This window comes from Urocitellus parryii, chromosome 11 (genome assembly GCF_045843805.1).
Source record: "Urocitellus parryii isolate mUroPar1 chromosome 11, mUroPar1.hap1, whole genome shotgun sequence".
Taxonomy (NCBI): Eukaryota; Metazoa; Chordata; class Mammalia; order Rodentia; family Sciuridae; genus Urocitellus; species Urocitellus parryii.
Window position 1 is genome coordinate 69,440,401 of NC_135541.1, and position 144,179 is coordinate 69,584,579.

At 45.8% G+C, this 144,179-nt stretch overlaps 1 protein-coding gene and 3 pseudogenes across 1 annotated transcript; 3 read left to right on the forward strand and 1 right to left on the reverse strand.

Moving 5' to 3' along the window:
- Positions 1–8,102: 8,102 nt before the first annotated feature.
- LOC144249238 (ribosome biogenesis protein NSA2 homolog pseudogene) lies at positions 8,103–8,862 on the forward strand (annotated as a pseudogene).
- Positions 8,863–46,767: 37,905 nt separating this feature from the next.
- LOC144249263 (interleukin-36 gamma-like) lies at positions 46,768–85,904 on the forward strand (annotated as a pseudogene).
- A 24,827-nt stretch (positions 85,905–110,731) lies between these two features.
- LOC144249264 (interleukin-36 beta-like) lies at positions 110,732–114,386 on the reverse strand (annotated as a pseudogene).
- Positions 114,387–126,833: 12,447 nt separating this feature from the next.
- On the forward strand, positions 126,834–129,799 carry LOC144249245 (interleukin-36 receptor antagonist protein-like). The gene is made up of 4 exons (XM_077791525.1): positions 126,834–126,862; positions 128,451–128,536; positions 129,151–129,278; positions 129,563–129,799. The coding sequence occupies exons 1-4, from the start codon at positions 126,834–126,836 to the stop codon at positions 129,797–129,799; spliced, it is 480 nt and encodes a 159-aa protein (XP_077647651.1).
- The last annotated feature ends 14,380 nt before the right edge of the window (positions 129,800–144,179 follow it).

The window sequence follows — 144,179 nt, forward strand, 5'->3', positions numbered from 1 at the left end:
CTTAATCTATTTATTTATGTAATAACTTCCAGCTGATAGACATTTAGACTCTTCAACTTTTTGCTACTATAAGCAATGCTACAATGTTGTTATGTGTAGTCTAGTTTCAAGGAAGTTGAATTCAAATAAGCGAAATGACTTTGTATTTAAAAGCTTTTGTTAAATGTTTAAAAAAATTGTGTCAGTGTGTGTAAGAATACCTGGGTCCCCACAGACTTGCCAACACTGCCTGCTATTGATGTACATCTTAACTTGTGAAGCCTCTAAGACTATGTGAGAAGGTTTAGAGATGAGATTAAGTGTGCATTTGCAGGGTCGCAAATAGAGGCCCTATACACACCTGGGAATGAACTTGTAGAAACATATGACATGGAAGTGAGGGAAGAATACAGGAATCGCGTGTTTGGGGGCTGTAGCTGGAAGGCAATCCTCTTCCAGGCAATTTGAACTCCAGAAATATATTGATTTAATGGAATCCCCTGAGGAGTAAGTGTAAAGGAATTTGGGGACTGATTAATGAAGAAAAATCAAAGAACTCATGTGCTTCACTTGGGTAGGTGACAACTGGAGTGGAAATATCTGTAAACATCAAGGACTGCCAGATACCTTCACCTGGCTCAGTGGAGGATGACTAGGGTAGTGGAAAAACATTTGCAGGGGCTTTAGGAAACCAGAGGAGCAGAGGAGGGTGCATGGCTACGGAGAAGGATCTTCCAACTTGGAGATGACATATTCCTTAGAATATTTCTGCTAAAGCTGCACATAATGTGTTGGGGGTGGGGGGATCCTTTGGTAAATAGAAGATGGAAGGACTAGGTCTATCTTTTGTCATCTACTTTCCCAGAAAAGCCAAGTCCCTGCCATCGCTTTTGATTTACTGATGCACACATTTGCAAATGGGTTTCAGTGGGCTTGTTCCAAGGAAGTTGGGTGAAAACAGGTTTTTCAATCAGGCATGGCACAGCCTCACAATGAGATGAGAGCTCAGAATTTGTTGGGTCATTAGCGTAATGGGCCCGGAATGGGTTAGGATCCAAATGAAAGCAAATAACAACAGCAGAAGTGGGGTGTCGTGTCTGTGCACACGCTGCAATATGTCTGCAGCACACATTGTCCCCAACCATCAGAAGCCTTCAAAGTATGCAGCCCATGGCTATGGTCTTACCAGGTCACTGCAGTCACTTGGTGCCTGACCCAAGTTTCAAGATTATCTAGAGATCATCCTCACCACTGCAGAACACTGAGATATGAGGCAGTTGGAGAGCTTCCTTGTTCTTGCTTATCCCCTGTATCAGTTTCCCACGTTCCCCTGGGAAATTAGACATCTGTGTATCATTCTCATTGGAAATGTTTCTTGGGTAAGGGATAAAGGCCTGAGGTGCACGTGACTCTGGATCCAGTATCAGAGATGTTTGTAATTGAGTCCATCTTGCAGAGAATAATTAATGAGACAAATTTCAGATACTTGGTGGAATTTGTTAGCCCCTCAGGCTGAGTTCAAGGGACAAGGCTATGCAGATATTATCTGAAGATGATGAAGCCACCAAGAGCCTTGGGCTGGAGTTTGTGGTTACTAGAGGGCACTGGGGCCACACAGACCTTCTATCTTGGGTCAGTATTCTGTACACTGAGGCTTGGTGAGATGCTCCCATTCAAGAGGTATTTACTGAATAAACATGGATCCAGGCCTTAGGTGTTGCCATGATAAACAGGCAGGCGGTGTAGGTGTGGAGGGCTTAGGAAGCCCTGCTCGATCTGGCACCTGTCTATCTTTCCCTGGTCACCCCATTTGTCTGCCTCAACCACTTTGGCCTTCCTTTGATCCTTTGCATCAAGATAATTTCAGACTTAGAGGTCTTGTGAAGTCTCTTCCCTCCGGCTGACACATGGGTAGATTCTTTATCAACCAAATGTCAGCTTACATGTCCTGGCTCTTCAGATAGATCTCCCCAGAGACCAGTTTCCTCTTTCTCAGAGACTCTTCAATTTTTTGAAGAGCCCTGTCACTCTCTGTGATCATCCATTTCTTTGTTCATGTTACCTCCCCATACTGGACAGACCACACTGTGAAACCAAGCATCTCATTTTTCTTTCTCTTGAGCTTATTACCTTTGGTGAGTTTAGAACAAGGTGTCCTTCTTAGATGGATGGTTTTGCAATTGCACAATGCCTGTCTGTGAAGAAGAGGCTCCCTCTGGAGACACAACCCCAAGCCACAGCACATGGCCCTGTGAGGGAAGACCAGGGCTGAATGTAGTCCTCACTTGTCCCCTTCAGCTGGGCACAAATGAAAAACCAGGAATGGCCCTGACTGCTGTATTCTATGGCATAGTAGGTGCACAATAAAGCATTGGATACATGATAGAAACTCAAAACATGCATTCTATTGAGGGATACCAAAAGGAGGGAGCTGCCACAGAAGGAGAGAATGGGTAAAAAGAGTGTGGATGGTGGGACTTTTTGGCCTTTGGCCTGGGGCAGCTGGGCTCTTCTCCATGTCTTGGCCAGTTACTTCTGACCTTGAGCAGCCTTGTCCAGGACTCCTTCCAAAGCAGTCCCACAAGAGCAGGATCTAACATCAAAACCTAAGGTTTCCAAAGATAAAGAGGAGAATGAGAGACTTCCGGTACCATAGAATTTTGAGCCCAGTCAAAAAAGTACCCTGTCACCCAGACACTGAATGCAGCAGCCAATGGTAAGGAGGGCCTCTGTTGATAAACTGGCTAAAGGCACATGATGCAGAAATCAAGATGAGCCTGAAGAATGTAACTCTGAGAGCTGAAGGAGTTCAGCCTGCTGGCTACAGCTGTTGGTGGAGGATTGTAGGGGTGGGTTAGACATTCCGGAGCAGCTAAGGATAAATTAGACAAGTACATTGGGGGTCAGATAATTAAAGGCTTAAAACTATGTTTAGAGCTTACCTTTGCTCCAGAGTCAAGGGAAAAGGTAAGCAAGGAGAATACAGAATCTAGTTTAAATGTGATAAAGTCACTCCTATTGCAGTATGAAACTGGATTGGAGGAAGAGACGATGGAAGTGAGGCAAGGAAAGACAGTGAAACCAATTGACTGCTCAGTAACATAGGTGGGTGACACCATGATCTGAGCTCTGATAGTGTCAGTGGAGAGGGAGAAAATGGTATTTGAAAGATACCAAGAAGAGAGAATCCACATTAAGAAGCAGGTGGGGAATGATTTGGGGCATAGGCAGAGGAAGATGAGTGGTTTCTGGCTTCAGAGGGTGAAATGAGCAGAGAGGAGAAACAGGTTGGGCAGATGGCAATGGCTATAGCTTTCCATTGTTGAAAAGAGATGACACTGGGACAGCCAATTGGGCATATCTAAGAGGCCTGCAGTCCAGAAGAGACACCTGGGCTGGAGTTCTAGGAAGGGAAACCCACATACAGGTAGCAGCTGCAGATACCAAAATACAGGTTCTAACAGAGGGTGGATACTCAGAGTGGCACAGGAAGGACTTTGGCAGAATGCTGCAGGATATTCAAAATTTGAGGCACATGGAGAACAGGGAAATGAGCAGAGACCAGCAAGATAAGAGAGAAACCACGGGATGGGGAAACACGGGGGCAAAGTATGAGTCATAAGGGGGAAGTGGTCAACAACTCAGAATCCGTTCCAGGGAGATAAGCAGGACAGGACCTGTCACTGTGCAACCAGGGGGTTTGGTGATCTTGCAGTATTAGTGTGGATAGAAACCATAGTCAAGTGAGATGAAGAGTGAATGGAAATAGAGAAGATGGAACTTGTGAGTGGGAGGTCTGGCAGTTACATGGAGACAAATGATGGCAATAAAGGGGAACAAAGGGGTGAGGGGGATGAAAGACAGAGGAGCTCCAATTTGGGTATCATCCTCACTGCCTTTGCACTAGACACTGGTGCAGATATGAATGTGAGATCAGAGTGGAACCACGAGGAATCAGGAGATGAATAAGACATCAACTCATTCGTTCATTCCACAAGCACGAGCTGGCTGCCTGCTGAGTGTCAGGCCCCTGGCCACACATATGCCATTATAACATAAGGTCAAAGTGGCACGTGGCAGAGCACAAGTAGCCTGAAGTACGGTTGCAATAGAAAGTAAAGAGATTATTTTACATAGTTACATCTTGATAATTATGCTTCCTGAGGAGGTTAGCTCCAAGAGAAGGGGACAATTTGGTTGTACCTCCAGCCATCTTCTCCTCTGCCATATAGAAGAGCCACTCTCGAGGCAGATATGGTGGGGCACACTTGTCATCCCAGCAATTCAGGAGTCTGAGACAGGAGGATCCCAAGTTCAAACCCAGCATCAGCAACTTAGCAAGGCCCCCAGCAACTTTGTGAGATTCTATTTCTAAATAAAAATATTAAAAAGGGCTGGGGATGTGGCTCAGTAGTTAAGCACCCCTGGGTAAAATTTCTGGTTAAAAAGAGAGAGAGAGAGAGAGAGAGAGAGAGAGAGAGAGAGAGAGAAGAACCAGCTTTTCCTCCTATTATAACAATATCCTCTGAATAGCTTGAGTTCACTGTGGGCATTGGTGTCTCTTCAGATATAGAATAGCTGTGGCAATCATAGACTAAATTCTCATGAAAGCAACCCACATACCATGTCCCCATCAATGTTGCTACTGACCAGCTAAAAAAAAAATTTTGCCCATTATTATACTGAGAGTCAGAGAATCCTGGAATACAGAGATAGAAGAAAAGGTGAGGTCCTCCACCAAAAGCAGTAAAGAATTTTTAAGTGCCTGGAATGTTCCAGATCCTGGGGTCGTCCCTTTAGACATATTATATTGTATGGTTATCATTTTCCTGAAGCGTCTTTCTACTCATTCACCCATCTATCCACCCATCCAACCATCCACCTACCCATCACCCACTCACACACCCATCTACCCATCATCCTTCCAGCAAATACGTCTATGCTGGGCACAGCATTCCAAATTCAGAGTCGTGACTAAGGCAGAACAGTCCCCCTTTCAAGCTGCCTTAGTCCAGCAACAAAGTCAAACTAACATTAAGCAAGTAACTAGTTTGAAAAGTGTTATACAGAAAGTTCAAGGTGCTAAGGAGGCACCTAAGAAGTCCCGAGGCTAACAAATGTTTTTCTCTCCTAGAGAGGAGGAAAATGAAACTCAAAGACATTAAGTTATCTTTCCCAAGGTCACATGCCCAGTGAATAAGTGAAATTCAAATCCAGATCTGTTTTGCTTCAGAGCCTAATGATTTTTCTCCTCAAAGCCTCAGCCCCATAGAGGAATCAGTGACACAGAAGCCAAAGTGAAAATTTCAGGTCTTTCTTATTTCTGGTTTGCTTCAATAATAAAACATGGTTTAAGCATTGTAAAAAATAGTACTAGAGAAATCAGAATAATGGTGACATTATTCAATTTTCTGCCATCTTTTAAAAAAGTAAACTCTGACAACTAAAATTCCCTTTTCCTCCCATTCTTGCTTCTTCCCTCCCCCTTTCTCTCCCTACTTTCCTGCCTCCTGTCCTTCCCTGCATCCCTCCCTGCTTATCTGAAAGGGCCCTCTATGTAGGACCAGTATTGCATGTGACTCTTCCCCAGAACTCAGATCAATACATACTACGCCCATGCCTAGGCCTGGATTGTCAACTTGCTATTGGTCTGGCAACGAATGAATGCTGGGATTTCGCACAGCCATTCCTTACAACTGGCACTGGACATGATGACTGGTGTGGTTGCTATAACTGCAGCAGTTCATATCAAGAATGGGCATGTGGGCAGCTGCTCACTTACGGTGGTCAACGCTCTCCAGCTCATTGCTCCTCTGACAGGCTGAAAGCAGCCAGTGGTGGTGGAGTTTGCCCCCCTGAGGGTCACAGGCTCTGTGTCCAAACATGAAGGAAAGAATTCTACTGAGGGCCCAGGCAAGATCAGATCACTGACTCTGGTCAACACACCAAGAGAAGTTTGAGAGGCAGCGATGGGTTTCTTGTCCCCGCTCTACTCTCAGTGTCCTGGGTGACTGTTGGCTCCTCCCTCAACCTCGAGCCAGACTGGCCTCAGTTTCCTCATCTTAATGTAGGGAGAATTAGTCCAGATGAGCACATGCTTTTTCTCAAAAATAGTGTTAGAAAGTATTGCTGCTCAGGGAGGGAACTTGGGGACTCTGTCTGCCTGGCCTATTCTGTGTCACTGGAAAGGCGGAAATGATTTGTCTTGGCTTTGGCCAGCCCTTGGGGCTCTGTCCTGCTGGTAAAGGGTTGCTTTCTGGTGGTCTATCCCTGCAGCACCTGGGCACAGGTAAGCCTGCTTAATTCTGGGGCTCAGTGGTTAGCAAGCCGACAGGGCTAATAGTCTTCCCATCTGCCTTTCATAATAACAGTACCATCTTACTATATACCTGACTACTATGTTTGATTTCTGACTGCTCAGAATAGGTCTGCTATATGTCCAGACCCCTACACAGTCCACCTCTAGGTTTATACTCAAAGGACTTAAAATAAGCATACTACAGCGATGCAGCCACATCAGTGTTTGTTTACAGCAGTTCAATTCACAATACCTAAACTATGGAACCAACCTAGGTGCCCTTCAACAGATTAATGGATAAAGAAAATGAGGTACACACACATGGGAGCATTACTCAGTCTTAAAGAAGAATGACATTATGGCATTTTTAGGTAAATGGGTGGAGTTGAAGAATATCATGTTAAGTGAAGCAATTGTAAACAATTGTTTTAAAAGTTTCCTTCCTTCCTTCCATTTCAAATGATATAAAAGCATCAATAGTGAAAACCAAGTCCCCCATCTCTCTTGACACTCAGCCACCCACATCTCCACAGACGGGCACAGTCTCAGCCACCGGCCATTTCTTCTAAAGTGTCACTGTGTATTGCAAACTCTGGGCTAGCCCTCGCTGTTAAAATTAAGAATCTTGGAGAACTTTCCATGCAACCACCTCATTCTTTTCAGTGCCTTCATCATATTCCATGGTGGACTTTTAAAAGGCCACCATGAAATACTGTCTGTGGATATCTGGGTGGCTCTGAGTGTCAGGAGAGGTGGGAGACTTGGTGTGCACTATAGATGCTTTCATATCTTTTGAAATGGAAGGGAGGAAGCTTTTAAAAAGGTTGTTTACAATTCCTTTAAACTCTTGCAATTGAGAGTCTATCTGGGTTAGATTTCTGAGCTTCCTTTTCAAAAAAGTGATTCTGTTAAGTGACCTGTACAGAGAGACAAAATGATCAATGGTGAAGGTGATTTCAGGTCTAGTGTTTCTTTTCCAGAATATAGTTGAGGATTCAAAACAAAGTAATCGAGTAACCCAATAGTAGGAAAGACTTTACATAAAATAACATTTAAGTGGCTCCTTTCTGAAAGATCATTTCCGGCGGATACCATATAGATCTAGATATTTTAACTTTCATGGTCAGTCTTTTGTTACATTGTATCATTGGACGCAGTGTCTTATTTAATATTAGCAACAAACTTGTAGAACAGGTATTGTTGGTCCCACTGTACAGGTGACTAAATAAAGAGTGAGGTCTCATAGTTAATAGTAGTAGAGCTGAGTCATCAAATCTACCCGTGCCCAGCTTTGAAAAACCATCATTTTTCTGTTCTAAAATCTTGTCTCTCATACTGGTCCCTGCTATATCCTTGGACACTATCACACTGAATTCCAAAACACCACTGTGTGGGGGTTGTATTATCCCATTTCCCAGATATGGAACCTGAGGACCAAAGAGCACAATGTCTTCCCAAAGCTGGTCAACTCATTTTTAGACCATCAGAATAAATCATGGCCACGGGCTGGGGTTGTGGCTCATCAGTAGAGAGCTTGCCTGGCTCCTGCAAGGCCCTGGGTTCAATCCTCAGCACCACATAAAAATAAATAAAGACATTGTGTACAACTAAAAGAAATAAATATTTTTTAAAAAAAGAATAAATCATGGCCAGCTGGTTTAAAGAGAGGCTCAGAAAGGATGCACATGAGTGCTCCTCACCCTGCAGTTTTAAAGCTCTTTCCTCTTCTGCGCTGCAAGGAGCCAGCTCCTGGGTCTTTGGTACCTGGAAATCGAGAGCTGCTTCTGGCCCTGGAGGCTGTGCCCACAGCTCTGTGGCTGTCACCATGCCACAAAATGAATATATTGAATTACCCCATAAATATGGATATCATTTGGATTACCATGAGAAAAAGAGGAAGAAGGAAAGTGGAGAACATTTCAAAGAAGGCAAAAATAAAAATAAAAATAAGATTGGTCTGAAGGCCAAACTCTACCACACACAGCACCATGTGGAGAAAATACAAATGAAAAAGATGCATGAAAAGTGAAATACCAAATCAAAGAATGGCTGAAAAGACTCCCCAGGGAGCAGTACCAGCGTATCTCCTGGACAGAGAGGGACAGACCCAAGCAAAAGTACTTTCCAACATGATTAAACAAAAAAGAAAAGAGAAGAGGGGAAGGAGGGGAAGCCCCCCTTCCCAAAGTTGGTGCCCAGGAAGAAACAGAAGTCTTAAAAGTGATTCAAACAGGAAAGAGAATAAAGAAGGCCTGGAAGAGGAGGGTTGCTCAAGTCTGCTCTGTTGGAGATGGCTTTACAAGAAAACACCTAAACATGACAGATTCATCAGACCAATGGGCTTACATCTCAACAAGGCCCATGTAACACATCCTGAACTGAAAGCCACCTTTTGCCTACCCAATACTTGGGGTGAAAAAGAATCCTTCATCCCTACAATATACAATTTTGGGTATAGTCATTGAGGTGAATGTGAGGGAGTTGGGCCTTGTAAGACAAGGAGGCAAAGTTATTTAGGGAAAATAGACCAGGTTACCAATAATCCTGAAAAAAATATATGCATAAATGCAGTCTTACTGGTTTGACAGACTTTTACACTCCTTATAATTATTAAAGACTACAAATCCATCAGAAAAACCACCATAACTGTGATATTTATGAATACTACCAAACAGCCTTACATATTAAGTCATTAAGAGAACTATTTATTAAACTGTAAAAATAAATAAATAAATAGATAGATACATAGATAGATAAATAAATACAAAAGAAGAAGAAGTTATGACCAGTCCTTGGTCACCCAGTGGTCATCTTGGGAAGGCTGGCCTATCACATTTTATTGTGAGAATTACATTTACTTCTTAATGTTAAAGTTGTTATTGGGTCTCTCTACAAGTTTATTGTCTGTCTTCATTTATAAGCAGCCCAATCCTGACCTACCTGAGTAAGACATAACAATAGATGGGGCCCAGTCAGCTGGCTAGCGGACAAGTTGGCTCAGTGATGAGCAACCTCCTGAGACTCAGATTTTGCTTTGCTCCAAGGCTTCAGTGTTCTGGGGTTTCTTTATCACTTGCTTTAAAAATAGCTTCTTGCAAAAAATATTTCTAAAGATCACAAACACATGCACAAGCAACACTTCAAACACCTCACTAACCACACTACAAAGCAAAGCAAAACAAGAAAACAGTTCCAGAAGCATGTCTGTGACACCAGGAGGGAGAAACAAGGACCCTGCGGTTGGAGCAGAGCTCCAGGAGGTCCTGCAAGATGCTAATGCAGAACTCACATTAGGCTCACATTAGCAAACACTGTCACCTCAAGGCCAAGTGCTTGAGCAATGTATGCAGGAAGGAAAGCCTGCCTGTCGTCCTGCAGCAGGGTAGGTGACAGCATCAGAGAGTCTATAATTAAAGGGCTAAGAAAAACAACAAGTGGTCTCAATGATTTCTGCAAGAGAAAGTATCTACATTGCATAACAGAGCAAGAATAGGCCCCTGCCCATTCCCTGCTGTTATCTTGGCATTGCATGTTTTCATAAGGCTTTAACTGCCATGCCATATACTGGTGGCAGAGTCACATCCTTTCCCTGTTTTCCCAGGAGGACATTTGTCTTCTTAATTTAAGCATGTGAAAGTTCCTGCTTCCACTACCAGAAGCTGAAACCAAATATTAAAACAAACCTTTCTCTAACAGCTCCTGTCTGAAGGTGTTTGTGCTGGTAACCTCTGTTTGTCTATGTTCGGCGCCACTGTCGTAAGGAGCCGTTGTGTATTTATACACCTATGCCTTTCTAAAAGATCACTTGCTCATTTCCTAATTTGTCCACTTAACAAACATTTACCCATCACTCTGTTCCTGATCCCAGATTAGGCCCTAGGGACACATAGATGGCAGGGTCTTTCCACTCCAGCAGTTCCTGCTTCCAGAGGAACAGAGGTGAAGGGGGTCATTGGGGTGGGTCTGTGTAAATGCAAAGGCAGGAGCCAGGCTCCTGGCACCAGTGAGTGGGACACTGATTTGAAAAACGTCAGAGAGGAGATAACGGTGGAGCTGGGCAGTGAAGGATGAGTAGTTTCTAGGCTGGATGCTCTGGGGAGGCAGGGAGGGTGGAGGGGAAAGGGCTGGGATGACATTTTCACTTCTGAGCATGGTGAGAAGGAAGGAGACTTTTTGGTCTACTTTAAGCATTAATTTTAATTTTTTTTTTGGTACTGGGGATTGAACCCATTGGCACTTAACCACCAAGTCATATCCCCAGATCTTTTTCATATTTTATTTAGAGACAAGGTCTCACTGAGTTGCTTAGGGCCTCACTAGGTTGCTGAGGCTGACTTTGAACTCCTAATCCTCTTGGCTCAGTCTCCCAAGCTGCTGGGGTTATAGGCATGCACCACACTAAGTATTTTTGAAGAAACTGCTTTCTTACAAAAGCAAAATAACCATGTCCACTAGAGTCTGCATCTTAACAAAGGCCACTGTTTCTGGTCTATAGTGCAAAGGCAAATAACTGCAGGAGGGTCAAACAACCTTGGGACAGAGGGGCTGCTTGCAATCTGTCACAAGCAGGGAGACAGCACAGGGGATTCTTTAGGAGGGAGCTGTTGTCTCACCTTCTCTTGAAGGCCCGTGGCAGGTTAACTCTGCAGCTCAAGGCAGAACTCCTACCATGATGACTCCCAGGCAGTGTCCTCTGGCACTTGGAGGAATGAAAGAGAGATGGAAATCCCACACTAGTGGAACCATTTGTGTGTCCCCCCAAACCTCAGCCCTCAGACCTCCCCTATAGATTTCTTCTCTTTAGTGCCTCTCAAAGCCTAATGCTAAGTATATACATGTTTGTTTGATCAACCAACTGAGTGACTACGAAGTTGAGGTGAAGACTAAGTTTGGGGCTGGATATAGCTCAGCTGGTAGAATGCTTGCTTCACATGCATAAGACCCTGGGTTCAATCCCCAGCACCACACACACAAAACAAAAACAAAACAAAACCTAAAAACCTAAGTTGGATTCTCCTTAAGGGCATCCACACCAGCCATAATTGTGCATCAAATTGCCACAACTCTATTTGCCCAAAGCTTCCAGTCTCGACTTGCATGGTGAAATTATAACCATGAGATTGAATTTATTTATTATTTGGTGTTGTAGGTGTATTTTAAATACTTTCTTATAACAGGATGGTCAAATCCACAGATTGTTAAAAACCAGGTAATCCTGAAAATGTCACAGACTGCCAGGCTCCACAGCATAGTGTATTCTGTGCTACTGTCTGGCCCTTCTCACTAGCTAACACACACACCCCATCGCTGACATCTACGGCTGGCTGGCGTCTCCACTACAGAAGACATTGCCTGGGCAGTTGCTGGCTTGTGGGTGGGCTGGGGGTCTAGCAGGTCATCATCTGGAAAGGAGTTGAGGGCTGCAGCAGAAATAAGCCAGGAAAATGCCAATGGTAGGAACATGTTCAATCCACACCTGTGCCATGTGTCACAGATTTAGGACAGCATTCTGACCCTAATTTTCAAGTCTGCTATTGTTACTATGTTCATCCAGTCTGCTTCCCATTTTCATTTCTTAAAATTAAACAGTTAGAATGGACTCACTTAAAGGACTCAACTCATCTGCAATTTTTTCCTTGGATCCTTTTTTTTCTCAAGACACCTCATTTTTTTTCCTGGTGTGCTCTCAGCATATGACTCCCTCATGCTGTGTCATCTTCTCAAAGAAAGATTCTGAGCAGGGCCCTGAGAAATCTTTCAAAAGCAACCTCAGTCTGAAGCTGGGGAGGCAAAAAAGATCAAGGCCTTGGGCACGGTCTTCTCAGCCCTGTTCTGATAGGAATCTAGCAGCACAGCCTCCTTTAGTTAGCTGCTGACCCCACTTCCCAGCCCACAGGCACCAACATCAGGGAGATAAGCCAGACTCTCACTCAGGAGGCTGGGCACTGGTCATGATTTCAACACCGTTTGTCTTCACTGGAACTCATGCTGAGGCCTGGTCCTCAGCATGATTATTGGAAGATGGGAACTTGTGAAAGGTGTTTGCGCCGTGGTGGAGCCAATGAACAGATCAATGGCTTTTTCAAGTGAGTTCTGGCTCTTATCTAATGGGATTAGTTACCAGGTGTTATAGTGTGCAGCTGCCCCCTCTGTTTTACCTCTTCTGCACAAACAAGCTTGCCTTTCTGATTTATGCCATAAGTTGAAGCAGCATAAGCCCCCCCACCAGAAGCCAAGCAGATACCACACCATGCTCTTGGACTTTCCTACCTCTGGAACTATAAACCAAAATAAAACCAAACTTTATAACCCACCACGTCTCTGGCATTCTGTTAGAGCAACAGAAAACAGACAAAAAGAGTACTCTTCAGGACATTGCAGTTCATGTTGCTTTTCAATAATCATAAATACCCCATGCCCTTATCCTCACCCACATTGACTTCCTACGCAGAGAGGACATCTTTTGAGACAGCCTCTCTGAAGTTTGTATTAGCATCTGGCAGCTATATTTACTGAGTGCTGACTATGTCCCAGACCAAGCACTTTGCCATGATCTTCCCATTTCAGCTTTCCATGAATCCTTTGGGAGTAGGCACAATATAACGATCCCTACTTTAAAAACAAGCAACAGAGCTTCAGAGAGAAAATTAACCAAGATATCCCAGCTGGTAAGGGGCCAAGCTCAGATGGAAGCTGAACCTTCTCACTCCACTGTGAATGTTCTTAACCACTACTCCACAAGGCTGACAGTTTATTTTCTTGTTCTTATGGATATAAATCATATCATTAGTCTTTTTCAAATCAAGTAAGTCAAACCTTTACCTAACTTCTGATTCCTTAGGGTGACCTTTCACTTCCCTTCTTTAACTACTCCCTGTACTTCTCCATCTCCCAGGCAATTCAACAGGAAAAAAAATCACTGTCTTTCAAGGGAAGACCTGTCTCTCTGACAGGGGTTTCTCTGTTTCATCCTGGGAATCTCCTTGGGGTCAAGTGTTGACTTCTACTAACTACACAGTGCAGACCCCTTGCCTCTGGCTTCCAGTGGGTTCAGACAATGGGAGGCATGGGAGGAAACAGGAAGGTAGGAGGAGAGATGCCAGGTGTCTACTCCTTTGCTCCCTCCTGCTCTCCTGCTTAAGTCTAGGCTGCAGATGTGACCCTCACCACTCCCATTGTCTTAGCCCCTCTCATGTATCTCTAGCTGTCCCTAGGCTCCAACAAAACAACCTCTTCCTGTTGCCACTTTAAGCTCAGAGGCCCTGTTGAAAAATCCCTGGATGCTTTGGAGTTTTGTGGTTCTCTTGACCTGGCTACACCTCCTCAACTTCTTTCTAACATCCCATCTGAGTGTGCTTTCTGTCCCCTGCAGGACCCCACCTGATGACCTCTGGCACCCTCTAGATCCCTCTAGATCATAGAACAGGCTAAAACAAGACCTGACGGTGACTCTGGTCATCTATTTTTACAGCAATTCTGACTCACCTTTTATAAACTAGAGTCAAATGTGTTACCTGACAGGAGGGGAGGGAGCTTGGCTGTCCTTCTGCATTTTCCATAGCACTGCCTCTTCCCAACGTGGCAGCAGGGAGAATTCCAGGCACAGGAACCAAAATGGCATACTGACTTCCAAGTGCCACCTTTAAGTGTGCGGGTGGTTAAATTTAGAATATGAATAAACATTTATCCTTGGTACACACAGCATAATTTCACATCTGTAATAAACTTCTACTTTGACTCGATGTATATAAGCAGCTGTGCACTTGTTTTTTTTCTAAAAATAAAATCAATAACACCCCAGGAACACTCTCATCTTTACTCCCCTGTGATGTATTCTGAGCATGAACAAGTCCTCAAAGTGTCATGGGTTATTTTTCTTTTCTTCATATAATATACATGCCACAAATCTGCAATTATGAGATTTCTAAGAATTTAAATGATATTGTCTAGATACTAAATAACCCCTTTGTTTTTGGAAAACACACACACAACATCCAAGAGCATGGGCTTGTCTCTTGAAGGTCAACTGGTAGCCAAAGTTAAGTTCTGAAAACAAGTTTTGAAAAGACCACCTTTGTTACTTCCTTATCAATTGCAATAAGTAAGTAAATAATACCCATCTAAGAGAAGTATTCTTTCTTAACATGCTCCAATTATGAAAGTTTCTTAAGAGTGGTAACAATTCTGAATTATTCCCAACTCACAAAGAAATGGTCCAATCTGACCTGTGTACCGAGATGAACTCATTCAACCCAGCAACACTGATTCAAACAAAATTGAAAAGGTATAATACCCAGACCATGCTATACACCCAGAGCCAACAAGAAGCACTTTAGTATAGGACACCATGGTGAACTAAATCAGGGTCATTTTAGAAAAGAGACTGTCAAACATAATACATCTTAGATGACTTTATGATTTTAAAACAGAATGAGGGGAAACTTCTAATTAGAAATGAATTAGTTCATTAAACATGATTAAGTACTTCGTAAATTTTTGCCCTGACCACCTGCTGATTTAGGCACCTTAAGAAATAAAGAAATATGGTCAATGACTCTTACCTTTAAGGAGTTTATAGTCTGGTCAGGTTAGGGCATAAAAAGGGAATTATGGCATATTAAAGTGGATACAGAAGAGTGAGAAATGAATGGTCTGGATGGTGAGAGCTCTGGGAATTCAAAAGAGGGAGAAAAGACAGAAAACTGCCTTCAGAGTCCTCAGGGGGGGAAAATAGTTTTTCTCTGAAAAGCAGCAGTTCCTGTTTTAAACGTTACAAGAGGAAACTTTAAATTATCTAATTGAATCAAACCCAGTTTCTTTATTGTACAAGTTTGCCAACTAAAGAGGGTAATATTAAAACACTTTGTGGTGGTCCAAACAATGACTGAACACACTTATTTCTTGATGATTTTCTGTGGACTAAGGACATAAGAAGCATTCATTATCACCAGCCTGGCAGGAAGCACACAATTCAAGAATAGCAGACTTTCAGAAAACAGAGGGTAGTGAAATTATATTCTCTCTCCTCGCAGGTTTTCAATTGATCTTCTTAGAGCAATTTCAGAAAAATTACAAACAAATAATTTACACCCGATAAGAAAAGACAAGCTCAGGGAAGTTAGGTGATCCAAAAAATGAGGAAATATTTCTGGCTGAACTATGTTCCATAATGAAGGCCACACTGTCCTGATGGATGACCATTTTTCTTTCCTTATCTGAAGGCTTAATGCTAGGGTGCAAAATGAGGAGTTAAACTCTTCCTTTCTGTTGACTGCCAACACTTGCAATTTGTCAGACTCATTGCTATTTCATTTATTGTAGTGCTTAGCAAATCGCCATTGAGCTCTGTGGAGACAGAAGCCATCCTTGGGTCCAGCCAGTGCCCTATAGAGAGATGGGTAGAGGGAGAAGCTGCTGTCTTTCCAATTCATCTTGACTCATTTGGACTTGAAAAGGGAGCACTTTTCAGTCTGCAATGAATAGCACCACACAGAAAGTTGGACCAACTACCAAAAGGATTCCACGTGGGCCTTCTAAGTATAAGCATGATTTTTCCAGGTAATCTGTCATAAGTTCATGGCATCCTGGTGATTTCAGCTCCCATAGCTCCAAATTCTGAAGGATTTAAAGATGTTTCTTCAGAAATGACAGGAGCTGTTAGCTACGTTGCAAAACTTTTCTTTTTATTAGCAGATGGTGGGACTTCCTTTTTATTTCCAATTATGAAAACATGTCTCAACTTGTTATTTTAAGCTGTGGTGAGCATTTGACCTCCAGCATAAGGCACAGAGAGAAATAAGATTGTTTACTTTAGACTTAGTTTATAAATTAGTGTGTTGATTCAGGGTCTGGATAATCTATTTTGCTGTTCTGTTTGTTTTTTTTTTTTCTTTTTTAAATTCAGCAATAGTGTGTAATTTAAAATGCCAGGAAATGGTAATAAAAGGGTGGAGGTTTTTTCCTGCTCAGTAATTATGCTCTGATATTAAAGTTAAAATATACAAAATAAAAGCCATTGTTTAGTATTTTTCTTCATACCACACAGTCACTATAAAAGCTGTTTTATGTCCTTATCTTTGTCTATCCATATTTCTATTCTCCATATGAATTCAGCCCTTGTCAAATTCTCAAAAGGAGTGTTCTTGATGGTCTTTATCTGGGTCTTTATTTTGGCCATTCAGTTGCTTAAGATTAAGGTGAAAACAGATTTCACACTAGAGGAAAACACACCAGCCTGCAAGCTTATAAATCTAATCTCAAATGATTATATATGCAGAACAAGTAGGGTTTCTTAAAAAAAGAAAGTGTTTGCAAAAGTCAAATAAAGAATGACCACATAGAAAACACTGTGCAGACTTCTCAGATTCCAAATAGGAAAGGGAGGGTCACTACAAAATCAAGCAGAAATGAAAATGCTGGATATGGTGAGCTCTCTTTAAAGATTCACAGCCTGGAACCTCAAAGCCCCAGTAGTATCTTAGGTGCCAGTGACCTCTGAACCAATGAAGCATCTCTCACTTTTCTGTTCAAAACTTGCGCAGAATCCATGTCTAACAATCAAACTTTACGTTTTGATTGTTATTCTCTTTGAAGATTCTGATTTTCTTAAACTACTTTCTCTGGACTTTTAAAAGAAGCACAAAGAAAAAGCAAATACCAACCAAACAACAACAACAACAACAACATGAGCTATGGAATGAATTAAAAAACAGGGCAAATACCTAAATGTGAGATTAACTTCAAACTTTACAAATTCAAGAAAGAAAATTTAAATGTGTCAAGTTGTAGGCAGCATTTAAGGCCATAACTAGTTATTATCCTGCAGTATTTATATGGTGCTCTGGGCACTAGATGCTTCTCAACCACTAATTACACATTTCTCTGGCTGTCCAAATAAGGGAGTGCAGTGTCCTTAACCACATTGAACAGGCAAAGAATCAGGAGTTAAGTGATGGGCCTCAGGTCACAGACTGAACAGAAGTTGGGAAAAAGGAATCTGATACCTAGAGTCTTTCAGACCAAGCAAACTTCTTGTCCAGCTTTACCTTCAAAATACCAAAGAGGTCAATACTGTTGTAGATTCAGAATTTTTGTTACAACAGTGAGAAAGCCAGAAACGTCACCACTCTTCAGGGAGCAAAATCAGTCACTGGAGTTGTTCTACAGCAGCCATTCTGGAATACTGGCCTATAGCAGAATCCCTTGGTGTCCAGGGCTTATTAAAATACAAACTTTTGAAAAGCGACTGCAGTCCTTCCCATTCAGGAATTCTGGGGTGAGGCCTGAGATTGTGCATTTCTAATAAGGTTCCTGGTGATACTGATGCTCCTGGTCTGGGAAATGGTATGCAATCCACCTTCCACTTTACATCAAGGCCTTTTCTCCTACACCTTGGAATCATTCCTCTCTCTCCAGGGATTATCTTCAGATGATACTCCTCTTCCTGTGGGCCTGGCTTTCCAGCTTCCTCATCCTGATTTTGGTCCTCATGTCCCATAGATGGAAATGAGGCCATGCAACAAGGTGATTAAAAGACTTGGTTCTGCTTTCTATCAGTTTTCCCACCCAAGTCTTAATATTTCCATTGTTGTACCTGTGCTATGGGATAAAATACTATTTGCCCTATAGGCTGAATTTAAGGGTTAATTGAGGTCACTGACTAGAACATTGGATGCCTGACATAGAATTAAGAACTCTCTGATATTTATCACTATTATTATTCTGTTTGCCCAACAAACATTATTGAACACCTATTTATTATACATTAGGGTATATGGAGATCTATAGGGCATATTGAGGGTAATGGAGTACTCTCAAGTAACTTACTATCTAAATCTTGAGCTACACGGGGGCCTCAGAGTCATCTAGGAATCATACTACATGAACAAGTTCCAAGAAACAATCCATAACAGGCAAACACGAAACAAAGCAAGGATAACCAAAATCTGTCTTCAAATGAAAACTTGTGTGAAAGACCAAAAGGTAAAGTTGGGGTTGTTCTGGTTGAACAGGGAGGGGAAATCAGATGTCCCTCCTCCTGATTCCTACCCTGCTTTGCCGAAGGCTTCTGTGGAGCCCAGGCTGTGCAACTTTGGTATAAGACACAGAGCCAACTGTGTTTCTATAGTTGGGATATGATCAGGATAAAAGACCTCAGAATTATGTACTGGAAAGAATTTTACAGATTATTTAAAATTGATTTGGTGTTCTCATTTTACAGAGAAGGATACAGAAGCTTGGAGGTGTTTTAGAAGCAGATCCTAGGAACACAGACCACCTTCTTGATTCCTAACCCAAATTTCTTTCTGCTGCATTTCTTCTGCTCTTCATTCCTGCAAACAACACTCTAGGATTGAGTACGGCTCTTCTCCACTCAGTGGTACCAGAAGTTAAAATATTTCAGGCCAGCCTAGTGGGCAATTCAGGGTGTCTTCCTTCAAAATCCATCTCCTTCTCTGCAACTGAATTAGAGGGTACATCTAATAAAGATGTTGGCACTTCGTTGGTTAGTTTTATGCTCCAAAGTACACCCCTCCTCTGACATGCTGGCATTTTAATAAGGGTCATTCACAGAGGGGAAGAAGCATTGAAAAGAATTTGGGGAGGCTCAGAACCAGAAAAAACATCAAAGAAGGCCTGAGTCCATTGGCTGGCATCCATATGTGATGTTGATGGATGTCACAGGAGGGCACAGTTTCTTTCCAATTGCCATTGGCTTCCCTGCCAAGGAGAACAGTCTTTGAATTGCAAAGGAGAAAACAGAAGCCACTGTGTGGTAAACTGGAGAGGACCAAAACTTCTAACACTCTAAATGAACTCAAATCTGACACCTGGATGAGCGGCACCTCAGGCTTACAGGAAATGTTCAAATGAGATGGTCAACCTGCCAGCGAGGCCTTCCAGCTTCCCCATCCATGAGAGGGAGGCCAGAAACAAGGAATGCAACAATGTCTCCATTTAATTTAAAAAAAGAAAAGAAAGAAACAAGATTTCTCCAAGATATAAGTAGTTGGACTAGAAATTGATCCCAGAAAGTATTAGTGGAGTGGGAGAGCGGGTTGTAAAGGGAATTGAGCCTGGTGGTGCCAAGGAGCCAAGTCAGCCTCCCTAGGAACAAACCATATCATACTAGGGCCAGTCACTTCTTAATAGGATAAAGCCACAAAATCGGTAGATCAGAGAAAATGAAGCAGACGAGATGGAGTTAGCAAAGAACTGAGGACGCCATTATAACACACAGGACAGAAATCAGTCCAATCAAGTAGGTGAACAACTTGATGATTGACATTTACAATAGACATGAATTAGTTTTAGGGAAACATTTCTTGGCCTTACCCCAGGTAATATTTAACCAAAAGCAGAGAGTATTCTTTCCTAAACTGTCCAGGTACAACAGATCAAATTAAAATTAGCATATTTGCAGGAAGTATGCTCTATCCCTTTTGTAGAATAAAAATTTAGAAGCTCGGACTACCACCTGGATGAAGTCAATAATACATTGGATGGCAAAATGCGTATTTAAAAAGATCTGACAGCCTAACAGGAAATTTGATAAAATTCTAATTAAAGAGAGGTAAGTATAATTTTTTGCTGAAAATCTTTTTTTTTAAAAAAAGCATTGCTAATGTTGAGGAGACACAACCTAGTGAGGTACTTATGATACAGCTGTAGAAATTATAATTGGTGTAACCTCAATAGTACTTGAAGTAGGACAAAGCCACCAAGAAACTCTCATCTTCAGTTATGTCTGCAGAATAACGTGGTGGTCTGCTTTGGATGGACTATTTAGGCAAAGTTCTAGGTACCCCATTCTAAGATTAAGGAAGGACTGGGATAGGTCTGGAAGAGAATGAGAGGATTTGAAACCTCATCAGGTTAGACATGGTTGAAGGAACTGAATTAATAACATCTGGGCAGGCCTGGGCTGAACGGCCAACTAGGGATGTGTTCCAGGCAGTCCAGGCCCAACAGAAATGGTGCACCCTAACATCTTCAATGGCTGCTGCAGGAGGCAGGGATCTATCACAGGAGCCTGTCAAGGAAGGCCAGACAGTACTTCCCAAAAGATGCGACCTCTGTCCTCACCCTCTAGGCTGTCCCTGTCTTGGGTAGTGTCAACGTACCCATATTTGCAGCAACTAATCCTCTTCTGGAAATAAAGACCTAGGACTTCATCCAGCCAACTGGAAGAACTTCTTCTATGAGCCACCAAACTGTACTGAAATCCCAATAAAGCCTTTCTAATTAGATGCTGGGATCACAGAGAGCTTTCATCTAGGCAACTCGGGGCATTTTCACACCAATTATTGCTTTTTATCTTCATAATACTCCCACTACGTGAAGAGGAGGGAGCAGGTTTTATTTTGCCCATTTTGTAGGCAGAGGAGCTTGGGGAGACGTGGCAAATTCTACTCCATCCTGGGGTCTGGAATTGAAAATCTGGTTCTTTCCACATCTCCATTAAAAAGGGTATGTAGGCCACATTCCATCTTTCTGTAGGACACTGTCCTTATTACAAAGCATTTGTAATAAAGTGAAAAAGGTAAGAATGAAGAATAAAGACAGGAAAGATTATATTTTCAGATATGCATTACATTAAAAAAAACATTTTGAAGCATCAAGAAACATCAAGTGGTCATGATGTGACCACTGATGGTTCACTTATATTTGATCAGCTGTAGAGTTCTGATATGAAATGAAGGATTCATTAATTTCAGGACAGCAGTTGCCTCCAATTATACCCTAAATTTAAAATAAGAGAATATGAAGCATGAATACCAAAGAAGCAAAAATGTCAACTAAATAATACTCACATCATCTACCCAACGTGCTCTTGACATTTTAACTAGAATCCAAGTCAGGCAGCTCCCACCAGTACAGGCAGGCATCTTGATGTTTCTTGTTATTTATGTGGTTCAGGGGCTGAAACAATGCCTAGCAAGTGACAGATGCTCAATAAAAACTTATCATGAAATCTCTATATGCCAGCCTCTGGGTATGGCACCAAAAAAAAAAAAACACAGGTCTATTTAAGATGTGATCCTTTCTCTAAAATGTAGTGGGGGACAGAGACATGGGAGTAGTTTAATGAACACAAAACACACAAAGTGCAGAGATATTGAAGCCATACCACCTAGGTTTAAAGTCAACTGTGTCAGACTCTACCTGTGATGCTCTGACAAGTTTCTAATTCTCTCTGTGCCTCAATGTTCTCAAAGTGGGGCTACAGCACACAGGGATATTGCAAAGGTTGTATGGGTTAATATCTGGAGGGGGAGTGTAAAGTACTTGATACAAAGTAAATGCCAATAAGTGCAGGAGAGATTTAAAGGTTCTGTGTGAGTATTTAGAACAAAGTGAGACCCAAAGGAGGGTCATTTCACGGTAGGGAAGTGAGACTGTCAGGAAAGACTCCAAGTTCAAGTAGCCCTTAATCTTATTCTTTTAAAATGAGTCCCTGATTTATTTCATTTTCTGTTGCTTTAGCAGACTGGATAATATATAGAGAGGTTTATACAGTTCGTGATTCTTGAGGCAGGGAAACTCAAGATTGGGTGGCCACATCTGAGGAGGGCCCCCTGCTGTGTCATGGCAGAGCCCTATAGGAGGCAAGAGGCAGGTGGGGTAGGGAGCAGAGGCCAAACTGCCCAGGCTGCAAGCCCATTCCACAGAGGAAAGCAGAGATCCTTCACAATCCCACCAGGCTGACAGAACAAACCATCTTCAAACCACAGCATCCCATCCACCCAGTAGCCACTGGAGGACAGAAGAGTACAGTCAATGTGAACAAAGGCTGAATGGTAGGAGGTTCCATCAAAGATGGCAAAGGCGAGGCAGCGATGGTGGCAGGAAAGGCATGTGAAGCCAAGGGGTTCAGGGGCTCCTTGAAGTGGGGTGGGAGGGGGAAGCAGGAGAAAGGATTCGTGATGAGGAACAGAAAGGCAGGTTGTTGGACTTCTTACTGTGTGTCCATGGATTGTTTTGTACTGTAAGTCTTCTTAAATAGACACTTATTTTTTTTTCCAACAAGTAACTATTTTGAGGTTTAGCCAATGTTATGGATGGAATGTCCGTGTTCTTTCAAACTTCAAAATTGGGGATTGAAATTCCAGCCTCCAATGTTAACGATGTTAGCAGATGGAAACTTTGAGAGGTAATTAGATCATGAGGATGGAACTCACCTGAGTGGGATTAGTGCCCTTAGAAAGAGGCCTCAGACCACCGCTCTATCCCCAACCCCACCTCCTCCCCACCCCCAGGTGTGTGGCTGTTGAGGCAGGGAGGCACAAGCTCTGAGTTTCAGAGGCAAATTTTATAGAAATGAGCAGCAAAACCCAGATGAAAGAGACCCTAAAGCTTGTGAGACTGGCAGTTTACATGTATCCATATCTCCTGTGGCCAGAGGGGTGTCCAGCATACACTCTTCAACATGTCCTTTCATGACTTAATTTACTGGAAAAAGAAAAGCCAACTCCCTGAAGCAGAGTGCCTCCTGGAGAGCAAGGCCCCTGGGGAGGGCATAAAAGAGGTGGCTTTCATTATGACCCTTAGCGTTTTACTGTAAGCCTATGTATGTGTAAGCTGGGCATGGTGGCCACTCCTGTAACCCTAGGTATTCAGGAGGCTGAGGCAGGAGGATCCCAAATTCTAGGCCATCCTGGGCAACATAGTGAGACTCTGCCTCAAAATAAAATAAAACTAAAACTATGCACATAAGATTACTTTTGCAAAATATGTTAGTGCCTCAAAAAGTAGGCAAATATTTAAATGCTTACATTTGTACACTTGCATAATTTATATAAGAAGTCATATTTTAAAATACAGTGTTATCAAATATATTTTTGAATAAATTATTGAGGATGCAAAAAAAGTGGTCCTAGAGAGCTCCCCTTCCTCCCCCTTCTGCCATGTAAGGTCAAGGTGAGAAAGTGCCTGATGAACCAGGAAATGGGCTTTCACCAGACACCAAATCTGCCAGCACCTCAATCTTGCACTTTCTATCTTCCAGAGCTATGAGAAATAAATTTCTGTCGTTTATAAGCCACACAATCTATGGTATTGTTATAGCGACCTGAGCCAATTAAGATAGTCATCTAATTTGCAAAATAACATTTTAGAGTTTTATATCCCTTTTCAAAAGAAATATGTGCCCATTATGAAAAATTTGAAAACTACCAGTGGTCAACAAGAATAAAGGAAAATATCACTCATAATCGCATTTATCACAATACCCACCCCCATTTTGATCTTTATCATTTCCATTTTTATGTAAGTAAATTTATTATACGTTTTTAATTGCAAAAAATGGGATCATATGGTATCTACTGTTTTATAGCCTGAGTTTTAAAAATTAAATGTGAACACAATTACATGTCATTTAATGTTCTTCTACATGATCAATTTTAATGGCTTCAAGTATTTCACTCCATGGATGCATCATAATTTATTTTTATCTACTCCCTTATGTGAACATTTAAGTTGTTCTCATTTTTTCTATTACTGAACCTTCCTGTTGATAAATCTTTGCACACATCCTTGGTTTTATTGTTCGTTTTAATGTGCTTCATCTGCATAACGTCAAAGTGTGGGAAGTAAAGGGAGGTGATATACAACCTAGTTTATTGTATTCTTCACAAGAATGACCCCAAGCACAGCTCCTTGGTCCCCCAACCTAGGAGATGTCATGTGCCTACCCCATCAGAGAGAAATAAAGTGGTAGAGATCCATTTGATGCCCTGTAATCCTGCCTGGCCAGTGGTCCCAGGAAATAGGTACTTGAAACCCTCGCCTTCCTGCATTCTGCCAAGCTCCAGTCAACTGGATCCATGCAGGAGCCAGAACTGGGCTAGATTTCAGTAGGTCTCCATCTCTACCTCCAAGGACTGAGGCCATAGCAACAGAGCCAAGTACCCTCCTTAGAGCCCTACCCAGGACAAGAAGAGAGGCCTTGCTTGTGACTAGGCCAGAATCTTCTCCCATCAGCCACTGAGATCTTGATCTCAATGAACTGACAGATGCAAATACAAACAGACAAAACCTCAAGATGCCACAGCTGGGATTCCATTATGACTCACAGATCTCATTGCTTGAGTTGGCATTTCCCTTCTTGGACTGCCACATACCACTTGTGCATGCTAAGCTAGAAGGACGATGAGTGGAAAAGAAAAGGAGAAGCAAAATACACACACTCAGTCATCTGAGACAGCATATTTCTGTCACCCGGCCACCATGAACAAATAGTGATAGGCAGTGGGAAGAGAGGAGCAAGATGGTTTGGCTTCTGTGAGTGGAAAAGATGGAAGGGTGTATGAAGGCTCTGTACTCAAATACAAGAGGAGAATTAATCACCCCAAGTAAGAACAGAGCACAGCTCTTCCCAGCCTGCTCACCTGGAGAACCACACTCAAATTCAAAATCAAAAGTGCAGTGCCAACCCAAACATTTTTGATCCCTAGCCCAAATTCCATTGGTTTATACTCAAAAGCTTTTCATTATTTCTTAAAATGCAATATTGTAAAATATCATGACCTATTTGTTCTGTCTTTGCTATAATAGTGGAATCCTTTTAGATAATGACTGTGCTTTCGCTTCATTTTTTGATCATTCCAGTATCCATTCATCACACATTAATTATTGGGGCTGGTTAAGGTATTCTGGGCAGCTCACAGTATTGCCAGATCTGAGCATGGGCCATGGGCAAGAGAGACGAGACCCTACCCCCAGGCAGCTCTGGTGTCGGTGGTGAGGCAGCAGACACAATAAACAAAGAGACAAATAAATATTGTAAAGTGCTATGGAGGAAATAAATGAGGTGCTATCACAGAAACTAACCAGGCAGATGTGTATGGGGTGGCTTTGGAAGGCATCTCTGGTGAGCAGGTATAGCACTGCTTTTGCCTACTTGGTTGCTGATTTTCTTCCTGGACACACAGGAAAACTATGTGCTCAATCCTCTGCATTGAAGTGTGTCACATGGAAAATGGGCACAGGTGTTGCTTCCTACTCCCAGGCCTGGACTAAATAATCCTCTGCAAACTCCTTGTGTCTCACCAAGGAACAGATGATTCTGCTGAAGATTCTGAGATGGTCTCAAGGGACAGAGAGGTCATGACAATGGAATGCCTTTGTGGCCATGTGGGACATCAGAGTCACCATCTCTATCCTTAATATACCATACTCACCACTGGACTATGAGCTGGGAGACAAATAAGTTTTATTTTTTTTAAGCCTCTGAGGTCTGGGGTCTGTGAGAGCACTCAGACCATCCTGGCCAACTGAGGAGGAAAGGTTAGGGCAAGGCCTGGTGCAGGGGACACTGTTGGCGGCTGAAGATCTGACATGAGGACCTTCAAGCCAAGGGCCCAAGGTAGAAAGTTTGAGGAACGGAAGAGGAGCTGGGAGCTGGAGCCCAGGGCATGCAGAAGGGGCATGAAGTGATAGGAAGGGTAGAGAACACAGATAATAGTAGAACATGGTGAGGAGTGTGGATTCCTATTTCCTCCAGACATTCCCAACAAAGTTATCTGTGTGCCAGGATACCCAGTACATACTAGGAGCTATTTTATTTAAAAGGCCAAATCCAGAAGGATACAATGAGCATTGGTTTCCTATCCAGGCTGGAATGCATTAGCTGGAACTTAGTAGCTTAAAACAACAGTCATTTATTATCTGAAGTTCTGAGGTCACAAGTTCAAAATTGGTCTCACTGAGCTAAAATGAAAGTGTTGCAGAGAGGAACATGGTAATGTTCCTCCAAGCTACCAACCCTGTAACTCACAGACCCCTTTCATTCATTCCTCTTAAAGTGGATATCTGGAATTTTTTCTTCCAAACTGGAGAAAGATTGAGTTCATTATATAGTTAATAAACAGATAATGATTTCCATTAGATTTTTTATTAGACTTTTCAAAATGTAGAAAAGAGATTGTAGATACCAAAAATTATGGGAAGGGATCCTGGATTGGGAGTCATTAGATTTACAGAAAACTGGGCTTCTCAAATCTTTGTTTCTTAGGTCCAGGAAAATAATTTAACTAAAGAGGAGGTAGTGAACATAGTGAACATTGATGGGATGCTATCCCCAAAATGGGAGTTTGGGGATGTCCCTTTGAAAATATCATCACAAGAAAATTATATCCTTAAGACTAAGGAGTCTTAGACATTACCAGTCATTACCTCTAAAATTCAGAGGATTAATTATTACATCTACTCCATACCACTGGAGTAAAATGCTCACAGCTGTGTTAGGTGACAGCAATTGGCAACTTTGCAGAACACAAATCCCCCAAAGCACTTTAGTTGAGCTGGCCTGTGTACATTTGCATATTATCCCTCAGGGATTAACAAAACTACTGAGACAAGAGGAGCATGTAGCAATTCTCAAAGGTTGATTATACTGGATTAAGTGAGCAGCCACAACATTTAAATAATAAACAAGCATTTCAAAAATCACTTTGGACACAAGATTCCCTGGACACTTGTTCTTGGAGTGTGAATTTGTCACGGATCAAGATGGAACAGTTCATTCAGCATCTCTCCATCTCCTTCCTTTTAGCAACAAGGATCCCCATTTCCTGCCACATCCCTCCCCCTCAAGGTGTATAGTCACCTGTCCAGTCAGCACATCATAGAGGGATTTTGTCTTCTCATTACTATCCCTCCTGCATTTGTTGCTTCATGCTCTTCTTTATTATTTATTAAAGAAGTTACTTAATCAGAACATTATTTTTCATGATGACTGCACTTTCCTTTTCAGGAACTACTAAGAATTAACTTCCCAGGAAATGATTACAGTTTTTGACTTGAAACATACTCCCAGGAAACTGATAAAGCAGAATGATGCCTTCCCATCAGCTGCTTAAGATACAACCAGTTTAGGGACTAAAGATTTATCAGCTTACACTGTGAGCTATTGACTAAATCAATGAAGACTCCCACAACAGCTCCCATAGCAAATCCTAAAGGGCATTTAAATTAGGACAAGACAGAAAGTAAATCACAATACTGTGAACAGGACAAAATGCTTGTCTGACACTAACTCTGTATTTTGCCCATCTAAAAGTGAGCATCTTAAACAGAAATCTAACATGCAGAAAAGAAGAGTCTAAAATGCTTAGGATGGGGAGAAGGAGAAGAAAGGAAGAAGCAGCTGAAGGTGTGCACCGATGGAGAGAGAAAGGGAAGAGGAGTAGAAAGAGAAAAGGAGGAAGGAGAGCAGAAAGAAGGAGAGAGAGGAAGAGGAAGGATGACCCAAGATCTCAGATTGAATTTAGCTGATAATAAGCTTGTCAGTAACTCAACTCAGAACACAAAGCAGAAAAAGTAATATGTCCAGTCGAGTGCACAAATAACATTTGAAACTTGTTTCGGAGTTACAGCTTCTCCCACTTCCCAGGTGCAGTCCTGCTTCAAGTTAGTTTCCTGGAAGAAGCCCCCCACCCCACCCCTGGCCCTTTTGGCCTTCCTGCATCATGGGCCAACTGCAGCCTCCAGCTCTTCTGGATGGGCTGGGAGGAGGGAGGGCAGGAGAGGCCTTCCGGGATGAGTGCTGCATGGAAAGATCCAAGGGCTGCTCTCACAGTAGCCACCTGAAGCACACCCTTCCTCCCTGGGTGGCCCCCAGGTTCCTCAGAGAGCTCCTAACCTCACAGTCATGGGTCACCTGCCTGTGGTCTCCTCAGTGCAAGCCTGTGCTGGTTGTTTAGAGTTTTTCTCTCAGCCACTGGAAATCTATCCCTCCAAGTGGCCCTCCAGGACAGCATCTAAGTTGGCCCCATGCCAGCTGTCCCTGGGGTCTGGCCCACATGTGATTCATGGAAAAGAGTCAAATCCTCAAACTGACACATTCTAGTCACCCAGTCAGTCTTCAAGCAGGAATCTCAGAGCAACCCACAGCTTGCATTTTCCAGAGCGAGTCAGGTCCCAGTCCACTGTGTACCTTCAAATGCAGAGGACACTTGTTCAAACCCTCTAAGATTCTGATCAAAGCCCGTCTCCTCGGGCTTGAGGAAAAAGGTAGGCACACCTCAGAGCTCCCTGGATGGGAGAAGGAGATTTAGAGCACAGCTCATGGAGCAGGTTATGAGTCACAAAACCAGGTTGCATGCATGTCTTTGCACTCCTGCTTGATGCTCTCGCACATAATGTTCAAATGACACACTGAATGTATTGGGTATGCAGTCAAAACAGTTGAAATTTTTCCATTGTACTTATTTAATTTAATTTTTTATTTTTTTATGGTATAGGGGATCATATCCAGGGCCTTGCACAGGCTGGACAAGCACTCTTCCACTGAGCTACATCCAGAGAACAGAATAGTTAATTTCAACACACTGTTATAAAGGAATATTCCACTTTACCTTAAAATATAAAATGCTAAATTTCCAGAGCAGATTAATTAGGACAGTTAATACTCACTTGGTCACACTTTACATTGTCTCTCGCTGTTGTCAGCGGGTATGTCTCTCTACACGCTCAGTTTGGCTAAGCCTCTCTGAATATGGCTTTTTATCTGTTCCCTCAGTCATTTTTGGTTTCATAATTCTCAACTATGCATCCCATCATATAAATCTCCTGCAGATACCAAGGATCAGGGCTCAGTTTTTTTTTTTTTTTGCTACTTTGGTTGGCTTGGTTCTTCTCTAATTTATGTCCTCTACTTTCTTTCTGAAATTCTGCTAAACCATGGAGCTGAACCATTAGAGTTTGAAAAATATTGGAAGTATTGTTTGGTATTTTATCCCTGTACCCAGTGACCCTGACCTCGTCCATCAGCTAAGACTTACTGCATTTGTTATTTTAGAGAAAAGGGATGACACAGCACAATAGAGAAGATGGAAAAATTAATTCATTGTGTTTCAAAATCCTAGAGCGGGAGCAAGGATGAAGGTGAATGATAGGTATTAAGCAAGCAAAGACTCTGAAGAGGGACCTACAGGCTGGGGAAGATGGCTGACCAGTGCACAGTGGCAGGGAGGTACCAAGGGCCCCAAGCCTCACCTACCTCCAGTCAGAGCCCTGGGAGGAATGGATAATGGAACTCACAGGTAGAACTGAGCAATGTAAGGGAGGTAAAGAGGCCAGGAAGGTGCCAGAGTGCAGATGCTACATGGAGTGTCTGGACAAAGGACTGAGACTGCCCCAAGTAGGCTTTGATGCTCTAGCACATCACAAGAATAGGTGAAAGGAATTCCATGAGCCCCAGTGGTAGCACAGAAATGGGAATAAGCCTTAGGAGGCTGCCATGTTTTTTTCTGGAAAGAATTGGTCTACATTCATCAAGTGTTTCCCGGCAGTTACTCAGAGAGTCAGACTTTAATCTGTCTTGCTGTGGGGACTATGGGCTAACATGGCTATCCTCAGGGAAATGAGTGTCTAGGGACCAGAAGACAGATGCTGGCATACACACATGGTAACAAAGGGCAGAGAGTCTGTACCCCTGTTGAGTAGCACTGAATGGGGCCCCTGGGACCTAGACAGAGATGGTGAGGCAAGGATTTAGGCACTCTGAGCTGCATAGTATGCCACTGTATGCATGTGGCATGGAATATCATTCAGCTGTTAGGGGAATGGAATTCTGACTGGTGCCACAGCAAAGAAGAATCTTGAAAATGTCTGGCTACAGTAAGCAAGACACAAGGAGATGAATACTGTACGGCTTCACTCACCCAAAGTCCAGAGCCTAGGCAGAGTCACAGAATTGGCAAGTAGCATGGTGGTTGCCAGGAGAGGGAGGAATGGGGATTTAGGGCTTAATGGGTGTGGAGGTTCACTACAGGAAGATGAGAAAGTTCTGGATATACGGAGTGTTGATTGTTGGGCAACATTACAAATGTACACTGAACCCTACTCTCAGAAGAGGCTCAAATGATAAGTTTTACATTGGGTATATTTTACCACAATAAAAAATATCTCTGCTAACTTCAGTTCTATAGACCAGTCTTAGAAAAGCACACCCACTGTGGCTGATTTGGAAAAAGCCAGGTGTCCCTATACTTGGGGTCCCCAGCCTGTGATTGGCTTCTTCTGGGCTCCCCTGGCTTTGCCCAAGTTCCCCAAGAGGAAATAGGACTCACAAACTTCCTGTACCATAGGCAGATAGATACAGTGGTGCTTCACCTCCTACTCTTTAAAGTGGTCAGCTCCAGTCTCACTGGGGAGCCAGATGGCTTCACTAAAGATAATGGAAAAATATGTCTAAGGGGGAATTTTTATCAATTTGTTCCCTAGACATAAAACCATGGTGATGATAATCCCCTCTATACAGTGTGTTAAAAAACGGTGTTCTTGCCTAGTGTAATTCTCTAAGGTCAAGTGGGGCAAGTAGTTTAATTCACATAAAGATGAGATGAGACAGAATGAGGCATGGCAAGTTCAAGGGACTTGCCCAGGTTGCCTGGCTAACAAGCGTGTGCACAAGGACTTCAGCATCCATTCTCGGAGTCCAGATCTGCAGCCCTTGTGGGTCTGCATGGTCCTGGCAGGAAAGGAGACAAGGCATCTCAGGTATGTTTGGATCATAGGAGGTTCAGGAGGCCCCAGGAAGGCTAGGAGTGTCTGGGACCCTCTCTCAGGGGCAACCCTTCTTTTTAGCACTGCACTTAGATCCCAAATGAATTAAAAAAAAAAAAAAACAGAACAACAACAACAAAAACTAGACATCTAGATATCTTACTTTTTTTTTTCATTTATCTGCAGATGATGGGTTGTTCCTCCTTTTTGGCTAATGTGAATGTTGTTGTGAACATTTGTGTACAAAAATCTGTTCAAGCCTCTGCTTTCCATTCTTTTAGGCAGCAGAGAGAAATTTTTAAAAGCATTCTGTAGGGAAAATTTGGAACTGTTATGGAAACAAAATAATTTACCTCATTTAATGATTCATAGAGGGAGCCATTGTTGGGTTTTTCTGAGTTGACATTATAAAAACTTTCCTCATCACAAACTTTGGAAGAAAAAATAATAAAGGACTTTCTGGACTCTGATTTATTATGAGACTATACAAGTGGCAGTGATCAAAATGATTATCAGATTTTAAGCTTTTCATTAATGTGTTTAATAAAAATATAGCTTTAGTTCTCAAAGTTGACTAAAATAAAATGAATATGTGCTCATTGGATTTCTTAGACAAGTTATGCTATGGTAACTCCATACATATATAATAAGCCTTTTTTAAAATATTGCCCACAGCAACATGTAGCTCTAAGGAATACCATGCTACAGGAGATAAGTTAGTTCCTGTGTTTTATCAAACACCTATAAATAAATCACAGTTTAAGGGAGCCAGGGCCAGTATGCTCACTGGCTAAGGACCACCTGAAGAACAGCTTTTGGAAAAAATATTCCTTGTTATTAGGAATAGTCACCTGCTAATCATTACTTCACCAATTCAGAGATCTATGCTTTGAAATGTGTTTGGAAGCAAGGACAACTCTTTAAGTCTGAGAACTGAAGCCCCATGTTGATTTACCAATGTAACCTATCATGTCATTCCTGAGGCTCACAGGTCTAGGCTGCATCTTTCAAAATTGGGAAATATTATGAAAGGGCAATATTTTCTTAGGATCATCCATTTGTGTCAAAGCCTCGTGCCCTAATGGCCACCTGGTCATCTCCCCATCTCCTACCACAGGTCATCTTTGTTTTTCATTTTTTTGAAGGCAAACTCCTGTCTCATTTCAGGGTCTTTCTTGCCTCACCCCCACCCCCCTGTCTACTTTCTCTGAAATGCCCTCATTGATTTTAAAGACACTGACAATTTTCATTTGGTCTATTTCCTCCAGCCTCTCTTATCCTACACTCTCATGCTTATCCTTGCCTCTTGTTATCAAGTCCATACTCCTCAGCTAAGACCTCCCATACTGTGACTCCAATCTTTCTTCCCAGTTTACTGGTACTCATTGCCTTAGGTTTTGAAGAAATCTACCCAATGGGTTCAGTCTACACTGTTTTCCCTGTTGGGAATCCCCATCCCTTCCAATTTTGCCCATTCCCAGCCTTCCTCATTTATCAAGTCTTTTCTGGTTCTTCTCCTTGGAAAAAGCATGCTTTTGTTTGGACTCCCATTGAGAGTTACCCACTTACCTCTTAAAATACTTGCCACTTTCTACCCCATGTATCAGTTACTTGTGTTTCTATCTCAGTTCCCATAGATTCCCAGAAGCTTTCATAGCAACTCAACGAAAATATAAGAATGATTATAGGATACCAAGTAATATCAGTAATTTTGGTTCATAATTGCATTACCTTTATAAGAAGTCAGAGTTTTGAGTTATGGTCAACAATAACAATATGTTACATACATGTTGAGCTTTCTAGGTCTATAATCTATTATCTGAAGACCCCTAGGAAAAGTGGAATCCCCATTCTCATTTGACAAGTGAGAAAAATGAAGCAAAGAGCTGGCAGGAAGCAAAGTCAGTGTTGCTGCATCAGGTGAGCATTAGTTTCTGAAAATGCTCAAAGAACATAAATCAGTCACAAAAATGCAGCTCAGCCCAACTGTACACCTTGGCTGTGGTCCCAAGACAACACTATCTATGGGGCCAAGAATGCCTCAATTCATGTGGATCGTCATGAACACACTTGATACACAGATTTCAGATAAGAGCAAATAGGGAGTGAGTTCCCTTAAACAGAAATCACCATGGATCCATACTGTTGCTGCTATTTAGGAGAATTTCCCTATCTTGATACAGAGGAGTCATTCATCAGGCATCCTCTGGATCTGCCAGCTCCAAAGTGCATCTCCCTTCTAGCAGGGATTCTGTCACGGGGGTAGCTGTGCATGGACTCAGGCTAGTAGCAAAGTTTTCCAAAGAGTGTTTACCTGTGGGAACTCATACTGTGACACTGTGCACTTCAAGGCAATTCATAGGTTAATAAGTTCATTCAGTATCCGACTTTGGTTATGTCTTTTGGGACTGCTAAATACATATAGAAGAATTTATCTCTTTTGTCTCTTGGTTTTTCAATCAAGTGTGTGTGAAGCATTAGAAAGCAGCCCTTATTTATTTTTAAAGTATGGGGTCAGGGAACAGCCTTGTGGCATGTAAATACCCACAGGTGGAAGTTAGAAAAGTCTGCTAGGGAAATGCTCTCTCATGGGCACCTTTCCTTCCCTCTGCACTGTGCACATCTCTCTGTTGGATTGCTCCATAGCACTCAAAAAATGCAGTCATTTTTTCCAAGCATTATCTGGAATCCTTACAAAGAGAGCATTTTAGTATACAATTAATCGAATGCATTTGAGATAAGCTAGACTTTTTAAAAAGATGATTACCCATGAGCAGATCTTCCCTTTCTGAAGGAAGCCTGGTTATGGGCTTCCCAGCTGCAGCACGTATTTCTTCAATATGGATATTTCTAGCCCGAGGTGCTCATGCACAGCTCAGCTGCCAAGATCATGCCAGCCCTACTTCTTCTGGGACCCAGGGCCCAGCATCTCAGACATCAGTGTGGCTTCCCACAAGATCCTTCTGGCTGGGAAGGATCTTTGCCATTTTGCCTAATCCCCTCTGCTGTCAATGGCAGTAATGCCGCTGAGGGCCGTCTGCATTAGTCAATAACTTGCTTATCGGGTGCTTACTTAGAAATGCCTCTGAAAGCATTTTCTTAATCTAGCTAACAAATACTATGGTTGAGTTGATATTAGTCTCAACAGCCAAATATCACCCCAGTTGTCTGTGTTGCTAGGTGAGAACAGTGGTCGGAAAAGCCTCAATAACCATGAATGGATTGACTCACAGTTTTTGGTTTCTTTCTTTGTTTTGGTGCATACTTGAAGCACAGGCTCAGCCATGGAGCTGCACTCCGAGCCCTGGTTTGTAGTTTTAGCTCTTTCTTGACTCCTGGGACTTACTCTTCTACAGCTTCTGCTTAAGAACTGACAATGGTATAGTTGCCAGGTTATACTGAGTACCAAGACTAGAATTTCAGAAAGGCAGAAGTTGATATCCAGTTCTGCACTATAGAATGGTGTGTGTTGTCTAACCTGTTTCCTTCTTTGCCAAAGAACAACAGGATGACCCCATCAGCCCTGGGTAATATCCTAGCCACTGCTGCATCAGATGAGCAGACACATGCCAGGGCCCCTGGGTGAGCAGGAAGCACTAGAAAAAGGAGCTCACTGTTGCTGCCTGGGTGAAGGAGGAGGTGTGATGGGGCACAGGGCTTTGCTGCAAAATATGTAAACCAAGTGCAGCAGCTACAAATAGTCACAAAGCAGAATGGGAAGGATATTACCCAGCAAGAGGGGCATCTGTAAGAATGATTTTTTACCTAATTTTTAAAAAAATGCTTTATGTCCGCTTGTGTACAGTTCTAACTACCTTAGGTACCTTCAGTGTCCAAGGTATTTTCTTGGTGCTGAAAACACCAGAACAGTAAGATACAATCCTTGTTCTCAATGAGCTAGTGATTGGTATGCACACACTATGTGTAGGTGTGCAGGGACGCAGCCACATGAAGGTGCCCTGTGGCTTGCTGTTCTCTGGAGCACAGGGCATCGGGGAGTCCAGGCCAACTAGCAAAGCACTGAAAAGGCAGCAGAGGTGAGTTTGCTTTGAAGGGACTTCAACAGGCAGGATTAGGATAGAAGGTGTTTTTGAAGGAAAAATACTTGAGAGAAGGCAAGGAGGGGGTGTGAGGCACATGCCTCCATGTGCTGATATGTGTGGAATAGGAAGTGGGGAGCTGTGAGGTCCCTGTGTGGCTGGGAGGCATGAAGGAAGGGCACGAGGGAATTGGTACATTTACAGTAGCCACTCAGGTCTGCTCGTATGATGTTTGGGAACCAAAAATGCCACATTGAGACAAGATCTTAGCTGCTTCTTTTTTGTGGGGAGGAGGTACCAGGGATTGAACTCAGGGGCACTCGACCACTGAGCCACATCCCCAGCCCTATTTTGTATTTTATTTAGAGACAGGGTCTCACTGAGTTGCTTAGCACCTCACTTTTGCTGAGGCTGGCTTTGAACTCATGATCCTTCTGCCTCAGCTGAGTTGCTAGGATTACAGGCATGTGCCACCAAGCTCAGCTCTGGCTTCTTCTTTTTGATTCTGTCCTTGTCATTCAGTTTGGCAAAGAAATGGCACCTTCCTGCAGCAACCAGACCCAAGGACAGACTCCCAATGGACAGTTGTGTATATAGAAAGACTGGCAGAAAAAGAAAGGTATTCAATCTTCCAAAATATTTTTTGGTTTTGTCCCCAAACTTATAAATTGATTTTTGAAGTCACATAATTATAAGAAAACTAAAAAATCTTTCAACTTCCTATAAAGTGAAAGACTCAAAGGAATTCACTGAAATTTTTCTCCAAGTTCATTACTAACAGTAGCAAGAAAGTTCATCATTTGTTCATTTAACAAATATGTCTTGAGCTCCTATCATGCACCAGGCTCCGTTCTAGGCACTGGGGATGCAACAGGGAACACACAGATGAAAATCTCCACCTGTGTGGAACTTATCGCTTAGCAGCAGAGACCAGCAATAAATGAAATAAATAAGAAAAACAGACAGTGAGGCGGGGGACCAGAGATGCTGTGGAGAAAAAGTACAAGGAAAGATGTAGATGGCACCTGTGACACTGGAGCCAATGCCTGAAGGAAGGGCGGGGTGACAGCCATGCAGACACCTAGGAAGAGAGCCATGGGGCAGAAAGCTGAAATGTACTTGGCAGGGCAGGAAACAGGAAGGAGGCCAGGGTGTCTGGAGCTGAGAGATGGAGAGAGAGGAGCAAGATGTGAGAACAGAGACATAACAGAGAGCCTGAGGCAGGAGCACAGCGGATGAGGAGAGGGTGTTTTTTGGCAGCAAGAAGAAACCGTTTCAAGGTGGAAGAATTGATCAATACTAGCTAGTGCTCTGAGAGGCCAATTAAGATGAGAACTGAGAACAGATCCTTGAAGGCTAACACCTTAGAGGTCATGAACTCCCCTGAGGAGAAGGGTGCGGGTGGAGCCATACGGGCAAGGCTGGCCAGAGTGAATTCAAACAAGAATGGGAGAATGGACAGGGTTTTGCTGTAGCGAGAGCAGAGAAATGGAGTGTATGCTGGGAAACAGAAAATGGTCAAAAAAAACTATTTTTATTTTGTTCTGTTCTTTCTTTTTTCTTCAAATGACAGAAATCACAGCCTGTTTTTATGCTGCTAGGAATGGATCCAGCAGAAGGAAAAAATCAATGTCGCACAAGAGGAAAGGGGCAGCTATCCAAAGGTACCAGGGCGCTAGGTGGGAGGGAAGATTTAGTGCAGAAGGAAATGGGTGACTGAGGCAGCATCAGGGACAGTGATCTTCAGAAAAGGCAGGAAGGCAGACCATCCAGGCATTGAGGTTGGGAGATGCAGATGAGTGCTGGCAATTCATGAAGACCCTCTTGTGACAGCTCTTTCTTCTCCATGGATCAGTGCAAGCAGGCAGGGCACTGGTGAGGAAAGCAAGAACCATCATGCAGGGGCTGCCTCTGAGGGAGGAGGCAGTGGGACATGGCCTGACTTACATTTGGGGAGCTCTTTCTGGCTTCCGGCTTCAGAATGTACTGAAGGGAGGAAAGCGTGGAAACAGACCAGTTAGTTAAGAGGTCACTGCAGTTGGGGATAGAGACTTTTCATTGTTTCAAGATGAGGATGGTAGCAACAGAAATGGAAACACAGTCAGCTTCAGAATGTATTTTGAACATAGCTGAATGTGGCAGAGTCAATGAAGCACAGGATGTTTTTTTTTTCCCTCCAAAACCAATACAACCCAACTCAGAGATGTCATTACATGACTGAGACCCAACTCAATAACATGGCAGTGCTTTTAATGACCTGATCCAGTTTTTAACTAGCAATGATTACTCCAGAACAGTGGTGATATTCATAAGTGATGCCAGTGAATACATAAATACCTGTTGCTGTTGTAAAGTGTTATGGAAATGGAAGCTGTAGTTAAGAGAGGCGTTTGTGTCTGCTACAATAAGCCAATAGGCAGGGAAGAATCAATACAGCATGAAATTAGTGTGGGAAAATATTTTAAGCTTTCCAAGATCAAAGAAGGGATAGTAAAATATTAACCTGATGTCCTTTTAACTTCCCTTTCTCAATATTTATTAATGTTTGGCCTCCCTTGAAATGAGAATTCCATTATGAGCTCTTTTGGTAAATGGATTGAAGGTTGTCTCAAAGCACTCCGGCTTCTCTTAAGTATTTTCTATTCTCTGGTAAAATACTATTAGTCTGTATTTTATTGTGCTCAGCATATCAAAAACAAGCATCTCTATTCAGAAGAATTAAGGGACTGCCCTGTTCTTCTCCCTCCCCTGCCACCTGTGACTACAATTATAGGCATTCTTACAATGAGGGGATGTACAAATATAACTGTCATGGTAAAATTGTCATTATAGCTGGGCATCAGACGCACATCAGTAATCTCTGGAACTTGGGAGGCTGAGGCAGGAGGTTTGCAAGTTTGAGGCCAACCTCAACAACTCAACAATCTCCTGCCTCAAAACAAGAAGATAAAAAGAGCTGGGGAGGTAGCTCAGTGTTACAGTGCTAGCCTAGCATGTGCAAGGCCCTAGGTTCAATTCCCAGCAATGCATACAAACATACACAATTATAAAAAACACCAATCCCTGGTGATTCATGAAGCCTACTTTAAATATACCTAAAATATAGGGCTTTGAACAACCAAAATATATGAGAGGCTCAGTACTTTTCAAATTCATAGCTGGGAAAAATGCACACAAAATTTCCCAGAGAATAGAAGACAGAAATCCCTTCCTTGTCTTTTCCTCAGTTCAGATTGTGAAAAGCTGCAAACTTTGGCCACCTAAATATTCTGTGTCTTACTAAAGAGCATGTGAGGTAAATCCTACAAGAACCATGGCAGTTTTTAAACTAAGAATTAAGCTTCTAGGATTTAATACTAAAGAAATAATTAAGAATGCATAAAGCTCTGGCTATAAGAATGTTCATAACAGCACAGAAACTGGAATCAATTTAATTCCTAACAAGAGCTGGCTAATTTAAAAAGAAATCCATCCATGCAATTGAACTAGGCATGGCCATTAAACTGATGTATAATAGTTAAAGATGTGGAAAGATGTTCATAATAGATTTTGAAATAAAATTTATATGAAGAGTCTGGCCACATCTTTATAGTAAGAAAAATATTTACATGTGGATATATGTAGGAAATTAAAAGCATAAACATTAAAAGATTTATGTGATTACTTCTAACTGTAGAACTTGCAGGCAGTTGGTCCATATTCCTCATCTATACTTTGTTTGAATTTACCTACGAATATCATCTTATTACTTGTATAATTGGGAAAGCATCAGTAAAACTTACTGATGGCTTACAAATCTCAAACTGCGGAGCCAAGTGCACCCTATTGTTTCTGACTTTGCTGGTTTTCTAGACCTGTGGCTATGTTTGAGTTTAAGCCTAATGTGGCCCAGAGATGGCCTTCTTTCATGGATCTATGATAATCTGCTTAGCAATCAGGCTCACTGTTTTCTTTAGATGTCAAGTGGAAGGAAAAGGGCACCATTAGACATTTGGTACCCCCAGGACCACAAGGAACAGTGTTCTGAGTAGAAGCTTCTGGCAGCAAGTGTCAGGAGGTTGGTTTCTTTTGCATAAAAGCAACAGGGGCTGTCCAGAGATCAGATGTGTCCAGAACATCTGGGTGGGAGGGGGGTTGTGGGATAGGGACATACCATGTAAAGTCCTAGAAAGTGAACATGAACACAGAAGATTTAGTCCAATGCACCTTGTGCTATAATACAGAACATATAATACAGACTCTATTATACAGAGTCTCAGTAATTTCAGGAACAAAGCCCAAATAAAGGGACAAAACAATTTACAAAGATTCCTTTAACTTAAGAACGAAGTCCCCAAAGAACTAAAATCTAATATGTTGAACTCCAAACAAGCTGCTTTAAAAGCAACACTGAAAACATCAAATGGAAAGTAGATTAAGGACATGCTCCATCTGTAAGCGCTTGCTTACCACAAACTCAATTACTTGTTCTAAAATGAGGTATGGGTTGATTTCCCAGGACACTCCGGTCCCGCAATCCATTGTATCTGTACATTCTTGCTATATCATTGCATCCTCAACCCCAACCTGGTTGATGAGCACAGCAGACAACATGAGCCCAATTTCACAGACCAGAGAGGAGCCTGTAGCCACCCAGGCAGTAAATGGCAGCATGGAAACTAAGCTCAGGTGAGCCTCATGTCAGAGCATTGCCCTTAACCTTCTACCAGGCTGGGACTAAGCTTGCAGGTCTCATTGGCTGGCCCGGGGTTCCTGACCTCCCAGCCTGCATGAACACACTGTGCTCGAAGTTTCCCAGGGCCCTCACCCTGGACAGAGCCTGCTCCTTTTACCCCATCCACAAGGTCATTTCAGAGACCCCTGTTGGCCCTCCAGTGAAGAGGCAAAGGGTGTTCAGTCTGCCAGGGCACAGGCCAACAAGGTGAACCTTAGGGTACTACGGAGCACCTACAAAATCCTCAGACTCAAGGCAGCTGCATCTTGACTTTTGCTGAAAGCCAAGCATCAGTCCAAAGAATATTTACTGCATCTCTGCAATATGCTGACATTTCATGAAATCATTTTTCTTATTTTGTGGAATTGGGGATCAAACCTACCGTTGCCTTTATTACTGAGTCTTGTAACCCTGGCCCTTTTTACTTTTTATTTATATTTTTTTTATTTTGAGGATCTCACTAAGTTGCCCAAGCTGACCTGAAGCTTTTGATCCTCCTATCTCAGCCTCCTGATTCACTGGGGTTACCAGGAATGTGCTTTTTTGAATCTGAAATATGTTTTTGAAAAAGCATGAATTAGTCCAGTGCTTGCTATGTGGGATATAGTCACCGCACAAAATCCATGTGAATCTTTACAGAGTCTTGAAAGAGGGACTACAGATATCATCCCCATTTTGCAGATAGGTAGAGTGAGGGTCAGAAGAGCCAAGCCACATGTCCAGAATCTCCAAGGTAGCAAGTGGCAGGGCAGGGAATAGAACCCAGGTGTTCCCAACTAGAAAGTCTATGTCCTTCATGCCTATAATCCCAGCAGCTTTGGAGGCTGAGGCAGGAGGATTGCAAGTTCAAAGCCAGCCTCAGCAACTTAGCAAGATGCTAAGAAACTCAGCAAGACCCTATCTCTAAATAAAATATAAGAAGAGCTGGGGATGTGGCTCAGTGGTTGAGTGCCCCTGAGTCCAATCCCCAGTACAAAAAAAAAGTCTCTGTCCTTAAGCCATGTTCTGCCTGCCCCTTCCTATGAGTGGGGGGCTCTGCCCTTCAGCCTCACCTCCACAGACATGCTTTTAGGAGCACATCCTACTGTCCCATGACTGAACATCCTCACTTGACAAGTGGGAGGAGCCCTGGGGAGGCTCCTAAGCAGGCCACAGCTGTGGGGGTGGACACAGGATGCCCACCCTTGTCACACAAAGTTCAACCAACAGGTCCCACTCACTGTACCCCAAGGCAACTGCAGGGTGAATAGAAAGGAGTCCCCTTCATGATGGTCCCTCAGGGTTCCCAGGGCTGCCTGGTGGCACCTAGGCGGGGGCTGGGGGGATGTCCCTCCCTCTGGGTATTTGGGAGCCTCCAGAGGATGATGATCTGGAACTCATTGCCCAGGGCACTGGTGGGGAAGCCAGCTAGGAGGGCAGGACAGCAGGGTCACCTGAGCACTGTCCTGGGTGACAAAGGCAGGCTGGGGGCAGGAGGGGCTGGAGCGGGTGACATTCTCCAACGAAGCAGCCAGTGGCCTGCTCCACCAGCGCTCAGGGGACACAGGACAGCTGTGCACACACTGTACAGGGAGTGGGGCACCCTGAGGTGGGGTTCCGGAGGTGGGGAGGCCACCGTGACTGTGTGCATGACGCCCCATGGGTTTGGCATGTGCAGGACAGCCACCTGGAGGGGAGTGTGGGACACGGGTCAGAACGAGGGTCTTTCCCCTGCACATAAGTGTGCAGGTGCATAAGAAGGAACGTGTGTGTGTGTGTGTATGGGGGGGTGCATGCATCACGGGGGGGTGGTGCACACGATCTGCGCATGTGCAGGTGGACCGCCCCCTGACAGCCCCTCCTGTGCACGTGGGGTGATGCTCCTGCAGGTGTGGGACATCCACGCTCATGAGCATGCGCTGGCCCACGCGCATGCGTTTGTGTGTGTGTGTGTGTGTGTGTGTGTGTGTGTGTGCGTGCGTGCTGCACTAGGAGGGCAGGGTGAGAGACCGTCACAGTGGAGACCCGAGGCTGGCTTCTGTCCTGAAGCCCACGAGTCCCCAGGGTGCTGTCCCCGTCGGTGCCCAGAGAGTCCCCGGGCCCAGCCCCTTCATCCCTCGCCTTGGAGAGGGTGCAGTGGTGGCCCCAGGTCCTCTCTAGAATCTTCTCCGTGGACATCCGTCCCACTCCGCTAAACCCCCACCCGGGCTGCGCTCAGCTCCAGGGATGCAGGTGACGGTGGGGGCAGTGGCAGTGGAGCGGGCACGAGGCAGGGTCTGTGTGCGTCCCTGAGCCCACAGCCTGGCGGGAAAGCTGAGGAGACCTGGATCCCTGGTCTCCACTAGCCAGATCCCCTGCCTGCCCTCCCAGGACAGTCCCACAGAGCCACCAGAGCCCCGCCAGGGGGAACCCTGACCTAGGAGTCGGGGTACCCCAGGCCCATGGCCCTGCCCCTTCCCGCCCCTTCCCACCTCGACCTCCTTCTTGGTGAAGGGGACACCGAGCCGCAGCAGTTGGGCAATGGAGGAGCCTGAGCCCTCCAGGTTGAGCAGAGATGGAGGGGACAGATGTGGCTCCTCTCTCTTCCTGTCTCTGGGTCTCTCCAGCCAGTCAAGCCCCCCCCTCCTGCTCACACACTTTTTAAAATGTCAATAGACTGTCACTCACTTTTCTTGTTATACTTTTTAAAATGAGCGTTTCCTCTAGTCGATGACAGGAGATGACACTGGAGTAAAGGGCTTGGCTTTGTTACTGTGGAGAGGAGCTGGACTGTGGAGAGCTCATCAACTTTTATAGGAACTATCTTATTTATAAGAATTTTCCTAATGTCATGAATGTGCCACACCTGGCTTCTCTGTACCCACTCTGGAGAGAAGGGGGACTGAGCATGGCCGAGTTGGGGTGGCATTTCTTTATCCCAAAGCCCAGAATCCTAGAGGAAGTGACCTTCGCCAGTGTAATGCAACAGTTTCTAATTGCACACTGCTGGTGGTGGGGAGTTCACTTCTGACCAAGATGGCCCACCTCAGGTACAGTCTCCAACCCCTTTCCTACCCTCATGGGCCCTGGTTCTGTTCTCTGGAGGGAGGGAGGAAATCTCTCCAGAGTCCAACTTAGGGTCCTCCTAGGGATCATTTCCTGCTCTGAAAAAGCCCCTTAGTCTTTTGAATCTCTCTCCATCCCTTCACCATCTTACGGAGTCTCCAAAATATATCCAGAATTCTCTTCCCCAAGATCAGGAAGCCCACTTGAAACTTATGTTAGTTAACAAGACCAGTGTCTAAGGTCACTTCTGAAATGTCTTCATTCTGGTCACACTTATAAGAATCTCATGTTCAAATGAACGTTGGAAGTGCTGGGTTAAAGAAATATTAGAAACTTCATTTGCAGAAGGACTTATCAGGGCCTCATATGACTCATGTACCTGGGACTCTCCAAACCAGGTACAGGAGGTTGAATTTGGGTGGGTCTGGACTTGTCAGAAAGTCATGCTAGAAGGGACAGGTAAACGGCTCTAGAGGCAGACCTGGGTTAGAATTCAAGCTCTGTCATGTAGTACCTTCGGGACCTGGAAATACCTTTACCACTCTGACCTTCAGACTCTTCATCTGTAATGTGAAAGTGCTTCATCTCTGTGCCTTGCTTGTTCTACAGGTGGAGCACAAGGGAAAGAAGTCAATCAGCTCCCAAACTGCCTCATCTGGTGCAGCTATCCCCAGGAACATCCTGGCTCAGGCCCGCCTCAACTCCCCACACAGACTCAAATGGACCAAGCCCACTGCTGCCTCATGTCCTTTGCACATGCTAAAAATCCGCTTTCCAGTTACATCCACATGATGTGTGGTAGGTTCTCAACAAACAATGCTTAAACTGCTGTGAGATGAAGGTCCTTGATGTCTTCTCCTCCCAGCCACCATCCTGCTCATGCCCATAGTCTGATGAGGCCCGAAATCTTCCCTGTCCTACTCTGAGGCTGGAGCAAGCAGTGCCTCCCACCCATGCACCTGAAAATCACCATGAAGGCAATTTCCAGGAGCTCTTGGGCAGGGAGGATGTCAGCTGGGAGCCACCGGGTCTATGCCCAGGTCGTGCTTGAGGTCCCTGGTCCCTGCTCTGTGTCATCTCTACAAAGGGCAGGCAGCTTGTTTGGAGAAGACAATGGTGTCCCCTCTGCTGGCTGCCTGTGCTGGCCCCTGATGTAATCAATCTCGGACAATTGGCCACAGGCTTGTTTCATTAAAATGAGGTCACCTCTAAGGATCTCTGACAGGACATGGCCCTGCCTCCTCAGCTCAGGTAAGTGAATATTCTCTTAAGCCAACAGGCCAGAGGGGGCTCTGTTCTCCCCCAGGCTGAGCAGGCCTCTCAGGACCAGGTGAGGCAGCCCCCGAGGGGGGACACTGTGTCACCAGAAACTGTGACACTGTGTCACCCGAGTCTCCTCCTGCCATAGGTGGATCCTACATCTGATGTTCTTCTCCCACTGACTGCGACTTTTTTTTGAGGGGTCTGGGGTGAAAACCAAGTGGCCCTGGTTTAAAACCCTGCTGGGCCTCTTTTGAGCTGTGTGATCATGGGTAAGTTAATTAATCTCTCTGTGCCTCAGTTTCTTTCTTAAATGGAGGTACTGGTGTGTCTCATGGGGTTTTTTTTATGCAGAACAGCCCCTAGCACATAGTAGGTGCTGCATCAACATGGCTGCAATGAGTATTAAGGCCATTTGGGGATGTTGTGGGTGGAGTGGGGTGGGGAACTTCAGGGAGGATCAGTGTAAACTCTTCTTTGTTCATTCATTTTTTTGTGGGGGGTACAGGGCATTGAACCCAGGAGCCCTCAACCACAGAGCCCCATCCCCAGCCTTGGTTTGTGTTTTATTTAGAGACAGGGTCTCACTGAGCTTCTTCACACTTTGCTGTGGCTGAGGCTGGCTTTGAATTCACCATCCTCCTGCCTCAGCCTCCTGAGCTGCTGGAATGACAGGTGTGCGACTGTACCTGGCCGATCTGTCCACTCTCGTGTGAGCCCAAAGCTTTGCTCCAGGGAACCAATGTTCATGTGGGTGGCAATCAGGTGTGTGTCCCCTGGAGAGAGTTCAAGGGGGCTGGACTCCCAGTCTGCCAAGTCCTTACCACGTGGCCTAGACTCTGGAGTCTCCCTGGAGTCTCTTCCTCATCTGTAGGTGCACAGGATCCCATGCCTCCACCTCAGGGGATCACCAGGATGAGGCTCCTGTACAGTAATGTGGCTGGATCCCAGCTGACAGGGTCTGAAGATCTCGGCACTGCCTGAGTCAGCCTCCATGGTCCCTGTGTGCTTTCATCCACCCATCTGTCTATCCATCCATCCACCTATCTACCCATCTACCATCTGTCCATCTGTCCATCTATCCACCCATCCATCCATTCTAACTTCATTGGACCCCTGGGTACTGTGCAGGACCCAGGAGGGCAGTGAGGAGAGGAGTGAAGTCTGACAGTCTGGTAGAGGAGAAGTGGACATGAGCTCCTCCACGTCATCGTGATAATTTCTCCCTTATCAGGGAGCTGAGGCCTAATGGAGCACGAGGGCAGACAGGACAGGAAGGGCTTCCCCAGGAAGTGGTACTCTCCCGGGAATCCAAAGGATGAACCAGCTGTAAGGGAGTGAACAGGAGGAGGGAAGCGCACAAGGCAGCCACTGGGAGTAGCATGTGCAAGGGTCCTGTGGTGACCAGAAGCCTGATGAGTGGGCCCTCGGAGGAAGAAGTTCCACCATGGGTGGTGGATGGTGGTGGAGAGAGAGTGGGTACCAGGGACTGGTAGGGGATGGTCTTGTGATTACAAGAGAATTTTGGCTTTTATTCTGAGATTCTAGAAGCTGTGGAAAGATGAGAAAGGTCAGACCCCTGTTTTTGAGATCTCCCCGCAGTAGCCTGTGTGTCCCCCACTCTGAGGTCACTGGGGTGAACAGTAGCCTCAGGGTGGGGGACACACACAGTCTATCTTTCCAGGTCAAACTGCCTGCCAGGGCACTCCCAGGATATGGCTGCAGCCCCAAGAGCCTGCTGGGAGACAGGGAGCCAAGATGCCCCCAGGCCCATGGGCCTAATTCCCCAAGGGTATGCAAATGTATGCAAATCACCTCCAGGAGCAGGGATAGCAGAGCATTAGCATACCCCAGGGAGAGTCCTCATGCAAATGCCTGGGGCCTGCTAAGCTGGGAACCAGAGGCCTCCAGGCTTCCATAGAGGCCAGCCTCCGCCTTTGTTCTGGGCCCCTGAGTCCTGGGCCAGGCCCCTGTGGGAAGTGGACTCTGTGTGGGAACTAGGGTGGATGGAGGGTCCTGGCTGCAGGTGTCCAGGGTACATAGGGTCCCCAGGACAGGAGGACCCTGTCGCCAAGGTGACGGGGACCCTACCCAGCCCTGGCCTCCACCTCTGACCCTGGCACCCCTTCCTTCCCCCACCTGCGGACTCCCCTGTCCCTTCCCCTCCCTCCAGGCTCCCCTGGTGGCCTCTGGCCTTTCCCTCCCGACATTATTCCAGAGGCCATCTCCTGCCCTCCCTGCCATCTCCTGCCCTCCCTGTGTCCTCTGGGTCCTTGGTCCTAGCTCTGTGCCCTCGAGCCTCTGTGTCTGGGCTCTGCTGTCCCTTCTCCTGAGCCCTGGGCCCCAACTTTCTTCTCCGTCCCTTATTCTCTGCTTCCAGGGCCATCGTGCTGCCTGTCCCTTTCCACGTCATCCTCCCTGGTGACAGTTCTGGGTCACCATGTCCCCTGCTCCCGTGAGCATAGGGGCTGCTTGGCTCAGGGACCGGTGGACCCCCCTCTGCCCCCCGCCTCCCCGTGGGCCCCGGGCACCCAGCCTGCCCAGCCATCCCTGCTGGCCTGGGGGTCTGTCCAGGGGTGGGGCAGGTGGACCGGCCTGTCCCCTCTGGGCAGGAATGTGCATTGCAGCAGGACGTCCTGGCCAGGTGGTGTCCTCACCCCTGTGAGGTGGGTCCTCACTGGTGTCCGAGTCTGGGGCTTGTGGGCGGCATGGGGCTAAGATGGGCCGCTGTGTCATCTCCGTGACTTGTCTTTGCCCTCAGGATCCTTCCTGTCACCTCTCCTGTATCTCCAGGGAAACAGACGGGAAACCACACTGCTCCTGCCCCGGGTAGGAGTAAGGATGGGTGACCCACACAGGGCAGGAGGTCCCCAGGAGCTCAGGTGGAAGGCTTGGTCCCTGGGGCACAGTGTTCAGAGGTGGCTTTGGGGAAGGGACAAGACATGAGGGTGCTGACCTTGATGGAGCCTGGTGAGTTAATGGCTACTAGGCACGTGCCCTGAAGGGGTCCGTCCCCCTGGCCTCCCTGGCCACCCACCAGGGGCCCTGGCTGGCCGCTGCCCCTTGCCACAGCCCTCTGCATGGCCTCCCTGGCCTTTGGCTGAAGCAGAGTATCCAGCCTCCAACTGGGAGCCAGAATGAATCTCCCCCTGCGTGGAGTCGTCCTCGGCTCCCTGGTCTTGGTGGTGGGGCGGTTCCCAGAGGCACGCAGTAGGTGCTCAGTAAACCACTTCCTTCCTCCCAGACCAGCTGTACGGCTCAGACAGGGCTGGCCGGTCCTTCTCCATGCCTTACCCTCCTCATCTGGAATAAGGTCAGCACAGAGCACCCCCTGAGGCCTCAGTCAAGCTGGAATGGACTGGGGTCCCTGGGGTAGCTGCCAGTCAGTGGTGACTCCATAGGGCCACCAAGCAGCCACCACAGATCATCATGAGGCAGGCTTGAGGTCTGGGGTTAGGGATAGGGGTGCACCTGTCCTCTCCAACCCTGCTGGAGCCCCCAGACCCTTTATGGCCATGTAGCAATGGCCACAAGGGAAGGAATCTTCATGGGGACACATGGCCACCATGGGAGGACGAAGATCAGAGCTCTGAGTCCTGTGCAAGCCTGCCTCAGAGTGCTGTGTGGCCTTGGGGCAGTGTATCACTCTCTCTGAGCCTTGCTTTCCTCACCTCAGACCACCCTGGAGGCCTCTGGCCGTTGTTGTCCCCTGTGTCCCTGTGGGTGTGTCAGGGCTGTGTGCACTTGGCAGTTCTCGGTTGTGCGGAGCCTACTATGCGCTCTACACAGGACAACTCAATAAGAAACTGTGAAAGTTCCTTCCGGGTCAGGCCTTGGGCTCGGCATGTGGTCATAGCCAGCTCGTGTGATGAACATGAGACTGACATTTCTACACACTTTACGGCCACTCACTCCTTTACCCACAGCAAGAGGCCCAAGCACCGACTTCGCCCATCAGTGAGTTCAGCCAGCAGTCGTTTTATTGAGCACCTACATGCTAGGTCTGTGGTCAGCCCTGGAGCCCTGGGAAATATAGTGGGGGTACCATCTTGGACCCTGCTGGCTCCCTGTTGAGTGGGAGCACCTACAGTGAGCAAAGGAAACACCTTGGAGGTCAAACTTGGAGATTCAGTAAGTGACCCTGAGGAAGTGAAGAGGAGCCCAAGGGTAGGGGAGGAGGGCAGCCCGGTCGGAAAGGTGGCTGGAGGGTGAAGACTACAGGCAGCATTAGAAGTCTCTGCGTGAACAGCCTGTGCAATGGCCCTGTGGCAGGAATGAACTGACATCACTGAGGGTCTGAGAGGAGGCCCACAGTACTCCCTCTGCACCTCCAGATTCCAGGGGGTGCTGATGACACTGGGGCTTGGGAAGGTCCCCCAGGAGACTAACAGAAGAGCTGCGCCTGGGCCTTCTCTAGGGCCACCTAACAGGCCCTGTGGACACAGAGCTGGCGTGGCTGTTTGATGTCAACTCCTGGGTGACAACAGTGGGTAGATTGGGGTCCCTCAGACCCCAGATCTGGGCTTTGCTAAATTCTCTTGACCCGATGACTGAGTGTCATGTGGGTGGGGCAGTTTTATTCATCTATTTATTTGGGGATAATTATCAGTATTTTTCTCCCTGTTGGCCCCGCCCTGGCCTTGGGTACAGTCACACTTGGACACTTCTCTACATAACACATTGTAGGTGACAGTGTGGCTGGCTAGTTAGTCTTGGGGACCTTCTGGGCCAGTGTCTGCACAGGTAACCCCCAGGGAGGCTAAAGACCCCCCAAGCATGACTCAAACAGCCTTAGCCAGGCCCTTCTGAGCTGAGCCCAGGGAAACCTGTCCCCTGTTGGTCAACCCAGAAGGTGCCCATCTGGAGAACAAGGTGGGGCTGGTGGAGTGCTCTGGGGTGGACTGGCAATGGCTGTCCTGGAGGCAGCCTGGGGCTTTGGTTCTGGGGAACCACCTCAGGGTGACTCCCGCTACACACAGGCCTCACAGTGGGGTCACCCCCAGAAGGTCAGAAGGACCCACCCCTGGCTGGGTGACAGACTGAGGGCCCACTGAGGCACCAACCTTTTCACTGTGTCTTCCACCAGGAAACTGACTCCCGGGGCCGTATGAGTCTTCGAGCACTGCTGTAATAGAGCATCCTGGGCCGGGTGGCTGGGGCAATGGGGATCTATGTTCTCCTTGTTCTGGGGGCTGCAAACCCAGGGCCAAGAGCTGGCAGGGTGGACGTCTTGGGAGGCCTCTCTCCTTGGCTTGTAGAAAGCCACCTACTCCCTCACTGTGTCTCCTTTTTAGATCTGCTCTACGTAGAAGAACCTGTCATGCTGTCTTCGATGACCTCACATTACCTCAGTTACCTCTTTGAAAAATCCAAACACAGTCGCATTCGGAGATACTGGGGTCAGGACTTCAACACAGGGTTTGGTGGCAGTTGGGGGGACCTGATTTAGCCCATAAAGGATGGAGCATTCACCTTGGGGGAGGTAGGAGGCCCTTTGAGAACTGCCCATCCACCCAGTTGTCTGTCATGAGGTTATAGACACATGTCCCCAAAGCTAGCTGCCTGCAGAACTTATTTAAGCTAGCTGCCTGCAGAATTTACCTGGACTATGATTTACCTGGACTGTGAGTTAATCTGCTGAGACACTGCTTTATCTGGACTGAGAGAACAAAATTTAATTTAAAACAAATTGTAACTCGGTATCTTTGCTAACGGTGTCATTGCTGGTATAATTTTTCCAAGGACTTTCTTGCATGGAGCCATCAATTGGCTTAGTATTGTGGCATTTTTGTATCCTCCCCTTCTGCTTGTAGCAGATTATTTATGGTGTTTGTGTAAAAACCACTATGGTCATTATTTAAGTTAAACAAAAGGGGGAATTGTTAGAGATTGTCTGTAAACAAGTCAGGATGGCACCTGGCAAATGTTAGGGTCTGTACACAAGTCTAGATGGCACCTGGCATTTTGCCAGAGGGAGTGGATTGTGAAGTAACTCCAGCGAGCCATTAAGTGTGGAAATTTCTTATTGGTTGACTGCTGTACCTAGTTTATGCTAATTAAGATAAGCTGTGTGGAATGTATCAATACCTCTGTTGTCCTACAATAAACGGCTCCCACTCCTGCTGTATCAATCTAAACAAGTTGCTTTTCACTCCCTGGTTATTTTGCTGCACTGGACTGCGGCACCCAACTCTGGTCACACCCACCCCTGGGGAATCCAAGGTCCCGTCCGTGGTACTGTGGCAGGGATGAAATGGCCCCAGAAAAGCCAACCCGGCTGAGGCTGGGGTACACACGTGGCCTCCCCGCATGTCTCGGAGGTCCTGCCTGGGCGGGTGGAGACCACCCGTCCCTGCCAGGAGCTCCCCATCCCCTGCCAGGCTCATTCTGTGAGGCGACCTGGGGCCTGGTAGAGCCCTGGGCACCAGATTCCCACGCAGAACCCAGAGCGGAGGTGGGAGGCAGGGAGGCTGGGAGGCTCTCGCTCACCTGCCGGGAGTTTCCCCTTTTAAATAAACAGACCTGCGGCTGGCCGGCCAGTTCTCTCCCCGTTTTTCAGAGCAACACTTTTGTACTGATGGCTGCACATCGTCATGTGAATGGTAGCTGGAATCCTCCTGGGCACAGTGATGGGTGAGGAAGGTCAGAAGACGAAGGATCACACTTAAAAACTGAGAATCACCTTTGTTTTGTATTCACCCATGATGAGAACCAATCACCACCACAGAGAAGGGCAGAAAACTAAAGGTCAGGTCCCTCCCTGGAAACATGAATCCACACAACTGACAGTCGTTTACTGAGTGACTACTATATGCCAGGCAATACTAAGCACCTACTATGTGCTGGGCTCTCAAGTTACAGAGGCGAGCAGAACAATATCCCTGACCCAGCCCTGTCCCCAGAAGAGACCCCTGTTTGCTTTCACTTGCTTTACCTTCCCAGAAATGAGCTTGGTGATCTCTGCCTCAGCCTCCTGAGGAGCTGGGATTACAGGTGGAGGCCACCACACATGGCCTGATTGTCATTTGTGTGTCTGTTTCCCCCACCCCAAGGTCATAAGCCCCTTCAGGAGTCACCTATACCTTATGCACTTCTTCCCATGTCCAGCACAGGGATTGGTATGAGGTACGTATGTGATAGATATTCTATCAATGAATCAGTGGATCGTGAATCAGTGAATGGTGAATCAGTGGATGGTGAATCAGTGGACGGTGAATCAGTGGATGGATGGGTGGCTGAGTCTTGACTTTCCACCCCTGTCCTATGCTGCACCAAACTCTCCTTCACGGTCCATCCAGGGTTTCACTGCTGAACAGTTAGGGCCCATTTCAAGGCTCTAAATGCTTCCACTCAGATAATACCTGGCAGGACTGTAGGCAGAAGACTTCAGGATGCAAGTTGAGTCCTTTAAACACATGATCAATTTCTGCACAGCAATATGATAAGGAAGTCTAGAAATCCCCCCGAAAAGCTAACCACAAAATTATCATATGAAAAAAATAATAAAAAATAGGAACTTTCTCCATCAAAAAATTATTTTTCACAGATGTTCACTGAAAAGGTGGAAATAATCCAAAAGTTCAAAAACAATCAAATGGATAAACAATTGTGGTATATCCATACAATGTAATATTACTCAACCATGAATATGAATTAAGTAATAACGCATCCTATGATTAGAATTTGGGCATGTAAGGATGCCAAAGGCCTCTTATGTGAGAACACTGCAGACCCCATTCAGAAATTGGAGCTGATGTGGCTTACGGGGGATCCCAGGTGAACAAGCCCAGCCCTGGCATAGGAACACACATTGCACAATGGTCTGGCTTTCCAGCTAGAAGATATCTATCTGGGCTGACAGTGGATACTCAAAAGAATTGATTTGGGGTGATTCTCTCCTTTAGAAACCCCTTAAGTGTCCCAGAGTACCTTCATCTCCAGAAGCATTATCTGAGAGTACTCTCTTATTATTTGAAGAGTTTTTTCTCTATATTGAGCAGTTATTGAGTGGCTGGCAAGTACCTTTCAGTTTTATAGGAGGGAATGTGCTGTTTCCTTTGCACTTTTATATTTTCTTACATTTTCAACAAGGTATGTGACTGAAATCTGCATATTCACCCCTCTGCTTCTATGTGCAGGGCCCACAAGATAATATCCTTGAACTGGTTGTGTCAGTGTTCAGATTATGTATGTAATGTTCTGTGTGTGTGTGTGTGTGTGTGTGTGTGTGTGTATGTGTTAGAGAGAGAGAGAGAGAGAGAGAGAGAGAGAGAGAGAGAGAGAGGAGAGAACACAAGAACTTGTCCCTCTAGCATCAGGACTTTGTGCTCTCATGTGTTTCATGTGTATAGGTATGGAAAGGATATGAAACAAGACACCATAAATTATCTTGTGTGGAACTTTTTGATTGTCGTGTGTAAATATTTTCTGAGTGATTTCTTTGGTCAGTGTTGGCAGAGTACCTTTCTGGCAGGACATGTGTTTAGGGTTTTAGTGGCGCGTCTGTAGGTGTTGTTGGTATTGTGGACTATTGTGTACGTGACTATTGTGAATGCATTTGAGAGGAGTTAGGATGTTGTCTTACCATTATGTGTTGGATCTGTGCATTTTCAGATTTTAGAATGTATGTGTATGTTCATGATGTCTAGGACAGAATTTAGGGACATAATCTTTGGTGTTCAGAGATTTGGAGAGAATGGAATCATGGGGTATGTTGAGGTGTTTGTAATTATGTATATGTGGCACATAGATGTGTGTAGATTCTGTTGATAATGTCTCAAGTGGAATGCTGTGTATTTTCTTGTTTAGGGCTTTGAGGTGATCATGTTATTCTTGGAAATATGAGTATGTCGGAGGAGTTAGCAGTGTCTATGTCTGAGATTTGTTGTTGAACTTCATATTCTGAGGCATTCTGTGTATGTGCATGTTGGCAACATAGAGGTGATTGTATATGTTTTCATTTGAGAATACAAATTGTTGTCATGTTAATAAGTAATTTGTTTGCTCCATTCAGTTACTGAGGGAGTGTTTTTGTGATTGCTTTTTGGGTGATACTGATTGGTGTGTGGTCTGAAGGTATGTGTACCTGAAGCACACCAGATACTCTCAACCAAAAGACCCTTGCCATAATTAAGATTCTTCTCTTGTCAGATCAGCAGCAAGAATGAAAAGGTTACTGTGGTTGGTAGCTTTCTCTTTCTTGTAAATTCCAGATTTTTTTTTTTTTTTAAATACGTGTGAAACCTCTGTCTGGCCTAGAGAATGGAATGAAAAACACTTGTCAAGTGAATCTTCAAGTCCTTTTCCCCCATGGGACATAAAAGTCAAAATATTTTGAAATTGTCTGTCCATAGAATGTTTCAGGCATGAGCCACACTCTGGACCAGTTGGCAACAGCCAATAAACCTGCTTTCTGAAAATTCCACTGGTATCCAACCTTTTCGGTCCTACTTCATATCTATTTTAAGTGTTTCTTGGAGGCGACTGGAATATGTATGAAACTTTGTGAAGAAGGTTGTTGATTGGAATTGTTTGGATTTTACTGTGTATTTGTTTTAATTTGGGCATGAGGAACTCTGGGTTTACAGTCAGGCATCTGGAAGATAGGAAGTTTATGCTATTGAGGTTTTCAGAGCTCCACAGTGTTGTGTGCTGTTGACTGAGTATATCAGAAAGTCTGAGCAGTTTTGTACATTAATAGTGAGTTCTGTGCCCTTTAATAGTGAGAGAGTGGCTGCATGTACTTTGGGTCTGTGGGAGTACTGTGGATTTGTAGATTCAGACAGACACGTGTGTTCCCAGACTTGTATAATCTAGGACTGTGAATGTATTTAGTAACTGTGATGGCTGAGTATTCATTCTCAAACTGTAATGGGTAGTGTGTGTTTCCACTGAGAGAATATAAGAGTTATATTTATATGGGAATACAAGTTAGGAGGATTGGGTACTGACAGTGTATATGGGTTATTATGACATGGTGGAACTTATGAATAATTATTAAGAAGAGTGTTTGAATTGAGTATTTTGGTGAATACTTTCTGATATTCACAAAATATTGATTTTTTAATATAATTTAATTTTGGGGGGAAGGGTGTGACATTAGAGTGCAGTGTAAAATATATGTATTAAGGCCACACATGTGTTATGTATGTATTTAGGAAATGACAATCATTAGATTGTATGTGACATCATTGTTGTGTCCATTTGGAGAGGGTTGGTAAACTATGAGTTTTTGGGAGTTGGTGTTTACATATCAAGTGATTCTGGGAATATGGACTCATGTTTATGTGTGTATGTTGGTGGTTGTACCTGTGTCATTTAGGGTTAAGGATGTTACATTTTTGTAATCAGGGTATTTCTGGTTGCACTCAATTTTGGGGAAGTTCAAAGAGATTTTTGTGTATATTTTATTTCTGATGAGAGGATCAAGTCTGTGAGATTTTCCAGAGTACTTAGGGTTTGTTTATGTGACTTCTGGTAACAAATAGGGTTTATTTTTGTGTGTGTATGTAGGGGGATTGTATATTGTATTTCTGTGTGCATGCATACTCAGTATTTGGTTATATCATGTGCATGCTTTCAGGAAGTGTAGAGTATATAGGAATGTATAAGCCTGCATTTGGAAAAGTATACATATAATTGCATGTCTGTCAGTACATGGGTGATAACAGGCATGTGTATTTGTGGGTATGTATAGAGTATATTTTTTTAGAAAGGAAGTGGTGGTGTGTGTATTCAAGGAAAGCAGGGATAAAGGTTATTTATGCATCTGTGTTTTTGGTGGGATGGCAGTGAGTTGTGGGTCATGCACCTGTTTAAATGTGAGGTGTTTTTATGATATCTATGGTGGAAGGGGTTGTAATGAGTGTGCATCTTTACATGTACGTGCCTCAGCAAGAGATGTTCACAGGTCTCTGTGCCTGGGTGGCATGTGGCATCTGTGGCTGTAAGGGATGGCAGGAACACATTGGTGATGGCAAGCCTTTCACAAGTGCACTGATGCTTGTTCCTGTTGATCTGGAGCTCCAACAGTGATTTCTGCTTTCTCATTCTTATCTGACATCTGTCTACATTAGTTGTGGTGGTGAGTGGATGTACCTCTTGCATCCTGGGCTGGCGGATGGGAGCTTATCAGGGATGGTCCCTCAGGAGTGGTGAGGGGAGCTTTTCCTCCAAGATGTGAGGTATGGCCATTGTGATTCAAAGGGTCTGACTCTGGAAGGAAACTGCCAGGAGTTTCACAGATCCAAGGACAATTGTTGAGAGAGTTGTTTGTTTGTCCACCTGTTGCATCCTCCCTTGCATTTTTCCGTCTGCCAAGACAAAGACAGAGACCCTAAGCACAAGTCTCCACAGGGCTCTCCCAGCTTGGTGGTGTCCTTGGCCCATATGTGCACATGACTGGCCTCATGGTGTGCATGCTCTGGCAACATCACAAGCTCTATAATTATTACACCACTGCACCTCAGTCAGATTAGGAGAGGAGTTAAGAACTGATTGTACAATTTTCCTGAGGAGCTACCCTCATTGTATTCTTTATTTCTTAGCATGACCAAGTGAGTGATCCATCCTTTCAACCTGAATGATCCTTTCACATTTCTACTCATAGAGAACTTCCTTTTAATAAGTTTCTACTAGTGGAGAATTTACTTGGTTTTTATTTGTGTGGAAATAAGCAGAATGAGTTTAATTTTATATACATTTTCAAATATTCACAGCAAAGTTTTGCCATGTCAGCTATTTGGAAAGGCACATCAGTGGTGTTCATTACACTTATTTTTTTCATTCTTTTGAAACCAGCATGCAGCCACAGAACTTTTCTCATCTTGCAAAATCTAAGCTCATTTGTTAGAAAGTAATCATCAATTTCCCTCATGCTCTAAGAAGTCACCATTCTCCTTTGTATTATTTTAATTACTCTGTGTACTGTACTTCATATAAGTAGAATCGTACAGTCTGTATTCTCAAGGTCCATCCCTACTCTACTATCGGCCAGGATTTTCTTTGTTTTTTAGACCAAATAATACTTCATCATGTGCTACACGTAAAAAAAATTCTTCCTTGGGATAGGAAAAGGGCAAAATTTTAGAATGAAATTGACTATACTATCCTATATACATATATAAAGAGACCACAGTGAGTTTTACCTTTATGTATATCTGTAAAGCACGAGTTAAGAAAACTATAAATACATGGTTGAAAGACCAGTATAGAACAAGAAAGGAAACTGGGTCAGGGAGGAAGGGAGAGAAAGGGCAAGTTCTCGAGACTGACTTGGAACAAACTATATTCCATGCTTATGTATAACTATAATGCACAGCTAAAAATAAAAATATTCTTCCTCAATGTACCCTTGAGTATAATAAATAATCCTGTAGCAATTATAAGCATATAAATATCTCTTCAAAAGAAGTAGAATTGAAGGGTCATTTGAATGATCCTTTTGATAATTCGAGGAACCACCAATCAGTTTCCCATGGAGCCTGCACTACTTTGCATTCTAACCCACTAGGGTTCTGGCTCCATCACATTCTCAGCAGCACTGGTGTTTTCTTTTTTAGTTGTGGTGGTGGGTGGATGTGCCTCTTTGTTCCTGGACTGGAGAATGGGAGCCGATCAGGGATTTTTCTGTTTTCTGTTTCTTTCTGTTTCACCATGTCTTTGAAGCTGGATCTCATTTTGATTTTGATTTTGATTTCTCCATTTATTATTGATATTGAACATCTTCCCATGAGCTTCTCAGCCATTTGCATATCTTCTTTGGAGAAACATCTGTGGAAGTCCTTTGCCCATTTTAATATTGGGTTGTTGTTTAGTTCTTGTTGAGGTATAAGGGCTCTTTATATCATAGATGTTAACTTCTAATCAGAAATATAATTTTCAAATGCTTTCTTGCATTTAGTGATTCATCTTTTCACTATTGACTATGTCCATTGATGAATCAAAGTTTTGGGGTTGATGTAGTTCAGTTTATTTCTTCCTTTTGGTGCCTGTGATTTTGATGTGCTGTTCAAAAAGTCCCTGTCAAAATCCCTTATAATGGGCTTATTCTCTTGTGTGTTATGAGTTTTATATTTCACATCTTATGTTTAGGTCCTCTATTTATGTTGAGTTAATTTTTGTCCATGGTGTCAGATAAGGGCCCAACTTCCTTGTTTGTTGTGTAGCTATCTATTCAGTTTTCTCAACAGTATTTGTGGAAAAGACTGTCCATTTCCATGGAATGCTGTTGTCAGAAATCAATTGAGAACTTATGTGTGTTTTTTTTTTCATTTCTGGATTTCTTACCCTGTTTTATTAATCAACATTTCTATCTTTTGTGTTTGTATGACTGGTAACTTTATAGCATGGAGTTTTGAAATTATGACAGGTTAGACCATCAATTTTGTTCTTGTTCAAAATATTTCTGAAATTGTTTGCTTTCACATTCCCTATCATTTTAGGATGGAATTTTAAATTTTTGCAATGAATAATCTCTGCATCATGTACAAGAAGACTGGGATCTTAATTAGAATAAGATGTATTGCATGTTTTTATGAATAAATTAAAATATTCTCTACTTTCATATAAAATGAATATGACTAAATGAAAATGTAAAAAATGGTATTCATGAAAAAAAGAAGTTAGGAATTTTTTAGGGATTGAACAGAAACTGTAGATTTATTTGGGTAGTATTGATATGTTAACAAGTTTAAGTGTTTCTGCCCATGATCATTTGATATTTTTTCACTTTTTGGTATTATTCTAAGTTTCATTGCTTGTTTTAAAATCTTCACGTTTGATCTACTTGATTGGGTAGTATTACATTGGGTCTAGTATTACATTTTATTTTACTTGTCAGATGAAATTGTTTTCTTGATTTTTTATATTTTTATATTATTATTATATATTTTTATTATTAGTGTATAGAAAAACACAGTTTATGTGTGTGGGGTTTTGTATTGAAACCTTTGCTGAATTTATTCATTGTGGTGATTATTTTCTTGGAGAATCTTGAGATTCTCCAGATATAACTTTATCTCACTTATAAACAGAGGTTATTATACTTCTACCTTTCCATTTGGCATGCTCTCTTCCTGTTCTTCTTGCATATTGATCTGGCCAGGATTTCCAATATATTAAAAAAAAAAACAAAAACAAAGCAAAAAAAAAAAAAAAACCAAGTGAAAGCACGTAAATTTGTCTTCTTCCCATTTTGGGAAAAATATTTTACTTTTTGATTATTTAATGTATTAGAAGGTCATTTCTTATGTGTGATCTTTATTTTGTTGTTGTTTGCATTTTTCTTTTTTTTCAGTATCAAGAATTGCATTCATGGTCTCACACATGCTAGGTAGGCATTCTCCTAAGCACAGAACTAAATCCTGATCCTTTCAAAAATGTTGAGACAGAATCTGGTCAAGGGGTTGAGGGTGGTTTAGAACTTATGTTTTTTCTGCCTTGGACTTTGAATAGCTGGGATTACAGGTATACACCATATCATCCAGCTATTTTTCTTTCTTCTATTTCTAGTTGTTTTCAACTTCTAATCATGAAAGGTGTTCTTGCCAGATGGATGCAATGACAAAGTTTGTAGTTCCATGTTCTTTTTGTGAACAGATAATTGAAGGAGACACTCACTAGACAGAGCACGAGGAGTTACTCAAGTGAGAGTACACTGCCTTAGACAAGGGACAGTGTGCTCACCCATGGGAATGGGAGGCCTTGAGGCAGAGAAGAAACTGGGAAGCTGGCTTTGACAAATAAAGAGACCAGATCTGGGATGCTAAAGTTAGTGAAAGGATATGACTATCACTTCATAGGATATGATTACAACTGACTTTGGCAAATAAAAATTTCTATCAACAGAGAATGTTGATAAAAATTTTGTTTCTGTAGCTTCATTGGGAACTTGACTAATTTTAGATGAGATTAAGTAGGAGACTTTGTTTAATACTGCTGTATTTCTCAAATTAGAGGCCTACTGACTGCTTGGGGTAGATTCTTTATGTGTCTTGGAGTGATGAAAAAACCCAACCACATATATGCTAGCTACTGCAGGGCTTGGAACAACTCATTTGACCAAAGAATCCCTTTTCTCACTAAATGGAGGTCAGGAGCCTTACCAGAAAAAGGCAAGAGACTTAATCCAAAATTACTGTTCTTTTCTGAAATTATAGTTTTGGATGGACACATGGGATCTTTATTTAGTTTCATGAGGTTCTGAGAATCTAATCCACAGCCTCACACAGTGCCAAGAGGTTGATTCAGACATATCTCTTCACAAAGCACTTTACCAAAGAGCCACAGGTGAGGCCCCTTCATTTCCATTTTGAAATTGTTTTCTTGAGGCTTCACAAAGGGGTGGCCTGAGGCAAAGACCTTCCTGACGCAGGGGAATTGAACAAAGGTAAGAAAGAAGCCCGGGGACAGACTTTTTCACAAGATGAACACTAGGGCATTGACAGTTCCTGATCATGCTACTTGGGTTGCTATTTGGCAAAGCAGGGTTTCTCCACCGAGAGACTTAAAGGTCACACTGATTTCTGCATTTTCTGAGATGCTTGGCATTCTTTTCAGCAATCCAGGACATGGCCATTTCACAGAGCTTGGAGCTGGTACATATCTTGGACACAAAATCATGAGCCCCTTCTGGAGAGTGGCCAATATTCTGGAAAAATACAGAAACTTAGGAACATAGTAGGTGTTGCCCATCTGCAAAGCAAGTAGCAGTCTATTCATATATTCACCAGGATGAGTGTTGGAAAGCTTTCCACTGATGCATTCTGTTTCTCAATTCCTGGTTTCCAGAGACTCAGTAAAAACTACCTAAAATCAGGCTTTGGAAGGGCACAGCCAAGAGTATCAGAGATTAAAGGCTTAGTCAATCTCCTCTGCCTCCTACAAGGTTGTGAACTGATGAGCATCTGGTGTGGAGTGGATGACCAGTTGAGGAGAGAGTCACAGGGAGAAGTTGCAGCTCTCACAAAGGTCCCGTCAAGGCGGTAGAGTTTGAGAGCAGTGAGGATCACACAGAGAATAGGAAAATGATGGCAAGTGATGGAATGTCAGTGCAGGTCCTCATCAGGCTCTCCAACTGGAGTACATACTTGTTTAGGCTGGCTGAATCCCTGTTTATTCACTCTATTTTTTATACTAAATTTTGGGATTTTTTGACCACACCTTGTAATTCTTATCAGGTGCCACCTGATTTCTCCATGACATCATTTACCCTGAGGTCAGAAATATCTGATCTGGTGGTCTCCATCCTGATATTCTCACCTTTCACTCTTATCAGGAGAGGAAAGCTTGCCAGAGGCTTTATTCAGTTTATCAGGGTGAGGGGAAGTAATTTGTCTGAGGCCATATTAGAGTGCTCTGTGGGTGTGCCTGGTGATAAATGACCTCTAATAATGACCTCAGGTTTCAAAATGGAGTTTTTTAAATGGAGTGAGAAACTGATGTGACTCCATTTTTGAGAAACCAGCCTCTACCTCAGAGCAAAGCCTGTCCAAATGGGGGAGTTACCCTTGTGGATGGAAAACCCCAGAGTGCTCCCAGGCACATACGCAACCTGATGAGTTGTTTGTTTGTAAATAACTGGAGAGATCTTCCATGCCAAGTGATTCTGATTCAGTTACATTATGTTAGGACCCATTGTAACCCCCTAGCTACCACAAAAAGCATGAGACAGAGAAAATACCTGAACCGCCAGGTGACCTTCCAAGTAGTTTTGTTGATTGGTAACATGATTAGGCAACCCTGCAAGTTTATCATTACACTCCTGCAACCCCTCATGGCTTAAACCAATTAGTTCAAGTGTATCCACAACTTGAACCAACCAATCACCCTTACCCAACTTGTTCCTGCCAATGAATGTGCTAATCAATGTTAAGAGTTGTTGTTTGACTTTTCTGTGATGTGAAGTGATTGGCTATGTGATATTGTGATGCATACAGTAGCCCCCCAAATCTATTAATCCTCACTGAACTAAGGGTCGAGACTCACCCTTTGGTACCACTGCATCTGAAATGGTTGTGAGTCCAGGCTTGAGCTAACAATAAACACTCTTGTGTGATTGCATCAGATTCAGCTCCTGGAGGTCTATTGGGGTCCCATGAATCTGGCATTACAGGAGTTGCTTAGGCTCAGGCCTAAAACCATTCTCACACAACCCCTTTCACCTTGACAGCTCTTCTGCAGATAAACAGAAGCCATAACACACAACTCCTGTCTTCATAAACTTGATCTCTTGAGTCCAGTGTCATTTCAAGTTCTGGGTTTAAAAAGACATATTTATTTTCTTTGATGTTTTCAATAAAGCACACAGAATTCTTAGAAATAGCTTGGAAGGATAACAATGTTATACTGCAAAACTTCATGAATTTTCATATTGCTTGCTGTGTGTGACTGACCAGTATGTGAAAGGCCTTGGGGATATGTGAAAAATATATTATGAATATAATAGAAAGAACTCTTGAGACTTTTTTTTCTTACTGTACACACATTCTGAGGCCAAATGAGGATGTTTACTAGAGGTCTTTTATCAAAAAAGAGACAATTATCATAAAGGAATAAATTAACCTATATATTATGGAATAAATCTAATATATATTTGATTAAAATCGAGGACATATATGGTCATGCCAAATAGTTTGCTGAATCATTTCAATTAGAGTTATTTAGTTATTTTAATGCTTTGCTTACTATCTGCATTAGAGACATTATTGACCTGCAACTCAGGAAAACTGTTAATTCTAGCACTGAATTTATCAGGTTTTGTCACTTTGATATATTACTTATTGCCATAGGATCTCTTGTTTCTCAATGTGTATATTTATAAATTTACACATTCTAGAGGTTTTTAGAAAGATAAAAGAAAATATGTATTAAAAGAGTAGCTTAGGGCTGGAGATGTGGCTCAAGCGGTAGTGCGCTCGTCTGGCATGCGTGCAGCCTGGGTTCGATCCTCAGCACCACATACAAACAAAGATGTTGTGTCTGCCAAATACTAAAAAAATAAATATTAAAATTCTCTCTCTCTCTCTCTCTCTCTCTCTCTCTCTCCCTCTCTCTCACAGTCTCTCACTCTCTCTTTAAAAAAAGTGTAGCTTAAAAAGCTCTTTAAAATTAATATACCATTGCTATGGTTATTACGTAGCATTCTCTTTTTAAGAATGTATTAACCTGGGACTGGGGATATGGCTCAAGCAGTAGCGCACTTGCCTGGCATGCGTGCAGCCCGGGTTCCATCCTCAGCACCACATACAAACAAAGATGTTGTGTCCTCCGAAAACTAAAAAATAAATAATTCTCTCTCTCTCTCTCTCTCTTTCTCTCTCTCTCTCTCTCTCTAAAAAAAAGAAAATATAATGTGAGTGATCTGTTTACTTTTATTTTAAAGTGTCTGAATTTTTTTACATGACTGGCTTTGTAAAGCCAGTCATTTCTATATTTTAAATAAAAGGTGTGTTTGGGGGGGCTGGGGATGTGGCTCAAGCAGTAGCACGCTCGCCTGGCATGCTCATGGCCCTGTGTTCTATCCTCAGCACCACGTACAAGTAAAGATGTTGTGTCCGCCAACAACTAAAAAAAAGAATATTAAAAATCTCTCTCTCTCTCTCTCTAAAAAAAAAAAAGATGTGTTTGAATAAAAGCATTTTAAGAAAGCCTCCACTCAATGATGTATAAAATTCCCTATTAAAGAGTATTGGCAATTTAAAATTTTTTTAGTAGAAAATGTTTCCCATAAAAAAAAGCAATGGATGTTAGCCCACCACAGTTCGTTAAATCACCTTTCATATAAACCTATGGCAGGGATGCTAAGAAGATTACATTTCAAAGCACAATGGATCTCAAACATCAAATAAAACTCTAGGTTTCATGAAACCAAAAGAAAAGATTTTACAAGCATTTTCTATTTACCACAGAGCCTTCTCTCAAGGAAGTAGGCAGTCCTATGCTAAATATTTCATAGCATACTCTTGGTGTCAGCATTTCCTGTTCTTCTATAACAATCACTGGAGTTCCAGATTTCCCCTCACAGTCAGAATTCTATTTTCTTCTATAGGGCATGCTCACAAAGCAAAACAAAAAGGAGTTCATGGAAAAGGACTTTTTCACTCATATTTTCCTTACTGTCTTTTTTTCTGGAAACAAACAGAAGGCATCTGTCTTCAAAATTGCTCTCACCATAGTTTAAAAACTACACTTTTCTAACGCCAATATTGGACTGCAGGAATCTTTTTTTTTTTGAGAGCCAGTGTTGAGGGTCTTCTGCTGCCAAACAAAGGCCTCACAAGCCATGTGGAATGTGGATGAGCCATGTCATGTCTTGTGAGCTGCAAGGCTTACACATTTGCCTTCCAAAGGAGTCAACCTGATGTGATCTAAAAGGTCCTGTATTATATAAATTCTGATTTTTTTAGAAAGTGGCCATCTTTATTCAGCTCAGCTAGTGTGCTGCTCCTAATGGTCTCTGCATTAATATTAGTGCAACACAAAAGAGCAGTGGACCTCAACCATTATTTTCCACCTGTTTCAATCCAAATATTCTTCAGGACTACTTCAGGATTTTTGTATAAAAAGCCCACCCATCTTATATAGATTAATATACCAGTGGATTAAAAGGCCCTATTCTTATAGCTTTATGACTCTAATTAGCTTGAAGCTTAAAATGGATTTAAGTTATAAACCATGCTGTTTTGTTGCAGTAAATGGTATTGTGTATGTGCATCAAATCACTGTATCATTGTGACGTAAATGTATGGATACTTAGATCAAAATAGCAGAGGCATGGGTGAGAAATTCTTCACATCAAGAAAGAGCTGAAAGACCTGTGTTTTTGCCTACAGCTGGGATTGTGAGTCAGTGGTAGAACACTTGCTTAGCATGTATGAGGCACAGGGTTTCATCTAAGCACTGCATATAAACAAAATAAACAAAATAAAGACCCATCAAAATCCAAAAATGTATATAAATAAAGAAAGTGCTTAAGTACTTTCTCAGAATTGGTCTTTGCAGTTTTAAGAAAATAAGAACAAAATGAAATGTTTCACATCTTGTAGAAAAGCTATTACCTTCAATAAAGTGCTTCTTATAAATTTATTTCTTCTTTGTTATCCTGTGAGGAAATTACAACATGTTAAAAATTCAGTTGTATGTTATCAGCCAAAAGAATGATTGAATATCAGAGTTTTTCTTCCTATGCAAAAATCGCCACCCTTACTTTTATTGTAGGAGAAATTAATAAACACAGAAAGCTTGGCTATTCTCACAAAGTTTATGTAAACATGTTACTCTAAATTATATTTATATAATCAATTATGATTTGCTACCAATGCAAATGTCTTGTTACCATTTGGAACACATGAGGAGGTGATGAATTGATAGCTATTTCAGTTTCAAGAGAAACGTTTTCTATAAGGGTATCTGTATTTTGTCAAGAAGATAAAACAAGAACAGTAAGGACTTATTGATTCCTGATCCATGCAAAAATAACTGAGAAAGAAGGGTGATATCACTTATAAAAGGTGCACAAGTTCATAAACCACTTTTAAAAAATCATATTAAAAATACACACAAAAACTACAGATCCAGTTAGGACAAAATCAGCTACTACAGGAAATAAAACTACAGGAGATATCACAATGTCAATACTTGAGAAATAGTGCCACTTGTTATCTGATCATATCACTCACTGAAACATTACCCAGGAGAGTCAGAGCCAGTATATACACTCCCAGAAGCATATAGAACACACTATTCTTTAAGACATCAGAAGTAACTGTTAGCTAGAACTTACTGACACACTAAAATTATTTATTATCACAAAGGTGAACTAATATATTGTGCTTTACAACTCTCCTGGCAGGCCAGAGAACAGGGTAAATTTATTATCTACAGCACCATAATGCTCACAAAAAGCTCTGTATTGTTCATAAGACTGCATTATTCTGTGGCATAATAATGCTGATAAATTATAAAAAAACATATTTTTTCCAATTTATAACATTGCTTTATACATATCAATACATTATGTTGTGGCCAGCAAAGGACATATTATTACTGACAGCTGTTGAAGTGATTCAATAAGGCCCCAAGGGTTTCCACTGATAATCCTAAATCACAACTACTTTTCCAAATAAAAAGCCACTTCTATCTCTCACAATATTTAGAGGAGTTTTGCAGAAATATCAGTGGTTCATAAGGAAGAAACTTGGGCAGAAGCCCCAAGAAACCAGTGTAATTTTCTAAGTAAGTTTTGTGTGGAGGAGAGGGGTTCTTGTATATTAAAAAATAAGCCCTCTGTAGAAAATGGAGTCTCTCATGTGAAGATTAATAAGTATAATTTTGGAAAGAGAGTGCTGAGGGCCATTGCCAAGTAGGAATGATGCATCGAAATCTCCTTGCCAGCGTACCCCATGCTGCTTAGAGGACATTTGATGGGACATTGCATGTATGCTTTAGTAAGGTGACCTTGCTCAAAGACCATTCCTGTAAGTCTAGTTACTCCCAAGGATGACGTACTTTCTTTCTTTTCTTTTTTTAAAATTCATCCATGGTGACTAAGATGCAGATAATTGCTTTGAGAGGGCATACAACACAAGCCTTACATCATAGACTGAAGGATCTATTTCTACTGAATGAAAAAATAAATACATCAGATATATAATATTGTGTTGCATAATCACATGACATTTTGTTTGTTAACAGCAGCACAGTGAAGGATATGTAACATATTTAGTTGCATATATTCTAGATGATTAAAATAATATTAGTATGTCTTCAGTACATATGCTTTCTGAAGTTGCAGACACAAACAACTGACCAATGATAATTTGCATGAATGATAAGCTTGTCTGGGTAACATCTGGAAGTGGCTTTTAGTAATCCTAGGCAGGGGTCTTGTGTTCTGGTCAAATGAATTTGCAGCATACATTGTTTTGGTCTGGGGATACAGAACTCTGGCTTCTTACTAAGGGATTATTACAGAAAACTTCAGATGTTTGGATTTCATGATGAGGGATCCTAAAAATGTGGATTGTTGGGCAGGCCCAAGATGGTTATAGATATGCTGTCTTGCTGATGCTTCCAGCAGGTTGGTTTTAATTATGTATTCAAGGTAATAAACACCCTGATTCAGTATATGTATTCAAGGTCATAAATATTTGTATTTCAGCATGTATTCACTATGTAAAAGTTTTGAATTTGGCCTTCTTTTTTGAGATATATATGTGTCCTATATAATGATGCAGGAGGCTATGGCCACCTCTTCATAAGCATGACTATTATGCCTACTGTGCCTGATATATTTCAACTGATAGAGACCCAACTCTTGCTTTCTGGATCTGATCTGCCACAAAGCAACTGGCATAGTCTTTAGGATCTTTTGCAGTTGAGAGATACCTGAGCCCTGATATATTAGTGGTGATGGTTTGGGGAGCAGGGAGCACCTATGGAAATCAAGAAACATATAGCATTCAGTGTCCACAATCCTATTAGAATGTACCCCTATGAAGAGTTAAGATATGAAGGGATACATTTCTTGTAAACTTAAGGAAGGCTTCTGATTGCACTGTGTGTTTAAAAGAACCCAACAAGTCTAACTGTCAAGAACTAGATTAAGCAAAGGCCTTAGACACTGGCTATGAAAAAACTGTCAGGAATAGCATTGATGACTTGTAGAAATAGCATAAGGACCATGTGCAGGTGCTAGGGGCACAGTATGAGTGATTTCTATTTATGTGACAGAAAAAACTGACACAAAGCTAGATGTGGTGGTTCACACCTGTAATCCCATCTGATTCAAAGGCTGAGGCAGGAGGAACCTGAGTTCAAAGCCACCCTCAGAAAAGTGAAGTGCTAAGAAACTCAATGAGACCACACTTCTATATATAATAAAAATCAGGGCTGGGGATATGGCATAGGGGTTAACTGCCTGAGTCCAATCCCCATTACCAACAAAACAAAACAAAAGAAAACAAATGAACACCAACAAAGAAAAAAACTTACAAAAATATATGAAAGATTGACACAATTAGAAAATCATAAGACAAACAAGAAGCTTATAAAGCCAGAGCACAATCAGTAGAGGAGGATCTCTGTACTTTGAAAATACCCATCAACTTTCCCCAAAGTGTTGATTGAGTAAGGGAAGGAGAAGGAAAATAAAGGCCAGAAAATCCAGTCAATGGTGATGCATAAAATGACACAAGAGCAGCCAATTGCTCCAGTGAACTACTGGCAGGGCCATCCCAGGTATCCAATTTCATCACATTTTACCAATCAAGTGGAATTTGTGGACTTATGAAAATAAATTAAGCATTGGGCAAGAGATCCCCTGACTCTTTTGTTTTTATGTCTGTATGGTTTAGAGATTAATAGCATTCTGTGTAGTGCCTTGAAAATGGAGAAGTTAGCACTGCTTTTTACAGCAGAAGTTGTAAAATATTCAATGCCATGAGGTTTTTATAGGGCCAAATGTGACTGAGTGTTTTACAAGGTGGCAGGGCTTTCAGAGGGCTATGATTTTAGTAGATAGCATAGGTCATAAACACATTTATTCAGTGTATAAACTCAAGGTCATAAATATTTGCTTGAGTTTATGTACTTACTTCGGTAAAGTATTGGCAATGTGTCTTCTTTGACCTGCAGTTAAAAAAAATGTTCTATGGAATAATTTAGGGGACTGAGGTCTAGAAGCTAGAGTCTGGTTGAGACAACTGTTGCCTTCAAATAAAGCAATCCTACTATCACACCTTCTCCTTACATCTTTTTAAAATTTCTGGAGCCCTAAACCTTGTTTACTGGGTCTCAGCCCCTGCACAGCAGCCAAATACCTGAAATCAATTTGTAATTTGAGGCTAATACAAATCCTATGATTTAAAGCAAGTTCCAAAAAGTATAATTTTTTTGTATTTTTGTTGTTGTTGTTGTTGTTATACTCCCAGATGATATTCTTATAGTGGAGATTTGTGTATCATTTGTTTTATAGATCACAAACATTGCTGTATTTACTTCTCCCTTTCATTTTCTTATGTGGAATTTCATATTTTCAATTTGAAAGACTCTTTTTTTTTTGGACCAGGAATTTAACTCAGAGGCACTTGAAGTCTGAGTCATATCTTAAGACCAATTTTGTATTTTATTTAGAGACATATTCTCAATGAGTTTCTTAGCACCTCACTCTTGCTGAGACTGGCTTTAAATTCACAATTCTGTTGCCTCAGCCTCCAGAGCCACTGGGAATACAAGCATGTGCCACTGCACCCAGCTTCAATTTACAAGAATGTTGTAATACAGATACAATTTTCTGGTTGCAGTATCCATAGCATGTTGCATTATTAATATGTGTGTAATACAACATATCCATTTTAAAATTTCTTCTCTGATGAGAAATTAAAAAATATATTTTGTTTCTTAATTTCTTTAATTCAGTTCTTAGCCTTTTTTCTAGTTTATTTCAAGTTCATGCTAGAAGTTTTGTAAGTCTTTGCTCAAACATATTATTCCAATTGGGGAGGGAGGTAAAACAGTATGAAATGAATGGAAATTCTGCTTTTGACATTTATTTTTTTTAATAATACTGAGTATTTAATTCAGGGATGCTTAACTACTGAGCTATATTTCCAGCTTTTGTGTATTTGTGTGTGTGTGTGTGTGTGTGTGTGTGTGTGTTTGACTGTGTACTTCTTCTGGGCATTGAGCCCAGTGCACTGTGCACATGAGGCAAGCACTATACTAATGTAGCTTTCTTCTCACCTCTTTTTCTCTATTCATAAGTTTTTAAATTTCTTTCTTTTTCAGATTTGCAATTTCTTTATTTGCAATCTCTTTATAATATATGCATGCACTCCTGTGCCTCTTTTTAAAATTAATTTTGAGACAAGATTTTGCTGAGGTCTTACAGTCTTTGTAAGCTGATAAGACCAGTGAAAATGCCACCAAACTGTAGCTTTCTTTTTTTTTTTTCTTTGTGAACCCTGCCCTAATATTAGTAGGGGTTACTCTTTGTTCTTAAATGAGCCCTAGCCAGTAATAAAGGCTTCCTATTGGAATATTGTTGACCATGTGTAGACTATTTTATTATTGAGGGATTTACTCAACTGGTGGGATATAACAGAACAAAATTGATGTCATCATAGTCTGATGGTAAAATATCTTTAGGTACATTCAAATATATCTGATTTCTATGCAAGTGGAGGCCCCCAAAGGTATCAGAGACTGAGAATAAGGTAGAGGTTCAGGGTGTTGCAAAGAAGAAAAGTAAGGACTCCACACCTCATCTCCATTCATCCAAGGAAAAGGGATCGCAGGAAAATGAAATTTTCCTCCTCTGGGGTGTTCATGTTGGGTCTTTTGATCCCAATGACCAAAAAAAAAAAAAAAAAAAAAAAAAAAAAAAAAAAAACACACACACACACACAAGTAAAAAGAAATAGGTAAAGCTAATTTAAAAATATATTCATTCTAATATCTAAAATATTGTCACTTCAACATGTAATCAAGGGGTCATCATGAGACGTTTGACTTTTTTTGTTATCTTTTAGCTTTAACATATTTAATTGAAAAGTAAAGATTGTCTCTCTTCAGGACACAGAACACAATGATTGGATCCGCCTGCACATCATGTGAAGCCCATGTCGATCCAGCACCAACGGTGCTGCCCAGTGGCCTCTGGAGAGCGTTCCTCTTGCCAGGGCAGCTGTGTGCCCTTGGATCTGCAGCCCTCCACTCCCCGGCTCCCCATCTCTGGCCACTCCCCACGCACTTTCTGTCTCTGCGACTTTGACTCTTCTAGATTCCACGTTCAGGTGAGAGCGTGCTGTTTGTCGTCCTGTGTCAGCTTATGTCATTTAGCCTGTTGTTCTCGAAGCTCACCCATGTTGTCACAAATGATGACGACGTTTCCGTCTTCGTCAAAGGCTGACTGGTATGAATTAACGAGCATTCGAATTACATTTCTTTATCCTCCGTCTGCTCATCCACTGATGGGTACTCTTCTTTCCTTCCTTGGCTCTGGTGAGCAACGCTGCAGTGAACCTGTGTGGCTCTCTCTGAACCTCTGACACCATCCCTGGATGATCAGGGACCGTGCCTGGTCAGATGGCAATGCTGGTCTTACTTTTCCCAGGAACCCTGTTTTCCAGGGGCGGTAATAATTTATGTTCACATCAGCTTGTTCTAGGATCCCTTTTTCTCCAAAGCTGCCAACTCTTCTTTTGTCTTGGGTGTAAGATGATATCTCACTGCAGTTTTCATTTACATTTCTCTGATGATTAGTGATGGTAAATACATTTTTAATATACCCATGAGTCATTTGTAGGACTTTTTTGAAAAATATTTATGCAGATCTTTTGCCTATTTAAAAATCAGGTTATTTGTTTTTCTGCCATTGGACTGTGTGTGTTCCTTACATACCCTGGATATTATTTGTTTGCTGGATATTTTACCAATATTTTCTCCTATGCGGGCTATATCTCCACTCTGCTGGCTGACTCCTTGATATAGAAAGCTCCACGCTTTTGACTTCAATACATTCCCACTTGTTTATCTTAGTTTTGTTGCCTATGCTTTTTGTGTCAGATCGAAAAGTCATTGCTAATACTATATGAAGGGGTCCTCCCCTGTGTTTTCTTGTAGGAGTTTTGTGGTTTAAGATCTTACCTGTAAGTCCTTAATCCACCTGGAGTTGATTTTACCATCCACCATAGACACGGATTCAAGTTCATTCTCTGGCATGTGAATATCTGGTTTTCCCAATAACACTCCTGGAAGAGTCGGTCCTTCCTCCTCTGAGTGTTCCTGGCACCTAATCAAGACTAGTTGGTTGTACAGGTATGGGCTGATGTCCTGCTTTCCTCCTCTGTTCCATTGCTCCCCGTATCTGTTTTTATACCAGTACCAAACTGTTTTGATTACTGTGGATTGGTAAGATAGCTTGAAGCCAGGCAGTGTACTAGGTCTTTGAAATCTCATGTGTGTTTCACACTGAGAGCACATCACGATTTGGACCAGCCCCATTTCCAGTGCTCAATGTCCACCGTGGCTGATGACTGCAGTGCTGGGGGGCACAGAGTTAGACCTTTGCCAATAACTGCCTGGGTTTTCCTTCACCTTTGTCAGAAAGAAAAACTGAACTATAAACTCATACTCGGGTAGCACAGTCTGCTGCAGTCAGCTCAGGAAAGCAACCCATTGTGTAAAGTAGCCAGCCCAGGCACCCACTTTCAATTTAAGAGCAATCAGAAAAAGCGCCAAATGCACCCTCAGCCAGCCACATGGGGTGCCTTGCCTCTGGTCAGCTCCCCCAGCTCCCCCAGGCCAGTGGCCTCCAATCAGGGCCCCAACACCTTCCTTGCTTTCCTGATATCAGGTTGTCCTGCTTCTCTGCCTGCCTCTGAGTCTCCACCAAAAGCAAGTATCGCTGGCTGACTCCTTGCTATAGAAAGCTCCAAATGTAAACAGCCTTTGCTGGTTCTCACTTGAGTGGTCTTTGGTTATTTCCACAGCCTGCAAAGTGGTGAGCCCAAGCCTTCTCTACAACATGGGACTCTCCTCCTTCAATAAATAGCCCATTTCCCCCTGGCAGGTGGAGTTATTAGGGAGATGCAAATTAAAACCACAAAGAGATTTAAGTGCCTACCTCTCTCAACAGAGTGATTACAATTTCATATGGGCCAGGATCGAGGAAAATGGCTCTCTCCTGTTGCTGCTGGGAATGTAAAATGTAAATGTAAAAAACGTAAAATGTAAAAAATGTAAAATGTAAAATGTCAGCTATTCTGGAAAACAAGTTGGAGTATTCGACACAGTAATTGTACCTCCGGGCATTTGTCACAGAGAAACAGAAACTCACCTTTATGCAGAAATGTGTACGTGAATGTTTAAGCAACTTTCTTCAAAACAGACAAATTTTAAACAACTCAAAGGTCTTCAATGGAAAATGGAGAAATAGGAGGCTATGCAGCAATAAAAAATCTCCAGGGAACTGTGCTGAGCGAAGAAAGCAGATCTTGAAACCTCCATTTGTATATTTATTCCATCTGTGCAATAGTCTCAAAGTCACAAAATTAATGAGATGGAGAAGGCAATGTGGTGGCCAGGGACAGGGGATAGGGCCAGGCTGGGGATGGGTGACTGCTGAGGCCACCATGAGGGATCTTGGCTTTGATGGATTGCTGTTTATTGACAGGTTGTGGTTGTTACGGGTAACTTCACCTATGCTAAGTGAATGGAACTACACACACGTGTGACACCCCCAAAAATGTGTGTAAAATTGATGAGCTCTGAATAAGGTCTGTGCAATGTCAATTTTATGTTTTTGAGATTCACTGTAATTAAGCAAGATATTACTCTTTGGGTGGACTCAGGGAAGGGTACATGGGACCACATGGCCCTATCTTTACAGCTTCATATAATTATGACTACATAACCCACAGGAAGTGCTCAACACCTCAGCTCTTCTTATTAGTGATTCAGCACTTTGACATGGTTGCTCTGGTGTTTTTAAAAAAGCTTATTATTCTGGCGAGATTCCCCCAAAGCCTTCATTGGGTTAATGCTTAGCTTCCTGCCCCTCCTTTCCTAGGCTCTCATTGTCATGGGGGTTTTTCAGGGACTGTTCAGTCTGTAGGTAGGTGGCAGGCAGCTCCTCAGGCCTATCGCCATGTTTTCCACATGCTGCCACCAGACAAGCAGAGGCCTGGCTTAGTGCCTCCTCTGTGCTCCTGGACAGGGCACAAGAGAGCAGGTGGCCATCCAAGGGGAGGCCAGAAAATCAGGTGTGAAACGCAGAGCCTCAAGTGGAGCATTTATCAGGCAGGTCACCAGAAGAGATTCCTCAGGTGGCTCCCAGCCCAGGCCGAGCAGTGATTCAGCTGCCTGCCGCAGGATTCCAGGGTCTGTTCCCTCGCAGGGCTCCAGGAAGTTCTCACTGCCCTTGCTAATGATTCCTCACACCTGGCAGAGCCCTGGTCTGGTCTCCCCCTTTCAGAACACCAGGAGGCTCTGAAAACACCAGCCCCGAGGTACCCCTTAGGAATTTAGATACACAGGTGTCACAGTGATTCCCAGGAGCAGTTTATGTGAAATCCATTTGTACACAGCACAGAATCTACCACTTTTTTCCCCCAAAGCACTTGATATCGTCAAATAAAATACATCAGTGTCTTTCTCATTTTAATAATTTTTTGCCTACTTTGGACCAATACCCATGTCATCTCCGAAAGGGGTGATTCTTTTTGAATGTACCTGTGGCACCTAGGACAGTATGTGTCCTAGGAGGTGCAGAGTAAGAATTCAAAGTAGGTGACATATATTAGAGTGTCCCAGTTGGTAGATAGTTGTATACCCTCTAAATTCTTCTCTTCTTTAGCCAGCATTTCTTATTTGCATGAAAAAAATATCAGAAGGGCCAATAGTGCCACAGCAACTGCTCTAGCAGTTCATGAATACACACATCTTTGCTTTTAAACTTTTTTTGAAATAGTTATTTTAAAACTTGTGAAAACAGTAGCATCCACATATACCATTCATGCCCTCCTCGAGTGTTAAAAAAATTTAACCCTAGTATATGACCAAATCCAAGAAATTAACTTTGGTAAAATACTAATTATTAAACTACAGATTTTACCTAAATGTCACCAATTTTTCCTCCTAATGTCCTTTTCCTCTTCAAGAATCCTAAGAATTCTTCTGTCTGTTTACTTGTATCTTTTTTTGTCACTTTTTTTTTTTGGTCCTGGGGATTGAACCCAGGGACACTTTACCATTGAGCTATAGGCCAGCCCTTTCTGTTTTATTTTAGAACAGGGTCCCCCAAGGTTGCACAGCTCGGCCTCAAACTTTGTGTCCTCCTCCAGAGTCATGTTGTAGCTTCTCAGACTCCGCCAATCTGTAGCAGTTGTTCAGTTTGTCTTTATCTTGTATGACCTTGACATTTTGAAGAGTCTTGGCTGGTTTACACAAAGTCTCGAATGACTTTGATGTTTCCCCTAATTACATGGAGGACAAGTATTTTTGGCAAGAACACCACAGAAGCAGCATAATCTTCTGAGGGTATGGAATCAGGGAGTCCTAGTTCTGATGATGGTAACTGATCATTTTGTCTAGGTGGTATCTGCTGAGTTACAATTACTAAATTGTTAAAAAAAAAAGTATTATATTTCTCTTTGTAATTTATAAATGTCACAAGAAAGACACTTTAAACTGTATAATACTCCATTTTAATTTTTAAACAAAATTAATTTTAATTTTTAAATTAGGGTTATGATTATTTTTAAATGCCTGCAACTTCAAAATGAGAAACACATATGTTTTATGTAACTGATCCCAGATGCCGGCAGCAAAGGGCCACCATTAATGCTCACAGGTATGAGGTAGAACCGCTTGTGACTGAGCCCTGTGGAAGTTGGCAGTACCCCTGGGACTCTGAAGTGAAGGGATGTGGCCTCAGGATACTTTGTGCACACAAAGCCTCCACCAGAGCTGTTACTGAAACTGTGGGATCCCAAAGACCAGCGAGGGAAAAAATTGTTCACTGTGAATTTAGGAATCAACAGAGGATAGTGCTGTACTCAGCTCACAGTGTTATGGAAAGTACAGTAAAACATGGGAAATTAGGTGTCTTATTAAGGAATTTGGGGCCTGTCCCCACGTGATGAAGATTAGGGCCAACTTTATCTTCTGTTAGACGCAGAGTCTCTGGTTTGATTCCTAGCTCCTTGATCCATTTTGAGTTGACTTTTGTGCATGGTGAGAGAAAGGGATTCAATTTTATTTTGTTGCATATGGATTTCCAGTTCTCCCATCACCATTTGTTGAAGATGCTATCCATTCTCCATTGCATGCTTTTAGCACCTTTGTCTAATATAAGGTAATTGTAATTTTGTGGATTTGTCTCTGTGTCCTCTATTCTGTACCATTGGTCTACCAGCCTATTTGGTGCCAGTACCATGCTGTTTTTGTTACTATTGCTCTGTAGTATAGTTTAAAATCTGATATCACGATACCGCCAGTTTCACTCTTCCTGCTTAGAATTACTTTAGCTATTCTGGGTCTCTTATTTTTCCAGATGAATTTCATGATTGCTTTTTCTATTTCTGCAAGGAATGGCATTGGAATTTTGATGGGAATTGCATTGAATCTGTAAAGTGCTTTTGGTAATTGGCCATTTTAATAATATTAATTCTGCCTATCCATGAGCAAGGTATATCCTTCCATCTTCTAAGGTCTTCTTCTAGTTCTTTCTTTAGGGTTCTGTAGTTTTCACTGTATAGATATTTCACCTCTTTTGTTAGGTTGATTCCCAGGTATTTTATTTTTTTGAGGATATTGTGAATGGAGTGGTTGTCCTCATTTCCATTTCAGAGAATTTGTCACTGATATACAGGAAAGCCTTTGATTTATGGGTGTTGATTTTATATCCTGCCACTTTGCTGAATTCATTTACTAGTTCTAGAAGTTTCTTGGTTAAACTTTTTTGGTCTGCTAGGAATAGGATCATGTCATCAGCAAATAGTGCTAATTTCAGTTCTTCTTTTCCTATATTTATGCCTTTAATTTCTTTCATCTGTCTAATTGCTCTGGCCAGTGTTTCGAGAACTATGTTGAATAGAAGTGGTGAGAGAGGGCATCCCTGTCTTGTTCCAGATTTTAGAGGGAATGCCTTCAATTTTTCTCCAATTAGAATGATGCTGGCCTGAGGCTTAGCGTATATAGCTTTTACAATGTTGAGGTAAGTTCCTGTTATCCCTAGTTTTTCTATTGTTTTGAACATAAAGGAATGCTGTATTTTGTCGAATGCTTTTTCTGCATCTATCAAGATGATCATATGGTTCTTATCTTTAAGTCTATTGATGTGGTGAATTACATTTATTGATTTCCGTATATTGACCAGCCTTGCATCCCAGGGATGAATCCCACTTGGTCATGATGCACTATCTTTTTGATATGTTTTTGTATCTGATTTGCCAGAGTTTTATTGAGGATTTTTGCATCTATATTCATTAGGGATATTGGTCTGAAGTTTTCTTTCTTTGAAGTGTCTTTATCTGGTTTTGGAATCAGGGTGATGTTGGCCTCATAGAATGAATTTGGAAGTACTCCCTCTTTTTCTATTTCCTGAAATAGATTGAAGAGTATTGGAATTAGTTCTTCTTTAAAGTTCTTGTAAAACTCTGCTGTATACCCATCTGGTCCTGGGCTTTTCTTGGTTGGTAGTCTTTTGATGGCTTCTTCTATTTCCTCCATTGATATTGTCTGTTTAAGTTGTGTATATCCTCCTGACTCAATCTGGGCAGATCATATGACTTAAGGAATTTATTAATGCCTTCACTATCCTCTATTTTATTAGAGTATAGGGTTTCAAAATAATTTCTAATTATCTTCTGTATTTCTGAAATGTCTGTTGTGATGTTGCCTTTTTCATGCTGTAAGCTAGTAATTTGGCTTCTCTCTCTTCTTCCCTTTGTTAGCATGGCTAGTGGTTTATCAATCTTATTTATTTTTTCAAGAATCAACAAATGGGGCAAATTAAAAAATATGGGAAATTAGGGCACTGGAAAGAGGCTGTGGCACTTGGGGGTGTAGGAGAGCAAGGTTTATTCAGCCCCGTGCAAGCTCAGCGGGGTCCTCTCCAAAGGCTGAGCACTGCCCTTGTTCCTAGCATCTTTCAGGTTTCAAGACCTTCCCAGGCTAGTAGCCTCCATGTCATCCCCTTCTCCAGGCAGCTCTGGTTCCTGCCCCAGCTGTTGATGACAGAATTCAAACTAAAATGTTTTTTCTCAGCAAGAGAAATAATATGTGAGGTGAATAGGGAGCCTACACCCTGGGAACAAATTTTTACCCCTCACACAACAGATAGAGCTCTAATCTCTAGAGTATACAAAGAACTCAAAAAGTTAAACAACAACAACAACAACAAAATAACCCAATCAACAAAAGGGGCAAGGACCTGAACAGAAGCAGAAACGAGCAGGTTGCAGCTATTAAGAGAGAGAAAAAGACGCATCTTAGGAAGGAGTTGCTGCTTGGGTAACTTAGAATTACCAAGAAGAAATGTTTCAAAGCACATTATTCTGCAAAGAAGTACTAAATAAAACTCTGGGCATGGAACATCGTCAGCAGTGAGTCAATGCTTCCAGACTAAGGGGATACTGAAGTTCTGTGGGGACCTGTGTGCTGGTGGTGGCTGCGATGGCAGCCAAGTATAATGTGAAAATCTTCAAAAAAAATTAGAAAAAGGCATATAGGTAAAGAATAACAGCACCCTTGAAGTTCAATTTAAACACATGAAGCCATCCAAATCCGTTGTAAGAAAGCCCCTGTTCATCAGGAAAAAAATGATAAATACGATTTTCAACCAGTCACTCATGTGAACGGTTTCGCATTGATGGTGGCTGCCAAAAATTTGAAGAGATCATTGCTAAGAAGCCTTGATTGGGAATTGCCAGTAGGCATTTGGAGAGCAAGACCTGCTTTGAAATGTGTGCTAAAAAAGACACTAGAGTTTCCGATGCCCATTGCTCCTGACGGGAATCTGTTTCCTCACACCATGGCCTGCTGTCCCTGAATCTGTGTCTTCCTGATGGGTACAAACCCAATCTCATTTATTGCTTTGATTTGCATATTGCTAATTACTAGTGTGATTAATTAGAACTACTTAGATTTTCCAGGCATGTATGTATACTTTCTATCCAGTAAGTGCTTTTTATATCTGATGCTCATTTTTCTATAGAACTATTTTGTATTTTCCTATCCATTGTTAGGAACATCCCAAAGCTTTAGATATTATTTGCTTGTTAGGTGTGTTGCAAACATTTCCACCTGGGTCACTTGTATTTTTAATTTTCTTTCATAGTGTGTTTTGTCCAAAATTCTGAAATTTTTATGCCACCCAATTTTCCATCTTTTCTTGCATGACTTTGGCATTTTGAGCAATATGAACCACTAGGCAAAGGCTAAAACTTCTCTTTGTCTGGAAATTTCAAACCGTAGACATTTAATTTAGCATTTCTTTCTTAGGTGTTGTCCAATTAAGGCTTTTTATTGCTTTATCTTTGTTGTTGTTGCAGTAGGTAAGTGGACAATTTGGTCAATAGCTGTTTTGATTTTTACGGCAATACATCTCTGGTGGTTTTCGATGGTGTGGCTCTTTGTCTTAATTCTTCCGATGATTCTGTTGACTGCTGCCGTTTTGTTGAGTAGCTGTGGGGTTGTTACATTGTCCTTTATTTTCACATGAGGGAGACAGAAGATGTTAAATAGCACGTTGGCTCAGGTATGAGAGTCTGGGCTTGCAGAGAGACCAGCTTCAGGAAGATGTGAGGGACCAGCACCCGGGAAGCAGGTCTCAGGCCAAGGTTTGGGCTGCTGGAGGAGCAGAGCCTTTGAACGTATCACCATGTGGCATCAACACTGGGCAAGGGCTACACTGCAGAGGCTGCCCCAGGAACTTCCTTGGCTTTGCCTCAAGTCCATGGAGAGTACAAATGGACCTGCTTTGGTCTCCGTGGCTCATGGCGCATGCCATGTTGACCCATGAGTCCAACAGGGGCAAGTTCTGGCTCTTTTCTGGTGTCTTCGCCAGACCACACTGCCAGCCCTGGTCCTATGAAACTCTTGTAGGGTCTGGGCCTCTTTGGAGCCCCCAGGGAACTGGAGCCTCCCAGCAGCAAGGTCTGGATCTGGACCTGGGAGTCACAGATCCTGAGTGGAGTTCTAGACTAACTTGATTCTGTGCAGTTGACCTTCTTGAAGGCCACATAACTTTTGCTGCTCAACAATGCCCTCTGTTTTATTAGTTCTGATCATAAGCCTGGTTACATGAGTAAGGCACTGTGGACTGGCTATCTGTTAACAAGTTCTAGAGATTCCCATGGTGGTGAATGATGAAACTCTTAACCCTACCTGCCTCCTTTGATGTCTTCCCAACTTAGTAAGCTCATGAGCATGGGGAGTGAGCAAGTTAGCAGAGCTAATCACCCAACACTCATGGTTGATTGCATCACAGGGCTTGAGAATTGGAATCTGGACTAAAGGTTCTTTTAAAATCTTTTCCATGTCTTAAGAAATTTGGCCTTCTGAGTACATTCTGGAACTCAGTTTAAGCCAAGGTTAATGATGTGCATCACTGTCACTGTTCTCCACGGAAACACAACATTCACAGAGTCTGGTGACTGGATTGCTTTTTATAGCTGGTGTCAATATTGCTAGTCTGCTCAAGTCAAGCCAGGCTACCAGGTAACCATGATGTCCACCCTCCATTTTGAGATAAAAGTTCTGGTCCTTTTCATCCACAGATGGACCCTTTGCTCTTGGATGATGAACTCCCATGTTTCATATCTCCTCTTCTCACCATCACTCAGTGCTGTGCTTTGGGTAAGTTTTGCATGTGCGCCTCCCCCGCTCAGAGGTTGATGTGCTGGGGGTTTGGTTCCCAGTGTGTGATCTTGGGAGGTGTTGGGACCTTTTGGGGGAGGGCCAAAAGGGAGCCAATTAGGTCACGGGGAGCAATGACCTAGAAGGGATTTGATAGTTCTGGGGCCCTCTGTTTGTTTCAGTGAGTGTTGTTAGAAAAAAAGCAAGGCTGGCCCCCTCCATTTTGGCTTTCTGTCTTGCACACTATTGCTTTCACAGCTTCTCCCACTGTTGATACCATTCACCTGAGGCCTTCACCAAAGGCTGAGTCCATGGGGCCACCTTGACTTTCAGCTTCCAAAAATGTGAGCTAAATTAATTTTTTTCTTTATAAAGTACTCACCCTCAAACATTTTGTTATGGCAACAGAAAACGGAAACATTCATTCCTATTCCCTTTAATTTCTCTTATACTCTTTCACATTAAAGTTTAAACTAGGAACCTCAGAATGGATGCCTAGGTCTGGGAAATCTGGGAAAAGCTATATTCCCTGAATGCTAGGAAGCTATTGAAAGGAGAAGGTCATATGAAATAAGAGGCTGAGGCTCAGGAGGATATATATATATATATATATCACCAGACTATGTGGGCTTTTGCAATCTTCACCTGGGCACGAAAAGTTCAAATTATGCCCATGGGCTTTTGAATCAATGAAAATCTGTCCTTTGGGTCCTGCAAGCATCTCCTGGTTGATCCCCGCCCTCTGCCATCTACCAGATGGCATGGGGTCTGAGAACCGGAGGTAGAGGATCCTCCTCCCTGAGATCCAGGTATTGATCCTATAAGAGCACTCACTTAGGCTCCTGGGTCCTTTGCTCAGGCCCGTGGCCTTACATCCGGGATCCCACAGCCTGCCCTTTTTACCTTTAGCCCTCCAACGTATGACGATGTGATTCCTTGAACTCAGTTACATTCGTCTGCAATTCCAAGTGCAGGTTCTCTCTTCCAGATTGGATCCCAAGGAAACAGAGACCCAGGGGGATTTGGAAGCCAGATGATGGGATCTTTAAGCTGCTGTCCTGTGGCGAGTGCCCCAAGAAAGGGGATATGTTGACTGAGGCTTAAGGGCGGGAATGTTCAGCTGGGTGGAGGGGACTCCAGAGAGTGACACTGCTGAAGCCTGACTTTACATAGGCGTGTGTCTAAATTCATTGTCACGCTCTCCCATGGTAATTGATCCACCAAACTGGTAGGATCGGGCCTCATCAGGAAAAGGTGGTGTTCCTCCATGGGCAGGGAGGAGAGGCGGGATGACTAGTGGGACAGGCTGGACAAGGAGGCTCTTCTGGGACCTAAGGGACTAGCCTGGCTGTAGAGGGCCAGGCTCCCAGGCCAGGACATGAAGACGTGTTCCTTCTGGGGCCTGGAGATCCAGTCTTGCCCACAGGGTGACAAGGTAACTTGGAGCACAGAGTTGGGTGGACCCTTTGTCTTGTGTAGTCAAAGACTGAGATTCAAAGGCAGCAGAAGGTGAAAACCAAGTCTAACAATGTCTTAAAACAAACCTAAGTAAAGCTCCCGTAGCTGGGAGGACACCCGGGAGGGTGGCCAGTGGATGGCTACTGTCTAGGGTTTACGTGGATCCATAGGTTTGGGGAAGCCAGCCCCCTGCCCCATCCTGGATAAGGCACTTGGTGTCCACGAGGCCTTCAGGCAGCCTCCTGTCCAGTCCAGGTATTGATCAGGCACTTTTCCTTCTTTGGAGAGGCCAGGGACTCTGGGTCACATGTGTCCCAATTTCCTATGGACTGCAGGCCACGGGTGTCTCTATTTAAAAATAACTTGCAAGTTTCTCAGCAGAGGCCTGCAGTGGCTGTGCGGTGCTGCTCAGGAGGTCACCTGAGGACCATTCTTCTATCTGCCCAGCCTCATTTCTCCCTTGACATCAGCACAGCAGGAGGGCTAAGCTCCAGGGAAGTCCCTTAGGCTCCCCTTTTTTGGGAAACCTGGGGTCTGTCATCGTCTCTGCTTCCCGGTGGCAGTCACGTGGGTACAGCGTCTGTTTCTCAGGGAACCCAGAAGAGTCACACTCTTGCTGTCCTGAGTGTGACTTCAGTGGACCTCTCTGACCTTCTGGCAGGAGGAACTGGATTTCTTTCATGCTTTGCATTTGTCACACCCACCAAAGGAACCAGAGCCTCCCTCTCTGCTCATCCAAACAGATGACCCCGGCTTGGCAGGAGGCTGTCACTGCTCTGGGAAGCTCCGCGAGCCATGACCTGGTGCCCTGGACTTTTGGTAAGGGCTCTTCCACACAGGTGCCACCCACAGATGGAAGGTCTCTAACTCCAGAGCCTCTGTGTTGGGGGTTAGTGAAGGGATGGGGTGTGCCAGGGTGGCTCTGGGCCTTGTCCTGGGCAGGGCTCACTGCCTGTCCTTGGGGAGTTTGTGAGCAGAATTGCCCTGGCATGGGGCTCCCCTGGTCCCTAGAAATGGAAGCCAATGAGCGGGAAGGATCTCCAGGAGGAGACACCAGCATCAGGGCCTGTGGGAGTTCAAGGTCAAGGGTCATGTCTGGAGGGAGGGAAGGTCGGGAGGGAGGGAAGGTTGTGGGCCGGGGCGCTGGGTGGAGGGAGATGCTGCCAGCTCCCCTCCCTGAGGCGGCTGTGAACTCTGGTCCCGGAAGGTGGCCCATCTGACCAGAGCGCCATCTCAGGTCAGGCAGCCGGCTCCCAGTGGAGAACGAGCGTCTGAGGTACCAGTGTCCTGGGGAGGTCCTGTGGTTGTCTCCTGAGGTCACTGTCACTGTCCCTGCAGGGCCTGGCTGACACAACACCACCATGATGCACCCTGAGAGACAAGTTTATGGGACAGGTGAGTTGGGATGGGGTGCTTGAGGCCCAGACCACCAGCAATCACCTCTGTATCCTCCAGACACCCTAACATTTCTGTCCCTCCCTGTGTGTGGCCCTTACCACATGGCCCTTCCTGCCACTGGGGCTAGGGGATTCTGGAGGCAGGGGACCACTGCTCATCAGTGCTGGGTTGGCCTCAGCCAACCAAGCAACAGCCACCAAGAGTGACCAGGTCTTGACACCAGGTACTGGGGCTGCTCTCCTCACCAGAGCCCACAGCTCTGCTGGCAAGGCTGGGAGGTGAGTCACGTGAGTGTGGCCTGTTTGGGGGTGTAACCCCTGCTCCTCCTTATGGAAGTCCAGACTGGGTGGTCTTTCTTTTAGAGTCAAGAAAGCAGCCTTCGTTTTCACGTTCCTTCATTGATTTTCCCCCTTCCCAACGGCAGCACTTAGGCCTCAGACTTGGGAGGTGTCTGATCGGGATCAGCAGGTGTGGGTCCTGCAGGGAGAGACTCTGGTGATGGTTCCACGGAGCAGCAATGTGACTCCGGGTGAGTGGTCCACTGTGCTGACCTGCCCCTCACCCCATGGCCTTTTGTCAAAGTGTGAGGACAGACAGCCCGTAGCCCAGGAGGGTGACTGTATTTAATGACATGTGTTCTGAAGGAGCCAGAGGAGAGGGCTCGACTGCTGTCACCACAAAGAAATGATCAATGTACCGGGAGGGATGTACTCATCACCTGATCACGTCACTACTGCATGCTGTGCACATGCATGGAGTCGTCATATGGCACCCCGTAAATATGTACCATTAGTATGTGTCCAAAAGTGTGGCTTTTAGTGGGCTCATCTGGAAGAGGCAGGACTTCATACCGGTCTGGCAAGAAAAGCCAGAGAGGTTTGTTTTAGACTAAAGAAAGCAGGGTGCGGAGCCCCTAGGGCTTGGGAGAGCCACCTTCAGGGATCTGAGGTAGCTGATCTGTCCTGTGCAAGAGGAGTACCTTGTACTGTGTGGCCTCAAGTGTCTTAAAGGGACTAAGTGGGGACATCCACAGGAAGGCAAATTTCAGCACCGCCTGAGACAGAGCTTGCTAGTGGACAAAGCTCTCCGAGAATCAGAGGAGTGGCCTGGGATAGGAGACGGCCATCTCCAGATGTTCAAGTGCAAGTGTCCCAGTCTCAAGGGCAGGGTTGGCATCTGAGTCTCTGTTTGCTCCAGCTTCTAGGTTAGGGACTGCCACATGGGATGAGTGGGTGGTGAATGACGGGCAAAGGATGGATGCAGTGGTTGACAAATGGTGGCTCTGGTGTGGCCGACCACCATTTCTCAGTCGGGAAGAACTGTAAGAACCATTCATTTTTCCAAACTTCAAAAGGAAACCGATGCCTGTCTTCTGCTTGTCTTTACAGCCACTGTCACTATCCTCCCATCAAGTACCCTGAGTCCCTCGAGCAGGGCAGAGGGGTTCCCATCTACTTGGGCACCCAGGATCCAGACATGTGTCTGTTTTGTGAGGAGGTGGACCAATGGCCCAGGCTGTGGCTGAAGGTGAGGGGCGGACAGAAATGACAGTTTAAACAGCCAATGTTTCTTTATGAGAATTTTATTGGGTAAAAGGTTCTAATTTTAGAATCAAAACAGAAGTTCCCATTCTCTTGAGCCTATTGATTCCTAGCTCCTGAGTTTCACATGTGCGACAGCACTTCCTGTAGTGTCTCCACCCCTTCTCCTTGAGGATCCCTCTTCAATCTCCAATGTTCTCCGTATTTCCCAAGTGTCCTCTGTCTGGTTGTGCCATATTTCTCCTCTTGGACCTCCCGTCTACCCATCCTTGGGAAGCACATTCCACAGTGTGACACAATGAGGAAGTCACCCGAGGATGCTCTCCTCTGATGTCCCTGTCAACTGGTGACACGTGCTGTACTTTTAAAGATGAGGGTAATGAAAGTAGGGGTGCTGATGAGAACCGGGGCACAGACTGAGCGAGGCTGGTGGGGCACAGGGAGCAGGCAGCTGCTGGAGGGGCACCTGAGCTGGCACCCTGGAGGGGCCGATGCCCGGTCCTAAGCAGGCCGGGAGGTGGACACCCTGAACCCAGGCTGCGGGTGATGACTCCCGTCATCTCAGTGAGCAGGGAGCTGATGGGGGGAGGAAGAGGTATGGTCTAAAATGAGAAGGCGTCTTCCATTTGTGAAGTAGTAGATCCCTGCTGAGCAGGATGCCGGGCGTTGCCACATATGGAGGACCAGTGATGCCCAGGCCTGGCGATTCTCGAGGGGTCCCTCGGCTAAGTTTAGCTGGTGACATGATAATGAGGAAAGAGACCCAGGAACGAGATGAGGTGGGAGAGGGTGGGATTCGAGTTACTCTGGCCAGGATGTTCAGTGAGCTCTCCCTAAGAACAGGCCTCGGAGCTGACACCTGAGTCCCAGGGAGTAGCCCGCCGGGCAGGTGTGGGGGCAGAGGGTCCAGGCAGGGGACATCAGGACCCTGGGCGGGCACACCTCGGCATCCCTGAGCGAAAGGCAGAAGGCAGGTGTAGCTGGAGCAGATCAGCATTGGCGGAGAGGTCAGAGGTAGGGTAGCGGGGCAGGCGAGGGCCGGGTAGTTTAGACAGGCTTCCTGTGGATTTCATGGTAAGTACAACAAAACATTATGCAAGAAGTTTAAGCCAAAAGACAGCATGAGTTTACTTATTGTCCTTATTTCAGTTTAAAGCTTGCTCAGCTGCTTTGTGGAGAATGGCTGAGAGGGAATGGAGTAGATTCCAGGAGAACAGTTAGGAGGTCACCGTAATCATCCTGGCCAGAGGTGGCAATGTCCTGGTCAGCAGTGTGGGCAGGGGTGGGGGGCACCAGAAGCAGCTCAGTTTCGGAGTGTTTGGAAGTAGAGTCCACAGGCTGTGGTATATATGTTGGGAGGGAGGTCAAAGGAGATATCAAGGTTGACTCCTAGGTATTTGGCCACCCAGAGAGTTGGCTGAATGATGGAAAGTCATTACCAGAGTAAAGGAATCCCATTGAGAACTCCCTACTCAGGGTGGAAGATGCTGGAATTCTGAACCATTCCTGGGTCTCTCTTGAGGTCTTACACATGCATAATTTAATTAAAAAGCTTATTTTACCTAAATATTCAATAAATGCCCATAGAAACGTACACACATAGGACATGATTTCTAAATGCAACAGAGAAGGCGTTTTCTGATGGCTGTGTCTCCCTCGCGTGCAAGTTCTCTGATTTATTTGACCCCATATCTTTCATGTGTGACCTTTCTCCTGTGCTCAGCTATTGACATGAGACACACTCCCGCAGCCTGACTGTCCTTTGCTGGGACAGTTGCTCTCACCATTGGGCTTTGGTAAATGAGGTCATTAGCCAACTTTGCAAATTTGCATCTTTGTCCCTCAGTCTCTTGTGCAAGAAGAGCTCCAACTCATCATCCAAGGGCGGCCACCGGTTTGTGGACCTGACCCTTGTTTCCTTGCTCTGGACTTGAGGGTGGGGTTGGGAAGGTGAGATTCCACTTGGAGACTCTGCTGCTCTCGGAAACTTACCTTTCCAGTCCTGCTCACAGGTGGGGAAGGCTTTCTTGAACTTTGAGATGTTTATTGGTTACTTGGAACATTTCAAGCAACTTACTTTTCTCTTCTTGGCTGTTCTGCCCCACCTTTCAGGAGCAGAATATCTTGGATCTATACAACCAGGTGGGGCCCGTGAGACCCTTCCTTTTTTACCACTCCCGGGATGGGAATACCTCCAGCTTGAGTCTGTGGCCTTCCCAGGCTGGCTCATCGCCTCCTCCCAGGTTGGCCAGCCCATCTTCCTCACTTCCGACCTGGGGACCACCAACAACACTAACTTCTATTTGAATTTAAAGGCTTGAACTCAGCGTAGAGGTGGCCGCTTGCTCAGAGGCCTTTGTCTTTCATATTTTGAGCTCCCAGCAGGACTTTGTGTCACCTCAGGGCTGCTCCGTGCCAGCGCAAGAGGTGATCTAGCTGCTGTCATCAGCTCATTTTATGGAGGAAGAAGCGCTGACCTCGTGGCCACTGAAGAGCAGTCTGTGACTCAGAGCAGGCAGCTGGGGCTGAAGGCTCCTCTCTAGCAGAAGCTACCCAGCGTGTCACCTGAGAAGTGGTGCGTGGTGTCACGGTGTGTGAGACCATGGGAGGCCCTGTGAGGAGTGACACCCTCATTTTCAGGTGATTGGCCTGCTCCACGCCTGATTTTCACCCACTTGCCATAGCAGACGTTCTTGCATTGAGCAGCAGGAGAGCCAGGATAACTTTCACTGAGAAACCCGATTCTTTGGACCTTTAGCCATGGGGAACCTTACAGAAGGATGAACACACCAGGAGAAGGGCTTTTGGACTCTGGGAGGAATGAACAGTGCTCCAGTGATTAGAACTGTCACATTGTGCTGAAGCACGAGGGTGGCTTTTTATTTATTTTTTTTATTTTTTAATGGTCATTCCATGAAACTGGACCCAAAGACACTGCCAGGTGCCTCAGGAATGACAGGGCATGGGGCAGAAGATGCTGTCCCCCACTGAACACAGTGACTACAGTCAATAAGTCATGTCAATAAACATGAACGTTTGCTGCTTAGACTCTTTTAAAGGTTTTAAGATTCTTACTCAAACAACACACCTCTGTGGTTAAAGGCCCCGTCCTCCACCCCATCCTCCGCCCTGTCCTGCACGCACCCGGCAGCTTCCATTTGGCCACTTTTTCTGACGTTTTTCTTCCATTTCAAGAATTCGCAGTTTTTGACACTCTCTTTCCTACTCGATGGATGGCATTTGCATCTCTACAAAAATTGCAAGCTCTTTATCTGTTTTCTACAAAGAAATAAATCCCAAGTGGCAAGACCGGTGCAGCCGCACTCACAGGTGTTGAGACGCCCTCGGAGGCGCCTGGGAGGTCAGGCCTTCTTTTTCAGGATTTGGATAATTTTTATGAATCTCTTCCTCTCCTTCAGCCTTTTTGTTTGTTGGGCGAGGGAAGGGAGGTACACAGAGTGCATGGGTTTGCTGAGGGGCACTGCATTTCATGGAACTGGAAGAATGGCAGGCTCGAGGCTGGGTCTTTAGAGTGCTGTGTGCTGGAATTGGGGGGAGGATTTTGAATCGTGAGAAATCAGCAACAGTGACCCCAGCAGGGCAGCAGAGCCAAGTCTGAGCCTCCTCACTCCCTCCATTGGGGTTGCCCTTAATTTGCAAATTTTCAGCAGATGATCCATCAAATGGAATCTCTGGCCTCCCAGACACCCTGATGGAATGATGTAATCAGTGGAATGTACTAATTGCACACTGTATTTCTAAACGCAACATAACATCTGACTCCCCTGGGTGGTGCACTAAAACCCCAGGGACCCACACACCTCATTAAAAAGCCTCTTCTAGAAACTGGCATTTATCAACTTCAAGGTGGGCCTCAGAATTAACATTTTCCCCAGGACACTAGGGAATACTGACTGATGGGCCAAACTTGGGAAATACTTTCCTGGGTTATTCCAGTGGAATTTCATGGGCAAAAAGACTTCGATTAATCATGCTTGGGATAATCTGTGAAATAAAGAGATACTTACATATACGTCTTGCTCATTTTGTTGGTATTTACTTCTCTAAGGATTTTTTCCCCTCTTGAGTGATTGAAAAGTGAATTGAACAAAATGACTCAAATTAAAAAGCCACCAAGTAAAATTTCATAACATTCCAAAGCTAGAAAGAACCCAAGCTTCCATGAACAGTGAATGGATAAATCAGTAGTGTGTATTCAATGTTGCTTAACAACAAAAGGAAATTGAGTACTCATAGAGATTCAACCAGGTGAGTGTAAAAAGTATTGAAGATGCCAGACGCAAAGGGTATCTACTGCATATTTACTTCTAAAAAGTTCAAGAATGGGCAGCATTCATCTTTGATGATAAAAATCGGATGTGGTTGTGTTGTGAAGGGAGGAGGCAGAAGATTCTAAAAGCTGCCACTGAGATGACCCTGGTCACATCCAAGCCAGCTAGAAGCCACGTGGCTCAGCTTTCCTCTATAGCAGCACAGAAAGCCCCAAGTCATAGGAGCAATGCTTCCCAGTTAGTGAAGGGAAATAAATAATTTCTAGCAAACAATTCTGTTGACTAAGTATGAGTGGAGTAAACCTGTTTTTACGATTTGTTTTCATACACATTACTTGAGAAGCTGCTGGAGAATGAGCTCTGCCCATTTCTGAAGTTTAAGCGAAAAAAAGCAAAAGAGAAATAATGTGGACTCCTGCAGCTGGGACTCCCTCCATGGAGATGCTGGGGGCCTGCATCCTGAGGGCACTGGGACACCCCCAGGCAGCCAGGCAGTGCGATGCTGTTGGAGAGTCCAGGGCAAGTGGCTAGGCTGGCGGCAGGCCTGCGTGTTAGGAGGAATTGACGGGGGTGGGGGATGTGGGGGATGATGAATTCTGTAGAAAAGCAAGTGCAAATTAAGAACAACAAAGACTAGATGGTTATTCATTCCAAAGAAACATTAGATCATGCAGAAGAGGAAGTAGAGTCCCAGCCTACCATGTGGCCTAACCATTGCAATAATAATATAAACTCTGTAAGGTTATTCTAAACCTAGAAGACCCTAAAAGTTCCACCAGAAAACTTTTGGAACTATTAAATGAATCCAGCAAAGTAGCAGAATATAAAATCAACACCTGGAGGCTGGGGTTGTGGTTCAGTGGTAGTGCACTTGACTAGCATGCCCAAGGCACTGGGTTTGATTCTCAGTACCACATAAAAATAGAATAAAGGTCCATCAACAACTAAAAATATTTAAAAAATCAACACCCATAAATCAAATGCAATTCTGCATATCAGTGACAAATCCTCAGAAAGGGAAATGAGGAAAATTACCCTATCTACAATAGCCTCAAAAACAAAACAAAACAAAACAAAACAAAACAAAACAAAACAACCTTGGGAATCAACTTAACGAAAGTGGTGAAAGATCTATATAATGAAAATTACAGAACCCTAAAGAAAGAAATCAGAGAAGACCTTAGAAGATGGAAAATTCTACCTTGCTCTTGGATAGGCAGAATTAACATTATCAAAATGACCATACTAACAAAAGCACTATCATATTTAATGCAATTTCAATCAAAATCCCAATGACATTCCTCATAGAAATAGAAAAAGCAGTCATGAAATTCACCTGGAAAAATAAGAGACCCAGAATAGCTAAAGCAATCTTTACCAGGAAGGGTGAAGCAGGTAGCATCACTATACCAGACCTCAAACTATACTACAGAGCAATAGTAATAAGAACAGCATGATATTAGCACCAAAACAGGCTGGTAGGCCAATGGTACAGAATAGAGGATACAGAGACTAACCCAAAAAATTACAATTATCTCATACTAGACAAAGGTGCCAAAAACATGCATTGGAGAAAAGATAGATCTTCAACAAATGGTGCTGGGAAAACTGGAAATCCATATGCAACAAAATGAAATTAAATCCCTATCTCCCACCATGCACAAAACTCAATTCAAAATGGATCAAGGACCTAGGAATTAAATAAGAGACTCCAAATCTAATAGAAAAAAAAAGTAGGCCCTAATCTTCATCATGTGGGATTAGGCCCCAACTTCCTTAATAAGACTCTTGTGAGACAAGAATTAAAATCAAGAATCAATAAATGGAATGGACTCAGACTAAAAAGTTTCTTAGCAAAAGAAACAAACTGTGAGGTGAATAGAGAGCCTACATCTTGGGAGCAAATCTTTACCCCTCACACATCAATCAGACAGAGCACTAATCACTAGGATATATAAAGAACTCAAAAAGCTAAACACCAAAACTACAAATAACAAAATCAATAAATGGGCCAAGGACCTGAACAGACACTTCTCAGAAGTGAAAAAATGTTCATCATCACTAGCAATTAGAGAAATGCAAATCAAAACTACTCTAAGATATCATCTCACTCCAGTCAGAAAGTCAACTATTATAAAGACAAATAATAATAAGTGTTGGCGAGGATGTGGGGGAAAAGGAACACTCATACACTGCTGGTGGGACTGCAAATTGGTGCAGCTAATCTGGAAAGCAGTATGGAGATTTCTTGGAAAATTGGGAATGGAACTACCATTTGACCCAGCTATCCCTCTCCTTGGTCTATACCCAAAAGACTTAAAAACAGCATACTACAGGGACACAGCCACATCAATGTTTATAGCAGCACAATTCACAATTGAATGCAGCTTTTCAAAAAGTTGCAAGACTTGAATGAAGGAATGAGGTTATAATAAACACTCCATATGCAATAGCTATTATGTAATTTTTATTGTTTTTAAGAAAATTCATTAAGTTTAAGTTTCTTTAGGACCTGTGTTGTTTCTGTGGTTTAGAACATTGAGGAGGTATGAAGAAATATTTATAACAGTATACCTGGGGTCTGGATAAAAGGAGCTAACAGGAATCATCCCCCAGACGAAGAAGCAGACCCAGGACCTTGGGGAGCCCTGTCTGCCTGTCTCTCCTCCTACACATTCTTCTAACTCCCTGCCGAGGAACTGCCAAACTGAGTTGGATGCGCCATTCCCTTGCAGTTAGTTGTGGTCCTACCTTCTGTGATAGTCTTATCACATGAGTATGTGTCCCGAAAATGGGTCCTGTCCAGTCTGCACGTGTGAGCACTTTAAATGAAATCACAGTATATGTGCATTCATTCACCTCTTCTTCACACTCCTGGGATTCATTCAGGTGACATGTCCTGTCAGTTTGGGAGCTTTTCAGAGAAGATGCCAAGAGGAGTGCCCAGGAAGGACCAGGGAGGGACAGGGCAGGAAGTGACAGAGGAGTGAGAAGGAAGGAGGGTGGGAGGAAGAGCCCTGGACTGCGGCAGCTGTGACAGCCCCCAGGACGTCCCCAGTGGGCAACGGAGCCCCCAGCCACATCTGGCTGCAGAGGCATTACCGTCGGCAGGAATTCCTGGCACTGGACCCCCAGGTGCCCTCCCTCAGCCCCTGGCTGGGAGCAGCAAGCGGGAGAGGAGCCTCGGTGGGAGCCTGAGGCAGCCAAGACTGTGCAGTGGAGGCAGTCTTCCTGCTCTTCTCCTAGTAGCAGCCCCCACCTCCTCTCCAGAACCAGGGATTGAACCCAGGGCGCTCTGCCGTGAGCTACATCTCCAGCCCTTGATTAACGTTTGGTTTTGAAACAGGGTCTTACTAAGTTCCTGAAGCTGGTCTCGAACTTGTGATCCTCCTGCCTCCCGAGTGGCTGCACCCATTTCTCCAGCTGAGCCCAGGGCTTGCTCCCATCCTCTCCCTTCTAAATCCCCTCCCCCCATCCTCAGCTGTCAGGTGGCAGGCTTTAGTGACTTTCCTGGTCATGCAGTCAAAACCTTAATTCTTGAGAATCGTAGCTATTTGGTATCATATCCATCTGCTGAGAGTTGCTACACGTGTCCTTTCAGGTTACATAAAGGAAGTGGGACACCAAGAGTTGACATGGTTTTCACAATGGTGGCACCACATCCACCGTGCCCTCAATGTGAAAGCAGCTCTGCTGCCTCCTCATTTGGCATCCTGCAGGATGGCATTCCAGCATCCCAGGGCACTGGCACCCACCTGGACCTCGGGCATACCTCAGGAGCCCATCCAATGGGCTGTCAAGTTGGATGCTTCGGGACTGACCAGTGGGCCCAGGCAAGTAGTAGAGCAGGCTCATGCAGGCCTGAGGCAGCCAATGGCGACATTTTTAGGATTTTGGTCGAGTCTGTGGGTAGTTTGAAATCGCCCATACTGGAAGTATTCACACTGTGGAAATTGCCAAACACCACACATTGGGGCTTTGTTTTGGTTTGCTTTCTGGAAAGCCAGTTATTATAGATTCTCTGGCACTCCACAGACTGGAGTCAGCAGCCACACGGCTCTTCCTTCCCTGGAGGGGGAGTTCCTTGGACACATGCTGTGTTGTTTGGGAGCCCCCTGGTTGGAAGTTATATGGGATTCATGGTCCATGAATTGAGACAGTGGTGAGTCTCAGGAGGCAGGAAAGGTCAGCCCACACCCAGAATAGGAATCCATTTCTGTGAGGATAAGTTGCTCTCCTTCTTAGAAGGATGTGGCTTGGTACAGCCAGCTGCTTCCACAGTGTTAGCTGGCCTCCTGGAGGATGGCTGCCTTATTGGGGGCCAGCATTGGCCTCTGCTGCCAGCAGGTGAGTCATCCTTGGCCAGTGGGAGTGTATTCCATTAGACCCACGAGCAGCCCCACCCCCACCACCGTCGCTCATGCTACCAGTTCTGGGGCAGCTGAAGACCACTTCAGCTGTGCCTTCAGTGGCCTTCCAGTGCTCCACCAGGAGGGCCTGACGTTTGGCTGACATCAACCAGCAGTCATCTTGTCAGCTTGAGCTTTCCTGCGAGAGTTAGCGTATGATATGGGTTCACACTGTGTGCCCACTCCCTTATGTCCATCCACGTGCTCTGCTCCATGCCATCTTGTCTTTCAGGCTCCTGACAAGCTGGGCACTGTCTGGGAACCTGTATGCATTTCCCCCTTGGGCCACTTTATTTCCATACCAAGTGAATGACCAGTGGCACTACTTGTAGATTTGCCCGTTAAAGATATTTCCGTTTCATGGTCTTTCAAGGCCACCCCAACTAGCCTGTGTGGCTGTGATGCAGATGCTATTAACTTCTGGCTGACATCCCCACATTGAAGTGACCTGCATACAGACCTTTCTCACCTCTTTCAGCTGGAAGTGTGGCACGATGTGACCATAGGTTGAAGCTGAGGGAAGGACACTGGTGCAACGTGGTGGGTGAGGTGAGCATCTGGGCTAACTGCTCATGCTTCACATACATGCCCTCCCTGCAAGGCCCAGTTCTGGAGGCTTCCTTCTTACTTTGTAATTTGATGGTTTGAAAGGAATCACCATAATGGACAATTCTAATAATTTCTTGGTTCCTTATTATGCACGTGTTCTGTCACCACCAGGGCCCAGGAGTCGATCAAGAACTATTTCTCAAAAAAATGTACACTTTTCTGCTATAGAGAATTCTTTGCTGGAAACATATTCATAGTTATTTCCTTAAGTCATCCTCTGCTCATGATGAATTTTGAGTTTCTGAAAACAACTTGACTTACCTTTAATCTGGAAAGAAATTTTGCAGAGTAGAGTATGGAATGCAGCATTATAAGGTATTATCTGTCGTCTGCTGGTTTCCACTATTATAGTAGAGAAGTTAGCTGCCAGTCTTCTGCTTCCTTGAAGGAAATATCTTTTTATTTTTTTGCCACTTCTACTATTTAAGTTTTGTCTTTGGTCCTATAGAAATTTTATTCTGATGGGTTTATATGCACATTTCTTTTTATTATTGTACTTGGGATTTTTTTTTTTTTTTTTTAGTGTTTCTTGAACTTGTAGCTTGGCATCTTATAGCTTGGGTTTTAGGATGTGTCAGCCATTCTCTTTTCAAATAGTGATTCTGTCCCATTTGTCTTTTCTCCTATGACTTGAATCAATGTTCCAAACCTTCTCACTTAGTTCTCCAAATTCTCTCCACATTCTTTTATATTTTCCTGCATTCCTCTGTCTGGGATGCAATATGTGTTCTTCTCATTTACTTTCCAATTTACTAACTCTCTTCTGTGTGCTGCTGAATACAGTTATTTACTTTATTGATTTTTTGTATTTATAGAAGTGCTCCTTGGCTTTTTCAGTCTGTCACTTTGCAAGGTTTTCTATTCAGAAAAAAACTTGTATGTTTGCCATTTGTTTCTTCAATGTGGTTAGGGTAGTAGTTTTAAGCTCAGTGCATAATCATTACAAACTCTGAAGATTGTGTGGGTATTCACCTGTTGTTTCCTTTTGTTTGTTTCTTTTCCTTTCTCCCTCTTTGGTTCTCTTTCTTATGATCTTATTTGCTTGTATGCCTGGTAATCTTTAACTACTTGTGACTGGTGCCCTTTAAAATCTGAGTGTTTCTGCCTTCCTCTAAAGAGGCTTTCTTTTGGCTTTTGATGGAATAAGTTTGGATTACATTAAACCAAATAAAATTTGAGTTCCTGACTCAATGAACTTGTGAGTCCTGAGGTGAAAATCCCTGTGAGGGTGTGTCTGCGGCCACAGCTTTCCAGTGATAGCTTCTTTGAATCTTTCCCCTTTGTTCGGTGCTGGGACAGCCCACTCCACAGTTCCCAGAACCCCGGAGAAAGGCAAAGGCGGGTCCAGATCTTGTGAGCTGTCACGGTCCCAGTTCAGGCACACCCTGAGCCTTGACCTCTTTCTTGTGCTGGTGTGACTACATTACTGAGCATGAGTGTGTGCAGAACATACAGCAGTTTTGATGTTCCTTTGTTTCAGATCATGATTTCTTAGGTCTGGGTTGGGGCCTGAGATTTTGCATTTCTGACATGCTTCCAGATGATGCCAATGCCTCACCCACAGATCACACTTTGAGTCTCGAGGATGTACACAATTGTGAAGGCTGCAAATCCTAAATCTGAACATGTCTTTCTAATATAAGCCTCTTACTTTTGCATCCTGAATACTATGTTAGTTTGGGTTGCTCCCAAGGCAGACTCTGGGTGTGGGGATCTCATTTGGGAGATGATCTCGGGAATGTCAATAAAGGGAATGCTAATAGTTACCATCATGGGTAACTGGTCCTGGGATCCCCATGGGCTGTCTGAGGAGCTCTCATATTGTCCCACCAGAGGACGGAGAGGCTGGGATATTAATCCACCAGTCCCTTCACCTATTGTCAGAAGTTGTCCATGTACCAGTAGACTGGTGCTGGGACCCACCAGAAAGGTTGGGAGACATCAACAGCATTGTCTCAGCTTCTCGTTGGGGAAGACCTGATGTCAGGCACTGCAGGCTCAGAGCACTGGGGCACCTGGCAGCCTGGCTCCCTTCCCCTGTAACAGCATAGTGACCAGGAGTCCACTGAGGGGGACAAGCCCCAGGAGCTGGCCTTGCTGTGGGTGAGGCTCCTTTGGTGGAGAAGCGGCATGCATGGTAGCTTTGAGAAGCTGGAAGAGGGCCCACTGAGGTCGGCATTTGCCTGGTCTGAGATTGCCAGAAGATGAAGTGACCGTGGTCTAGGGCTGGCTAGCAGCTGTAGAGGTCTTGGGAGACCTATGCAACCTTGCAACCTTGCACCCGCTGGTGGATCCTGCTGTCAGGAATAACGTGGCTGCATGTCATTTGACATCACAAGAGGATAGTGATCTGCCCTGGGACAGTCCCATCATGTTCTTTTCCTCAAAGCCAGTTTCTGTGACACTATTTCCTGGTTGTTGGTCTTAAAGTCTCCTCCTTTTGTAGAAGGCTTGGATAAGTCATGACTATGCTACAATTGATATTTATTAATATAAATACTAAGCAAATCCCAGGACACCAGGAACTAGTGATTACCTAACCTGCCATGTAGTTCCGGCTCTAATGAGGCAGAACCTTCTTCCTTCCCTGGGTGGATAAAAGACCTGACCCTGGTGAAGCACCCGAGTGCAATAGAAGCCACAACTCACAAAGGCAGGGACACAGGGTCCTGCATAAGCAGGGAACAGTGATAGCCAGCCCCTGGGAAATCTGCTGACCTCTGCTTTCCTCTTGCTTCTGCCCTGTTAGGAGTCTAGGCCCAGGTGGAGCAGGAGTCGTAGGTGTGACTGCTTCTGCTGAATCCAAGAAGTTAAGGAAGCCTGGTGCTTTCTGAGAGCACAGATTTTGACTGGGGTCTCTGTTGGGCAGCCCTCCAACCCTGGGTCACACTGTAGCTTGGGACTGACTCACTCAACACAGAAACAGTTCTGGAGCTCAGCAGTTCTGAAGCAACACCACCATAATGGCCAAAGGTAAAGATCTTGCAAGGGCTTGGAAAGGGGGCACCCTGAATTCTCTGCTGCACACATTGGCATTTTGACTTTCTCTTAAGCATTAGCCTCGGAAGTACCATCCAGGAGGTATGTTCAGGATCTCAACCACCGTGCATGGGTTCTTCAGGACCAGATCCTCATGATAGTCCCAAGGAAGGAACGGATGGTTCCAAGTGAGTAGCCAAGGCCTGGTGCAGGCAGCCCCTTTGGCCAGTGCTGCTGTGGACAGCCTTGCATTTCAGTGTTGGTATGGTTTCTGGGTCTCCAGAGAGAAGGCCCCCTGTGGCCAATGATGGACAGAGGGTGGTCCTGGGGTTGTCTGGGACTACAGGAACGAGTCCAGGCAGGCTGAAGGGAGAGGGTGGAAGACCTTCTCTGTGAAACTGCAAAGAGTTAGACCAAAGAGTGGGATCTACCAGAAGGTTCGATTTTTGAATCCACCAGAGGCTGACTTTTATAAGGGAAGGAACTCCTCAGGGACAAGGGGGTGGCGAGGGACAGGGTGGCCACTCTGTAAGAGCTGGTCAGGCAATTGCAGCCTCTGCTGCTTTCAATCTCTGCACAGAGAGGCCATCTGTGGAAGGGGCGACGGATTCACACTTCTTGCATTGTTCCCAGTCACCGTCACCTTGATGCCATGCAGACACCTGGAGACCCTTGAGAAGGACAGAGGGAAACCCATGTACCTAGGACTGTTGGAGCCCAATTGCTGCCTGTTTTGTAAAAAGGACGAGGAGCAACCAGTGTTGCAGCTTGAGGTAAGGCCAGCAAGCGAGGGTCTACCGTTGCCCGACAGGGAGAAGATGCCCACCTGTCTTTCAAGGTGCTCATTTGAAGGAACCTGTGATTTTAGAATCTTTCAGAAGACAGCTCGCTATTCTTATGCATGTTTATTTTTGGTTCTTTTGGGGTTGCCAAAGGTATTGTGAAAGGTATTGTGTATTGTGAAAGGATAAGAAATAAATGGTAGTGGTGTTTTGAATCCATTCACTAAAATTACTCATTTTATTCTACAAAAGTGATTTAGCAGGGGGAGGGCTGAGCCTGGACGGGAGCTGATTGCATTACATGCTTTTGTGATGACGTCAGGGTGTATCCTGGTGTTGCATGTGACTAAAAAGAATTTTTGGAAAAGGATTTTGACAAGGAGAAAGGCTCTTAAAGTGGTTCCTGACTCCAACACACACACACACACACACACACACACACATTCTCTCTCTCTCTCTCTCTCTCTCTCTCTCTCTCTCTCTCACTGGGTAAAATCACCAAGGACATTTTTAGGCAACCTATCACAAAGGGAATGACTTGATTAAAAAAATTTTTTTTGAAATTGTTTGCCATTTTAAGTAAACAAAGATAGGTCTCTAAAACAAATATTTCAATAATTGTGATTTTTCCCATTATTTTAAAAAAGTATACCAGACACTCAATTCAATGATAAGATATGAGACAGTGGTTGTAAAGTTAGGGATGATTTTGTCCCCTGGCTTCTGGGAAGAGCTCAGAAACAGTGATGGCCAGGCCAGTCCCCGGGGTCTTCATGATCCTCATTCCCTGGTGTGAAACCAAGCTCTCCAGGCCTGCATTAGAGACTGGGGATGCAAATGTAGATGGGCAATGCAATAATAGAAATACCAATCTGCAAGGAACATGGGACAGTTCCAGAGGTGACATTTCTCCTGGGGCCCTCTTCTTACTCTTCAGGAAAGAAGCATAATAGATCTGCATGCCTTCCGCGAGCCTGTGAAGCCCTTTCTCTTCTATCACAGTGAGACCGGCAGGACCTCGACCTTAGAGTCTGTGGCCTTCCCTGGCTGGTTCATTGCCGTCTGCTCCAAAGGAGACTGTCTACTCTTTATGACCCAGGAACTGGGAAAAACCTACCTCACCGACTTTGAGTTGATTAGACAGAATTGAGGTCAGCCTGGGGCTTGGGTTGATTTCCCCAGTCTAGCTCTAAAGTGCTTCTGACACAAACATTGTCACACCAACCCCTTCAAGAAGGAGAGGTAGAGTTGCCACTACTGGGCCCAGTTTTCAAGGATGGAAATCAGGATGAAGGGAAGAGAGAGACAGTACAACCTCAGCCTGGGATAGGAAGAGAGAATCAAAGGTTGGGTTTTCCATCCAAGGATTTCTGGCTGCGCCCCCCAATACATCCATGCAATGACCTAGGTTGCTTGGAAAATGACCAGGGGAAATCGAGGCCTTTGCCACAGCCATCCAGCTGATACACCAAGAGAATACATAAAGTTCTTCTTAATGTACATGCTAGTGATGCTCCAACCAAGAAATGAGGATGGAACTCTTTTGCCTTAAATTCCAGATCTCTGGATTCTCTGATACGTCGCTCTGTGGCATTGTTTCAAGACCTTTTGGATCCCGACAGGAAGAAGCAACTATGGAAGTTTCCACAAAGAGGAGAGATCAGAAGGAAGCCGAGCCCTAGTGGGCTTGGCTTCCCCTCTGTGAAGTCTGTATTCTGGTTTGGTGTCTGTAAAGTCCTCACCTGAAGTCTCATCGCTCCACCTCACCAGGAGTTAAACTTGTGGAATAAAGTCTTTTCACGCAGGTGCTGTGTTGCAAGTGGGTGACGTTAATGGAGTAGCTGGTTGTGACATTGATTCCTTGCCTCACAGGGCACTTTAGCCACTATGGTAGGCTCACACGAAGTCTCCTGTGGCAGTCAGGGACCAGCGAGATGGTTGGAGAGGGTGATAAGTTCATAAGCCGGCTTCTCCCGGGCCCCACACTGGGTGGCTGGGACAGCAGGCTCCACCCACAGAATCATACTCTATACCTCTGTGCACGGTGGGGTACACAGCCACAGGAAACTGCCCTCTCTGCCCTGGCAAGGGTGTCTGGGAGCCTCCCGTGGGCTTTTCCTGTGAACTTACAAGCCACAAACAAATAGGGCTGTCCCTCCTTGTGAGGTGTTTATTAGGATGAAGGCCTGTTCTTTCCCGTGTCTTTTTAAACACACAGTTTCTTCTTATAGAATATCACTTGAAACTTTATCCTTTGCAATAGGACAATTCTTCAAATCATCTGAATAGTCCCATGGTAATTTTTTTATCTTTATTTTTTTTTAACTTTCTATCATGTTTTCACTTTTCCCCAAGCATTGGACATGGATGTGGGGATATTGGTGACCCCCGGGCCTGGCAGGCATCATCTCTTTTTGGCATTTGAACAGCCATGTTGCTGTTGGAGATGACAGTTTTCTCGGCACAGAGCTCTCTGAGTTTTTATTTTCTTGGGATTCCTTCAGGAAGAGGGGCTAGTTCTCCCTGTGTGGATTTCCCTGGAGCTGTGGGGTGACCAGGACACTTAAGGGTATTGATTAGCTGGGTTAATAATTAATAATTAGCTGGGTTGATGGGCACATACTGAGATGCTCATGGACCACCTGAGGCAGATGGTCTCCTAAAGACAGAGCTGTGCAGGAGCCGGGCCACCTTGGACGTCACCTGGAATTTTTCTAAAAGGAATTTGATTGCTTTAGGAATTTCTATTACTTATTCTTCTTCTTTTTTGTTTTCTTATAAATGCTTAGGACTCACGACCTTTACTCCTAGTGCCCCCTGGGATACATGCTGTAATTTTTACATTGGCAAGAGCCCTTGACACGTGGTCACCTGCCTATGATTAGGTGTCAGAGCATCGTTACCTGAAGCTCACTGTAGTCCAGACAGTCTCCAGAACTTCATCATCTGCTGCACTAAAGCCTGATACTGTGGAAAAGCAGCTCCTTGTTTTCCTTCCCCTGGGCACCACCATCTCCTCTCTGTTTCCACCAGTTTTCCTGACTTAGGCTCCTGTCTTGAAGGGGATCACCCGGTCCTTATTTGGCTGTCTGTGACTGGCCCATTTCACTTAGCACAATGTCTTCCAGGCTCATCCAGGCTGTCCCCAAGGCTAGGATTTCCTCTTTGTTAAGATTTCATAAAATCCCATGGCATGTGTATGCCACGTTTTCTTTACCCACCCTCAACAGGCACTTAGGTTGTTCCATGATGTGGCTTTGTGCATAAGGCCGCAGTGAACTTGAGAGTGAAGAATACACATCTTTAGAAGTTGGCAGGAGACTGGAAACAGGAAACTCCTAGGCGAAAACATAGGGGAAATCTGCACGACGAGGTTTCTTGGACTTGACCCCAAGGCAGGAAACCAATGCAAATATGGCCAAGTGAGACTCAGGTTGAAGGGAAAAGCTTCTGTATAGCAAAGCAGGGTCAGAGAGCCAAGGAAATGTATGGAGCAGGAGGAATACTTGAAAACCCTGGGTCTGGTAAGAGGCTCAGACCTCAAACCCACACAACTCAATAACTAAAGGCCAGTGTTAACTTGGTTTAGAAATGGGCAAAGGCCTTGAACACACACTTCTCCCAGGAAGACACAGAAGTGTCCAGCCGCCTTTGAAAAGCTTCCCAACATTTACTGATAACCAGGGAAACGCAGAGCCTTGGTGGGATGTGGTGGGGTGCAGCTTGCGCAGATTGGGCAGGGAAGCCGGGGTGCAGTCGCTGCAGGAAACAGCCTAGAGCTCACAGAGGTTAGGGGGGACAGCACTGTATGGTGGGAAGCCCCTCCTCTGGGCGTGCATGGTCCCTAACCAAGACCGGGACCTGAAGGGCTGTCCGTGCTCCTCTTACTATTACGACATGTGCTTTTACTGTGGTTCATCTCCACTGTGGTCTGTTTCCAGCCATTATGTGAAGTTCACATGCATTATTTCTAAATGTCTAAGTGGGTAGGGGTCATGCTTTAATGCTATTAGTCTCTTATTGCCTATGGTCAGGTAGAATGGCCTGTATGATATTGATTTGGGGCTACTCGTTATTATTTCCTTTGTGACTTCATGTATAAGTTTATAGATGCTCTATGAAAGCCTAAAAAATGAGTACCATGCTTTTTAGGTATGAAGTACATACATTTACACACATATGTAGACTTTTATTTATGTGTAATATAAACATGGTATAAAATTATGTTATACAGAATTATATATTTGTATATTATATGATAAGTACTTTAATATTAACAGATATATCATGCCTACTATTAAATATTGAATATATATAATATATTTATAAATGAATTTTGTTATTTTCTTTTTATATTTGAATTTCTGTTATCTTGTCTATTCAGTCTATCAATTGCTGAGAAAGGGGTCTTAAATTATGCTACTATGATAGCATTTGTTTTGGTTTGTGTTTTGGAAACTGAATGTTACTATGTTGGCCAGGCTGACCTTGAACTTCTGGGCTCCAGCCATCCTCCTGCCTCAGGGTCCTGAACAACTGTGATTATAGACATAGGCAACTCCACTTAGCTTATGACTATGTTTTTAGCCAGATTATCTTACTACTTTTCACGGTTTGTTTAAATTACTTTGGGCTCTAAATTGCTGGGTACGCCATGTTTCCCACGTGCCATATCTTCTCTGGTTGTTTTCCTGAGTCTGCTATTGGCCGTCCATGCACACCATCTTTTCATCATTTAAAGGTCACATTTGCCTTTTTGCATCTTAGCATCTCTGTAATCATGAAGCATTTCACTAAAGTAGATGGCATCTTGCATACAGTGGGCTAGGTGACAGTCATGCCTTGGTTGTCATGTGTGCAAGTACGTGTTTGGACCAATGTTCCCCTTTTGATATTTCATTCAATAAATCATCAAAAAGCCTTTTTTTATTTTCTTTTTTGGTACTGAGGATTGAACTCAGGGGCACTTCACCACTGAGCCACATCCCCAGCCCTATTTTGTATTTTATTTAGAGACAGGATGTCACTGAGTTGCTTAGCACCATGCTTTTGCTGAGGCTGCCTCAGCCTCCCAAGCTGCTGGGATTATAGGTGTGCACCACCGTACCTGGCCAAAAAGCCTTTTTTTTTTTTTTTTTTAAGGAACACAATCCTGGTTATTGTTCACGAATCTTCCATTGACACCTCTTGAAGGTCCACAAAAGCAGCATGGTCAAAAATGTGGACAGGAGGCCAGCAGCCCCCAGCTTACTGTGGAGCACTGTGTGGGAACAAGGTGGACAGCCCACCACTAAGTGCTGTCCCTTGTGTCCTCGTTGGCAATGAAGAGGCATCACGTGGAACAAACACTGACAACTTTGTATGTTTTCTGATACTCAAGTCTGACATACTCTACAGAACTGTATTTGGCACACAGAATACCCCCTAACAGTTCATTACTGTTAAGTAACTAGCTAAGTAGCCTTTTAATACAGAAGCACTGTGGTATTGCATAGAGATTTAGGGCACCTTGTGCTATTTGGGAATTCACTTGGATTTTGAATGGATTGGGAAAGTGTCATCAGTTTCTAATTTAATATAATGACATGATTGTTCTGTCATTTGCAGTCCATTTGCTACCCAAAACATGGTTTCCATAGGGAAGAACCTACTGGGGGGGAAAGGTGAGCCAGGGCCTCGTGGCTGCTGCCTCAGTGTCCAGGAGAGAGTGGGAAAGAGACATGATGGAGTGTGACAGAGGCGGGGGCCCAGGGTAGCAGGTCCTTGGGCTTTTTCTGCTGCGGGGATAATGAGCTGACATGCTGTGCTCCTTAACCACACCTGAAAGTTGTCTCCATTTTACAGAAGGGGACTCTGAAGCTTAGGGCTGTGAAAGGCTTGACAGATGTCATACAGCTGGAAGGTAGTGACATGGAATTCTGAACGCACAGCTGCCGAATGGAGTCCCAAAGTCCATACATCAAGGTGATGCTCAGAACTGCCTCCGTGTTGCCCCTCTGTTTCCAGCACTGGGGAAGGACAGGGAGAGGAGCTGGGAACTGGAGCTTTGGCCCTGGAGGAGAGGCATCCCTTTCTGCACTCCTGAAAGAGGCAGCCAAGTGCGTGTTCAGAGACCTGGGTGTCCGCCCGGTGGCCTGCCCTGGGACTTGTAGGGAGGGGTTGTACTTACTGGAGCTCCTTTGCTCAGCCCCACGAGGGGTGTTCCCTGACCCCAGGGAGCTCACAATCTAGATGGGACGATTTTCAGGCGCCTGGCTTGGGAGAGTCCCACCACGTGCTCCTGTCACTTGTTTTGTTCCTGCAGTGCTGGAGATTTCAGCAGCTCTGAGTTGTCTGGCCAGTGCTGCACCTGTCCTTGCCCCACCCACGGCCTCACCAGGAAGCAGCTCTCTAGAGAGAGGTACCTCCACGTGCTCCTCTGGCCAAAGACTGAACCGCCCCCCACCCTGCCCCTTCTAAGCTGGTCAGAGCACAGGAAGCTGGAAGAGAAGCCAGGTGTCCCTCAAAGTATACAGGTGAGATAGATATGGATTGTCACATCCTGCAACCTGGTGTTCACAGGAACAAGGAGGCCCTGTCCACACTGGCGTCCCCCAAGTCCTGCTCATGCTGGGAAGCTGCTGGCTGCCATACCAAGCTCACTGCTATGCCCCTGGCCTGACCACAGACAGAGTATCTGGGCTGGAACCAAGGGACAGCTGCTCTCCTTGAACCAAGCTGGTGGGACCTGCTCCCTGAACCTCACAGCAGTGCTGAGGCCGAGGAAGGACTGGGGACACTGCATTTGGAGAGAAAGTGAAAACAGGAAGGCCATTCAGGGGGCCAGACTAACCCTGCACAGAGGGGACCAGCTGCCAAGTATCAGGAAGCAGTCCTTCTCCCAGGGACGTGCCAGTTGTAAGGAGTCACAACACCTCCTTCGTGAAGGGACTACCACGTTCTCACTGAGAGGATTTGTTCTTTAAAACTACAGACAAAATCAGAAATTCGACTGTCTGGATTATAATAGGAAGGATGAAGCATCTCATGCTAAAGTGATACGAATCCCTGTTACCAAGAAGCAGCCTCAATTTCCAGTCTGGGTGCAGAGGTTCAGATAAAAGGTTGCTGGATGTGAAATTCCATGTCCATCTCACCTGTGCACCTTTGGGGACACAGACCCAGACCCACTTCCTGCTCCTGGCCTGACACAGACTCCTCTTCAACCAACACTCTTCCTTGATCCCATTAAAATGTAGAATACATAAGGGGAGAACAGTTCTTCTCTGCTGTTGGTGTTTCCTTCTGCTGTACATCTGACTTTCTTCTTCTCACTCTACCCAAGTGGAGGCATGTCCATACATCCTGGTGCACACCTGCTGTCCCAGCATAATTACTGAGGCCACCTTCTACTCTTGAAAGTGCCATGTAATATGGTAAACGATGTGCTCATGCTACTTATGAAAAATAGGGATTGGCCACTGGGAGACACCTGAAACGAAGAAAGCGTCCATTCCACCCTGCTCCCTTGTGATTGCCATTGTTGGAGGACCATCCTCACATGAGGAGGCCAGGGCACTGCGGAGCCACTGGGCCTGGGTGTGCCTGCCACTCTCACAGCCTTATTCTGTTTGTTGGTTTGTAGGAAGTCCACACTGTCAATACCAGCACCTACTGTAATAAATCAATGAATGAATAAACTTAGCCTTGTCTTAATTCTCTGTTGGTGCATACTCAAGAGGGGAAGAGGGACATTACCCGTCACACCACCCCTCAAAACCTAATGATCAACATGGCAGACCCCGATCCTTGGTTCACTGCCAACACCACTGGTATGGATGGATGCTCCCCACGCCGGACAGGCCTACTGTTGGGATTAAGCTGGACTAACAGCTGAACCTGGGGGCAGGGCAGCACTGTGGAGGGCACCTGGCACATGGCTGGGCAGCCGCCTGTATGCCCATTGATTTAAGATGTCATGACGCACACTTGGGTCTACCATTGGGGTCCAGCTGTGAAGGGTCATGCCTGACCGTCACGCTGCTTTAGCCCCATTAGACTGAAACCACAAGGGACTACTCTGTGACCCAACAAAGTCAGGTTCATTGACACTTCCAAAGGGGAACTGTCCATAGCATGGAGGGCCACCCCATCTGGGAAGACACAGGCGTGGAGGGCCACCCCACCCAGGAGGACATGGGAATAGAGGGCTACCCCACCAGGGAGGACATGGGAATAGAGGGCCAACCCACCAGGGAAAACAGAGCTAGCATAGGAGGGAAGGTAAGGGAAGGATAATCAACTTATAAGGAGGAAAGTGTGGTTTTGGCTCACAATTTTGCAGGTTTCCATCCAAGGTCAGTTGGGGCCAATGATTTTGGGCCTGTGACCAAGTCATGGTGGAAGGGCATGGTAGAGCAAAACTGCTCATCCCTTGGCTGGAGACAAGAAGAAAAAAGGGCCTATGGGCTTCAAGCAAGGGCACATCCCCAGGGAGGTTCCAGGTTCCTTTCCCAGCAGCCCCCAAAATAAAAGAGAGAAAATAACAATGGAATAATGCAATGGGTCAAGTGGGGAAGGACCAAGGGAAATGAATACACTGATAATGAACTGTGCAGGAAGGAGATAGGAAATACAGAGGAAGTTCATTCTCATAACTCTGCTGCCTCACAAGTCATCTCCAGACCACAGCCCCTGACACTGTGGGGACATATCAGGAGGTGACCTGAAGGAGGCAGCCATAGATTGGAATAAACCAATCAAGGTCAAGGACTGTGAATGGAATCAGTGTAGGTGACAGTCCTGGGGCCGTGAGAACTTGGCACCTCCAGGGAAGACTGCATAGCTGAGATGTCACAGAGAGAAAGTCACCGGGAGCAGGGTTGGTGCAGGGGCCAGGTCCTCTAGCTGTGAGTTGTGGTGAAGAATCTGCTTTGCTTTCCAAGTGCAAATGGCCACACGGAAGGCATGTAATACTGGGATGCCAGGGTTGAGATTTCCCTTGTGGAGCAACCCCTGCTCCACGCAGAGGACCGATTCAGTGGGCACTGCTGACAGGTGACGAGAGGCAGATCTGCAGGCCAGGTGCACTTTGGTGGCAGCTATGGTGGTGTGATGGAGTGACTGAGGGGTTTCAGGGTAGGGAGGAACAGAAGGTGACCCCCAGATGTCTGTCTCGAGGAGCTGAGATAGAGAAGCCTGGGGGGTGGAAGAGGCAGAATTAAGGGTTCCAAGTGTGACACATTCATCCTGGAAGTTCTGAGACTGTCCAGACTGGCAGCCCCCCAGTCAAATCTGGGGTGAAGAGAGAGTTCTGGGCCAGAGATTGATTTGTTGGATTACAGCTAGAATTTAAATTCATGAGCATCCCTAGTGTCAGCCAGAGAGATGGTAGAAAGACTAAAGGATTAGTCCTGAGTAACTTCAGCCTTCAGAGGTCACTGGGAAGGAACCAGGAAATGGGAGCCAGAAGGGAAATCCAGGGAGATGGGGAAAACCCAGGAGCAGCTTGCTGCAGAACGGCCGGCAGGTGAGCGTGGAAATTGAGGACAGGACAGGCTGGGCCTAAAGCACCGTGTCCTGGATTAGGCAACAGAGGTGTCACTGTGATGCTCCCGGGACAGGCTTGGGTGGAGAAGTCAGAAGTCAGCGTCAGACTGCAGTGTGCTGAGGGGTGGGTGGCCTATTAGTAATCAGGGATGAACAAGTTGGAACGACAGTGAGTTGTCCTAGACACAGGGAGGGCTGGAAAATAAAGAACGTGCATGCTCCACAGTCAGGCAACTTGCTCTCTCTTGTAAGGAAAGTCGTGGGTGTGTGTGGGAGGCAGGCGCTGGGACCTCTGTTGTCACATTATATATAAGGGAAACTCCCAGAAAATGGAAACTAACTATCTAGGAAGGAATGACTGGCAGCTGCTGTAGAAACACAAGATCAGGACATCCATCCTGAGAGAGTCCTCTAGGGAGCCGTGATGCTGAATGCAAAATTGCACAGAGAAAAACACGGTGGTGTTACACCAATCAGGGAGGTGTACTCGAGCGAGCACATGTAAATACATGCACAGAGGCACCAACAGAACCACCCTGTGTATTTTCACATTCCAGGTATGAGAAATAGATCAGAGGGATCCCAGCACATAACAATGATTACCATTAGGGTGGGGAGAGAGGAACCAGGATTGGAGGAAAGGAATTTGGATTTATCTGATATGGTTTAAGTTTTTATTTTATTTTATTTTTTACAAAGTAAATGAACCAATTCATTAGTGACAGCTGATGATCAACATTTTCTGAAGGGGGAGGAATGCATGGCAGGTCAAGACAGGAGTGTGAGCAGGGGCTCTGAGGGCCTCAAAGGCTGGGGTCCTGGCCATGTCCTTGGACTTGGACTTCCTCTGGCAAGATAACGAGAAGAGGGGTGAGAGAATGAGTGCCCAGGGTGGCCACTTGGTGGCCGCTGGTAAGAGGCCTAACCAGAGCCACCCCTTTCTGCTCGGCCTGGGAGATCCTGCCTTGGAAGAAGTAACTGACTGGGCTTCCAGGCTGGGTCCACCAACTTTCCACTGCCATATTTTTTTATTAATGGATAGTAGTTGAACGTCTTTATGGGCCATAGTGTGACATTTGGGTAAATTTATTCATTTTTTAATGTCCATTTATTTCCAGAGTCACATCCAACCATATGGCCTAGGCTGACTGCTCAGTGTTATTCTCATAATTGGGAACCTTCTGCTTGTAAGGGACTCAGCACCCGGTCAGTCCATCCGTCCGTCTGTCTTTGGCATGTTTGTCTTTCCTTCTCATTGGCAGTACAGGTGTTTTCTTGTTCCCTGTTCACATTAGGTCACAGAAAAAATAAAAACAAACTTCTTGACTAAGTAGGAGGCAAAGATTTTCAATTATAAGTTTGTAGATTCTTGAAAAGTTTCTTTTTCAAAGAATAAAGGGAACTGGATTTGAGGGAAGGAAAGAGCAGACATGGAGCTGACCCAAAGGAGAAAGGAAGGATGGTAGGAGCACTTGAAGTGGACTCGGGCCTGCATCCAGGTTGCTGACTGGGGGAGATTCAGGACTCTCTGTGTCCAATCATACACTGGAGGAAAGAGAGATAGGAGTCCATGCTTCAGAGACTGAACAAGAGATATGATTCGAGAGTGTTCCTTCTCCACTGTCTGTCTTTGCTTCTCCTGTGTGTTGATGTTGGCATGATTCTCTCCATGCTGCAGATGGACAAGGGATTCACCTAGCTCCTTGCAAAGGAAGCATTTCCGCAGGATGCCCAAATCATGGAATCACAATGTTTGGGAAGTGCTTTCTGATACCCATGGAACAGAAATCCCTTTTCCTGGGGGTCCTCCTTTGGTTCTTAGCTTAGGTTCAAGCAAAGAGCATCCCACACCTTAACCCAGGGAGGGGGATATCCTGACTCCTCTGTGGTTCCACGTCCTCTTCCTCTTTTCCCTCCCGCTACCACTGTGTCTTTGCCCCTCTCTTGGAGGCCATGGGGCAGTGTGGGTGCCGGTCTCTTGCCCATTTCCAGGGCCTCTGGAGTTGCTGGGAAGCAAACATTTACAAGCACATCCCTGTGACACTGTTTTCCAACACCACCCGACATTCTTCCTATGGATTTCACTATTTACAGGCTCACATGCTCTGCAGTTGTGCCTACTATGTGCCCAACTTCACTGTCATGAGTCTTTCAAGCCATCATTAGGGTCCTCCTGTGCTGAGTCCTGACTCAGTCAGAGAAAAAATTTGCAGCCTTGAATCCCGCCGGCTTCTTCTCCTGTGTGCCCATGCAGTGGTGCCTGGCATGCATGCATTGGGGGGGGGCTTGGGAAAAGTGCACACTCTCTTGTGCTGAGCCCTCTGAGAGGCAGGCGGTGGACACTGGCTGGCAACCTTGGGGGACGCTCTGGGCTGTGCTTCATTTCTGCAGCACACCCAAGTAGATGTCCCAGCCACCTCACAGTCCCTGGGTCACACTGGCATGGGGGAAAGGAGGAGGAACAGAAGAGGCAAGCCCCAAGAACCTCTCTGTGCTTCCCCACTGCATGTTCTTTGAGGGAATCTCAGTCCCTCAGATGTTCCTCGAAGCCGATGGCTGCTTCTGCTTTTGCAGTTCAGGATCCTGCCTGACATGCTTCCCTATCAGGGGGCAGATGCTATCACAGACCTCACGGCACGCAAGGAGGATTCATTTGTTTCAGTAGTAGTGGAAACTGTTATTCCGAGGCAAGAATGGCACAAAGTCTAAGGAAAGAAATTGTCCCATGAAAAGGCAAAAATGTGATTTAAAACAAAAGATAGTGACATGGGGAAGGTGAGAGGCCTCTAAGCCCTGCAAGCAGATTTGGGCTATGAGAAGCTGGGGGAGGTGGGGTACACGGTGGCAGATGGGCTGCAGATGTGTTCCAGGCACACACAGGGGCACAGAGGTGAGGTGTGCAACATGGGGGTGGCGAGCAGAGAGGTCTGGCTTTGATAGAATCAGTCTCACCAGAAAGCAGAGCCTGAGACAAGGGTTTGTATGCAGGGTGACCAAAAGTGAGTCCAGGGACCCAGAGAGGGGCCTGGGAGTTGAGCAGGAAATGGGGGAAGCCTCTGCAGGGGTGGGTCTCGAGTCCAGCCCTGCTGCGCCACTCAGAACTGTCCTGGTGGGGAGGACAGCTGCTCCCACCCCCATGGGTCAAGAGGTCCCTCTGGTCCCTTCCACTTCTAGGTTTATGCCTGTGAGAGTGCCAGGCAGATTCCTGCCAGTGTACTCCCCAGGTGTCCCAGGAGCCCTGGCTCAGGGAGAGCTGCTCAGTGGGGCTGCCATGAAATGCTGGAAGAGCCAATCTTTTCACATCAAAAGGGAGGCTAACAGGACGTGAGGGGGGATCAGAAGTCTCTGGAACAGCTCCGGGCAGGGAAGCAACAGGAGGTGATGCCGGAAGACAGGGTAGGGGACCCAGCTTGCCTGGCTGGGGCACTGAATTCAGCAGTGGGCATATGTCACAAGACCTGATACCTCTGCACATCCTGTGCAGAGAGGGCTTGGCCTTCTGAGGGAGGAGGGTTTGTGATGCTGACGGATGTCCGTGTGCTGCGTGTTCTAGAACACGGCACCCTAAATGTGCTCCAGTAGAGAATGTGCAGGCTGTACCTGCAGGAGCCTCACAAAATGAACAACGTGCTTGAAACTATCCCTCAAGAGAAGCTGTGAATTGAAAAAGACCACTGTAATTCCAGGAGATAATAAGGAAATATTAATATGTTCTTCTATTTCTAACTGCTTTAGAAAGAAAAAAAAAAAAGACAGTGCGATTAGCTCTGAGAAGTTGCCTGGAAGAAATTCTAACTGATATGAATGATTATCTGAAATGTGGATTAATTTAATCTCATCATGGTTAATAATTAATCATTGCCAAACTATACACTGTGTATTGAATGATTAACCAATTAGATTATGAATCCATCATGCTTATCAAGATATGTATTCATCTCATCCTTTCAATTTATCTTTTGAGATTATAAACATTATGATGTTTATATTATAACATAATGTTTATAATGTAAACATGTTATATGAATAGTATGTTTATATTAAATGTCTATATGATGTAATGTTAATATTATGACAACACTTATAGCATAAACAGAATGTTTATATTATATGATGTATTAAATAAACATGCCCCAAATCATTACATGGCGTTCTTTTATTGATGGGATTTACTGATGGCATTTATTGACGGGCCATGATTGGCAGAAGGAAGAGGGTGGAGGGTGTCACGTGAGAAGCATGTGGGGTTGACTTAGCTGGATGTGGCAGCTGAGTGGACAGTGGGTCGAGACCAAGAAAGAATAAAAAGCGACTCTGAGGTTTCCTGTGGGGATGGTGTTCAGGCGAGGGACAGGGGGAAGAAGTGGATGTCCAGAGGGGCAGAGGTTTGAGAGGGGACAGAATGAGGTGGGCCACGGATGGGCTGAATTGCGGATGACCTCATAGGGGATGGTGACCTGGTCAGATGGCACTGTATTTTCAAGCAGAAGCATTCTCTGACAGCTTGATTGTAAATCCTGAAATCTGTCACCCTCCGACCAGGCTGCATTTAATTCTCACTACCTAAATAAAAGTTTGTGTTAGCGAGGCCCCTCTCCTGGGTGAGCGTCACGGACTGCTTGGCTGTGGAGGACATGGCTATGAACCAGCCGGGGTGGGAGGCCAACTGAAAGGCAGAGGTGGAGCCCTCCAGGCTGTGGAAGAAGAGAAATGGCGTCCGAGCTTTGTTCTCCCTGTACAGTTCCATGATACTGACCTCCTGGGGGTGAGAAAGAGGCTCATTAGTGAGGAGGACTGCAGTGGGGGGCTAAGCTAACTCAGCCCTCTGTGCACAGCAGGGAGGGTCGGAGGCTAGGGACACAGGGCATGGTGGCCTATCATCCTAGTAACTTAGGAGGCCCAGGAAGGAGGAATGCAGGTTTGAGCCCAGCCTCAGCAACTTAGTGAGACCCTGTCTCAAAACAAAAAATTTAAAAAAGGGCTGGGGATGTGGCTCAGTGATAGAGCTCCCCAGGGTCAGTTCCCAGCACCGGGGTGTCGGGTAGGACCAGGCTGTCAGGGCATGGACCTAGCAGGTTCCAGGAGCCTGGCTCTGCAACACAGGTGCTGTCTTCTCTGTAACAGGGATGGGCATGCTCTCTTCCCTGAAGCTCCCAGGGTATCTTCATCTGCAGATTCTGGCACTCTTTGGAGTCCCAACCTCCCTGTGGATTCAGACATTACACTTCCCATCATGAGCAGAGGCTCAGCTTTGTACCTACTGATCTTCCTTTGGGTACATGGATATAAACAAACACTGTCAGAAATCCAGATGAACCCTCTCCCTCCACTTGTCAATGTGATAGTCTGTTGAAGTGGGAGCCTCCCATTCCCTTGGGGGCTTCTAGGGGGTAGCAAATCAAGACAGAGAATAGAGAAGCCACGTCCCCTGTCTTTTCAGGAACATCCCCGTGTGCATCCTCTGGCTTTCCGAGGAGCCATGCTGTGCATGGACCCGAGTGTGGTACCCCCCCTCCAATGGCACCACTGATGGACGTGGGGACCAGCCAGGTTAGATTTCCTTCCTTGCGTGAGACAACCCAGGATTGCAGGAAGATTGTTTCACGGTCACCCGTTAAGATAAAAGCCCACTTGCTATGCTTCCCTCATCGACTGCACAACTCACCTTCAGCTGCAGCGTGGGCTGGCCCTCAACTTCCGCACATCAGAAGCTGAGGTCTTTGCCCTTGATTCCCAGGAAAACCAGGTTGCCTTTCTCTTCATCGTGTAATGCTGTGTCCCTGCAGGCTATCAAGGTGAGAGTGACTGGAAACACAGGAAGAACGGAGAAGGGTCAGGCCTCCAGCAGAGGGGAGTCTGGGCCTCTGGCCTGACACTCAGGAGGCTAACAGGGACTGTCATGGACTTCCCCAGATGACTCCTCCCATTAGCCATGGCAGGTCCCTTTGTCACTTTTCTGAAACTCATTTCCTTTTTATTCCTGAATATCAGAACCCTAATTGTTCACCAGGGCACAGAGCTTCCCCAAATAAAAAATAAGATTTCCTACCCCTCTGGCAGATAAATGTGGCCACACACTTAGGCTGTGAACCTTGAGCCAGAAGTGGAAATGTTGGGTGGGATTTCTAAGAATGCTCCTTAAAGTTCAGGGAAGGCCACTAAGTGAAGAGAGAGAAATCGGGGCTTGAAAGAAGGGCTCACAGGGAAAGAAAAGTCCTTTCTGCTCAGTTCCACACATAAGAAGGTCCCTCCTGAGGCTCTACGGAGAATGGATTGGAGGTTCCATGAATGAAGTGGGAAGGAGAGTGGGGGCGGGGGCCAGAGATGATACTGACTTAGAAATACAGACTCAGTGGTCTTGCTGGTGGATGGATAAGGTGTGAGGGTGGTCAGGCATCCAGATGCCTTCTGTGTTCCTGGCCCAAGCCAGTAGAGCAGGGGGCAGTGCCCCTAGTGGGGGCCGTCTTCCGTTTAGAGAAGCCAGGTCTCCACAGTTCCACCCCAGGGCATGTGAAGTTAGAGAGGCCAGAGAAGATCGTTCAGAGAGATGTGTGCCAGGAGCACAAATGTCAGGTGAAGAGAGGAGAAGCCATGTACCCAACCACAGGACCTGCTCCCCACCCCTTCACAGGGCCTGCAGGGTTGCAGAGGGGACCCTAAAGAACCCCATGATTTGGAGGTTTCGGGGAGAAGGTTGAGTCATAAAGATGAACCCAGAAGAGGAGCCAGTGGACCTGAGGACCAGGAGCGTTCTTACAGAAGAAGAAGGTGGAGTGTGGAGAGTAACCTGCACTGCTCTACAGAGGACAGCTGAGAAGGGTGCCCTTGGGATTGGCATTTGAAGGTGCACTTGGAAAGAGGGACCTCAGGGGGGAGAAGAGAGCAGTGTAGAAGTCAGATAGTTTTGCTGTGAAAAGGAAGCTGTGTGGGCAACTCTCCAGGGAAATCGGCCTCTGAAGGACACAGGGCAACGGAACAGCAACAGGAAGAGACAGCGAGGGTCAAGAGCAGGTGTTAAGACTGGAGTGTGTCTGTCAGCAGTAGAGATGACGCAGGGGACACAGGTGGGGTACCCGCTGAGAGAGGGACTCCATCCAACGCAGAAGTCCTGCAGAAAGGGAAAGAAGCCGAGAGGAGCCGGCTTTGGGTGGAAGGAGGGAACATGCCCCCATTATTAGAGGAGATGATGCCAAATTAGAGAAATGTGTATTGGAAAGATGGGGAAGCTTGACAGAGGGAGTGATGGCTGGAATTTAGAGGAGAGAAACTCCAAGGTCAGCCATACCTGAAAGGACAGTCCCCCAGTAACCTGAAGTGGATTCTTCAGGTAAGAAAGCTGCCAATCCCTACACCCCTGCTTCTAGTTATGGGTTTCCTTTTACAGAAGGTGACCATCTTGCTCTTTCCTGCCGTTCCTCTGGACGTTGGGCTGGTGCCCAGAAGTTGGTGAGGACCAGAGCACACTTCATGGAACTGGTGTTCCTGGCCCAGGCCAGAGCAACTGTGGATTCTGATGTCACTTACCAGGCTGCACATTGTTGCTTGAAGGAGCTGCTATTAAAACATCTCCACTCAGGACCCACACCATCTGTTGGGAGTCACGAATGGTGTAGAATACGGGCATATCCTGAACTGCCGGAAGACAGAATCACAGAACACAGGCACTGTTATTGCAAACGTTGGGACCCCAGCTGCACCCTGATAATACTGGCTTCTGGCTTCTCGAGACAGGCTGAGTGTTGTGAGAAGAGGGAGAAAGAAAAGGGAAATGAGGAGGGACCAGTTTGTGGGTCAAAGCATCAGAAAGGATCTCAGCACATTCATGGGGCCAAGAGATTTTAAAGATTTGCCCCCGCCCCCTTTTTTTCTCGGGTTATTTTTTCTTGATGGATAAAGTCTCTGGGTTGTTATAGAAACAAAAACTACTTAATTGGTCATCATTACATTGGTTTCTTTCCCCTTTTACCCTCTTGGTTAAAATAAACAAGCAATTCGGAACAGAGACAGTAAGAAAAGAGATTTTCTACTGTAGATTTCTGAGATTTTAGTCGAGTAGGTACATTTACAGCTGAGCCAATGACTCAGGGTCCTTGCACCCTATCTCTGGTGGGGCTGGGTGGTTTCTGGCTCTCCACTTACGCTCTGGGGTGAACATGGGGTCTTCGGAGCTGCTGGTGTTGGGGATGGGCGTGTGAGGTGGTGGAAAGCTGCCTGTCTGCGGCTGCTCAAGGCGGGAAGGAGAGGAGGAAGACATGTCGCCGCTTCTTCTTCAGCACCTGGAACGTGGTCAAAATTCTTTAGAGAGAGCTTCTCACATACATATTTGAAAGGAGCATATTTTGAGGCCAGCAGACCCTGAATGGAAGCTCCATTCCCTTGGTGGCTGGGCCAACCCTGATTACCCAGGCTGCAATGCCTGGGGACTCTGTCATCACACATGGGAGGGTTAGGAGGGTCCAGAACATCACCCGGATGTCTTCTGTGCAGCGAGACCCTCTGTCGAGAGGAGGGAAGGGAGCATGTCTTGTATTCAGCCCAGGCCTCCCTCAGCTGCTGAGCAGCCTCCTCTGCTATGTTTAAGATGAACCCTCCTGAGTGACTGGCAGCCAGCAAGCCTCTTGGCCCCCACCTTCCTCTGCTCTTTCTCAAGGAGGAATCTCTAAGGATCCTGCCTGTGGCCATCCACGGCCACATTAGGTATTTTGACTCTCAAGGGACATCTGCTTCTGGTTAGGGCCCCAGGACAGTTCCCTGAGGATCACAGACTCTTCAAAATGAGAACCAGTTGTTCTCAACGTTCCCTGCCTCGAGATCCTCAGGGCCTGACTCCACAGTTACCCCTACACAGTGAACAAGCAAATCAGCAACCACGCTCTTAAACATGGCACCAGGTCCTCCAGCATCCTGGGCCTGGGCCAGGGAGCCCACGGGCATCTCCAGATAGCCAAAGCAGTGAGAGAAGTTTCCCCACACCTGGCTTCTGAGCAGCAGAAGTTGCTTTTGCCCAGAGGTATTCTTGATCCTGGATTCAAAGTCACAGCTCCAGCTGTGTTTAAGGGCAGAGGAAACCGGGTCAGGACCTCCAGGCTTTCTACTGAGCAAGGAGGGAGTCTTACCTTCTGGTCCCAGGTGTCCCACTTTGGTCAGGGAGCTGGGCTGGCACAGAGGTCCTGAGAGGCTTTGGATGAGTGGCTGGGAAGCAACACGGGTGTGTCAGGTCTGGGCTCCTTGAGAAATATGAGCAGAAGAGACACCAGGAAACAAGAGTGAGGAGACAGGCGGGGGCTGGATGCTGGACTGAGGGAGGAGAGCAACTTTCTAGACAGCCTTGGAGGCAGGGGTGTGGCCCTCTTGACGCACTAGTGGCGTGAGGCCACATCCAACCTGGCAAATCACAGCCTCCGCTCAGGGGATTTACACACCAAATATGCCACACTTGTAGAAATATCAAAAGCTTATGCTGTTACTGAGTGTTAAGAGCTTTACTGGTTAATCTTTTAATCCTCTTAATAACCCTTAGGGGCCATTAATCTTTATTTCTTATATAAGAAAACAGAGGCCCGGAGAGATGAAAACACTTACCCAAGTCACATGGCCAGAGACACCTAGCATGGTGGAAGCCAGTCTCTGGGTCCTTAGGCACTACGTGACGCGCTTCCTCGAGGTCTTGGTCCTCTGCTTACAGTGCTAGCTGAGAAAAAGGTGGTCCTGTGTTTAGCTTTGGATACTGAGGACCTGCTATGTGTCCAGGGGAGGAGGCTCACGTGGTTGTGTCAGGGGACAGACAGATGAGGATGCTGGGAATACAAGGGTAAGAGAGAAATTTATAAAACCACCCCACTGTCATGACCCCCACATGCTTTCTTTGCCAAAAAGCAATTTACCTGTAGCCCTTCCTGGCTTAAGTGGGGAGGGTATGCCACATTCCTCAGCAAACTACCCATTATCAGTCAGGAAATGCAGGCAGGAAATAACTTTGATAAGAGGAGCCCAAGAAGGGAAAGATTTTTTAAGACCCTTTTCATGGACCAGATCCTGGGCGATAAGGACAGCTCCTCCTAACCATGAAATCTGTAAAAATGATTAAAAATCCAATTAGAACTGGTCAGCATGGGCAGAGGGGATCTAGAATTACTGCAGTGGGGACTTGAAAAGTCTGATGTCACCTGTCATCGGTCAGATGTCAGGAGGTAGACCTGGGCAGAACTTTCTGGAAAATTCTCTGGGATCACTAATAGAACTGAAGAGCAGGAGAGGCAGGTTGTCCCTCTCCTCTCTGAGAGGACCCACTTTCCCCCTTGAGATATCCTCCTTCCCTCTTCTAATCCCTTCCATAAGCTCATGCCTGTCCCTTGGAGTGACCTGTCTGAAATCTTTCTGACTTGGTCCCATGAATCGTGGTTGAAGGGTGGGTGGTCTTTGCATTGCCTCAGTTTCCTGGAAGGCCCCAGCTCTGACACAGCAGGAGTGGTCTTGAAGGTTGGCGGTTCCTTAACTCTGAATCAACAATCAGCTGCAGCCTCAGCGGGGGCAATGCAAGGAACTCATCACCCCTGAAACATAACATTGCTGCTCAGCCCGAGACATGAAAAAAATCCTATTCCTTATGAGGCCAGGGAGACAAAAGGACAGTTAGTGTATATAAAGAGGGATTGGGTCAGGAAGATGCGATGCGGGCTGAATCTAGAGGAAATTAAAATGCTAATACTTCCAGAGCACTTCCCTCCTCCACCTGTTGCCAAGGCTACCTGCCTCCGGGGAATTGTTCCTCCCTGCGAGGAGCTGTTATGAGTAGTCCCTGGGTGGTTCCCTTCCTGCCTGTACCCCTGGTGGCTCGTTCAGCCCTTGCATTACTCCACCTTTGGGTCACCCAGGCAGGATGGGAGGAGTGCTCATGAGAACAAAGGGAATCTAAAATAATCTATAAAAAGGTCCGGACACCCCCACTCCCTCTGGCACCAGCTTCGGACCCCCCCTCTGCGGAGGAGTCTGTGTCTTTCTCTCTCTACCTTTAAATAAAACCTCTTGCTCTTGCCTCGGTGTTTCTTGGGTGTTCAATCTTCAACATTGGGGAGCGAGTCTGGGACCTGATTCTCAACACCAGTATCACCCTGTGTACCAAAATTTGCTGTCACACAACTCTCCATGAGTAGTCAAGCATCTACTCTCTGAACTCCCCCATTACCTCTCTTCCTTGGAGCGTTGCAATAACCCCAAATGGTAACCCTGTGTCTTTCTTACCTCCCTGGAATTAAGTGTCCACCAAGCAGTGACCCGGATCAGAGACATGGACACAGTCACACCCTCCCTGCTCAGAACCACTGGTGGCTCCACTTTGTACCCAGTGTAGTAGCTCTGGTGTGGCTCTTGGCACCCACAGGATCCCACGCCCACCTCCCTCACTCAGCCCCTCTGCCTCCCCTGCTTTGCCCCCACAGGACCCCCCAGTTCTCCCAGATTGCTCTGATTTGGGCCTTGAAGTTTTTCATCTAGTTCCTGCCTGCCTTCGATCTACCTCGTCAGTGCAGATTTCTTTCCTTTTTACTTTTTTAAGGTATTTCTTTACTTTCTGTCATGACAAGTGTCATAGGCCACTCTGATGTGCTTCCTGCCCCAGCCCCAATTTAGCCATTTCCCCAAGGGTGCTGAGTGTTTATATATCACTATGAATGAACCCCATCTTTATACTTTGGTGCAACTGAGGTACTTGGAAAGGTTTTGATCCTTTGGAGCATGATACTGAGATCAGGGAGAGAGGTAGAACCAGAGAAGCATTTGATCTGGACCTAGCTACTTTCCATTGCTTAAGCAGGTCCTTCTGAATTATGAGTCTTTGTGAAGGCCTTGTGAATGATGAGTCTTTCCAGACCAGCGGTGGGAACAGGTATTGTTCTGTCTAATTCTTTGAAAAGTTTTTATCCTTAGCTTTAGGGATAGTCACAACCATATCACAAAGGGTGAGAAGGAGGAATTGGAAACATACTGTTGTGCACCTTATTTTACCATAAGGTGGTGTTGTGTTATTGGAAGTTAGTCTTATTCATTAAGGACATACAAGCCCTAGGGTAAGCAAAAAATTATTTAACGGTATAAATAATAAGACAATATAATAGGTAAAGTAGAATCAAAATATTTTAACTCGGGAGAAGGAAGAAGAAGATAAAAGAAATACAGAACACATGGAATAAATAGAAAGCAGTAGAATGATAGATAATAATCTAACCATATCAGCACTTACATGTAAATGATGCAAAAGCACCAGTTAAAAGACTGTGCTTTCCAGATTGGATTAAAAAACACAAGATCTGATCATACAATATCTAATTATGTAGTTCTAAAGACGATGATAGTTTAAAAGTAAGGAGGTGGAGAAAGATGTCCCATGTAAACCCTAAACAGAAGACAGCTGGAGTTGCTTGGATGACAGCCAAAGCAGATTTAGAGACCAGGAAGACTAGCAGGAATGAAGAGGAACATTCCTAATGATAAAGGGGCCAAAAATACATAAAGGATCTTCTATGCATGTACTCCCCAAAACAGAGCTTCCAAATACCTGGTGCCCCAAATAGGTGGCACCATCAGGAGGAGTAGACACATCTCCAATTTTTGCTGGTGTGTTCAATACTCTTTCCTCTATAACTGATAGAGAAGTAGGCAGACTCAGGTCTCCAGAAGGTACAGGACAGAAGAGCTGGACAATGCTGTGAGCACCTGGGGCTCAATGACAACACCCCAGTGGCAATAGCAAGAGAAGTCCCACATGACCCAGCACGTCCACCTGTGGGCGTACACTAGAAAGAATTAAACACAGAGACCTGAAAAGTTGCTTGCATACCCACAGGCTATAGCTGCATTATTCTCCATCATGAGAGGGTGGAAGCAACCCCAGAGTGTTCATTGACTGGTGAAAGGATGGAGAAAATGGAGCATATATATACATGGGAATATTACTCACCCTTGGAAAGGAATTGGAGTCCGGATATAAACCACAACCCAAGAACATTAAGTGAAATAAGCCAGCCACAAATCAGGACGCGTGCTGTGAGGTTCCACTTGATACCCAGGCGAGTCAAAGTCATGGAGATGGGAAGGAGGGTGGTGGCCAAGGCCTGGCGGGGGCAGTGGAAGTCATTGTTTACTAAGCACAGAGTTTCAGTTTTGCAAGGTGGAAAGTGTTCCTGCGAGGCCTGGTGGGGATTGCTCAATGGTCTGAATGACGCCCCTGAGTAGTTCACGTAAATGTGGTTAAAATGGTAACTTGCATCTTACGTATATTTCCCTGTAATTAAAAATGATAACTAAAAATCTATCAAAAAAGACAGATGTACAGAGACCTGTATAATAAAGAGACGAGCCTCGTTTACAACAATCCTGTTTTTGAGGCACTTTTGAAAGAGGGTGATCCCCTTGGTGCCATGCCCCCCAGATGGAGCCTAGAGAAGCGGAGCCCCCTGGGTCCTCTGGGAGCAGCTGTGGTGCCCAGGCTTGTCTGCAACTGCATCAGCTCGCTGGACGAGCTGGCCAGATACCTGTGGAGGGAGTGGAGACATGGGAAGCCTGTGTGTCCTCTGGTCCAGGCGGCGGGGACTGCCTTCCCACATGGTCCCTGCTGGTGCCTTGATGGCACCATCACCAGCGGCCAGCAGAGCCAGCCCTCACCCTCTTGACCCTTGGCTCTCTCTCATTTGGACTTATTTCCAATGTCATGTTCGTCCCCTCCACACACCCCAGGGGAGGGGGGTCAGGCTCTGGAGCCTTGAGGTTCAGATGAGGCAGGCACCTGGGCAGGCTCTGGAGGTCCTCACCTGGATCTCAGGTAAGGAGGTTGCTGGTGTCTCTGGACCTGCCCCTGGTGACTCAGTCAAGAGAAACTGCCCGTGGGTGTGACATGCATGGGGCCCCACCTGCCTCCTGGTTGCCACCCGCTCTCCTTGCAGAGCTGGCCATTTCTACTCCCCCAGCCTCCACCCCCACCCCTGCCCCCACCCAGGTGCTGAAAGGTGCCACAGGACAACACAACAAGGTGGAGACAAACAAGGGCAGCAAAGCGGGGCCCCTGCCCAGCACTGGCCACAGTGCCCTGCCCTGGCCCAGCCTCTCTGACCTCATGGCATTCTGTGGTCCTCAAATGTCTTAGTAGCCAAGGTGGCCCTGCCCTCTCTGTGGACCCCAGGGTCGCCCTGTGATGTGGCTGTAACTGGAGGCCCACTTCTGCGGCTGGCTCCCAGAGGTGTTCTGCACATGGCCACCATCTCTGGTGCCCAGCAAGGCCCTCCTGGGTGCTCTGTGCTATCGAGGTCACCCCAGTGAGTCACGAGTCCCCACCCTGGGCCAGCTCTCTTCCAGTGGCCCCTTGGTCCTTCATGGAAAGAGAGTCTTGCAGGGAGGTCCCTGCTCTAGCTCCGCCCTCATTCCTTGCATCTGTAAGCAAGATGCCCTTTGTGTTTCACAGGGGGACTGGGGTTTCCTGGCCTGGACTGAACTGCCAGAGTTCACCTCCTGCTGGTTCTGTGGTCTCGCAGGAGTCGCTCACCCTCTCCAAGCCTCCTTGGCCTCAGTCAGTTTAAATAGGAATATAAATTGTACTGATCTCGTGGGACTGATGTCACAACAAGAGGGGACGAAAGCGACACTTATTTTGACACAGTGAATGTGTAGCAGAAGTTAACTGTCCTCGTTAGACACTAAGACCCCACAGCAAACCCTGCAGCAATGGAGTCTGGCATTTTCCCTCTCTGGGGATGAGGCACAGGCACATGTGACAAAGCACTGGGTCTTGAGCTGCCGTGGGCTTCCGCCAGTGTGCACTTGGTGCTCACTGTACCTAGGAGGGGGAGGGAGGCAGGGACTGCTGAAGGCACAGAGCACAATGCACATGGGTGACTGAGCTGGCTCGGCACAGCCTCGCCTCATGCAGGCCTCACGACACCCCAGGGGCAGGGCTGTTACTGTCCTCTTCACAGGGAATCGGAAACGAGTGGGTCAAATCCTCAAATCAGAGCGGTGAAATAAACTTCCCAGGTCATGAAGATGGTGGTGATGTTGGTGGTGATGAAGATGGTGGTGATGATGGTGGTGGTGATGATGGTGGTGGTGATGATGGTGGTGGTGATGATGATGGTGGTGATGATGGTGGTGGTGATGAAGATGGTGGTGGTGATGATGGTGGAAATGAAAATGGTGGTGATGATGGTGGTGATGAAGATAGTGGTGATGACAGTGGTGGTGGTGATGATGGTGGTGATGAAGATGGTGGTGATGATGGTGGAAATGAAGATGGTGGTGATGATGGTGGTGATGAAGATGGTGGTGATGATGGTGGAAATGAAGATGGTGGTGATGATGGTGGTGATGAAGATGGTGGTGATGATGGTGGTGATGCAGATTGTAGTGATGATGGTGGTGATGGTGGTGATGAGGATGATGGTGGTGATGATGGTGGTGGTGATGAAGATGATGATGAAGATGGTGATGAAGATGGTGGTGATGAAGATGGTGGTGATGAAGATGGTGGTGATGAAGATGATGGTGATGAAGGTGGTGGTGATGAAGATGATGGTGATGAAGGTGGTGGTGATGAAGATGATGGTGATGAAGGTGGTGGTGATGAAGATGATGGTGAAGATAGTGGTAATGTGGGTGATGGTGAAAATGATGATGGTGGTGATGGTGATGGTGGTAATTGTTGGGAGCTGGCGACCACACCCTGAAAATGGCACTGGTTTCCTGCTTCTGCTTCTTTAGCGGTTAGAGTTGTTAGAGGTAAACAACTCCTTGTAAGGCTGTGGGGTTGGGCTCTGGCCTGCTTCCGCTGCACTGTACCTATTAGACTTTTCCACGTGGTGCTAGTTCATTGGCGGGGCTGGGTACTTAAGCTAGGGCAGACCGACCACTCGTGCTCTTTCCTGTTTTCTCATCATGCTTCAAGGGTCCTGAATAAACTGCTGAAAGAAGAATCCTGTGTCATGTTTCCCTTGCTGGCGAGGGGTCGCGACAGGTAATGATGATAAAGTTGACATGTACACACCTACTATGTGCTGGCACCGTCCTAAACACTTCATGTATATGAACTCATTTAGTCCTCATAACAATAGCAGAATTTTTATTCCCTTTTTATAAATGAAAACTCAAAAGCTAAAAGCTTAAGTAACTCGACCAAATGTACATGCTAGTAAGCAACAGAGGTAAGACTCGAACCCACACAGTCTTGACCAGAGCTCAGCTAACTCTTTCTATAAAAGGCTGTGGAGTAAACACAGTCTCTGCCATAGACATCACCGTGCAAAAGTGGCATAGTCATCAGGGCTGTGCTCCCACTAACTTTATTCATAAACCAAGCTGTGGGCTGGTCTTGGCCCACAGGCCAATCTTTGCCAACCCATGGTCTTAACTGTTCCAGGAAAAAAAAAAGGAGGGTTCACAAGCATCAATACTTTCTGGGAAATGAAATCATCATAATAAAAACAACGGAGATAAAAATAGTCATCAGCTCCTTGGCTTCTTAAACAAGGATGGTGGACAACTGAGCTCCTATTTACTAAGACATCCTGTGCACCTGGCACCACTGAGAGCAGGCAGTAGATACCACGCAGGGCACATTGGGTGGATTACACAGTCTGCTAAGTGGTGAGCCCCATGGAAAGAAGTGAGGCATGGTGGGGGGCGTGGGAGCAGGGGAGGGACGCACAAAGGGGATAACATGGCCTCGGTGAGAGGGGTGTCGCAGCAAAGGCCTTAGGAGGTGGGGACAACGCCAGCTTCCGGGTGGGGAGCAGAGCCAGTGGGAAGGCCCCTGAGAAGGACCACGCTGGCTTGTAGAGGAAGAGCGAGGGGCCAAGAAGGACCATGTCATCTTGTTCAAGAAGAGCAAGAGGTCCACCTGGCTCCTGGTCCCCTTAGTGGGGAAGGAGGAGGCTGAGAGCCCATGGGAGTCCAGTGGCATGGGCCTTTGGAGACTTGCCTTTTGCTCACAGAGGTGTGGGGACAGAGGAGTGACAGGACTGACTCAGGTAGCAAAAGGGTCACCCTGAGTGCCTTGGTTCTGGACTAGGTTTCCTGGACTCGGGTCTGACTCTAATCCTAGTTAGTGGTCAACCATCAGGTGATGTAGTTAGTCTTTCTGTGCCTGATTTCTCCTTCTGCATAACAGAAATGATAGTGGTTATCGGATCAGTAACTAAACAGATGTACAAAGAAAAAATCCAAGAGGCACCTAAACATGATTCCAGGTACACTGTGAGCGCTGGAGGATATTGGTCATTTTAATCATTATTAAATCAGGGTTCCCAACGAGAGCTTCCCGCCTGGGGTCATGAGCTGTGTGAGCCTACAAACTCCCAGTGAGGATACACTGACCGACTGTCCTCCCCTCCACCTCTGCCCAGGACACTGCCCATCTCACACATGTGGTGATGAGTCACCCCGGGACACAGTCCCCATGAGGAAGCGAGGAGTTTGCTGGAAAGGGAGGATCCCCACTGACGGTGAAGCTTGGGGGGCCCAGGTGCTGCAGGAAGCTGTCAGTGCTTAACATGACTCCAACCCGAGCAGCTGAAAATGAGAAACGCCTGTGGTTTCCCATGGGCCTAGGAGGAGGAGGACCCACCTGGCAGGGTTCTCCCACGTGTAGGTGGGGGTCAGCAGGGGCTGCAGCATGCTAGGCCTGTGGGGATGGAGGATCTGCACCCCAGAAGGCTCACTCCCAGGGTGCTGTCACAAGGCCTTGTTCCTCCCCACCCGGGCCCCTCAGGGCCGTTTGAGGTCCGTCCCATGGCCACTAGCTTCCACTGGGTGAGCCACGATCAGGGTGACCTAGCTCAGATGTGACACACTGTCCCTTCCCACCAGGTATCACATTCATCAGGAGCAAGTGGCCAAGGGCAGGCCACACTGAAGGGAAGGTGTGAAGTGCTGCCTGTTATAGGATTAATACCCCATAACACACTTCAAAACCCCCGTACGGAGGCTGTGAGGTCAGGGCAAAGTAGCACCACCCTTGAAAATAAGAAAAAATGACCACAGTGTGGGCTTTCACATTGTCAAAGGAGACAAAGTTTAAATTACCCCAATTAAAAAATTGACTCTCATACACACATGCAGTGAGTAGGAGTCAACGGCTTACTATTAATATGTGAGGGAATCACAATGATAAAACTGATTATCTAAGGATGGCTCAAGGAACAAAGGTCTTTAGTATTCATTGGGAAAGAAATGCTGGAATAGGCTGGCTCAGTTACAATTTTTAAAAATTACTGCCTTTGAATTTTTTTTTTATAAGTTGGAATTTATCAATCTTCTCCTAGTTCACATCTAACTTCAGAGAATCTGTGTCTCAGTTTGATTTCTGTTGATGAAACAAAATACCTGACACTGGGTAATTTGTGAGAAAAAGAGGTTTTGTTTGGTTGTTTGTTTTTGTTTTGTTTTGTTTTTGGCTCACAGTTCTGAAGACTGGGAGGTTCAAGATTGGCAGCTGCATCTGGTGAGGTATTTGTTCCTGGTGAGAACTCTGCAGAGTCCCAAGGCAGTATAGGGCATTTTATAGTAAAAAATAGCACTATTATGGTTTGGACATGACCCCCAAAATATCAGGGGTCAGACAATGCAAGAAGGCTTAGAGGTGAAATCACTGGGTTATGAGAGCCTTAACCCAATCAGTGATGGGGATGCACTGGGAGCCAACCAATAGCAATTAGTGAGACAAACCAAGGACCCATTTCTGAGGGAACTAACTGTTAGTGAGGCCTGTTTGACAATGTGAAAGCCCACACTGTGGTCGTTTTGTCTTATTTTCAAGCTTAGGGATATATCCCAGTGCCACATCCCCAGCCGTTTTTTTAATTTTTTTTTTTTTATTTTGAGATATGGTCTCACAAAGTTGCTGAGACTAGTCTTGAACTTGCAATCCTCCTGCTGCCTCAGCCTTCCGAGCTACCGGGCTCACAGGCGTGCACCACATGTGAGCTCATTGGTGCATTGCCCATTCATTCATCCTGTCTGGATTCTCATTTCAGCACGTTTTGTAATAGACAGAGCTGGTAGAGGCACCCCCGGCGCCCCAGCCAGCTCGCTGCGTCTCTGCAGGGCCATCCACGTGCATGCTCCATTCTGAATGGGCAGAACTTGAAGGAGCTCGATCAGCCCGTGGGCACACAGGGCTAATTCACTGTTGAGAATGGCACCCTGGCATTTAGGGGAAACGGTGTCCACCTCTACAATCACTTTGCAGACAAGAGCCTATTTTTTCAAAACCACTTTGTCAATAGCTTAACTCTGGAATTTGTTCTTGTAATTGGCAGTAATTTCTGAGTTGTTTCTATCTGGCCAATTTATAGTGCATTTAATGATTTTGCATAAGCAGCATCTACATTAAATTTATATTTCTGAATGCTATTTATCACATTGGTAGTCTTATGTGAATAAGAGGTTATTTTCTGTCTTTCAATCAACCCAATATTTATTTTTAAACCCCTTAAGGATTTTTTTTTGTCCCACATGTTTGAATATGGTTTCTTTAAAATTCATGCTTTTACAATAAATAGTTACCGATGGTGGTCAAGATGTTGTTAAATTGTTCTGCACTGACGGGTACTAATTCAGAGCCATCACGGAGAGTCTTAAAAGCATATTGATGGATTCACAATCATGATTTTTTTTTTTGCCAATGAGATATTTAAGAAAGATCAACTGTGGAATCATAGATGTTTGTCACAACCTAGCGCTCAATAGCAAAAATGAACCAACACAACCCAACAAAATAAGGACCAATAATAATGGGCTGGAATAAATGAATGATAAAAGACCCTTAGGAATTTTTTGCAGAGCTGTTCAAACCTAGGAAGTCATTATTCATGTTAGTGTGGGAAACGAGTCTGCTGTGGTGCCCCAGAGAGCAGCAGGTTGAGAGTGGCCTCTGTGACGCTGCAGCAGGACAGCTGTCTGCAGTGACGTGGGGGAGGAAGAGTGTCCTCCCTCACCGGATTTTTGATGGTACATTCACGGAAGCATTCACGTTCTTCTCCTGGTTTGCTCTTCTGGATTTTCAGGTTTTTCTGCAGTGGACCTGTAGCCTACACGCTCCCCCGGTAGGAATTCCCCATGGCCTGCGTCTCCATGGCCCTGGCAAAGGCAGGCAGGTGGGGAGGGGAGAGGAGGGACGAGTGCTCTGCAGAAGCTGCTTTTCTGTGTGCTCCTCAGAGCCCCAAGGGCCCAGCTCAGAGCTGCAGGGAGGTTGTCTCCAGAAACTCCCTTCCCAGGCCGGGCCGAGCAGCAGGTGTTTCAGGAGGCTCCAGGGTGTCACATCACCCTGCTCCTCCCTGGCTTGCAGTTTCAGTCTCCTCCCAGCGACTTGGGAGGAGTGCATAAATAATCAAGTATGCACTTAAAAAGCTGGAGCATCCTCAAGGAGCCGCAGACTCCGCAGGCTCCTGCCAAGGGAAAGGAGCCACTGAGGTGTCCTCTGGGTGCTGGCAGGGCAGGCTCTCCTGACCCCAGCCCCAGAAGCCCTGGCCCAGTGGAGGTGGTCACCCGCTGGGAGGCTCAAGAGCCTGCTTGCTACCCGGGCCCCTGACAGCCCTCAGCCTTTGTCTGCACCTAAAATTTTTTTGCTGTTTGTTTCAAAATAGGGGAATCTGCACATCGAGGAATTCAAGATGGTCCTGAGCGGGGCACTGTGCTTCCGGTGAGTGTGTGGGCCTCCGAGGGGAGTGCGATCTGGGTGGACCTGTCCAGCCTTGTGAGGGCGGGAAGGACCTGCTGCCCCAGCGGGGGCTCCCATTGGAAGACAGGCGGCTGGGAGTCAGGGCCAACAGTCACTGCCCCTGCCGTTCTTCCACCCTTTCAGACTGGGACAGGCCCCGGCAGCCCTCAGGGGGACAAGTAACCACAGGGAAGATGGGAGCCAGGAGCCCTCTCCAAGCTCCGCTCTGCTCCCCACACCATGAGTTCATGTCACTCCAGCCACTGTGCCACCTCCTCCCTGCAGCCCTGGGGGTGGGGGAATAGAACAAAAACAATCTCCAGAGGTCTGTCCACCCACAAGTGTGTAGCGACCCAGAATCTCAGCTGTGTGTGAACTTCACAGTGAAGGGGGAGAGCAGCCCTCTCTGACTTGAGTCTCATCTGACTGGTCCTCCATATCCTTGGTTTCCACATCCACAGATTTAAAATATATATATATATATATATATATATATATATATATATATATATATATATATATCGCATCTGCGGTGAACATGTGCAGATGATCTTGTCATTATTCTGTAAACAATGCAGTATGACAGTGTTTGCATACATTTGCATGATGGTAGGTATTGTAAGTCATCTAGTGATGATTTATGGTATGGCAGAAGACGTGTGATGCTTCTATGCAAACACTACACCAGTCTGTGTTGGGGCCTTGAGCCTGGTGGATTTCAGCGTCTGTGGGACCAGCAGCCTGGGCACTTGGGGGACGACTGGCTAGCATGTTTCAAAGTGTGTTCTATGGGCCTCAGTCCCATGGGGCTCTTTGTACATTAGAGCTCTTTGATTAAGTACATGCGGCAAGTGGTGCCTTTCCTGTCCTGGTAAGAGCTCACCGTGCCACTCAGTATGCCAGTGACTTTGGATCTTACTAAGTAATGGAGCTTGTTTAATCATGTTAGGGCAAACATGCAGCCAACGTTTACACTGCAGACTTTTCCCCAGTTAATATCTGCAGAAACCTGCTTCAGAGTACATCTTTCACCTCACAGTATATCAGAAAACCAATCAACTCATATACAAGCAATAACTAAGAAAAGTAAAATAAATCAATTTTAAATTTAGAGAAAATCCTCACTCAGAAAGGAATACATGGCCAAGTGGAAGTAAATGACCACTGAAGTCTTCAGTAATACTTGAAGACACAGATTTTAATCAGGAAGAGACCTGGGTGCTACCTAACCCATCTTTAGCAATGAGGAGACTCATTGCTAAATGAGCCCAGAGAGGGTGGGTGACTTGTTCCTGTGGCTCAGCAGCATGGACGGCAGCTGCAGTCACTTCTCTCTGAGAGACTATGTGGGGACTGTGGATAGGAAAGATTGGATAGGGTGAGACTCAGGTGGGGGCCTGGGCTCATCCCCTGGTAGGGTAGGAGCCCAGCAGGCCTGGGAGAAGGCTGGGCTGTGGTACCCAGCATTGTTGGAAGAGAGGGTGGCAAGACTCTCAGACTGGGGGACTCTGGGCCAGGGCAAGCTGCAGGAGCCCCGCTCCTCACAGCCTCCTCCTTCCTCACATTTCAGAATGAAGGACTCGGCCCTGAAGGTGCTCTATCTGCACAACAACCAGCTTCTGGCCGGAGGGCTGCACCCGGGGAAGGTCATTATAGGTTGGTGTAGAGCAGGACCTGAGTGGTCCCCATTCCTGTCCCTCTGCGGGAGGCACATGAGGAGGCTTCCCAGCAGGCCTGCAGACCTCAGCAGCAGGGGACACTGTGTGGCCTCGTGCTTACCCACATGCTGTGGTGGATCTTCTCTGACAGTGTCCACCTGTCCACCTGGGCACTCCTAAGGGTCACTGGAGCCAGTGGGCCCTCTGCTGTAGTGTGCACATGTGTGTTGCTGCGTGTGTGAGCATTGTGTGTGTGTGCATGGGGTGGGGGGTGCAGGGGGAGCTAATCCACTTCTGGGAGGCTCATAAAGACAGGGCTCAGAACGGAGGCCTGGGCTTCAAACGAGGTGCTGGGGAGGGTCTCTTGAGGTTAGAGACAGCTCTAAATGTGGGGGCTGCAGTGTCAGGTGGCACCAGGTGCTTCTGTGCCTTGATGTCCACTCTGGGTCAGTGGCAGGAGGGTGGCCTTCCCCCTGTGACAACTGCTGAAAGATTCCCCTTCTGCCCAGCGTGGGGACAGGAGGCCTCATGCTGGCCCTGCTCCCAGAGTCCAAGATTGGGGAGAGGGAAACAAAGGCCCCCAAAGGCCCGTACCTTGACTCTTGCCCACAGGTGAGGAGATCAGTGTTGTCCCCAATCGGTCACTGGATGCCAGTCTGTCTCCAGTCATCCTGGGTGTCCAGGGAGGGAGTCAGTGCCTGTCATGTGGGACAGAGAAGGAACCAACTCTGAAACTGGAGGTGAGCCCTGTCCCTTGTCCTCACCATCTGGAGACTAAGCTGGCCAGTTCTGAGGCTGGGCACTGCCTCTGGGCACCTTAGGGACCCAGCAAGCTGCTGCTGGTTGCGGCTCTGCCTGCTCCCTAAGGGCTCTGCCTAGCTCTGACCTCCCACTGTCCGCCCCTGCCCCTCACCACTGCTCCTTGCCCCTGCCCCTGGCCCCTGCCCCTTGCCCCTGCCCCTCACCCCTGCCCCTCACCCCTGTCCCTTGCCCCTGCCCCTCACCCCTGCCCCTCTGCTGGCAGCCGGTGAACATCATGGAGCTCTACCGCAGTGCCAAGGAGTCCAAGAGCTTCACCTTCTACCGGAGGGACATGGGACTCACCTCCAGCTTCGAGTCGGCCGCCTACCCAGGCTGGTTCCTCTGCACAGTGCCCGAGGCTGACCAGCCTGTGAGGCTCACCCAGATCCCCGAGGACGCTGCCTGGGACACCCCCTGGGACGCCCCTATTACGGACTTCTACTTCCAGCCCTGTGATTAGGGCCATGGTTGCCCTCACAACTCCCCGGGCAGCGCCAGCTCCAGTGGGGGCAGGGTTGAGGGGGACCGTCCCTGCTCTCAGAATTCAGGGCACCCAGCCGTACTCCCTTCTTCTGGCCTCAGTTTGGGGATCAGTACCCACATTCATTGCCCACGGGGTGGTCCTACTGTGGAACCTTAAAACACCATGTGGGATTCCTTCATGCTTAAAGGTGCCTGACTCAGCACCCAGGTGCCCACTGAGGTCCTGTCACCCCCCGGGGTGCAGGAGAGGGAGGTGGCCACAGGTAGATGGACCACGATCCCCTGCCAGTCCAGCCCCTCCCCATTCCTGCCATGGCCTTCCTCTTCCATCTCTGCCTCTTCCTCTGGCCCTGGGCCTGGGAGGGCCTGGGAGGGTGTCACTGGGGAAGCAGCTTCAGCTCAGAAGATAGGAGGTGGGCATCCCATCTCTTTTAGAAACCCAAGATACAAAGAAAACCTCCAGTGCTGGTCTCTCCTCCCATGGAAAGATGCTTACAGCACGTTGTGAAGAGCATATTACAAAGTCAGCGCTCTTGCCATTTCTTTTGAATTTAAAAGAAATACCTAAGTATATATTTCTGAATCAAACCTCTCTGGAAGGAACGGCAGTAGCAGCAGGGTCTGGGTGGTGGTGCTATAGGCGACTTTTCTATTTTTATTTTTAATCTGCTTCCTAGTTTTTCCATCATGAGGATGGGTTCCCATTGTCATTATAAAAAAGAAGTTAGGAGGGACCTTGAGGGAAGTGGAAAAGACACCCTTTCTGACTGTCCTCAGCCTCTGCTTCCCTGGACGGAAACTCAAGCTGAGTTGAGCCCAGCTGCTCTGGGGGGCAGACACAGGGGCAGAAACCTCCCCAGCAAAGCGCCAAGTAGAGGAATGTGATGGGCTTGTTTGGCTGGAGTCTCCAGGGTGAGGGAGTTGCAGGAAAAACCCCAGACAAAAGACAGACAGAACAAATGAAAAAACAACAACAGTAACAAAAAGCCTATATAATAAAAACTTTTTAAAAAAATCAAAGTCAACCTCAGCAACTTAGTGAGGCCCTCTGCTACCCAGTGAAACCCTGTCTCTAAAGAACATAGCAAAAAAGGGCTGGGGATGTGGCTCAGTGGTTAAGTGCCCCTGAGTTCAATCCCTAGTACCATCATCATCATCATCACCATCATCATCATCATCATCATCACAACAACAATAAAATGTCAATAATAATTTTTAAAATCCTGTGCTTGGAGCTGGAATGGCCCACAGTCCCTGGAAGTCCAAGATCTGGGATCAGCTCCCAAGAGGGCTGCTGTACCAAATGAATAGTGTCCTCCCTGAGTTCATGTCCTTCCTGGACCTCAGCCTGTGGCCTTCCTTGGGGATGGCGTCTTTACGGATGGTTGCCACAGGGTCAGGCTGCATTAGCGTGGACTAAATTCTCCTGTGACTAGTGTCCTTGTAAGAAGAGGACCCAGAGACTCAGAGGAAGCACCGGGAGGTTGGACTGAGGCTGCCACTCGCCAAGGCAGGACATCAGGACAGTGGCAACCTCCTGGATTGTGAGAGAATACATCTTTGTTGTTTGACGCATGAAGTGTGTGGTGATTGGCTGCACAGCCGCCGTGACCCCACCTCCTGGAATTCACACCCTGTATGCCTGCCTCCCACACTGGGCCAGTGGGATGTGGCTAAAGTGACTGATGGCTTGCTGCCTGTGAGAGTAAGTTATAGGAGACACTGGGCCTTCTATCTTGAGATGCCTTCTCTCTCTCTCTCTCTCTGTCTCTCTCTCTGTCTCTCTCTCTGTCTCTCTCTCTCTCTCTCTCTCTCTCTCTCTCTCTCTCTCTCTCTCTCTCGCTATCCATCTCTCTTCCTCTTCTCCGGCTGGCTCTGTAGCCTCCTAGGTACACCCATGTGAAAAACCAGAGTCTCCAAACCACAGCCACAGGCATGGAACCAGTCCTACAGCCTGTCTGGCCTTCAGTGGTGAGAGCCGCCCAGCCGACAGCTGGCTTGCAGCCTCCTGACAGAGAGCAGAGCCGTCCAGAGTCTTGCCCCAGAGACGGTGTGAGCTCATTGCTCGGTTCTGGAGTAACTTGTTCTGAAGCGTAGATAATAAAGGCCCAAGGAAGGGGGATTCACTGCATCCATTTGATTATGATTGTAATTTCTCCAATTTTTTCCTTCTCAAAATGAACTCCGACCCTTTATTGATCCAAATAGTCTATTTAAATGCCTATAGTGCAAAATTTGTTAAATGTTCTCTGTTTCAGGAAGGGTTAGATCATCCTTGACTGCTGCACACATCTAGTTCTACAAGCCAGGGTCTGTTCCAGTGTCCCTACCAGTATCCTGAGGATTGAACACAGAAGCCACAGCAGGGTCCCATATCTGAGCCTCAGCTATTCCACATGCAGCTCACCTGTTGGACCAGAGTGGCAGGTTCAAAGCCTTCAGAGGGAGGGGCAAGTACAGGGTCAGGACAGGAGGGATGACCTCCATGGGCCTTAGCAACTCCAGCTCAGCACTGCTGAGGTCTCCATGGGCTCCAGGTACCAGGCTGTGTTTCTGTACACCTGTTCCTGTTCCCGCTCTCTGTGGGTCCAGACACAGTCTTAGGATGCCCTTCTGCTCTGGGGCTCTTCACCACCATCCCTGTCTAGAGAAACTGCCCATCTTTCATACCCTCCTAAGATGTCACGTCCTCCAGGAAGCCTCTGATGAGCTGAGAGCCCTGGTCATCTGTTCTGGCAATGCTTCATGTCCACCCCCTTGCAGTAAGTTGGCTTGGAGTCTGTGGCCCCAGGATGACCTCAAGGTTAGGGCTTCTGAACATAAGTTTGCTTGGCAAACACTGGAATCTAGTGAGCATGGAATGTGGCCACTCTCTCTCCACCCTGGAACATTCTCTCCCTCTCCTCCACCCATATAAGCCTCTAAGGGTGGAGCTTAAATTCTACTTCATTCTTGAAGGTTTCTCCAGCCTGAAGTGATTTGCTTCACCATTTATGGGATGACAGGATTCACAAGGGCTTCTGCCTAGACGAGCAGGCATTTATAAGTCAGTAGGAAAAGGAGGACATTAAACACTACCTTGGGGTATGTGTGGCCGTGGGTGCTAGCACCGTGGGTGTTCAAATGAAAAAGACCTGGTGGTTTCAGATTTCTTCAATTGCTGATTAAACTGTAGGCCTGGACCCGTGTCACAGAAACACAATCTCCACATCATGTGGGGGTCATGCCAGCTCCAGAAATGGAAGAGCAGAGGAGGTCCCAAGGGCAGGTCACAAGGGAAGAGGTGAAGCTGCTGAGGGTCTTCACGCTGAAGAAGCAGCACACAGGGAGCCCTGCAGATACCCAAAGTTCTGCCGAGTAGAAGAATATCCTTGTTGTGTCATTCCAGAAAGCACAAATAGGATAGACGGGTGGAAATTATGTGGAGACGGTTTTTCCTGAATGAGCCCAGATTTTTAACCACAAACTCCACAAACATTGTTAGTGCTTCTTCCAGAGGTTGTGCAGTCCCTGGCCTTAGAGATGTGGAGGAAAAGTCTCATCAACCTACATCTCCAGAGCTCCATAACACAGACCTCTCCATCTGGAGGGACACCAGGACATCATGTCCAAGATCATTTTAATTTCTCAAGATTTTTTTTAACCAAGGAGTTTCTCTGCAGCTGTGGTCTCCAACATGCCCTTGGTCCACAGCTTAGAGATTCTGGTCATTTAAATTATCTTTCAAGTGTTTATGACTTTGCTCCCAGCTGAATTGTGAAGCTACTTAACAGCAGGAACTGAGCACTGTTCATGTCTTTGTCATAGAACAGATAGAAGCTTGGTAAACATGCACTTACTGCCTGATGTGACACCCATGCTTTACTCCTTCCCACAGAGAGGAGGGAGAGTGGGAGGAGTGGAGAGTGAGCGAGCGCCTCCCTCCTGCCCATCTTCTCTCCCTTTTCGTCCTGCAACCATCTGGGTCTTGGATGGACCCCTCCAATCTCCCCATCAAGCCCTCTATGGAAATTTACAAATGATATGAGAGGGAGAGAGAGAGAGACAGAGAGAGAGAGAGAGAGAGAGAGAGAGAGAGAGAGAGAGAAATGAATTAGAGAAAGGCTGCTAGTCTCCAGTGGGCATGACACCAACCTCTTTGCCCCTTGTCATAGATGGATGGGTGGATGGGAAAGTGGATCTATGGATGGATGGATGGATGGATGGATGGATGGATGGATGGATGGATGGATAGAGAAATATGTGGATGGGTGTGTGGGTGAATGATGGGATGAATACATGATTAGATGGGTGGATGGATGAATGGATGGGTGGACAGCCTGGGTTAGGTAATGTCAGTTAGGGAACTGGGTATTCAGTGCTGCCCTCTTTTACTGTCATCTTTCCTGTTAGTGTGGGGCACATAGCACCTGGCCAGTCCCAGGGTGAATATAATAAGGTCAACAGCTTCCACAGTTGGGTTTCCTTAGATGATCTGTTTCATCAAGGTGATGCCAACTAATTAAACCTATTGAAAAGCAGAGGCACCCCCCACATTTCCAAATAGGGCCACACACTCATGATGCTCTCAGCCCCTGATCTCCCTTTCAGGTGCTTTCAGTAATCTTCAGACCTACCCTATGTCCCAAGTAACCACGTCCCAAGCCTTGATGGAGCCCCGTGGGTCACCGTTGATGTCTGACCCCACACTGTGTCCCCGGCTGCCAAACCAATAATAACATGGCCAATGACAGTAGCCACAGAGTGGGGCTTGGTGCCTGGCCTTTGTCAGGGCTTTATGAGTGACTCTCGCCCCCTTCGATAAATACTCATTAATCTCCCCACCTTCTTATTATCCATACTGTGTCAAAGGCATTGTGAAATCTCTGGGCTCTTCTTCCTCCCTGTCCTGGAATCAATGGCAGCGACTGCCGCAGGCTCGACCCACCCTCACCCACATACAAAGGCGGGGCCGAGGCCCTGGAGAGAGCAGTTGGAGGCTCCGACACCAGGGTTCCAGGTGCCCGGATCTGCAGGTCAGTGGTGGGCTGGCCGTCTTGCCTTCTTCTTTTTCTTCCTATGTCCCCAAAATGTCCCCTTCTTAGTGCCCCCTGTCAAGCCATCTGGTTAACAAAGAATCCCCTTCATAGAATTGGGGGGACGGCCGGTAGATCTAGCAGCTCATGGTGGGATCTGGGGAATGGTTTAGGCTAAATCAAGTCTAGATTTTTAAATACTGAGAACCTTGGACTTTCCAAGACAATGCCAGAAGGCAGCATCTAGGCCAGTGAGGTCAAGTCTAGTGTTTGGTGAACTCGGGAGACCTTGGGGATGTCTAGTGCCTGCTCTGGTAGACGAGAGGCACACCAGCAGGGTCCCCGCGTCTTCGTCACACCCTGTTCAGCAAAAGCAGTATGTTCAGTAGTTTCTGTGTAAACTCTCACTGTGAAAACTGGTGACCTTGCCCAACCTCTCATTCCAAGGAGAGGTAAATTGGAGGTTTAGGCACAAAAGGCAGCAAGGCAAATAGGTGGCCTAGTTAGGTCTGGAACCCAGCCTTGCCATTCACAGCCTGGGGTGTGCATTCCCATGTCCTGCTCATGAGCACCCGGGTCTGTCCTCCGGGCGGCTGGGGAGAGCATCGGGAGAGCTGGGTGCCAGGCTTCGTGACCTCGAGAGCTTACCGGCTTTTACAAGAGGAACAAATGTCTTAATGGACATTAAACCACAGTGACACTTAATAGGCCTTCAGAGCAGGGTTACAGCAGTCAAGGAAGGTCATTAAACTCTGAGTCACGGAACCAAAGAGAATCTGACATAGAAAGAACCCGAGCCCAGTCATCTAACCCTGGGATTTACAGACACTGACCCTGAAGACGGGCTGTTAACCTGAGCACTGGCTGTCACAGTTGGGTTTCCTTAGATGACATGACCCTGCGTGTCTGGGTTCTTTGTCTGTGTGAATAGTTAATGGGACAGAACTGGATACTCTTCTATGTGGACACCAATGTCCAGCAATCTTAATACTAGAGCTCTGGATGGACAGCGGTGAGAGAAATTGAGAAGCAAGTTAAGGATGCCCTCTGCGAAGGTGAGGAAGGAGCCTGCTGCCTGTAGAGGTGACTCGTGCCACCGATAACAGTCAGATGGGGCCAAGTGGTGGCAGAATGAGGAGCCACTTCAGATTCCAGAGCTGGGTGGGACGTGGTTAGAGAAGAGCTGAGAACAAGTCCAGGGGCCTCACAAGGGCTGGGCTGGGTTGAAGGCAGAAGAGCAGGAATGCAGTGGAGTTGTGTGGCCATTGAGAGCCGGGAGTTGTCAAAGGAGCCATCCACTGGGATTTGAGGACAAGGCAGACACACAGAGAGGTGGGAGCCAGGTTTGGTTCTCCTCAGGTTTTGAATTTGATAATGAATTTGATGAGCCCAACGCCTATTCTGGAGGTGTGAGGAATGGAACTGAGAGGGAAGTGGGTGGGAGGAGGAGAAGCTGACCACCTCAAGCTTAGGTACATGTGGTGGAGTGCAATGGTGGGATACCCAAAGTGTAATGGCGGGGTGTACTACAGATGGCTGGAGGTCAAGGTGTGGAGACATTAGATCAAGAGGTCACTGCGGTGGGAAGCCATGGACTGCAGCTCCACAGGACATGGCACAGAAGTGCTCAGGACATGGTGTGGTGACCTTTGGGACAGCTCCAGAAGGAGGGAGAATCTCCAATGGACCTGAGACAGAGAGGACAGGTGGGAAGGTCATCACCCAATGTCAAGCCTACCTGGGAGCCAAGAGGTCAAAGCAGACCCCGTGGATGTTGCTCCACAGGAGCTAACACCATCTCGGAGAGAACAGACTCCACATAGATGATGTGCAAGGGGCGAGGAGAGGCCAGGGCAGCTGTGATGTGCAGGGTGATGAGGAGAGGCCAGGGCAGCTGTGATGTGCAGGGGGATGAGGAGAGGCCAGGGCAGCTGTGATGTGCAGGTGGACATGGACAGAGCTCAGCACCACTGGTCACTGGGATTCGACCCAGCAGAAAAGTGAGGAGGTCTGAGACAGCTAGAGGTCATGTCCAGGGAGTAGTAAAGGAGGAAAGAGGGATAGAGGCCAAGGTTCAGTGCAAGGTCATCTGGGGCCTAAAGGGAAGCGAAGGCTTGAGGAGGGAGCTCAAGGTGCACTGGGAAGGGCCTCGGCACAGGGGCAGCCCAGGGGTCTCCCAGCGGCCAACTTCTCAGCCCTACTCACCACCTCTCAGTGTAGCCATGACCCAGGCAGAGAGGCCCAATATGGAGTCCATGGGACACCCGCTAGGGTGGGTTACAGAACCAGAGGGTCCAGTGGGGCTGGACCACCACTGAGCTTCCGCCTGCTCTGTGAGCCGACTGACCAGGAGGGGCAGTCTTCAGCCGCACACAAGGCCCTTTGCTTCTGGATCTCAGTGCACCTAACTGGCTGTCCACGTCTGAGACCACCACCAAAGGTGCCTCGGCAGTGTGGCTAGGTGGGAGCACATCGTGGGCTGGACTCTAGGCCACACTGCTCTTGGACCACCTGGACTGGGTGTTGGTTGGTACTTTGTAACTAGAAGTATGGTCCAGGGACCAGCAGCGTGAAAACTGCCCAGTTGCATGTTTGAAAGGCAAAGTCTTGGTCCCTGTCCCAGACCCAGGGAACCAGTCTGCAGTTTATCCAGAGCTGCAGGTGACTGGCATGTGCACTGAACAGTGGGAAGGACGGAGCTGGCACACCGAGGCCCAAGGCTGGCCATCACTGAACCGCCTCAGGCCTCACTCAGTACCCTCAGCCCCTGAAATAATCTTCATCAGAGTCCCCAGGTGCTGGGTGCTGTGGCGCTCACCTGTCATCCCAGCTGCTCAGGAGGCTGAGGTAGGAGGATGGCAGGTTCAAAGCCAGCCTCAGGAACTTAGTGAGGCCCTAAAAACTCAGTAAGATCCTGTCTCAAAACAAAATATAAAAAAGGACTGGAGATGTGGCTCAGTGGTTAAGTGCCCCCGAGTTCAGTCCCCAGTACCCCCCCCCCAAAAAAAAGTCCCCCAGGTGATCCAGGTGGTCAAGCATGTTTGGGAGCCAATGATTTTTGACTGAACACTTTTTTTTTAATTAAAAAAAACAACTTTATATTACAAAGAAACTTTGGGGTTATTATAGGAAAAATGTGGAAAGCTGTTAAAAAGTCACTCATAATCCTATCGGTCATAGACAAGTGTCATAAAAACACTAGCTGTCTTTATTAACACGTGTGCATCTCTGTATGTGTGTGGACGTGCTGTCATGTACGTATTATTCATAACCTGCGCGTTTCCCAGGTGTATTTGAAAATTTCACCTTCTAAACCTTCGTCGATGATGTCACCTTCAGTGTACACATACGTCTTCTTTACTGCAATTGCTGTAATTTTTTTGACCAATCGCCTGTTAGGTTCGTTGAGAACACTTAGGCTTTTCCCATCTTCACCATATTATAAAAAGCGATGCAGTGTGCATCGTAATAACTGGACATTTGGGCAATCTGTCATTTTATTTAGACCAAGGAGAACTCATACCATCTCAGAGCTGTGGGATGACCCTAACGCCCGTGTCCAGCCGGCATCTGCCCCCTTACCCTGCTCTCCTTCACTCCCATCAACTCCCAAACTCTTGCCTCAAGGCCCAGGGATCCAAAGTGACCTGCCCAAGGGGACAGTGGCAGATCCAGGACCCAAGGACACCTTGGTTTCGGCCCTACTTCTTCAGCTCCCAGGCCATGGGGCTTGAGCTCACAGCCACAGCTGATCCCCTCGCCCGCCGCCCCAATGCCCGGGGTATCACCCTTCCCCTCTAGCCCTGCTCCTTCTGGTGGCCCTCTGGGCTTCTTTCCTGTCTCATTTCCTGTGTTCTCACGTGTTTCTTCTCTCCTCCCTTCTCAGTTGGCTGGGCCCACATGGGGAGAGGGAGGAAGGCTGCTCAGGGACTCCACAGATGCCCCTGGCCAACTGCAGCCCTGGCCATTCTCACGGTTGGCTGCTTTCCATGCCTGAATTTGGGCTGGCCTTTCTGCAGGTGGTAATTTCCTGGTGGCACTCTGGGGTAGGATGACCCCCCCTGAGGAAGGAGCAGGGTCCTGTGAAGCTTTGCACCCAGGCTTTCACAGGGACAGTCTCTTTGCAGGAGCCTCTGACTCTGAGGGCTGACCCGTTTTCCACAGGGAGCACACCAGGACAGGGGGGTGGGCTCCTTTAAGGCCCCGCAGAGCAACATGAGTCCCTGGGAAGGGTGTGCCTAGCCCTGCAGGAAGACCCTGCCTGGCCGGTGGCTGGAGAGGCCTCCTAGCCATGCTGCTCTTCCCTCTGCGCTCCGGCTCTGGGACATGGAAGCCCTTGCTAGGTCAGGGGACAGGAATGTGGTGACCTCCAGGCTGGGAAGTGGGACAGGACCTGCTTCAGGTTCGTCTCCAGCTGTGGGGCTCAGTCACACAGCCCCTCTCAGCCAGGAAGCGTCCTGCTAAGTTATTTGGGGGAGCTGTCTTCAAGTTTCCCAGAGCTAGCACCAGAGATGGGCATAAGTGAGCGCATGTGTGTGCGCACACACACATGTGCACACGCACAGGCACACACCCCCTCTAGGCTCACAACCCTGCTGGCTCCTCCTGATCCCCAGTGAGGAAGACACAGAGCTCCTTGGAGCTGGATGGGCTGGGCTGGGGCGCTGCTGGATTCCAGCAGGCTGGTTAGAGCTAGGTGGCTTTTGCAGCCTGTTGCAGGTGACTCTGTGCCCCTGGGTGACTCTACACCCTGGATGCATGCCCCTGCCTGCTGCCCCTGCTGTGTGCCTGGCACTATGCTGAGAAGTAGACGCTGCATTGAGTACAGTCTCTGACCTTGCCCTGCTAAAGATCCCAGTCTGGGGATTTAAAGCTGGATGACATTGTCCATCACTATGCCATTTCTTCACACACCAGCTGACCTAGAGCCCCCAGCACCATGGCCCATTTGCCTACAGTGAAGGCCAGCAGCAGAATCCTGCCATGGCTGGCAGGAGTGGGTGGAGAACCCCAGCTCTCTCACCCTGTAGGAAGGCTTCTATTAGTAGCATGATCTACATGGACCCCCAGCACTCCTTATCAGAACTGTGCTTAGTCACTCAGTGACAACAACTGGCTGGTACACCCTGTCTTCCAGTTCCTAATCACTTCCTGTTCCCATCTGGAGTTTTCTAGCATTGCCTTCCAAGGAAACTACTTTCTAACAAATCTGGATCCCAGAGTCCCCACACTTTACCTCAGGGAAGCCAGAGCATGAAAGAAGGTTCTAGAAAGATGTACAATGATCCCAGTCTATCTGGCCATTTTATGTCTGAATTTATAGTACTCCTTGGCTGCTCTGACTGCCCTAATAGGTTTAGGAGGAAAGACAAGCCATATTTTGGGATGTAAAATGCATTCAGGCCGAGTCACTTTCACACAACCTACCAAGTAGGGGTAGAATCTCATGAAATTTTAAGTACAACAGAATGCCGAATGCCTACTCATTCCAGTGAAGACATGCTGCAAATAAGACTTAGAAGACGCGCTGCAAACAAGTCTTAGAAAAGTGTCCTCAGAGAAGATTCTGTCATTCTGCATTTGCTTCTGAAAGTTGAAGCACACAGTTCTAATGAGCCCAGGAGGACAAGGTTGATACCCAGTTGAGTTGGCATATGATGTGCCAGAGCTCAGGATTTCAGGGCTGCTGTCAGGTGGTTCCTGGGCTCTTCTGGTCCTCACCTTCACTCAGTGTCTTTTTGTTGGTGATGTAGTTCAGCAATGGATTACTGGCCCAGAGACTTGTTCAGTATTGCTCAGCAGTAGCAAAACACTGTCACCAGTTGTAGGTAGTCAACTCCAGGTGAGAAACTTGATAAATGTTAATGCTCACGGCTTCAAACCGGCAAGCTGCTTCTCAGTGATCATGCTCTCTAAAATATACACCATGCTAAATTGTGTGGAAGAATTCTACGTCTAGCTAAACCACAGGAGCTCTCAAAAGCCATCCCAATAACATTTAGAGGATTCACTCTCTAAAGCAAGCTTGCCAATGCCTGAGCGCCCACACACTCTATTGGCGCCAACCTCACCTCCTTTTAGAATGCATACATCCACCAAGATATCACTGCCTGTGGTAGTTGAACAACTTTTCCAATGGACGAGGTGGATGTGAATGTAACATGTGAATGAATTAGCATTTACCAACAACTGGAAGAAAAAAATCCATTCTCTAAGATATGATGGCGGAGCTGCTCTGTGATCTAGATCATCCCCCGCTCTCCTGCATCCTCTCTGTTTGCCTCTGCCTGGATGGACCTCCAACTCAGCCCAGAAGGATGTGTCCTTTCTAGTCAGAAGCCCTGTCATGGCTTCCAATTCCAGGCCCTGATTCCTGGTTAACTGCAGCCAGAGCTCGCTTTCAAGGTAGTCTCTTCAGATCCCTTCCCTACCCTAACCACAGTGTGGGCTCTGGCCCCACCCTGACTCTCTACACCACCATTCCACATTATTGTCTTCTTCTCCCTCATTGTGACCCAGGACTACCCATGACCATGACCAACTGTTGAACCAGGTTCCTCAGAGGGTAGAAATGACCAGAGATTGCTAACTTGAAGATTTCACAAATAGTTAATAAGACATCCTGACTAGTCAAATGACATAAGAGGAAGTCAATGAATTCTAACCTCCCACCTGGGAGCTGTGCATAGTACTGACTGCTTGACCACCCACTGGCCCTGGGCTGATGGAATGGTTCTGGGCTAAGATGGGACACTGGGGTTTGTAAATTACCAGTTAAGTATAATATAAAGCAAACTTTGAGAACACTGCTTTTTCCCCACATGAAGAACTGTGTGCATACAGATGCAGAAGTACACAAATCTGCAGCATAAGGCTCCTTGAGATCCATAGATTAAATGCACTGCAGTCACCAGCATCCTGGCTAGGAACACCACCAGCCTCCTATTTTCACCTTCCCAGGTGATCACAGCCCTGCCATCCAAGCATGGAGGAGTCCTCCCTGCTGAGAGATTTCAGTGTGGAGAATGGAGAGCCCCTCTCTCCTCAGAGTCCCTGCTTTGACAACAAGTGCACTGGAGAAGTTTGAATCAAGTGGGAGGCACATGGGCAGGCTCCCTAGATGAGGCCCTATTGAAGGGAATCTACATTTCCAATGGAACAGATGCTTAAGAGAGAAACTGAGAGTGCCGGCTCTGAGAAGCAGTTCCACTTCATGCAGCTTCAACCAGAAACAAACCTCAATGTGCTTACAGAGAACAAGACCGTTCCTTCAATTGGAAGTTGCATGCACAAAATGCTTCTGTTCTGCACTTCCAAGCTTTTCTCAGCCAGCACGTTCAGACAACGTTTATACCCAAAGTGCAAATTGTGCTATCCAGAGATCCCTTGGGACATCACCAATATTCATGTGGAACATTGGATGGTTGACAAGATTAATGGCCCAGAGTTTCATTGAAATATTTTTCTCAAATTTTTTGAAAACTCACTGGAAACGAAGGTACCCATGAGCAACAAACTCTGCTTTATACAAGACACAGAAACTTCTAAGTAAAGCCTGTAACTGCTGGCTCTAAGAAGGATTCCAATTCCTACTAGTTCAACCAAGCCCAAATCCCAATATGCTCTCTAGAAACACTTTTACATCCTGCAATTGAAGCTGTTTGTACACCCCGCTTCTCTTCTGCACTTCACACTCTTCTCATTGAGCACATTCAGAGAACAGTTCAGGCTCAATATCCAAAGTGTGCTAGCAGGAGAGCCCTTGTACCTCGGAGCACTTGCTCAGATAGGAAGTGATAGGCCTCATGGGTGGGTCAATACCTCAAAGATTCTTAGGAATCCATTCATCAAATGGATTCTGAAAACTATCTTGAAGTTGCATGACCCTTTCTCCAATGACCTCTGCTTTATTGAGTGCATTGATGGTTCCAAGTGAAATGGTGCCATCAGCTCTGACAAGAGGTTCTGCTTCCTGCATGTTCAACCAAGGAAAACCCGCCATGTGTTCACTGAGAACAAATCTACTTTGTGCACAAACTTTTTCTGTTTGCCCCCTACAAATGCATCTCAGGATGCACATTCAGAACACATTTCCTGCAAAAAACATGAGAAAGTATCATTGCAAAAGTCCACTCTGGTCTAGCATCACCAACATTGATTAGGAAATGAATTACACAAGTTTCATCTTATCCCCTTGGTCTCCTTCTTCTAAAAACTCATTGAAACTGCAGGTACCTGACAGTAACCAACTTGCCATTGACCAAGAGCACAGTTGCTTCCAATGGAAACTGGGCTTGCCAGCTCTCAGAAGCCATTGGATGTAAGGCTACTTCAGCCAGGTACAAAGCTCAATGGGCACGATGAGAAAAAAGTCATTTCCTAATATGAAAGCTGCTTGCCAAAATTCTTCTGTTTTGCACTTCCAAAATATTTTCAGGAAGCACACTCAGAGCACAGTTTCAGCCCATATGCAAAGAGAGCTGGCAAGAGAGCCCTTGGACCTAGGTTCAGCAACTGGAGGAGAACTGTGGGCCCACTGGGAAGAGCAATTTCCCAAGGTTGATTGAAATCCATTGCTCAATTGTTTGTCACAGAATTCACTTGAAATCCAAGTGCCTGCCTGCATTGAACTCACATTGACCAATTGTACAGACGCTTCAGAGGGAAACTGCCACCTCTGAGAAGCGGTGGTTCTTCATACTAGTTTAAGTAGTGACAAACCCCAATGTGCACACTGAGAACAAAATGAGCTCCTGAATGTTGAAGCTGCTGAGAGACTGCTTTACTTTTGCACTCCCAAACTAATCTCAGCAAGCACATTCAGATCCGAGGTCAGGCCCAAAATACAATGTTGGCTGGCAAGAGAGTCCTTGCGCCCAGGTCACCAATTTTGAGAAGCCAATGAGGACTGCTGAAAAGATCAATTCCATGAAATTCCATGGAAATCCACTCATCAGACCTTTCTGAGAACACTTAAAAAGAAGGTTTCTGCATGCAAGGAACTCTGGGTGACAGATGGCAATGTTTGCCAAAAGCAAACATGCCTACCAGCTCTGAGAAGCCATTCTCCTTCACACTGCTTCAACCAGGGAAAAGTCTCCATGTGCTCACTGAGAACAAGTTAGCTTGTGCTACTTGAAGCTGCTTCTGCAAACAGCTTCACTTCTGCACTTCTAAACTGTTCTCGTCAAGCACATTCAGAGCACAGTTCAGGCATGAAACACAAAGTGTGACAGAAAGAGATCACCAACTTGCAGGAGGAAAGAAGACCAGCTAAGAAGGTCCGTTCTCCAAAGTCTCACTGACATCCATTTGTCACACTTGTTTACAATATACAGTTGA

Excerpts from the sequence above, each read along its gene's own strand:
- LOC144249245 (XM_077791525.1), top strand. The coding sequence starts at position 126,834 with ATGGTCCTGAGCGGGGCACTGTGCTTCCG. Across the intron at positions 126,863-128,450 it reads AGCGGGGCACTGTGCTTCCG|AATGAAGGACTCGGCCCTGA; the intron begins GTGAGTGTGTGG and ends CTCACATTTCAG. Across the intron at positions 129,279-129,562 it reads AACCAACTCTGAAACTGGAG|CCGGTGAACATCATGGAGCT; the intron begins GTGAGCCCTGTC and ends CTCTGCTGGCAG.